This window comes from Pecten maximus, chromosome 4 (assembly GCF_902652985.1).
Source record: "Pecten maximus chromosome 4, xPecMax1.1, whole genome shotgun sequence".
In the NCBI taxonomy this organism is placed as follows: domain Eukaryota; kingdom Metazoa; phylum Mollusca; class Bivalvia; order Pectinida; family Pectinidae; genus Pecten; species Pecten maximus.
In genome coordinates, this window is record NC_047018.1 from 30,651,910 (window position 1) to 30,754,975 (window position 103,066).

The following is a 103,066-nucleotide window of genomic DNA, read 5'->3' on the forward strand; positions in this document are numbered from 1 at the left end:
CCTTCATTACTTTATGAGAAATAGCGATAACAAACTTCAATTGTCAAAATCCAAGATGGCTGCCTGTCGGCCATGTTGTTTTCCGATTGGTCTCAAAATGCAATATGCATAACTAGGCACCAAGTGGAACCTACATATGAAATTTGAGAAAGATCCCTTGAGTGCTTTCTGAGAAATAGCGATAACAAACTTCAATTGTCAAAATCCAAGATGGCTGCCTGTCGGCCATGTTGTTTTCCGATTGGTCTCAAAATGCAATATGCATAACTAGGCACCAAGTGGAACCTACGTATGAAATTTGAGAGAGATCCCTTCAGTACTTTCTGAGAAATAGCGATAACAAACTTCAATTGTCAAAATCCAAGATGGCTGCCTGTCGGCCATGTTGTTTTCTGATTGGTCTCAAAATGCAATATGCATAACTAGGCACCAAGAGGAACCTACGTATGAAATTTGAGAAAGATCCCTTCATTACTTTATGAGAAATAGCGATAACAATATTCAATTGTCAAAATCCAAGATGGCTGCCTGTCGGCCATGTTGTTTTACGATTAGTCTCAACATGCAATATGCATAACTAGGCACCAAGGGGAACCTACATATGAAATTTGAGAAAGACCCCTTCAGTACTTTCTGAGAAATAGCGATAACAAACTTCAATTGTCAAAATCCAAGATGGCTGCCTGTCGGCCATGTTGTTTTCCGATTGGTCTCAAAATGCAATATGCATAACTAGGCACCAAGGGGAACCTACATATGAAATTTGAGAAAGATCCCTTCAGTACTTTCTGAGGATTAGCGATAACAAGAATTGTTTACGGACGGACGGAGGGACGGCCGGACGGACGGAGGGACGGACGGACCACGGACCACGGACGCAGGGCGATTTGAATAGCCCACCATCTGATGATGGTGGGCTAAAAAGGTACTGTGTTCGAGTACCTGTTGGTAGAGAGTCCCATACTTAACTTATAAGTCTGTGTTCTAATTTACTGCCTGGCAATGGAATGAGAACTCTTTGTTCTCCCTTACTTTAAATACAGTGCACATTGTATCCAGATCAAGTTAAATTATCCTTTATAAGTATCATCATAATTGGTCGACAGGAGGAAACTATCATGTCTTGTTTACAATACTTTTTATTTGTAAATGAACTAAATTTTAAATATCAAGGGTAAATTAGGTGGAAGCATGTAAAGGTCTTTTTTTGTATAATCACTCTGCCACTGAGCCGCCTGACAGGTTTCCAGGTGTTTACCGCCTCATTTTAAACACTCTAATAATAAATAGAAAAACAAATCAAGTGACTGTAATTACGAAACACTTTATTTGAGATTTCCTGTTAGACATGTAAATGAATGCTTTATAAAGCTAATGGAATGTTCCAAAGGTACAGATAGTCACAACCAGAAGGTCCGGTAATCACATGACAATGGTCTAGGAGGTGACAAAAGCACAGAAATTAATATACACACCTATATTAACAGAAATGATACATACCAGGATTCAATCACATAACCTTACAACTATGTTATCATTGGTCCCATATATACTTTTTTAGAAAATTATTGCAAACATTTTTTGTGTTCATAATCTTCCGTTAAGCAATGCAATACTAAATTTAGTTATTGACTTTGATATTAGTTCTTGTCATTTAAGAACTAAATATGTTTTATTTGTATCGATGTAATCTACTTTTCATATATAATTTGAATTTCCAAAGAATAAAGTTGCCAAAATTGAAAAAAAAATTGCATCTAAAAATGTCTACTCTAATATGATCGGAAAATCTTATTAGTGTTTTAACAAAATTTGACTTTGTATCCAAGTTATGTGTATCAAATACAACTGTATTTAAAATGATTGCTGTAATTTGAATTATACATCAGATATAATGCTGACTTTAGCAAGGAATGTACTGTGTTTATTTTGCGAACAAGTACATTTACATGCATTTACATTACAAAATAACTGAACATGATCTAAAATAAAAATAAAAGTTGAACTATATACTTTTTCTTTTGTCACCTCAATACGAAACATGAATGATGATGAGATGAAAAGGTCTCAATGTGGAACTCTCTAATGTGCAGAGATACAAACAGGCAATGATAGTATGCCAGTGGATTTAATGCATGTGAACATTAAAGAGTTCCATAAATGGAATATACTTGATGAATCACAACCATAGTGTTTTAAATATAAATGCTTAAAGCTGTGTAGGTAAATATACAATGAATTAAGGGGCAAACTGGGGGTATCACTTAACACTAACATGGCAAAGGTCAAATCCTTACTACAGAATCAGTGGGCTTAATGCTTAACATCCCAGGCTTTTACACAAAAATGTATAAGCATTTGCTGCTTTTAATGTCAAAGTATAAATAGCTGACTTTACCACTAACGACAAGAACTTTAAATGGCACCTACCCCTTTCAACCAAGTCGGTATATTGACCCTGGGGATGGGAATTTGTGCCAAGTACCTATCCTAATACAGTAAAGTCCCCATAAAATCTACAGAATTTGGATGCAATTTTACAGCGATTAAAGTATGACATTTTTCAAAAATAATGAAGTAATAATGCCCATGCAAATGAAAATTCAATCTTCAAGAATAAGTTTCCATAGGTAAAAACATTAACCATGACAATTAAATTAAGTCTTGTGGAGCAAGCCATCACTGATTTGGCCGATCTTACTACCAAGTAGGTATTTTGGAGACTAGAGTTCATTTTAATTCAAACTGTGCCAAAATTAAGCAATCTAGCTGTTTCACAATAAAGAAGCTTTATTTGAAACAAAGTAGATACTTCACAGAATTCTAGACAAGTACAGGTGTTTGTATAACCCTGGAGTTTTTACCATGTGGTAATGCAGAGAGTGCGGGCGGTAACCAGGGATATATACATGCATGGTAAACACGACGACCAGGCCCACTAACACACAGTACCAATGTCTATGTACATGTACACATTCCCATCAGCCCATCCTTACTGTTGCTCACTTCCAATTATTTTATTTGATGACATTAAATTTAATAAAAAGATGTAAGATATTCCTCAGTAATTAATTCCCCCTCGAGAAATTACAGGATTAAAATCAAAGAAAAAAAGAAAGTTAACATGTCTAATGTGTAATATATAATTGCAATTTGACAGGTTAAATTAATTTTATTTTTTTTGCTTCTTCATAGAAATTAACACCAGCAAAATACATTCCAGTACCAGTATATGATTACAATTTGCAATAAAAAAACCGCTTGTCAAGCATTTTGAAATAAACAACATGGAAACGGATGGGCCAATAATTTTGTATACATCCATGTATCTCCGGCAAAATTGCTAAAAAAAATTGTACAAACAGCAACTGTACAGCATAAATGTTAGGATAAATGTAAAAACACGTAGATGAAATGTGCTGTAAACTAAATAATGTTTTAGACCGATCAGTTTGTATATGTACTACCCAAGCTACATACTACAGTAGAATCTAAACTGCTGTGTTAACCAAACCTTACAGGTTATTTCTGTATAAAAAAAAAAACAATGTCAAGTACACTGACCTATTTCACCATGACAAGGATACTCAATACGGGACTATGACATTCTATCAGTTTTATAACATCTGACAAAGAAAAATCATGATGCAAATTAAAAGTTTTGTTCAAATGTTTTCTTTTGTTAAAATATATGACAAATGTACAAGCTAGGTCTCAATGTTTAGGCCAGTGAATAAAGTAGTATCATTGTTGTACTGGTAGTCAAATTAGATGAAAGATTGCTCTGTACATGGACAGAAGCCATGTTGAACTGGCACCTGTGAATTTAACAAATGATGAAATGTCGAAAAAAGACAAATGAGATATGATTATGATAACCCTGATAATTAATTATGCCCTTCATGTGTATTTTACACAAAAATTCAATGATTATACATGTATAAGTTGGTAATTAGACTGAAGTGCCAGTTCTATTACATAGCAACAGCATCTTTCAATTACCAGTAAAACCTTTATACCCTTGAAACTTATTTGAAATGAACTGGCTGAAATATTGAGTTTTTGGAATTATATCTGTGAATGACTTCATACCGAGTAATATATGAATGTAGTGTTTATTGCACAGTGCCTTACCGGTATAAAATACATTTTGACATCAATCAGTTGATGAATAGTTTTAGGGAGCAATACACACAATAATACAAGTCAACAAAACAATAGTTATTATTGTCACAGGAACAACACAGAGGATACTGTGTAAAACAGACAGCTTAAAATAAAATGTGCATGAAAGGGGAATTAAGATACATTTTATAGGGCATCACATCATTTTTATATCATTATATATTAATCTTTAGTTATAATTTTACGAAACTTAAATTTGGTATCTTCATATGTAGATACAAGAATGTATCTTGAAAATTGATAAAATTGAACAAAAATATATTAATTAACTTTCAATGGCAATTAAATTCTAAATTTTAAATTCTGAATAAGTGTAACTGACAACCATTTCTATGCAAGGTTAAGTCAGAAAGACCATTGGTTTTTCTGAGAGATGAAAAATGTCCAGTTATCCATAAAAATCCCAAGTCATATACATACCTTTGGCATTGTAAGATTTTGCTATAAAATCTCATTAAGTATTCCATTCTATAAGTTAACATAGCACTTTTGAGTGGAAATATTGAATATTATGCAATAATGTTAAATTAAAACAATAGTCTTATCAACAAGTAAGATCTTGTTAAATTATAAATTACATATCTTATATATAAATTTATCACATGCTAAAACTCAGCACTTTTAAACAGATCAAGTTTCCTTAGCTTTTAAATAGAAGACTGTGAAATTTCAAAGTAAACAAAATTGAACCATTCTCTTCGTTGTTCCACAATTGATGGGGCTTGTATGAGAGGAGTCGAGAAACAAGATCCTGAAGCTCAAAACAATACAATGACAGTCAAACGAAGTGACAACAGTGAAATAAGAACTATGCTATGAGTTTCCCCCACAGAGTTACAGTTCTGTGGCATCGCCGGTGTCAAGCAGAGACAGAGATCCATAGAAATGGGCCGGTACGTTTACAACTTCACTGACAGGCCGAGCGCCGGGTTTAATATTGAGCTGCTTCGGTGATGATGTCACCTCTGGCTTGCGCTTCTTACTTTTTTCAAATTGTGCTTGACACACATAGTTTTTACTGACTTTTACAGAATTGGAATTGACTCGTTTGGGTTCTCCCTGTTGCACATTTTCATCCAGGGAACACGTCTCATCATCTGTGTTGTTAATATCCTTGTCATTCATTTTGATATTACTGGAGATGGGTACTGTCGGCACAATACTGACTTCCTCATCTCTTTCCTTGGAAGTTGATGGCGTGTACATTGCCACCCCAAGGTCATTACTGTCGGAGTAGTCCTGTAATGTTTTAATGTCAACAGGATGTCTCTTGATATTAAAGTGACTGTGCTGGAGAAAATTCTCCGCAGACTTTGATGGTAATGTGACACATTTCTTTCTCAATGGAGTAGCGGACAGATTGTTTGTGCCATATGCCGGGTCACTGTATGTACTACCGATACTTCGAGCCCCGCCATCCAAAGCGATCATGAGGTCGCTACCTGTTGCAGGCAGATTCACAATGTCCACACAACTGTAAGGTGATGTCTCTGCTGTTCGCAACACATCCTGACTAGATGACAGCTTTTTCTTTTTCCAAACTGGAGAATGTGGATCTCTAAGGAATGTCTTGTTGCCTTGGATTCCATAATCATAGCGATGTGTTGCTCGATTGGGAGTTGGCGGTGGATGACCTTGAGTCACCCCATAGCCATACTGTTTCCTCTCCAGGGTGCCCCCTGCTGGCTGAAGCCGTGCAAAGATAGAACCAGCAGCAGAGATCATACTTCCCCTGCCACTGTCAGTTCCTGCTTTGTCTCCACTCGACCGTAGATACATCCGCTGGGGGTCGCCATACAGCTGTGACTGAAAGTGAGGATATCAGGGTTAGGTATTTTGTTCAGCGTAAACATCTCCACCACTTCAATACAGTATAAAAATCATATGACAATATTTACTTATCATGGTATTCAGAAATAGTGACTTATTCAAAAGTACCCATTTTAATGATTATGCAAATTTGGTTCAAACTTGTTAATGCAAATATCACTGTATTAATGGTGTCATCATCAATTTGTTTTGCAAATGATACAAAATACCTTTAATGAAAATCGTTGTGAGAAGGAAAATCCTTGAAACACATAGAAACAGACTACCAGAACAACACTATGGTAACCAATATAATTATTTGATCAAGCTATACAGTGCATTTGTTACTCCCTTACAATTAAAGATGAACTATAAATGCATTAATTCAAGTATTGAAATCTTGTTTCCCTCAAAGCCTTTATCTACCTTGGTTTCCCTCTAAGTCTATGTCTACCTTGGTTTCCTAAAAGCCTATGTCTACTTTGGTTTTCCTCTAAGCCAATGTCTACCTTGGTTTCCTAAAAGCCTATGTCTACCTTGGTTTCCCTCTCACCCTATATCTACCTTGGTTTCACTCTAAACCTTTGTCTTCCTTGGTTTCCCTCTAAGCCTATGTCTACTTTGGTTTTCCTCTAAGCCAATGTCTACCTTGGTTTCCTAAAAGTCTATGTCTACCTTGGTTTCCCTCTAACCTTATATATATATTGGTTTCCCTCTAAGCCTATACCTACCTTGGTTTCACTCTAAACTTTTGTCTACCTTGATTGCCCTCTAAAGCTAATTTGTCTACCTTGGTTGTCCTCTGAGCCTGTGTCTACCTTGGTTTCCCTCTAACCCTATATCTACCTTGGTTTCACTCTAAACTTTTGTCTTCCTTGGTTTCCCTCTAAGCCTATGTCTACTTTGGTTTTCTCTAAGCCAATGTCTACCTTGGTTTCCTAAAAAGCCTATGTCTACCTTGGTTTCCCTCTAACCCTATATATATATTGGTTTCCCTCTAAGTCTATGTCTACCTTGGTTTCCCTCTAAGCCTATATCTGCCTTGGTTTCCCTCTAAACCTATGTCTACCTTGGTTTCCCATTAAGCCTATATCTACCTTGGTTTCCCTCTAAGCCTGTATCTACCTTGGTTTCCCTCTAAGCCTTTGTATACCTTTGTTTCCCTTTAAGCCTGTATCTACCTTGGGGTTTCCCCTCTAAGCCTATGTCTACCATGGTTTCCCTCATATCTTACATTTCTACCTTGGTTTCCCTCTAAGCCTATGTATATCTTGGTTTCCCTCTAGGCCTATGTCTACCTTGGTTTCCCTCTAAGCCTATGTCTACATTGGTTTCCCTCTAAGCCCATGTCTACCTTGGTTTCCCTTTAAGCCTTTGTATACCTTGGTTTCCCTCTTAAGCCCATGTCTACCTTGGTTTCTCTCTAAGCCTATGTATACCTTGATTTCCCTCTAAGCCTTTATCTACCTTGGTTTTCCTCTAAGCCTATGGTTACCTTGGTTTCCCTCTAAGCCCATGTCTACCTTGGTTTCCCTCTCAGCCTATATTTCTACCTTGGTTTCCCTCTTAGTCTATATATACCTTGGTTTCCCTTTAAGCCCATGTCTACCTTGGTTTCCCTCTAAGCCTATGTCTACCTTGGTTTCCCTCTAAGCCTATACCTACCTTGGTGAGTGTACCGTTCTTGTTGATCAGTGGAATATCAATTGACCCATCAGGAGAGGATGGTGAGGAGCTGTCATGTCGACGACCATCGATCCTCTCGTAGATGCTGTCCGAGTCGTCAGAACTTGGTGACTGTGGTGGAAGAGGGTCAGGCATCGGCTGCAAGATAAGTCGGAGATAAAAAATTTTGTAAAAGACAATAACATTTACTAATCCCACTTCAAAACATTATGTTTATGTCTGCTTTAGGTGATTCTTTTTTCGATATTACATGTTTTGGTGAACTTTAAAACATCTAAAGAAATTCTCCAAATTACCTAGTATAATAAAAATTGACATGAAAATAAACCAGATATTAATCAGCTGTTACACTTTTGTTACCATTAGCTATTGTCAGGTTTTTTTGCTTTTTTTATTACATCTGTTCTGGAGGATTGCACAGCTTTGGCTTCTAACGAGGCATTACATCATAGTATGTCAGGCTTTGTGATTCGCCAGTGTCTATACAATGTATATCAGTAAAACACCATTACATATTTAAAAAAGAATGTCACATTTTCTATATTTCTGAATAACAAATAAGCATATACTTTTTTCACAAAAAGGAACAAGACCACATTTAAACAGACAAGGATAGTAGTGTAGGAGGAAAGAAATATACAGTTGATACTTAGCCTAATGACACACAGATTAAAACAGTTACAAACATCAACAACAAAAATCTGAAAACTGAATAAAGGGGGAGATCTCCTTATTGTGTCATTAAACTAAGCGAAGGTTACTGTGGCTAAACACAAAGATAATATTGTGGGTAGTACATGCCAAAGTGCACAATCCTTACCATGAAGAAGTAAGTTCCGGACGTCCAAGTTGAGGAACTGTAGTCCGGAACGAAATTCTTTCCAAAACAAAATTTAGAAGTTTGATGGATGTTTTGAATCACAAAACTTCTATATGTATTTCAACAGCTTTGCTTAGTTAGCAAACATTTTATATGTTTGGGTGGTTTTGTCCACTTGGAACACCCAAAATATTAATCTCAATGGTAGCATTCTCAATTTTTGCTTTGATAGCATGTAGGTGTTAGTAAGTGTTAATAAAATTAAGGGGAGATAATTCAAGGGAAGCAATAATACTTACGATAGGAGGGAGGGGAACATGGGGCATGATAATGTCATATGGCTTGAACTTCTGCTTGACAGTGGTAACACAGCGTCTGGTAAGAAATACATGAGACATTAATGTAATTTTCAATATTTAGCAAGTTGTAATAAAACATTTTTAATAAAGTATGATTTTTAAGTTGGTCCAATTACTTGATATGTGGAGTAATTTCTCAAATTCTGATCTGCATACACAAATCATAACATCATTTGGGAGATGTTGTTTAAGCAGAAGCAAATACTTTGATCAAATTTTTCCAATGATTCTGCTAGTTTGTCATTGAATGAATTGTATACATAAAATGTAAATTGTTCATCTATCTTAATTGAAAAAATAATAATCTGAGATGTATTGTTGGTATTTATGTAATACAACAAAATAAAAGTGCAGGTACATGATTATATGTCCAGCAGTAGACACTTACTTGACAAAGATGATGACACTGCAGAGTGCTAGTATACAGACAAAGACGACAGCAGCAGCAATACCACCAATCTCCTCCATGGATATCCCCACTGTATCAGATACACCATATAATGATATTATACAAGTAATGAAGTCAGAAATCAGGATACAATATTTCAGTGTCTGTGATATCATTCTTCATCATTCTTTCATCTTTGTAACCAAATTTAATATTTGCTTCCAAATACTGTTGTTTGTTTCAATATCAATTGTGTATTTTTAATCACATCCTGGCATTTCCAAATTTCAAAATTTGTAATCAAACACATAATTTTTTTTTTGCTTTTAAATCACTGAAACATCTTTTGTCATTAATATATAACAACATGACATTTAAAAACAAACAACCTGATTTTCATTTGACAAAGGGAAACATAAGTGGTTTACACACCCTTGATGGGATGTTGTACTGTAGTGTACAGAGGAGATGTTACTGGTCCTTGTCCCGCCTCAGCCTCAGCAGCCAGCCACACACGGTATGTTGTCTCTGTCTCCAGGTGCTGAAGAGTGAAGGTGGTTGTTTTGCCACTAACTGTCATTACTTTCACTAATCCTGAAATTCCAAGAAGGTCAAACATTAAGTTGTTAATACAAGAATCACATACAGATACATGAACACATACAGTGTATATACAAAGAATTTTAAATAGATGAAGAAAACAGGAAAATTAAGATAAAATTCAATTCTTTTAGCTGAGTTGTCACCTCTTACATACAATACATATTTTTAACAGATTTAACTCTTTTGATCTGACTTGTGTAGGTACCAACAGTTTTTACCTGTACAGTTGCCGTCTCTGGACGCCTTACAGAAGAAGATGAGGTAGGAGTGTATGTAACCATGAGATTCGTGACATTGGAACAAGTCCCAATCCAAACGTACACGGTTGTCCCCTGGATACTCCATCAAGGCAAAATTCTTAGGGGCTATAGTCGGTCCTATATCAAATATAAAATTGTTATTTGTATAAGTTCACTGTGAGGTAAATTTTTGTATGTTAAGAAATATGTTTCACAATTATCAAATGTAGCTAAATTAAAATGTGAGAATACATTTTCTAAATGATTATTTGCATATTTTCTCAATTAAGATCACAAAATCTAGCCATTTCCAAAAACATATACAAAATATATTTGCTGGTATTACTTAAATCAAAATAAGATAAGATTCCCATAAGAAATTACAAGACAAATCTTACGTTCATTTTTGTTAAACAGACAAGAGTTCCATAAAATTCCACTGCTTATCTTCTCTCCAGAGGTCATCTTGGTTTCCATGGATATACCAAATATGGTGAACTCTATAGATGTCCTTGACACATTTGTGTAGAACTCATTTACTCCTGGATTCAAAACTTTCCATTGTAAAGGTTCCTGCAAAATTACAAACACATATTTTACATGTCTGTTATTTTCCATGACCTCTGACCTTTTAATATTGATTAACTTTACTGAATCCATACCTTATAAGATAATCATCCATCAACTGCTGAACTTTTACATTAACACAGTGACCCATCACCTATGAAGTAATACAGTACAACTTTGTGACCTGGCTACTTTCCGAACCTTGACTTACCGAGCTACAACGGTGTAGATTTGGTGATCCCTTACACATGTATACTGTATACGATGAGATTGATAGATCAACGTCCCTTTCATCAGTCTGTGGTGCTTCCCAGATCATTCGTACCAATTTCTGGCCATCAGAACTTGTATTAACTACTTCAACTACAAAGTTTTCTGGAAATACGGGCACTGAAAGACAACAAACAGCGATTAATTATGTTTGCCTTTAGCAATAACCTGAGACACAAATTATCCATACAATTCATTAACACAACAGAAACCCATTACTTTAACAATTTAAGGTACAAATATTTATCAAAAATTTAATTTTGTTTAATACATGCATTGAACGCCTGACAATTTCATCTGCAAAATTTATAAAAAAAAAATTCTTTCAATAAAGATCATTATTAAATCACACACCATGCTGAATGGCAGTGACCTACTTTTGGATTGTGCTGGGATGAAGATTGTAGAAAAGTGTGGTGAAAGTCCAGCTTTGGTTGCCCCTCTAATCTCGATCACATAGTCCTGACTTTGAGCCAATACCAGGCTGCCTTGATTAGCGTGACTCACGTAGGTTTCCTCCTTGCTACCCGTACTCTGTGTAACCTTGGTGATCTGGTAATATTTGATCATTCCATTGGCTGCTGTTCTTGGAATAGGCTATAAAAAGATACCAGTAATACATGATTATATATTGGAATGATAATACCAAACATTTATATCATAAACAAAATTTGAATGATTAGTGTTTACCTACCTATAAACTTTAGGCCCCATGCCCATGGATTGTGTATGTCATCAAAATTTCCCAAAAGGAATTTTTTTTTTTATTGATTTCAGGTATAGGTATTTATTACACACTGCATTCTTATAAAAATTAAGCCTAATTTGCCTGGTAACAAATGAAGTCACAAAACAGCTAGCAGAATGGATAACTGTTTTACAATATATCAATATACCTGTAATTGAATCAACGGCTCCTTACCTGCCAATACAAGATGATCTGGCGACAGTCTTTGAGCATGTCACATGTCTGCTCCGAAAAACAGCCCGACTGGAGAGAGGGGGCAGCACCAGGTGCTGTAACAGAGAGGGCTATTTATAAAACTTCATAACAAGATCATCTGTCAACACAACTGATTCAAGTGACTGTTAAATGGCGTTAATCTGTAGATAATATTTTACACCAATTGATCCCAACTACCATCAGGTTCCCAGATACTCCCCAGGTATATATACAAGTTTCAAATATCATGTCATTAGTACTTAAAGACAGTATTTATACTGACCATCTTCCTTGGTCAGTAGAGTAGTGTCCACTTCTTTACTCAAAAACCCATCTACCAGAGGTGAGCAGCGGATCTTGACCACGTAGATAGTGTAAGGTGTCAATCCACAGATAGAAACATTGGTGTTACCATTGGAAATCTCAAGCTTCTGTAAACAAAAATCAATGGAGAATGTTATCCAAAATATCTAGTTTGAACTGTCATGAAATAACTTTATGGAACACATGTAATAAAGAAATGTAAAACAAACACAAACCCCAAATCCAGGGTAAAATGGAAAATATTGATATGAGAAACTTTTCACGAAAATAAACACCAACCTTCCAGTGATGAGGATCCCATTCGGAGTTGTACTGGATGTAGAAGACTTTGCTGTTGTTCGGGCGGGAGTGTAACCAGGAGAAGGTCATACATGTACTGTTGTAGGTATACTTGACATTACTGACTGATGCAGGCTCCACTACAGGTAAGAGAATCGGAATTATTTTAAAACTTTATTCATTTTAGAACAACTGCTAAACAAGTTATATAAACTTAAATTAAACACTCTTGTTGGCCCAGTGGAAGCATAAGGTCTGATACTGTTGGAGTAGAAACAACACTGGTCCGACAGGTGACCGCCCCATACCTTTTCACATCCAGTCGGGGAATTGAACCTCAACTGCCTAGTGTATTTCTACTGTACCACCTGACTACCCTTAAGAATAATAGAACTGATATACAGTTATTAATCTCTTGGACATATTCACATATTTTACAGATGTCTGAAATTTTTGTTGACATACATTTTACATTTGGATCTATTGATATCCATTTAGGATAGATCCTCAAAAAAATCCAGATTCCCAGCCAATTATAAAATACAAACAAAATCATAAGGACTTTTCATAATTGATTATTGATCATTTTTGCTAATTTTGCAAACCTTGTTCTCGACTACATTTTTCAGATTTTATAACATCATATTCCATGGGTATGTAAAGATAGATAAATTGACAGCAAAACCTTTTGGACTTTAGTGGACAGTATTTTCTAGAAACTTTAAGAATATTCCATAATTTGTGACCCAAAAGAATAAATGTAGAGTGTCAAAACTGCCTATTTTCAACAGAAAATACCATTTCCTAGTATTCATGACATATCTCCATTAGTGTCCAGTCTTAGGATTACAAATAGCAGATCTCCACAACTGTGTTGAGTATATTACACCTTTGCTGGCAATGTTGATGGGATTTATATGTAAATGAGGCTGGCAGGAGAATGCCACATATGAACTACAGATTAATCGAGGTATAGCATGTGATGATTTGAATATCCAATACAAAGCACCTTCCCAGGCCAACAACCAGACCACAGCACCTTTATTACCATAGGCTGATATTGTGTTGTTTCTGTACAACTTTTGTTAAAGGAAATCTTTTAAAATATCGGGTATCTGATGGGAATATATTCATTTCAGTTAGTGGAATAAAAATATTGCATTCCAGGTGTTCATTGCATGACAACACAGTAATGGAAGTTTCCTTCGAAACATTTGCAGATAAAAGTTTCAAGAGAATTATGAATACACTGCAAGTGTAATTATATATAACTTCCTCTATCTCTCAAACACTAATGCTTGTGTGGTTTGTATTTACCATACATTTTCTTGAGCATTCCATGGAAGTAGATATGTTTTATACATGATCATTAAATGTTATATTTCTGAAACATAGATCTTCTGTTTATAGTAACCATGACCTTCACCTTTGATCTTCCAATCTAAGCAACACCTCGAAAGTAGAGTTTGCCAAAGGACCTGATGTTATTGCACTAATTTTTTTCATATACAATGCATGACCTTGACCTTTGACCTCCAGACCTGAATAGTGATCCCAAGCAAAACACTTTTGGTAAGGAAGCTAGCATTGAGTGAAGAGTGAGAATGATTGGCCAAAGGAAACTATTTATCCCAAGAAATCTACCATTTTTATGGCAAAACTGATACTCTATAATAGGAAATGTTTATGCATACTTTCTTTCATGGATTAGAACTTTCAAATTACTTTGTGGGTACAAACTTTCATTCTTAGCTCATGGACCAATAATACACACGACAATATTTGTTTTATTTATATTTGTGGTTCCATAGCAACCATGAAAATAATAAAATTTTATGTTGTACAGTAACCAGTCTATATCTCAGACTACGCTGACAATGATTCCTACATGTTGCTGCTCCTATAGTGACATTATTCCATGGATCTTAGCTATAATTTAACATCCAATCAATTTAGAGTTGTTCCCCTTACCAATACGTCGTGTGTCCTTCTTCATGAGTCGTGACTTTGCCATGTCTCCTGTGCGTTTGTTATGGATTGTCAGCTGCATGTAGTACATCATGCCGTCAAAGTAAGTACTGTCAAACACACCCATCTTCCATGTACAGGAAGTAGCTGTGTGATGGGGACAGTCAGCATGCTCCATACGCCTGTGGAAACAGGAATGTGGTTAGTGAATCCTAAGTTATCCACACAAACTTGGCACAAATTCCAAATCCACGATCCATATATGATACATTATAATACATATAAATGGACAGGCCGTGGGGTGGGAATTCATACCAAGTCCCTGTGAAGTAATTAATATACAGCTAAGTAGTTACACTAAACTGACAGGCCTATCAACAATCTGTTCACAATTACCGCTGTAAATACTCTGAATCTAGACGAATGATTTCTAAATACCTTGATTAGAATCGGTAAGATACTGGGTGTGCACATTAAACATTGTTTTAATATACATTTGTATACTAGGGTATTCCTTTCAATGATCGAATATGTAATCTTCTGATTTTTATCTCATTAAAATTCACAAATAATACTCTACAATCAAGCAGCCATGAATCTAAACAGGTTCCAACAAATTGATGAAACATCTCATTTAGTGTTATAAGTGAACTATACTGTGTCAATGATATGTGACACAGCGTCTAGTTCCAGGAAAATCTCCAGCCAGATATATATATATGCTTTCGAGAAAAGTGTGACGGGTAGCTATAGACAGGCTAACAATATAAAAGTCCTTTAGCAGAGAAACAAGATAATATTCCTGAGAACTACATCACTAATTACAAAATAAATATGTATATACTGGCCGCTGTAGCTATTACTTACTCAACTGTCCAGACAAGATCAATCTTGATGTCCTCCATATGGATATAGCGGACCCCCAGATCCCATACACAGGTCAGGTTTTCCCAGTTATACACTCGACAGTCAATTTCCTCCACCACTTTGGGCGCAACTGTCAAATAACCATTAAATACTTAAATACACAGTACATCATTACACAGGATAATCTGTCTAGAAACTCACATAGAATCTTTAGTGTAAAACATTATACATATATTTACTTGTATACAATTGTACATGTTTTATATGATAAACTACAAAACGTAGGATAAAGAACCAACATTCTTATCATAAAGTGGCTGTAATCAGGGATTCTTTTTGTATACCTCACAGGTCTTTAATAAAGCCTTGACCTTGACATAAAGCTGATAACGATAGCTACTAACTTTTCAGAATTTCTGTGAGTGGAGATTGTATGTACATGTTCAAACTTCCCAAAGAAACATATATTTATCCTTCTGACAGACTAATACAAACATCACATTGACTTCCCTCCAACACATCAAACTTCCGACTTTAACATAATGCTGTGATACGACCTTGAGATGAGAACCATATAATTGACCTTAACACGACACTTACATTCGACCTTGACATACTGGTTGGCGATTATCTTGGGTGTGCCGTGAGTGGTGTTGAGTTTACAGACATAGTTGCCTTCATCATACATAGACTCAATTGGTAGGCGGAGCTGTATGGTTCGTGTGCTGAGCCGAAACACATACTTTCCAGGAATCACCTTGTTGTCCTTCCGTGTAAAGTACATCCGTGAGGAGTCTTCCACAAGGGGGCGGGTCAAGTTGCATGTCAGCACCACCTCATGGCCAATATAGATGTATGGATCATCGGGAAGCAGTACTAAAAAATAAGGCACAGTTGTTATTATCTAAAGTATGGTCCATCAGGGCTAAATACTATCTAAATACAGTGGTAATGTTCATGGTCCATCAGGGCTAAATACTATCTAAATACAGTGGTAATGTTCATGGTCCATCAGGGCTAAATACTATCTGAATACGGTTGAAATGTTCAGAAAACATCATTACACGGTTTAAGACAAAATTCAACCAATCTTTTAACTCTTCTAAAACATTTCTTAAAGCTTTTGGGGTTCATCTGTTTCTATACTGGAAGCATAAAGTTCAGACCAATCACATCAGATCTAAAACAAAATTTATACAACAAATAGCATACACACAAAAGAGCCTGGGTCGGGTAGTATTGAAGTTATGGTCCGGATAAGTAAAATCATCAAAGGGCAGTAACTCCGCTAATAAGGGGGTAAGGGGCATAATTTTGGTATGTGACACTCCGGCTCATCTAGATGTATATTTGTGTTAAGTATGGAAAGCTCAACACCATATGTGCCCGAAGTAAAATCATCAAAGGGGAATAACTCCACAAATAAGGGGTAAGGGGCATGATTTTGGTATGCGACACTCCGTGTATATTTGTGTCAAGTATGGAGAGCCTGGGTCGAGTAGTATTGGAGTTATGGTCCGGACAAGTCAAATCATCAGAGGGGAATAACTCCACAAATACGGGGGTAAAGGGCCATGATTTTGGTATGTGACACTCCGGCTCATCAAGATGTATATTTGTGTCAAGTATGGAGAGCCTGGGTCGAGTAGTACTGGAGATATGGTCCGGACACAATATGTGCCCGAATTAAAATCATCAAAGGGGAATAACTCCACAAATAAGGGGGTAAGGTGCATGATTTTGGTACGCCCGCCAACATGACAACATAATACGTCCCGTCTTTCATCGGGCTTATAAAAAAAAACAAAAAAACAAAACTTCAAATATTTTCATCATAATAATACTGAATTTTTTTTTTTTAGTTACCAATGGCAAAATTTCCAAATTGCTTTTTCAGATTTGAAAATAATTTTCTTGTAGAAATCAGCATTATGCATAACCCATAAATTATAATAGATGCGGTTTCATTATATTTCATGGACATTTTGAAACCTTTGTGTAAAGGAATATTCACTAGTTCCACATGTCTTGAGGCTTGAACAGTAAACAAAGGTACCCTGGTATATAACAGTCCTTTTGACTTTCCTTAACATATAGATATTTTTATAAGACAGTCAAGTAATATTGTATACATTGCCAAAACAAATTGATTTTAGCCAAGCTGGAAAATATCACTACTGCAATTGTGCTTTTCAAATTGTGTTAAATTTTGCATCGATCTATTTACTGTACAGGGAAGCAATAAAACTCTTGTATTCTGCTAGTTTCTGGGTTTAAATTAAATGATTTTTTTTTACATGAACTGTGAAACAAATTGAATTTATTGCAATGTTCAATAAATCTTTGATAATTTGTTTTACTGGTTCCGACATCAAAGTCCTAGCACTCTAGAAAATTAGTTTATCATGCTTGTCTCCAGATTTATAGTCGAGGTAGCATTCATCGAAATCCAATTAACAACTTGCCAAGTAAATTGTATCATCTATACATAGATTATATTTTCATCCTGATAATCAACATCATTAGTAGCATATTATTAAATGATTGTAGTCACAGTTTGGGAAATTAAATGAGAAAAGAAAAATATTCAACCTGAGAATGTTTTCAAAAACTTGGATAAGCTGACAAATCGTTACACAACGGGTGTTTTGGCAATGACAATTAAGTAAGTTTAACATGATTCTTCGTGAGCTGGTTTAGCTTCTCAACTCCCAAAATTTTCAGTAGCAGAGCTGGATCGGAATACATGTTCAGAAATACAAAAACTGGGGAGGGATTTAAAAGCAAGCAGCAAAAGAAAGATGAATATTTTCTCACTTACCCTTCATATTTTATAACTTTCCTGGTGATAAGTCTTAATTAAGTTCACCATACCCTTCGTGAGCCTCAATTTCATTTCCCAGGATAATATTTATTTCATCAATAAATCCACCCTCAACTTTATATCCCACCTTTAATAGCACTCCCCTGGGCATATTTCAGAATATTATGGTACAAAATTGAAACCCCACCATGTGGAAAGTCCCTGTATACTTAATGTGCCTTTTATTAATAATATTAGTTTTGTCTTACATTACAGCTTGATCTACGGAGTTAGATGAAAGTAAAACAGATAAGTTTTGTGATACCCTAAAGCTAGTCTCTAATCCAAATGGAATTCTGGGAGCATTTTAAATACCACAGGATGTTTGGTATGTAGTGTCACAGCTGGACCACTACAAACACCTCATCCTCCTCAATCTCCTTATATTTTCATTTAAACAGTATACAGAGAGTGTCATATATATTATACACATCAATCTACTATCTGTTATAAAGATGACCAGCCACTATTTCAATTATAAGGCATGGTGGTCTAGTGGTAAGACACAGGGCTATGTGACTGAAGGGTCGCTAGTTCGAGTCCAGCACGGGCACTGTGTTGTATCCTTGAACAAGAGACTTCACTCTGTTCTGTTCTTGTGAACTCAGCTGTAAATGAGTATGTGATAGCTAGGGCAGTTTTGTATTTTATTGATTATTTTCTAAGCCTGTCCTGTGATAATGCTAAAATGAAGTCTGTGAATTAAAAACCATGCTAACAAAACATATACTACTTTCTCTAATTTTGTACTCAATTGACCTTTGACCTAAAAAGTGGGAGTGACCCTATTCTCTGCACATCACCTGTGGATGATGTATATAAATGTCCCAAGTTTCATCAACACAACAGTATAATTAGAAAAACGACAATGAGAAGATCACTGCTAATTGTAAAACCTCACTCTCCCTTCATTTCAAGGGGATACATATTTTTGATCAGCTTTAAATGTAAATTGAACAAGTTTTATTTTATTTTGTTTCAAGTTTAACAGCTGAACAAGGAAGAGCCAGTTGTTGTCAAATATTGTAATGTTGATATACACCATATCCTCTCACCACCACACAGATTGTTCTGCTCCAGAACTGAGTTGAAACCACTGATATAATACTAATAGTCTATGAAATTTTGTTTCAAATGTGAATATTTATAATGTTGTAAAACACGATATATGATATGATCGTTTTAAGATAAAACACTTATTTTGAAGCCATTGGTCTCCAATATAACGCAACTAAGGGGAGATACCAAACCTCGTCGTCATGGACAGATGCCTTTTTACAGGGTGATATTTAAGAATATAGTGTTGATCTATGCGATAGATGTTGACAGTTTTAAGGGAGGTCTCACAAAAGTTCTATTTAGCTAGGGATCCTGGTATGGTTTAGATTTCCCTAGTAAAAACAAGTCCATAATAATCAACAAAGTTTAAACACATTTGAGTAGTCATTACATTTCACCACAGTATCTTTATTGATTCTAAATTGAAGAAATTGAGATTTGGATGATAAAAAGTTCAGTTTTGTGTGATAGGATACAGGTCAGAAATACAAGTCATCCTTCCATGAATCCTACTTCTTAAACCACTGAACCATGTCCATTGTGACTGTCCAGCTATTGGGCACCACTTCCATGGTGGTCTCGTGTGAATTCAAACTATGAAATCATATCAGCACTTAACATGGTCATGTTCCCTATGATTCAATCTCTAACACCAAGTATGCTTTTAAGTTTGAGGATGGTCCAGGATTAGCAATCCTGGATTTAAGTAAGGTTTTACCATTAGTGCTATTTCTGTTGTAGCTCAAGCAGTTAGGAACTCCATCCATGACACTAAATACGCTGTAAATGTTTTTTATCCAAATCACAATGACAGCCCGAGACCAAAAACCAAAGTCTCCCCATACTTTTACATAAAATATTACCATTTTTCAGCTGACCTTTTTATACAGCACATCAATAGATTCTGGAGGAGCTGATTCTTTCTTTTAGAAAATTTGCTTTGCCATGATACCTGGAAGCATGCTAGAGGTCATACTGTCAGATGAACTTAGATGGTCGGGCAGGTGACCCAGTACCTTTTCACATCCGATCGGGGAATCAATCAGCTAGCTTTAAGGCAAGTGCACAACAGTGCACTGTGCCACACAACCACTCAAAGTACATTAACATGTATGTATTGAGAAAGGGAAAAACTGTACATTTCTTTCTTCACATGAATTAAACATCTTGGTACGCTGATCTCGGTACTGTTTAGTCAGTGCATAATTTGACTACAGTAGCTTATGCATAGCTTTCAAGCTTTTTCTTACCTCCGATGTCGCCCTCATTGCTGTACATGAAGCCTGAGGCAACGGTTGCCGTGGCAAGGGAGAGAAGAGCGTACAGTACCACGCCTTCCATACCACCAGGGTAATGTGTTCATGTCCTCACCCTAACACATAACAGGGAGGTTGTATCTGAAAACAGAATTAAAATCATTAATAAACAATCAAAAGTTTCTCTTTCACTGACAAAATCATATTTTTGATATTTGTAAATTTCGTTCTGAATAAGATTATCATGATTATGCAACAATTCACTAATCACAATTAAGAATTCCTCGACTGAAAATAAAAAAAATATTGCACATTTAATTTAAGTCCCTGTTTAGACATTCATCGTGACTATTTTTGTCACGAGTCAATTGTTAACACACACCTGCATGTAAAATGTTTGAGATTCTTCATATCCTAGACTAGTTTACTCATACGTCATCAAAACAATATTACTTGAATTTGTGACGACAAGTTCTCATAAAAGTTACAAAAAGTTAAATTTATGTAATTTGTTGTGACATATGTTTTCATAAAAGTTATAAAAACTTCTGTATGTTGGAATATATCGTTTTGTATTAAACTTAGTGAAGCCCTACATATTGCAGGTATTGCTGTTTTAAAACTGATGTTGAATACCTTGTGTCACATTGCAGTATTCAGAAACTTTTTCAGTATCATATGTAGCATGTCTGTAATATATTCAATACATACAGATGTAAGGGAATGTCCATGGCTGACTTACTGGCATTGACTCATACGCATCATTGACCTAACCTGAAGATAATGGGGACAGACAACTGTCTGTTGGGAGGGGGAGGGGGCTACCAACTTCCTGTAATTAACGCTATTATTTTGGAATGTCCCAAGCTCCTGCCAATCCCTGGCCCATCTATCCTCCTCCCATCACTTTGAAATGGATAATTTGATTTGGTCATAATGAGCCACATACAAAATTTGATATTTCAGATTCGCTGGGATATTATTTATGGCTGTTTAAATCAGTTTAACTGTCAATTTTGTCGGCATTTGATGGGAGAATAATTGTGTGATAGGGATAAGATAAGGCCAGACTCTCTCGCCTATCTTTACAGATATCCCACACTCCAAGCATTCAGTCCGACATATATCTCAGCCCTACAGCAACACCAAATGAAATACTCTGTAATTAATGAAACAAATTTTCACAAAATCATGTCTCATGCGTTTCTCAATTCTGACAGTTATGCTGTGGATGCATGCATAGAATAGCGACAGAGATGGTCACACGATAGGCTGCAACGTTGTGAATTGTGTAACAGACATTATGTGAAACATTGTCGGGTCTAATTAGATTTACAACTACTAGTAAAATATAGTAAAGGGCTAATTTGTAATACAAATTTATTGTTATGGTTCTATCAAGTTACCATGGTGATATTCAACATCACTGGTGGAAAATACCGTAATTTGACACAATCAACATATCATAAACTCAAACTGTATTCAATGAGAATTTAGATTTGTACTAGAAAGATATGTATCTATAAATATCAAAGTAAACTCTACTGAGCGTTTCCTGCTTTCCTATTCATAAAGCAAATTAAGTGAAAAAATACTTCCTAAGCAATTTCTTTATCAGAACGATTTTCCTCTTATTCTGTGCCCATTATCTAAATTAAAACTCAGCAATTTTCAAACCATTTTAATTTAAACCAATTGAACCAGATATCTAATTTACTGTCAACAGTGTGATCAAGTTTTCTGGACTTTATTTTAGATTTTCATAAAGTTCTAAATAAATCAATTAGAAACAATTTGAAAATAATATACTTGAATTTTCTATGGGACAAATTCTTGTAAATAAAATGTTGATTAAGAAATCAGGCAATTTAAGTAATTTGATTTACGGTATATATAGAGAAAATATAATGTTACAAGCTAGGGAGAAATGAACCTGCGTAATTACTTTTATGGAAATATTGGTACAAATGTACATACCTCTGTACTGTATTTTACACCAGAATAATAAAGTGTGTCCAAACTATATCTCAGGATACTTCAATAACTCACATTTAAAATGACATTCAACTTCCAGGGTCAACACATAAATGTAGAGGGTTTGAGTTTGTCAGCCTTATATGTTTTGTGACCAGGACAATGTTTAATTAGCTGTGGAGTATATTTTGGCTAATGTCTATAAATGTTTGATAAACTTACTAGAATTATGCTACTGTTGTTATAACAGTTTCACAAGTTTCAGACATTCTTAGGAAAATCCTTGGGATTAGTAATTGAATATTACCTAATATCTGTCCCTAGTTAATCCTAACAGACCCTAATCCTCTAACAATGATCCCTTAATATCCTCATGCTTGCCTCTCCTAATCCTGGCCCTGTGTCGACACCCAGGGAGCTAAACTCCAGACTTCTAACAAAAGGGGAAAGTTTCACTGTTGGTTCTGTCGTCAATAGTGTTAAAGTTGTGTAAGATATTACATAGCAAATAGTAATACAGATATTCAGTTTCACACCCACAGTTGTGAAATCTGATAAACAAACAAAACATAAAATTGTAATGTAAATACAGTAAACAAAGATCTGGATCAAAGAGAAGCTTGGAAAGAGAATTTAAAGATGAGTAAAAAATATGTCAAGTCAACAAGGTGAGGACAAAAGGAAGAGACCAGATCAAAGATAAAGCTTGGGTGCAAGTGTCAAAATGACCTGTACAAATATTCACATTAATATTTAAGACACAATCTTATCAAGATTATACCCAAAACAACAGTAAGATTAAAGGTTGCAAACAAATGTCACAATACTTTTTCTTCCATCAATCACTGCATTCAGTTCAACACTATTCTTTCTTGAAATCAAAAAATTATCAGTAAGCAGAATGCTCCTCAAAAAACCTTTGATCGGGATCAAAGGAAAGCAAGTAGCTGGCAGTAGCTAGAAGCTATGCTCCTGGTCCAGGAGATGCAGCGTTAAGAAAATGCTCTTCAAACAGTGACACACTCCACTGGCAATATTAAGTCAGACTGTGTCACGTCCCGCCCCAGGCTAGAACTCCTTACACACTTATTATACATATCAACTTGTGTAAGTGTGTCTCTCTTTACTGCTTATGTCATAGGTGAAACCACCGCACAGGTAAACACTGAATTAGCTTACACATAACTTACTAATTTTGGTGATTTCTGGGTGAATTTATCTGGCTTATAACTCATGATGAGTTAGTGAATATTGAGCTACTGTCAATGTTTTTGTGAGTTACTGTAAGGTATTACAGTTTGGTAGGGGAGGTATATAGAAATGTTAAAAAAATATTTTAGGAATTATTGAATGTATTAATTTAGCTAATGGAAATCTTTAACAAAATGAGCTGTATAAGAGTTTCTGTTAATTATGTCTTGGCAGAACAATTACGGAAAATTGTATTTGCCCTAAATGATACCTAAATAGCTGATCCCCTTCTTTAAGATAAACAATGAGAATAATATTGGGAAGTATTGTATATCAACTGATTCAGCCTTGAAGTGTGATATATAAAATAAAGACTACAATTTTCAAGTATTTGTATTTTCATTTTTCATCAACTCTCCATAGGAATAAGTCTGACAGACCATAAGATTGTTGAGTTTTATGTTAAAGTAGGTTAGAAGTACATTCTCCTTAGAAAAATGTATTTGAATCATACAAATACAATAAAACAAGTCTTGTATTTGGAACATATGATTGCTACGTGGTAATAAATTAAGCTTTGTGAATTGTTCTTATCAAGCAATCACTGACCCGGTACAGACAATAAAACTGATACAAACACATTTTTTATCAGCTCTGAGAAAAGACTACTTCTGGGAAGTTCCCTACCTAAAAAAGACAAGACTTCATATATCAAGTCAAACCAGCTTGGTGATCAATCATTGACAAAAACAGGACATATAATACCTACAGTGGCCTGAATTAACATAAAGAGGACTTGTTCCGAAAACAAATTAATTTCACTTCCATATAATCATCATTTAAATAACAGACATGTCAGATCATGAAAAGAAAGTGCAATCTACTAGCTAAAGAGACATTACACTGACTACAGAGATATTACACTGGCTAGAGAGATATTACACTGGCTAGAGAGATATTACACTGGCTAGAAACATATTACACTGCTAGAGACATATTACACTGGCTAGAGACATATTACACTGGCTAGAGAGATATTACACTGGGTAGAGAGACATTACACTGGCTAGAGAGATATTACACTGGCTAGAGAGACATTACACTGGCTAGAGAGATATTACACTGGCTAGAGAGACATTACACTGGGTAGAGAGATATAACACTGGCTAGAGAGATATTACAATGGCTAGAGAGATATAACACTGGCTAGAGAGATATTACACTGGCTAGAGAGATATAAAACTGGGTAGAGAGACATTACACTGGCTAGATAGACATTACAATGGCTAGAGAGACATTACACTGGCTAGAGAGACATTACACTGGCTAGAGAGACATTACACTGGCTACAGAGATATAACACTGGCTAGAGAGATATAACACTTGCTAGAGAGACATTACACTGGCTAGAGAGATATTACACTGGCTAGAGAGATATTACACTGGGTAGAGAGACATTACACTGGCTAGAGAGACATTACAATGGCTAGAGAGACATTACACTGGCTAGAGAGATATTACACTGACTACAGAGATATAACACTGGCTACAGAGATATAACACTGGCTACAGAGATATAACACTGGCTAGAGAGATATTACACTGGCTAGAAACATATTACACTGCTAGAGACATTACACTGGGTAGAGAGATATTACACTGGCTAGAGAGATATTACACTGGCTACAGAGATATAACACTGGCTAGAGAGATATAACACTTGCTAGAGAGACATTACACTGGCTAGAGAGACATTACACTGGCTAGAGAGATATAACACTGGCTAGAGAGACATAACACTGGGTAGAGAGAATTACACTGGCTAGAGAGACATTACACTGGACTACAGAGAGACATTACACTGGGTAGAGAGACATAACACTGGTTAGAGAGATATTACACTGGCTAGAGAGATATTACACTGGCTAGAGAGACATTACACTGGGTAGAGAGATATTACACTGGCTAGAGAGATATTACACTGGCTAGAGAGATATTACACAGGCTAGAGAGACATTACACTGGGTAGAGAGATATAACACTGGCTAGAGAGATATAACACTGCTAGAGAGATATTACACTGGGTAGAGAGATATTACACTGGCTAGAGAGACATTACACTGGCTAGAGAGATATTACACTGGCTAGAGAGACATTACACTGGGTAGAGAGACATTACACTGGCTAGAGAGACATTACACTGGCTAGAGAGACATTACACTGGGTAGAGAGACATTACACTGGCTAGAGAGATATTACACAGGCTAGAGAGACATTACACTGGGTAGAGAGACATTACAATGGCTAGAGAGATATTACACTGGCTAGAGAGATATAACACTGGCTAGAGAGATATTACACTGGCTACAGAGATATAACACTGGCTAGAGAGACATTACACTGGCTAGAGAGATATTACACTGGCTACAGAGATATAACACTGGCTAGAGAGATAATACACTGGCTAGAGAGACATTACACTGGCTAGAGAGACATTACACTGGCTAGAGAGACATTACACTGGCTAGAGAGATATAACACTGGGTAGAGAGATATTACACTGGCTAGAGAGATATAACACTGGCTAGAGAGATATAACACTGGCTAGAGAGATATTACACTGGCTAGAGAGATATTACACTGGCTAGAGAGACATTACAATGGCTAGAGACATTACAATGGCTAGAGAGACATTACACTGGGTATAGACATAACACTGGGTAGAGAGACATTACACTGGCTAGAGAGACATTACACTGGCTAGAGATATTACACTGACTAGAGACATATTACACTGGCTAGAGACATATTACACTGGCTAGAGACATATTACACTAGCTACAGAGACATTATAGTGGCTACAGAGATATTACACTGGCTAGAGAGATATTACACTGGCTAGAGAGATACATAACACTTGATAGAGACATTGCATGAATGAGCTAGGGAGACAATTTGAACCTTAAGCTAGAGATTACACCAGCTCCTAAGACATAACACCAGCTAGAGAGATATTATCCCTTGAACTCGAGACATTACACCAGCTAGAGAGATATTATCCTTTAACTTGAGACATTACACCAGCTAGAGAGATATTACCCCTTAACTTGAGACATTACACCAGCTAGAGAGATATTACCCCTTAACTTGAGACATTACACCAGCTAGAGAGATATAACCCCTTAATTTTAATTGAGACATTTCACCAGCAATACGACAACAGTACAATACAAAGATATATTACACTCAAGGTGTCAGTTTCAAACTAGAACTGTCGCCAGGATGGCTGACGAATACCCCCGCAATTTGCACGAGTCAATGGTGAATTGGAACTGTTAATTAGCGGCTAACTAAGATAACCCAGTAATATAGTGACCAGTTGCCATAGCAACCATAATTTGGAAAAAAAAGAAAGTGGCATGCACATCTACACATGGTCCTCTATATTTGTGTGAAGTTTCATTGAAATCGGCCCTTCGGTTTAGGAGAAGTTGTCCGGACAAACTTAAAGTTATGGTTCTTATCAGAAAACCTGTTTATAGTGACCAGTTGCCATAGCAACAATAATTTTGAAAAAAAAGAAAGTGGCATGCACATCTACACATGGTCCTCTATATTTGTGTGAAGTTTCATTGAAATTGGCCATTTAATTTAGGAGGAGTTGTCCGGACAAACTTAAAGTTATGGTTCTTATCAGAAAACCTGTTTATAGTGACCAGTTGCCATAGCAACCATAAATTTGAGAAAAATAAAGTGGCATGCACATCTACACATGATCATTAATATTTGTGTGAAGTTTCATCAGAATTGGCCCATCGGATTAGGAGGAGTTGTCCGGACAAAATGCGACTACAGACAGACGGACGGACAGACAACCTGATTCCAGTATACCCCCCTAACTTTGTTGCGGGGGTATAATAAATGTGAGAGAAAATGTACAAGAGTGGCATAAAGAAAAACCACTTCATCACAATTTGACCTTTAAAATAAACATTTGGGTTTATTAGATACACAGAAGATGCTAAAACAATTGACTTCTCTTTCAACACCGTTTTTGTTGTGTTCCAGAGATCACAATTAATCACATACCGCTTTCTCTGTTGGTATGAATGGAGTCACCAACATGTACCGATATCTATAATGTAAAACTTTATGTAAACCAACCTTTTGATATTGTTCCTAATTAAATCTCGCTGACACAATCAAGCATTACTTAATCCACAGGTTGTACCATTAAGATGTATAATCCGAAGAGAAATCCCTCCATGTACAAGACAAGATAAGGTTTTTTACAGAGAGAATACTTTCCATCCAATGGCACAGAATTTTGGCATAAGGTTAAAAAGAGCTGCAAGTAATCCCAGCACAAATCCAAAATCCTAAATTCCAAAGAATGAAGAACAAAAGTACAGGTAGATTAAAGTACAACAATTGGATGATGAAGTTTGGAAGTCAATTAGTTCACTCTGAGTTAGAGAAGAACATCATCATAGCCGATTTCCATGTAAGTGGTATGTTACCAATAATTTATCAGCTGTAGAGGACAACTCACCCGCAGTATGAATAAGGACAGTACACCGAGGCATAGCTCTGAGGCCTTATTACACGATCTGTAAATATAGGTATTTACAGCTTCATCAGAAATACGCCTGACAATAAAGGCGTGTTGATAATATCCTCTAAATCGTTCGATGTTATACACACTCACATGAAAATATATTTTGTATTATGTTGTACACAGAATTTATGTTAATCCTTGCCTGTGTGACCTGAACAATCCTAACCTTAAATCCAGGTGTAGATCAGAGCCTCCAACGGTTCTATACCTCACAGGTAAAAATTTCCAACCAATGCAAAGTTTCTGATCGTTAAATGTACATGTAATTGGCCATCGTTTTCTACTAGACAAACTTTCAATGCTTCAGTCCTCTTAGACTGTATACATAAGGCACACCTGACCGAATACCTGAACGTTTACCTGTCCGTTTACCTGTACCAATGTACATAACACTCGAACTGGCAGATCTATCTAGATTTAACAAGAAAGCATTAGGTAATTGGCCTAAAGGTAGACACGGTAAATATATACTTTTCTCAGCTATCAATTGTATTGAAATATTTCTTTCTCACAAAATGTAGGAAGCTAAGGTATGATTAAACCCCAATATTCAAGTTTCGACAAATGATTGATGGCTCTGGTATGAAACAGGGTGTGATAGTTACCCAAATCTCGAAAAAACACAACACAAATCTTTATAAAACTTTTAGTTTCCTGTGAGTCACCCAACAACCCTGCTCAGGTTTTTGTATTGATTAAAAAAACTTGGAGACAAGAAAATGAAGTATGTCAGACCCAGAGGAAATGAATAATTTAAAACTAAAGTTTATTTATATTTTGAAAGCCACATAGGTTTGAAATAAATGTGAGGTCTTCACTGGGAGCTAATTACATCCATGTTTAGATGTGACTGAATACAACTGAAAATCTCCCCTGTTAAAAGCAATTTCAAACATTTTCATGTTGAAGTATGTAAATTATTTACACTCTTCCATAAAGATATAGGAAGCTTATTTATTGATTTTCTCTCTGGAAGATCCATGCAACACAAAAATGGCCTGGCAGTATCAGGTGAGTGTGACAGAGGAGCAGTAAGTGGCTAATTTGTAGTCATGACCTAAATTCTTATAATAACCTTGACATGATAGAGGTCACGGTCAGAATGAGATCAACCAACAAAATGTCTGTCAAGAATCAAATAAACCATCTACTCAACTTAAAGAGGCATGCTATCTTGTACCTAGCATATTTTACAGGAGAGTTACATTAGTATTTATTTTAAAAGAAAATCTCATAATGGATCTGTTTTGGAAAGGTAAAGCTCAGATGGTTTACATCTATGTCTGTCTAGAGTTTGGAGGTCCGAGGTTCAAGCCTTGTTTTTACAATAAACAACGTACTGGTACATAATTAAAAATTCCTTTTAGATTTTGATGAATTGTTTTCCTACAATCTTTTGAACATAAAAATTAAACTGTCAAAACAAGGTGTTTATAAACTTGTACACGTGCAGGTGATCAGTGTCTTGGTGCAGTAAGGTAAGATATGTACATGACAAGATGTTTCCCGGTGAGCTTAGTTTAATTTCTGCCTTGTGAATGCCCTGGAGATGTGGACTACTTAACTGTTGTGGTTTATATAACATTACCTGACAGTCTGTCGTATAAAATAAAGACAGCTATATTTTTAAACGAAAATTTTCACCTACAACATACTATTTATCCAAAGCTGGATGGCCTTGAAGTTTGAGCGAGGACATTTACATTGCAGCAAAACCAAGCCTTCTAGGACAAGAAAACGGATGAAAAATATTAACTTCAACACAGAAACACATAAATATTTGTTATGCCTTGAAAACAAAAAGACAATTAAACAACCAACGACAAACAATATAACAGAGTTAATTTGTTAACATTAATGACCTTCTAATTCCTAGCTGCGTAGTTTAGTGAGCAGGAAATGACATGCCAACAATTAATCCTGATTAATTATGTATGATTGCACACTCTGATTAGAATAAAAAGTATTTATTAATTATTTTTAAATGCAGGGATAATTCCTAAGAAAAGATTTAACTTTGCGTTAACATGAAGCAGTGCTTGTTTAAAGCTCCATACCCTTCTGTTATTGACCTAACACTCAAACCACTGAGCCCAATACTGACCTTATTTATAATGTTTTAATTTACAATATATATGTGACAAGCGCATCCAAAGCCAGACTTCACTAACATTCCCAAACTTAAGGAAATCCCTAAACTCAAATTTTCCATGGGAATTAGCTATTATTGTAAAAGTAGAGAGTATATACTGCCACCTTACTAGCTCAGACTAGTGGTAATTCCTTTAGCCTAGTGGTAGGATGTTTGCATTGAGAGCGAGATGTCCTTAGTTCAAGCCCCAGTTGAGGCAGGTTATTTTTCATTATACGCCTTTCTATTACAGATTTGGTGCTGTTGACCACTCCAAGTGAAAGCTATAGATTGAGAAACTTCCTTGGAGAAAAAGAACCTGGGTTGTGGTTGTCATTAGGGGCAAAGAGATTGTGAAGGAGGGAGCAGTGAAAAGTAGAGAGTATACAGTCACCTTAATTGTTTGCCTGAATGAGAGTGAGAGGTCGCTGGTTCGAGCCCATGTACGGACAGAATATTTTTCATGGACAGAGTATTTTTCATTACTCCTTATTCTTTATACATTTGAGTACTCAAAAAGAAAAATATATTACAGGGCCTTTTTCATTGATTAAGAATGGTGCCTTTTTGCCTTATTTTTTTTTTTAAATAAGTAAATTGGGTAGGAAATTTTCAGGAGCAAATCAGCTACAGTTTTTGGAAATTTGGCTTTAATATGAAATAATTTCAATTGAGAATGGGTCCATTCTAGGCCTCAACTACTGTTATAATTAAAACTTTAGCAAGATGTCTTCAAAATTAAATAGTTCCCAGTTATTAAGTTCATATGCCATCTTGCACAAAACTGCCTATGTTCAAACTTCATTTAATTTGGTCCTTGATAATCGTACTATGACACGTCATACGTTAATTTGGTTAATATTATATTGGTATGTAAAAAAAAGATAACAATATACTATTAAACAAACAGTGGTATTATAGTAACATATAAACTTTGACTGACCTTCAATACAAATAGAAATGACTAGTGAAAATAGAATGTAATGGACACAACAAATAAATCCTATCATGTCAATCACGATCTTGTCCTGTTTATCATCCTATCAATTAACGTACCATAACATAGAGTCAGATGTCACTTAAGTTCTGGTCTTCCTATTGAAATGAACAACAATAGTATTCATTGCAAATCAAACAAGTAAAAATGATTTATGAATTGAGAATCCACACAACATATAATACAGATGTATTGACTGTCAAACAATGATAATAAAAATCTATTAGAGTCGATGGCAGCCTTGGTCGTGCTCCAGCCATGTGTCGATGACTGTTAGTGTATGGGTGTATAGCCGTCATATATCTGCCAGTCTGGTCAATATCGGCTACCTGTTGTAACTTTTACCTAACATTACATGTGTGATGTCAGACTGGTCATTATAACAGTGTGTAGACTGTGATAATGGTATTTTATAACACTTATCACTTACGATCAACTCAATCATCTACGACATTTGGAACAAATTTGTTTTGACAAAGAAATTTCTCTACAACACATATAGGAAATTTCTCTACAACACATATTCATTTTTTGTCCACAGATACAATGATTTTAATGTCTTGGATATGATCTATATAGCTAAAACATGCATCCCCACATCACAGAGCTCACTAATCCCCTACAGCAGTGTTGTCCCTAAAATGTAACGTGCACACACTGCGTCCCTGAAATGGACACAAGGGTCAGAGAGGATGTCCAAACTCACTGTGGACATGAAGACACCCACCATAGGGTCAAAGAAGATGTCCAAACTCACTGTGGACACACACAACTTCCCTAGTGTCAGTGAAGATGTCCAACCTCACTGTGGACACAAACAACATCCCTTAGGATCATAGAGGATGTCCAAACTCACTGTGGACACACACCGCCTCCCTTAGGGTCAGAGAAGATGTCAAAACTCACTGTGGACACACACAACCTCCCTAGTGTCAATGAAGATGTCCAAACTCGCTGACTGTGGACACAAAAAACCTCCCTAGCTAGTGTCAGAGAAAACGCCAAAACTCACTGTGGACGCACACAGCCTCCCTAGGGTCAGAGAGGACATTCAAACTCGCTTTAGACGCACATAATCTCCCCAGATGTCCAAATTCACCTCACTGTGGACAACATCCCTGGAGTCTGGATCACACAACCTCCCTAGAGTCAGGGATGTTCAATCTCATAAGACTTGACACACTGACAACATCCCCCGAATGGATGTACACAACATTCCAATTATGGACACATGACAACCTCCCTTGAGCCTCTGAAATAGCCAAACTCATAAAAGTGGACACATTTGATGTCTTTTTAATGACCAGAATGTCTCAAGAATGAGCAATATCACACATTAACTTCCTTGGAGTGAACCATACACAATCCCCAATAGAACAAGAACAACACAGACAAACCCAAAAATCTACAGTCTAATAATTTCCTTTAAATTGTAAAAAAGATTGCATTAAAACAATAAGGATATATAAATATTCAATTATAAACAGATGATGTAGGTAATAACTTAACAAAACAGAGCTACGATCCTTTGCAGGATCTCAGTGTGGTTTCCTTATCCAGAATATCCTGTTGTACAAACATGTATATGTATTACAGCAGAAATCAAAGACAAATCACACAGGCCACAGGTAGTAATTTGTCACACCTTGTTAAAATCAGACAGGTGAAAAATTGATGGGCAGGTTTATTGCTGCATTTGATGTCTCTATCCCCTAGAATGTTTTTTCAGCTTTGTAGGGAATGTCACTTCATGAAACTTAAGTAGAACGTTCAGATATTGTTGTTTTGTTTTGTGCATATTAAATGTGCTTCCTTGATATGCAGTAACAGAAATTAAAACTAGGATATAGATTAATTATCATTACAGGTGACATGCCATTATGGTTATCTGTCAATGTAACCCTAGTAAAGCAGTTCTATATATTATAGTGTAAACATGTGTTACGATACTAACCTAGTTATGACTTCAATATACAAGATTTCATTCACACTCAAGGATAACAACCAATATTAACTGCATAATGTGACTGTTTTTTCAGTTCCTCAGTAATTTTACCTAGATTTATAAATTGCAAATATTTTATTAATTTGTGCATTATTCTGGAAATTTTAAAACAATTTCTGATAAATATTGATTTTAATGATTTACAAAATCTGGATTAATTCCAAAACAGTTTCATCGTACCCAGGTCACAAACATCAGCTATCTGATCCTCATACCCAGGTCACAAACATCAGCTATCTGATCGCTAGGTAACAATTCCTTTTGATCATCTCTTTTCTCAGAGCGTTGTTTTCCAAATGCATGTTGTAAATTGGTAAAGGTTTCATGTACTTGCACTATGATCTAGAGATATTGATGTTTCATTTTCCTAGATTTAAAATCAATCATAAACATTAAAGGGACACTAACGATGTTTCTAATGCCAATAATCAAGGTTGTTAACTGGTAGAGATCACGATACCTTGGGATTGAATATTCTCACCTGTATCGGCTCAACCTGTATCAGTATCTCAAATTTCCTCTCCAATTCGTGCTGCAGACAGAGTGGATCAATCAATGTGATCCATCCCAATGATGCTCATTAATCATATTCATACATATCAGTGATTAAAGTGGTTGTCATGACAACTAATTACCTGGGTATCAGAAGTTTATCAAGCGGTGGCAGAATTACCTTAAAACCCGAGCTTAAAGCACCAATCACATCAGCAAATACACAAAGTGCTAACGAACCACTTTTCACTGCGATTATAGCATCAGTCATTTAAAATGTCACAGGTAAAAAAAATAAATCCGAGTTAGATGTATTACTTGTGATCACGGACACTGGAGAGTTCCGACTGACAACACTAGGATGATGGTACATACATACAGCCACTAGTACACAATATCAACTAGAGATACGAGAGATTACATCTTTGGGTAGAATGCGAAAGCATTCAGCCTCTGAGAATCAATAAGTGTGTATATTACAGGGAAGGTTTTCACCGGGGAATCTCAGGCGTTCATTCCAATATCTACCTGGCAATCGTGAAGTTTGGATGCACCAGAAAAATAGTCCCTACTGTTGTTTGTTTGGTCGTATGACTTTTGTTATATTCACTATTTAGTAAAAGCCCCTCAGCCATTGGAGAATATAGAGGTCTGCGGGCGAGTGTGCTGTAGATCATGTCTGTAGGGTGTACATCATAACATCATGTTAGATCACTGTCGTTATCTGTCTGGGACACTAGTCTACAAGTATGGTCAGATTACTCACGTCCATAATAAAAGGCAACTTTTATGAACATTCTTATCATATACTGCCAAAAAACAATATTTTTAATAAAAATGTTATATATAACACAAATAGATGACAAAATGTCAGATTTTCATTATTCTCTTTTCTCTATAAATATCTTATGTTTTCAAAAACTGTGACATATAGTGTGTGAGGTAATATTAGTTATAATGTCTCGGCGTGTCACAGCAACTTATACCTACACCACTAGCCGACAATACCAATATGGTAAGTACACGGTGATGTCAATTTCGTTACTGATTACCATACATTCATACTGTACCCAAATATCTCTCCATCACATTCTCATACTAATTGAATATTATGCCCCAAGTGTTTTACCAGGCTTTTTATACTGAAAAAAAATTACTTTGTAGTAATGAAAACTGATATAGTGTAATGCTCTGATAATGTTTTGAGCAACTCTATCAAATATTCATAAAAACCCATATTACCTCTATGTCCATTACTATATTAAGTATTTACAGGTTAACATGGGTCCAAGCAATTCAATAAATCAACCAATAATTGCTTTATTTTAAATGTTGTCTACTCAATGCAACCACTGTTTATATGCAGTAGAAACAAAGCGTATAGGAATCGTGCATAACTATAAAATTATTCACAATTTATGTGAATTTTATGTTTTCATCAATAGTTTGCATGTTAGGAACTCAGAAACTTGTTTAAAGGCCTTGAGCATCAATAGTAAGATACACAGAGGAAAAGCAGAGAAGCATAAACTGCAAAATCAGACACAATTGCTTGAGAAGCATGACCATAATATGTTTCCTGGACAGTATATATCAAATCGGTCCCGAAGTAATGGCAGAAATCTTAAAAAAAAAAAAAACATATATTAAATGACATATATTTCTCTACAGGGAACCTGCATATGTGCCATTGTGAATAATAGATTTTCCTTATATCAGACAGATTTTAGATTCCCTTAATTAAAAGTGCAATTATATGAAAGGATGGATTATGTCAGTGGGTCTTTTAATATAGTTCTTTTTATAACTTGAAACTTCAAAATTATGTACAAATGTTATCATTTAACACATTAATGGAGATTTACTAAAAACAGATAAGATCTTACTTTCACTTTTAAATCCAATATCTTGTCCGAACTTGTGTTGCTTTTTGTTGATGATTCCTGTTGATTATAATCCCAAACTCACAATGACCAGTGTCCAGTGGAATAATCCCTGACCATGTGTAAGTACTTAATGTGGCACACTCCGTCCAATTTACACTCTAGGTGTGACCATGATCTGTCAGGGGTGGGAGCAAGGTGTGATGTGAGGGACTCAAACCATCAGTGAGGGGATTATAGAGTCCAAGCCGTCACAAACTGACCAGTGGTCTGAGTACTGTGATAATGAGTGCCAACCACTCTTACTAATATCCAAGAATGACCACTGTGGAAATCCTTAAAGTCCCTCTCAGCTGATCACTGTTTTATATCTAAACAAATATTGGGATTATAAGCCATTGGTGCCAAAACCTGCTGAGAAAATAATTGACCGAATTGTTCGTTTTTCTGAAGTCCTTTTCACACAGCCCACTGCAGACCACTGCAGGAAAAGTGAATGGTCAAACAAGATTAGAGAGTCCAAAATACCATAATAGATGTAAATAAAACACAACAGTAAACTAATCAGAGACACAGTGGTCACTAATGATACTGACCGCTAGCCCTTTCATTCACTGTCCAAAATCAGCGGGATATGTCTGGGCAAAGTAGTACTGACCAATGGGTGAGTGAACCACAACAACCAAAATACAGGTAACAGGACTCTGTCAGTGAAGCCCACAGGTATGAAAGGCCAGGGTGAGTGACCGTTAGTGATTAAACGCAAGGATCAGACTGACCTCTTCCATGTTATGATTCATTCACCTGTGGTCAGACAATAACTGACCACTGACTATATACCTGAGGGCCAAGTTTCCCGACAATAGGTCTGCGTAACGATTGCCAATGTAATGATGATCGGGTAGCTTGACTGCTAAATCAATAAACAGGTAAGGTTTTGTACAGGTACGTATGATAAATAAGCCTGTTGGCCAAAAACCTGGTCATTCAACACTTCTGCTGGTCAGCCAGAAGGAATGACCACCCACCTGCATCATTATGATGGTCAAGCATGAAAAACCTAATTTGATATCAACTAGCCAAATTAATCTCAACACCTTCACTTTGCCTGTCAGTTTAGAGTTTTGACACAAAATAGCTGAATGTCAGATGGCTAGTTCAAGAAAAGTTACATTTGCCAATTGTCCTCACACACAGCTGTTTGATATACAGATACCACATGGTACTACAACACCTGTACCTGTTAAGTACCTGTATATATGTGAATTTTCCTCTCAGAGAATTAACGTCTGACAAAAAAAACACCAACTGATGGTTAAAGGATTTTTTGAGAAGACCATTTAGAATCCATTCCCATCATCAAATGAGCAGTGCACGACACCCATATTGGACAATCCATGTTATAACTAATAACCCTTCAGCACACTGGTACCCAGTAAGGTGGCTCAGTTATTATTGCCCAAGTAGAAGACAGATTTTGCCAATTAAAGAGCGACTTTAATATTCAAAATTTTCAAAGGTTTTTCCAATACCTGTTAAGTTTGTAATGAAAAGGAATGTGAATGGAAACCAAAAATTCTGAATACATGTATCTAGTTCTTGTTTCATATTGTTTAATGTGATGCTAAAGAATACAGGTATCTTATTTCGGATTTACATTGTTTAATATCCTTAATTTCTGTATAAGGTAGCGAATACAGAAGTCAATGCTGCCTAACCAATAATCAAATATTGAAGTCTTTATGTTAGTGAAAACAGACCACATATAACCCTTTATAACTAAGTTATATAGCTGTATACATGTATGTCATCTGATCAGCCCAGACATGTACAACTGCTGGTAAAATATATCAGTCCATGCAACAATGACTCAATTTTTGTAAGACAGCATTTATGATGATTTTCTCTTTGTTTTACCAAATTGTTAGGATCGTTTACAGGACGAAATAAGATTTTACCAGACTGGTCGGCCAGGTTTCGCAGAGACTGACGTATAATCGATGTACAGTGAATTCAATATGGCAATACATGCTGGTCAAGCACCTTCTATCTTCAATGTCAAGTAAACACAATACAAAAACTGTCCACCAATCACATTATTTATCTTTAGTGAAAGTCAGAGGAAATCGCTTTGTGGTTGATATTGTCCGTATCTCATTACAGACGACACCTAGCTGTGTTTGACCGCAGGAACCGGCCTCTGATGTCTTGGTTATCATCACTTGTTACCTGTCCAGCATTAATCTTCCTGTCAAACCCAGGTGTAAATTACAGGTAAATATATACAACAAGGATTATATGTTTTACTGATATATCAGTTGGATGCTGACATGGTATGCCAAGAATAAAAAAAACCTTTTTCATTTGACACAAGCAATTAGGAGACACGTCATTAATACTTGACGTCAGACTCTCATCCAAAGCAATGAGAAATGTGTCCTCCTGTCATTCATCACTGCATAAGTTTAGAGAAACAATGAACATTTGTAAGGTAATTGGGATAATAAATTTATGATAAATAAAATATCCTATGTGTAATATACATAATGAACGTAATGTATGTAATGAACCTTGTATGTCTAATGCAGAAGGGGTCAAAGGTCACCTTTGACCCTTTAACCTTGACATATGACAACCAGTGTATGATCAGATATAGAACCTGATGTTGAGATATTCTCAAGACATGTCATGAAGGGGATATGACAGGACAGCCATGACATGAATGGTGACACTGTATGCATAAAATGGCAGGGGCACAGAAACTTGTTTACTATTAATTGCATAATTATGGAATTAACATCTAAAATATTCTAAAGAAAAATAAAGAATTTTGCAATCACCTGGTTGAGTGTATACATATAGGTTAAATTAAATTGAGGAATCACATTACATGTATAAAATCAGAGAAATCAAGTTCCTCCCCTAAAAAACCAACTACAGCCAAATTGTGTTAAAATAACTCTATTTCAGCAGTAATAGAACCCATTTTTCATATAGATTCTCTCCATGTAAGCTATCAAATGGGATGTCTTAATAATCCTAAAAGCTGCTATTCAGAGACCACATATAGACTTTTGGCTCTGATAGACAATTTTCAGTCACTCCCTGGACACTTGCGCATTTCCACGCAAGTCATGTAAACAGGAAATCTCCTTTTCTTGATAAATGTCCAATGTAGTGCCATTTACCATAGAATGATTATAGAAGCCTGTGGTGAAATTCTCAAAGCAATTGGTTTAATAGAGATCAGCTGACCTCAAATGTATATACCCTAGTGCAAAACAGTGCTCCAGTATATTACAACTCATCCTCTGACCCCCAAAATGTGAAGATGGTCTATGAAATCCATTGATATGGCCAAGACCATTATCCTCTCAGGGTTTCCACCTCACATGCTTTCAGTGACCTTGTATCTATCTGGGAGTCTGGAGGTTTCCTTATCATAGACACAAATAACAGTGAAATGGTCTGAGTGGTGAATCCAAATGGCTTCAAAATAGGCATATCTCTGGGAGTCTAGGACAAACGGAAGGAAATTGGTTAAAGTTTGATGCTAATCATGTAGACACACTTTCCAATGGCCTTCTATGTCAAGGCGAAATGTTACCATATACGAGTTCCCTCAAGGACTGCCATTATATAGATCAAACTCAGTACTCACTTATGAAGCATGTCCCTTTGTCTAGTGATCTGTCCCCATCATCCCCTTAGACTGCAGGCATACCAACTGAAATAGATGAAATATGCAATCTATAAAATCTTTAAATTTACATTTGTTGCTATGAACAATTTCTTCATTCATTATGATCACTGTTCTAAATTTTCAACTGTGGTCGATGGGAGAAGTTAACACATCCAGATACCACGGGATTAGATATTTTGAGTTGCTATCATTACTGCTGCAATGTTTGAAGAGAGTGAAGTCCCAGCTACTATTGTTTATGACATCACTATTATAATGTTATCTGAGGACTTTAGATAATACTCTGCCTTTTGTCGGTCAATATCACAACCTCTGGGTTATTCAAATATCTGTATTAATTGAAGTTAAAGTCAATAACTGTATACTGTTACACTTGCTTGTTTTTGTCCTATTTATAGTCTAATTGTTTTAGTCGTACAACTAAATTAATGTTGAATAATAATCTATGCTGTACATGTGTTTCCTACAAATGAGTCAATGTTAATCCTTATGTTTTGTTATTCCTCCAACAAATGAGTCAATGTTTTTAGTTCATTTGCATATTGTCCTTCAAATGAGTCATTGTTAGTCTGTGTGTGCTAAAGTCTAACAAATGAGTCAATGTTAGTCTGTGTGTGCGTAAAAGTCTAACAAATGAGTCAGTGTTAATCCTTGTTTTGTTAGTCCTACAAATGAGTCAGTGTTATTATCCTTGCTGTGTCAGTCCCACAAATGAGTCAATGTTATTCATTGTTTTGTTAGTCCTACAAATGAGTCAGTGTTATTATCCTTGCTGTGTCAGTCCCACAAATGAGTCAATGTTATTCCTTGTTTTGTTAGTCCTACAAATGAGTCAGTGTTATTATCCTTGCTGTGTCAGTCCCACAAATGAGTCAATGTTATTCCTTGTTTTGTTAGTCCTACAAATGAGTCAATGTTAGAGTCAATGATCAAACTCCATGTTGTATCAACTGTCCTACAAACAAGACAATCGATGATCACTTGATCCACAGATTTACAACTAACATAACAATTAAAGATGTTTGTCATGGAAACAAATGTAATCAGCTGTGTTTTTTAATAAAATATTCCACATTTCTAGTTTTGATAGTGGGTCATTTGTGTTAGTCAAATGGATACATCTTCAAATATTTAATTTTGAGTTTTTGCCATATTTTTTATCATTTCTCTACATTAATGATAAACTATTATTCCATTATAGTTTCTATACATGTATCCTATAAAATCAACTGGAACTATGTATATGCGAATCTGGTTTCCCATATAAAAACACTTATTTGTAAACAGCTTTGAAGGTTTGATGTCCATTTATTTAATCTACAGTTGTGTCTGTACAGTATTTATGGTTTCTCCTATAAAAACTGAATACACTCGGATACCTATGAAATTGTATATCACCCATTTTTATGCATGTAAAATAATTGATGAGCTATATATATCTGAAATCTTGAATTAATTCTACCAAAACTTGTTAGTTTCATAGGACGAACAATTGAAATCTGTTTCCGGATGATGATGATAAAATGCTACAACTGAAATGAATGATATCGTATAATTCCTAAACTATTGGATGTATCATTTTTGTGCCTTGATATTTCTTATCTTATCCTCTAGCTCTTGCGCATTGCAGCTGGTCCCTGTGGACAAAGATACAGAGTTATCTGCCATGGAGATCTAACATTTCATTAGGAGGCTGTTGTTTGGTACAAAAAAACAAGATAATTTCAGAGACAGATCCCAGGAAATACGACATGTTCAGCCGAGCAGAAGGAAAATTTGTGTATCGGACAATGATACCCAATTCATTCTAGTGTCGGTTCCGTTTCGTGTCGCACCAGCATTTATAATGCATCTGGCAATATGGACATTAGCGAGGAGCATTATCACTAGGAGTTAATCTAGGGACTTCTCTCAATAGCTCACAACTGGAAAACCAGACCCAATGGAAAACAACATCACTTAGCAACTGTGGAAAAAATGTCTCCTTTTTTGCCAATTTTTATTAAAGAATGCATGAAGTTTCAACTGCATCAATTGCAGTATCATTTAATCCAGCAATACTACGCTTTTAGTTATCAACATATGTATAATTGTGTTCTGCTGTAAACAGAGACCTTGTCCTGTAATATTAGGTAATACATGTACTGATGAATGTAATGAAGCGTAGAACATCTGAAATAAAATCCAGTCTGTTAAAAGCCAAGAATTATGATGTGCATTGTTTTGGTTTTTTTTTTCACTTTTTCGTAATTCATTATCCAGATGTTTTACGTGAAATACAAAATTACTACTTGTTAGTATGGCTACATGTAGTAATGGGTTTTACTTAAAATCAATGAGAACATGAATGTGACCCTTTTTCGATTACCAGTATGTCAATAGTGGTCCCTAAAAATGGAGAAAATAATTAAGGAATGTTCCACTTAGCAGAGGCTGTCTCTAAAGGTCACCAAGGGAGATAACTGTGTCATGCAAATTTGTATTTTAAAGTTGAAGAATAAATCCCAGCTGGTCTATAAAGGTCACCAAGGGATATAATTTTGTGTGGCATTATGATCTCAACCCTGTGAATGTAACGAAGTGGGAGATAACTGTGTACTTCCAGTCTGTATATAAAAGTCATCCCAAACGGGTTACAAAGGTCATTAGGGAAGATAACTCAGTGTCCTAACAGCCTGTATTTTACAGTTGAGGAATCATCCCAATCTCTTTATAAAAGTCATGAAGGGAGCTCACTTTGTGGTATAATGATCTTAAGCCTGTCAATGTGACAATGAAGGGAGATAACTGTGTTGTGTCAGCTTGTATATAAATTGAGGATCATCCCAACCTCTTTATAAAGGTAACTAAGGGAGATATCTGTGTAGCATGCCATGCTGCTGATATGACAGGGCTTTTTCTGGTAGCTTTTTTAGACCGTTAATGGGCCCCTTCCCCAATTGAAATTATTTCATATTTAAGCCAAATTCCCAAAATTTGCAGTTTACTTCTGGAAAAACCTTTCCCAATTCACCTATTTTCTTCCCAAAATGAGACAAAAAGATCTTTCCCAAACCAGTGAGAGAAATCCCTGTATGATGAAGGGGACAGATAACTGTGTCATACCAGCCTATATATATATAATGGCCATTCTGGAGAAAGTTGAGGATCATCTCAACCTCTTTAAAGGTCACTAAGCGAGATAACTGTGTTGTGTCTGTATGTAAAATTGAGGATCATCCCAACCTGTTTATAAAGGTTACTAAGGGAGATAACTTTGGGTCATGCTGAGGGAACAAACAAGTGAGGCAATTTGCTGTCATATCATTGTCACAATACACAACAGTTGCCGCTTTGTGGTTGATGACACCTTGTCTAACAAGGACAGCAGGCATTTTCTCATAGTCAAGCAGGAACTTTTATACAGAATGCTAATATCCTATTTCATATCCATTAAATATCATCTTTCATTTCATCCAAGTTCTAAATCACCAATCAAGCATTGTTGTTCTGCCTGGATCAATACTCAGATGCTCATTAGGGATCAGCTTAGATCCCTCAAGTCCACAAAGATGGTCCTAGTATAATACAGAATTGAGCACTGCTCAAGAAATGTTGTCCCTGTGTGTAAGCTAGAGACATTTCCAGCTGCTCCAAATATTCTGTCTTAATGTGACAAGACATTCAATCCCTTCAAGCAGACTCGAGGGTCAGTCTCCCTAAGCTGTATAAGTCTAGAAGAAAGCCTGAGACTGACATATGGATGACTGGGATTGAGAGGAGATCTAGCTGATGGCCACCATTTGACAACAATTTGTTCTGATCCATCAAAATGTCCTGCTATAGGTCATTCGGTTTCCCGTTTATTTGTATGTATAATTCCTAGATGCATAAACCTTTGTCAACAACCAATAATTGTCATTTCTCAACTAGTTTTATTACTTCTTATAAACGATAATACCCAATCCATTTCTGATTGAAGTTGATATTTTGTAGGTCAATGTCACTAAATGCAGAAAAAGGGTCAGCTTACTGTAGTGACTTTATCAACAAATTTCAATGTAAATCGATTCTTACAAGTTCAGATTTCTGGATGCTCAGCTGCATGAGGCAATCTCATTGTGCTTTTTTAAGGGAACAATTGTCTTTCCAATAAAATAGATAGAAATTATCAATAACATCTGTTGGAAGATATATTGCCAGAACAACAAAAAACAAAGTAAATTAAGTGAATTAAGTGTCTTCAGTTTTTCCCCACTTTTAAATCTTCTTTTATTTCCTCTTTCTCTTTGCATTTTACATACTTTTTCATATACAGAAGGGTATTTTTAGTCATGATACGTTAATGGATGGCTTGATATATTATCGGTCGTATGTGTACATACATGTTTATCACTAGAGTTCTGATAAAGAAATTAATTATGTTAGCATGAGATATTCAAAAACCGATTTATTGTCATTTTCAATAAGCATTATTGTATCCATAATTAGGGTGGTATGAGATACCCACTATATATGACTTTTCTGTATATGACTTTTCTGTATATGACTTTTCTGGGTTTGGTTCAGGTATAAAATTTAAATATTAAAACTACATTTCACAAAAAAATTCATCCCCTCATTTTAATTTACAGATGTCAAAAAAGTGACTTTGCAGTAAAATGGGTAATTATGAGATAGCTTGCTACATTTTTCCTATGGTAAGTCATCATTCTTCATTGAATATTTAGAAATGTACTTCCTTGCCCTGTCTGATAGTTATAACAAGATTGGTTTATAATCCAGTACTATACAGGTAAAAACATGTTATATTAAATACTGCTGGTCTAAGTTAAAACTCTGGACACTCAGAGAAAAATCAAGTACTATAAATAACATTTCCATGCAATCTATAATGCACTTTATAACCTTTATTAGCACACTATCTACCCTTTGCGAATCAAGAAACTGCAATTACCTGGGGTAGGTATTTATGTAACCTGACTGAAACTTCAAAAAGACATTATTTTGTCTGATTTGTATGGTTGACAGAGAAATAACAGTAATTCCTGAGCCCTTGGTCATCCATGTGCGAGATATTTTTGACATGCGAACATCATTCTTAAGGTGAACATTTTGCTTAAACACAAAGAACATCAACCCGAAACACTAAAACATTTTCACAGCATACATTGAGTCATTTAGTGGGAGTAAGAAGAATGAAGATGGCCACACATGGTCATGGCCATTTCCATTTATCAGCAATGAACCAGTTGGACCAGAGTTGCATGTTTATGAAACACTGTATTGTTTATAGATAGGCCTTGACAAACACTTTAAAACCCAGTATAACATCTGCAGGTCTGCCAACATTTATACCTGTAAAATAACATTTCACAAGAGGCCCATGGGTCTTAATGGCCACTAACAGTCACCTGTGTTTTGATATATTTTATCATATTTGACCCCTATGACCTTGAATGAAGGTCAAAGTCATCAATTTGAACAAAAATGGTAGCCCTTCATCCCAGCATGCAACATACCTAATATTGGGTCTCAGGGCTTTTTGGTTATCAAGAAGAAGTCATTTAAAGATTTTATCATATTTGACCCTTGTGACCTTGAATGAAGGTTAAGGTCATCGATTTGAACACACTTTGTAGCCCTCATCCCAGCATGCTACAGACAAAATATCAGGTCTCTGGGCCTTTTGGTAATTGAGAAGAAGTTGAAAATATTAATTGTTTATGACGCACGGCGGACGCTCCTGGACAAAAGGCGATCGCAATAGGTCAACTGAGACTTCTTCTTAGGTGACCTAAAAACAGATGAATAGGTTTGTCTGCATAAACGAACAGGCCTCATATGGTGACCTCCATCTTGTTGTTCCCAGTAGAGTTCCCCTTGTTTGGATGAGATTTACCAAGAACATATTTTTGCATTACTTATGAATGATTACGCCCAAGGACAACCCACAAGTTTTGACAGCGATAAAAGCTTAATCAAGACCGCTACCAAGTAAAAAAAGATATTTATGTTTCAGTCTTGTTAAGTAAATACAGTCCTCTTCATTACAAGCATTCCTTCAGAGAAAACAGTTTTAATGGCATGTTATTACTCTGTCTAAAAAACATCAATATGAACAGAGACATTTCCAATATCTCCACATAAAACAGAGGACACGTCTACTATCAAACAGATTTACTATCCTTTTTGTCACAATCATTATCAAAATGTTCATTTCCATGGCAACAGTGGAAGCCAATTAGAATGGCTGAGACCAGGTACCTGTAGATATAAGAAACATGTCTGTCATAAAGGATATGGATAACAAACAAGGGCTGAATCTCCAATAGGTTTCTACCAAGATTACCTGGTTAGTCAAGTACAAAAATCAATAATGTCACTTTTTTACGGTGCCGACTCATCACTGAAATGCAACACTACGACATTTTTTTCCAGATAGTGTGACAAATTTAAGTAAACATGATGACTCAAAATGTCTCATTTATTTTTCAAAGTCCAGAGCAACACAAGAGCAATTCCAATTTAATTATTAAGCTTGTGAAAAATACAAAAATAAAATGTATACCTAGATTTCCATTCCTATTACCAGTACATCATTAATACTGATACACTAGTGCATTCCACGTGGAGCATGACCCACTCTGCTGAACATTTCTCACGGTTGGATCTCTTTCTTAATTACCATTTACCAGTGATGATCTCCTGTATTTGTGTATGAATAATTAATACTTTATCTCCTATGACACATTACAATCCACTACATAGCTTTTTTGTCATAATTTAGGAACTAATGACAATATAGTCCACTATATTCTAACATTTGAGAATCCTGTTTTACAACTCAATATTTTATGTTGTTGGTTTTGTTGTTTTTTTTCTCGATTTAACTATACCACATTGTAACTAGCTCTTTAAATCAATTAGTAATATGTAAATACATTTCACCTAGACACACAACATTTAACATGTATTGGATTCCTGGTGCCAGCTAGTTTCATTAATAATTCTTAACTGTAGGAAATTCTTTAACTTAAAATTTCCCATAGGAATGCATTACTACAAAGTGTCCCAAGATGGGCCAGTATGCCTCAGATAACTTCTGCATGGTATGATTACCACTTTATTCAAATATCAGAGTTAAGATTTAAGGTTTATTCATGTTAATGATTTTTCTAGTCCTTCATTCCAGTATAATTTTGGCCTAATATCAGGTATCAGAGTCTCATGACTATCAAGAAATCAATGTTTTCACATTTTTGCCTATTTGACCCCTGTGACCTTCAATGTATGTCAAAGGTCATTCATTAGAACAAAGTTGGTAGCACTTCATACAGGCATACTACGGGTCCAATATCAAGTCGCTGGGCCTCTTGGTTATTGTAAAGAAGTTATCGATTTTAGCCTATTTGACCCATGTGACCTTGAATATAAATCAAGGTCATTCATTTGAACAAACTTGGTAGCCCTTCACCCTAGCATACTACAGGCTAAATATCAACTCCCTGGGCCTCTTGGTTATTTTGATGCCGGACAGACATGCAGACGCCGCACCACGGAATAAGCTATCTTGCCTTTCAGGCAGGTTATACATTAGCTAAAAATGAAATCACCGGCATCAAATCCATGCCTTAAAAATCCTGAACTCTATCAAAATACTATCATATCAACAGAATTATTTTGAAGGCCAGACAAATCGGAGATAATTAGTCAAAAGTAGAACAGGACCAAAACCATGTGCATTATTATTGTGACTAACAGTAATTTTACTAGAACTTGCTGAACTGTAATATAATCTAACTTCTGATCCAGACAGTTTGTTTAAGATGTATGATACAGTATTCAATATTTTTTAATGAAATTAATTAAAACTTTTTAATAGGACATAAACTCTTATACCAATTACAATTTTCCTTCAGAACATAGATGTCAGACAGATTGAATGAGAATGGGAGAGATGTGAAGCTTAGATACAGCTCTCTCTGTGTAAAAGTACCTATTTTAAAGTAATGGGACCAAACATTGGAGACTTTTAAGCAAATAACATTGCTGAAATCCTATTTGTGATGAAAAAGATTAAAACTTAACTTTAGGATTTGTCAACTTTGGCACCAAATTATGGTAGGGACGATGGGAAACCTGGTTCCCGTATTGATAGAGACATTCTAGTGAATCAACACACAAAATCCAACCAAATATATTTATCTATATGGCTCCCATCTTATCTATTAAACTTACCATAGGGAATGGAAAACCAAATCTAATGCTTAATTTCAGACTGGAGTTGCCATGGGAACGAAACAGCGAAGCCATGAAGGCTGAAAATGAGTGTTAATTGAACAATAACAATAGATTTTTGTGCGAAAAAAGCAGACCGGTCTATAGCAAACTGACTTAACGTACATAGGAAACTACCAAAATTTGTTTCCTGGACGAAGGCAATGCAATCAAATCGTAACGTTACTAGACAAATGAATATATACAATTCCTTCCCGAGTCACACACAGCAAACCACAAATTGGCAATATAGGACAGCCATTCTCAGAAAGGAGAAATCTGGATTACATCTAGTGTTCCCATACAATCATTTGGTTTAATATTTACCTTTTCTCTCCGAATTGACGTCACTACACAACATAACTTAATTGTGCATATCAGTGATGTAAAATCCTAATATAACATCTGCAGACATTCTGGTCCCTACAAAACAAGGATAGACTTTCCCACCATTGATTTGAGCTAGTCTAATTAGTCCATTAAAGGGGGGTAGAATGAGGATTTAACAGTGCATCAAGTTCTAAATCAAGAGGCTTAAAGTATACTGCCAAGGTACCAATAGTGCATGAAGCTTTAGATAATTGATTCCTTTACATTAACTTATGCCCTTACAACCAAATTAAACATGATTTTGCTAAAAGCATGTCTTAGTTGAAGACATTTGACCAAATTAACTGAAAGTAATGGATACAGATCTAGACATCAGACAGAGGTTTAATGGACAGGCTATTTTACTGACCACTCCACATTTTGAATTGTCCGTCTCCCTCCTTGTTTTCTCTAATTCACATGTACAGTTCCTACAAAATTGTCTGTTTTCCTGCTTATTCACCTTGGTTCATCGTCAGTACAGTCAAACCTACTGACAGTCAAACCTTCTGACACTGTCTATCCTTCTAACAGTTAAACCTACTAACAGTCAATCCTTCTGGCAGTCAAACCTACCAACAGTCAAACTACTGACAGTCAAACCTACTGACAGTCAATCCTTCTGACACTGTCTATCCTTCTGACAGTCAAACCTACTGACAGTCAATCCTTCTGACAGTCAAACTTACCGACATTCAAACTACTGACAGTCAAACCTACCAACAGTCAAACCTACTGACAGTCAAACCTTCTGACAGTCAAACCTACTGACAGTCAAACATACTGACAGTCAAACCTACCAACAGTCAAACCTACCAACAGTCAAACCTACCAACATTCAAACTACTGACAGTCAAACCTACCGACAGTCAAACCTACCGACAGTCAAACATACTGACAGTCAAACCTGCCTTAGTGTTTCCTGGTATTTACTGTACTATTTATATTTAACCAAACCTGCATACAGTGACCACCTGTCATATATGACCCTTTTTAGTGCCTCCCTTGGAAGGTCACTTATAACAGGTTTGACCGTAACTTTCATTGTTTTTATTTATTGTGCCACTTTCATTTTGATCCGTCACCTTTTGTCATTATCATACATGTATATCCTTAAGTCATCTTTCTGAGATTTTCCTTCCAAAAACATTACCACATTATCTTAGGTTCCCTTTAATGCAACCCTGCCCCTCCTATTCACTTCACTTTCACACAATACTTTCTATTTCTTTCAAAACAAAACCTTTGTGTTTCTATCTTAGAATCTCTCCCCTTCCATCATTTTCTCCCCTCACTCTATTATCAAATTCTCTAAATTATCTGCACTTGTAGCTTTTTCTTCTTCCTTTTCTATGTTCATTGATTTTTTATCAATCCTTCCATCTGTCTTCAGATCCCTGCATATGTCTCTTTATCATTCTTGTTCCTTCAATCAATCTGCTTCATTTTTACAATTTTGTCTGTTTCCATCTGTACATTTCTGTACATTTCTGCATGCCACCTCTTCCAATTCTCTGTCCTGACAGCTCTCTTTTTTCTTTCAATTCCTTCGAGTCTCATCCCAAATTGGTTTCCAACTCTCAGAGAAAATGTTTTTTCCCAAAACCATTTTCCAATATAAATCTAATTTCAAAATCTATTTTCACACCCATATATATATATAACTACATTTTAATTTGGTTGGTTTTATGTTACAGTATGGAAAGCAATAACGCATCAGGAGTCCTGGAGCTAAAACTCAACAACACCTTCTTAAACTCAATTTTATTATCCCTATCCTAGAGATGGTGAGATTGATTTTCCATCCAAAGCCATTCCAAAGTCGACCACTCTAGAACTACTTATACATCCCACTGCTAAAAGGAATTTGGAATTTATGATCATGATTAAATGGAATCTTGGCATGCTAAGGGTGATTGGCGGGTTAATCCAAACATACTGCTCACCCTGATCACAGCACCATTACTCTCTCTAATGCTACGGTCATAAAAAAGCTGCATCTTTTCAATTTACATCCATTTACACGACAAAAAGGGATTAAGAAAAGGAAATATTTCAGTCATGCAAATACGTAATTTTGTGTGCTGATTATGGGGCTTTGGAGATCTTACCGCAACCAAAGACACACATGCCAATGGGAGCGGACGCCATTTACATTGTAATGCCCTTCCACAATAGCATGTGACAATACATTAAAGTCTACTACATAACCCTACTGAAATTGTTTTATCATTACAGCATGCATGGCTAATACAAAATCTCTGACAATGTCGACAAAAGGTTTCACAGTTCTATCGATCCCTTAAATCCGAAAATGGCTTATTCCAGTGGTTTGTAGGGACCCTTGTGTGTAAGAGCGTTGGGCATGTCAGCCTTTTGCTGAGTAGCAATGAATTATAAAATAGCACATACTGTCAGTTATCGGAAATTATGTCACAAAATTTAAGTGTATAGATGAATAATTCATAAATACAAAGAGTTGAAAATATAGATTTTCAGATTTTCTATGAAATCGTATTTTTTGCATAATTTTTCTTCTACATGTGTTTTTAATTATAGACGTTACAGATGTCTTGATGTCAATCAATGGTATTTCTTTTTTGTCTAAACTATCGACACAGCCATTAGAATCATCCATATCCAATAAATATTTCGGCAGTGGAATAAAAGCATACTCCATAGTCCCTTACATAATAACGAACCATAACGTACATGTACCATCAATGTATACAATCTTTTACAGATAAAACATTACCGCAACAGATTAATTTGACAGCTACTGGTACACGTTACATTTAACAAAAAGGGCGTCTCTTCTGGCACATGTGCTACATACAGGGGTTGACCACAGATGTTACAGTACTACAATTTATATTCCAGTGACAAACGTAAATTGAACCAATTGTACTTAAATACACAAAACATCTGTTCATGACACTTTCACTTAAAACTGAGTCAGTGTCAGACCATTTTAAATCTTCTTACTCTGTGAACTTTACATATTACGGTGAAAGGGTGGCAGTATAACAAGATTTTACTCTAGTATTGGTGGCAGTATAACAAGATTTTACTCTAGTATCAATGGCAGTGTAACAAGATTTTACTCTAGTATCAGTGGCAGTGTAACAAGATTTTTCTCTAGTATCGGTGGCAGTGTAACAAGATTTTACTCTAGTATCAGTGGCAGTGTAACAAGATTTTACTCTAGTATCAGTGGCAGTGTAACAAGATTTTACTCTAGTATCGGTGGCATTTTAACAAGATTTTTCTCTAGTATCGGTGGCATTTTAACAAGATTTTACTCTAGTATCGGTGGCAGTGTAACAAGATTTTCCTCTAGTATCAGTGGCAGTATAACAAGATTTTACTCTAGTATCGGTGGCAGTGTAACAAGATTTTACTCTAGTATCGGTGGCAGTATAACAAGATTTTACTCTAGTATCGGTGGCAGTGTAACAAGATTTTACTCTAGTATCGGTGGCAGTATAACAAGATTTTTCTCTAGTATCGGTGGCAGTGTTACAAGATTTTACCCTTGTATCGGTGGCAGTATAACAAGATTTTACCCTTGTATCGGTGGCAGTATAACAAGATTTTACTCTAGTATCGGTGGCAGTGTAACAAGATTTTACACTATTATCGGTGGCAGTGTAACAAGATTTAACTCTAGTATCAGTGGCATTTTAACAAGATTTTACTCTAGTATCGGTGGCAGTGTAACAAGATTTTACCCTTGTATCGGTGGCAGTATAACAAGATTTTACCCTTGTATAGGTGGCAGTATAACAAGATTTTACTCTAGTATCGGTGGCAGTGTAACAAGATTTTACACTATTATCGGTGGCAGTGTAACAAGATTTAACTCTAGTATCAGTGGCATTTTAACAAGATTTTACTCTAGTATCGGTGGCATTTTAACAAGATTTTACTCTAGTATCGGTGGCAGTGTAACAAGATTTTACTCTAGTATCGGTGGCAGTGTAACAAGATTTAACTCTAGTATCAGTGGCATTTTAACAAGATTTTACTCTAGTATCGGTGGCAGTGTAACAAGATTTTACCCTTGTATCGGTGGCAGTATAACAAGATTTTACCCTTGTATCGGTGGCAGTATAACAAGATTTTACTCTAGTATCGGTGGCAGTGTAACAAGATTTTACACTATTATCGGTGGCAGTGTAACAAGATTTAACTCTAGTATCGGTGGCATTTTAACAAGATTTTACTCTAGTATCGGTGGCATTTTAACAAGATTTTACTCTAGTATCGGTGGCAGTGTAACAAGATTTTACTCTAGTATCGGTGGCAGTGTAACAAGATTTTACTCTAGTATCGGTGGCAGCGTAACAAGACTTAATTTACACTAGTATCGGTGGCAGTGTAACAAGATTTTACTCTAGTATTGTTGGCAGTGTAACAAGATTTTACTCTAGAATTGAGGCCAGTATAACAAGATTTTACTCTAATATTGGTGGCAGTATAAGAAGATTTTACTCTAGTATCGGTGTCAGCGTAACAAGATTTTACTCTAGTATCAGTGGCAGTGTAACAAGATTTTACTCTAGAATTGAGGCCAGTATAACAAGATTGTTCTCTAGTAATGGTGACAGTATAACAAAGTTTTATTTTATACTGTTGGCAGTATCAGATGGTTTTACTGGTAGCAGTATAAAACAAGAGGCCCAGAGGGCCTGTATCGCTCTGGATTTCATGAGATATGAAACAAGAATGATGATTAAGTATATTTGTCACTGGTATTGCTATGTCAATATATTATAGGCATTTTATATGGGTACGTGAGGTTTTTATGCCAAAAAATGCATTAATCCATGAAATGAAACTGAATTTTGGCGCAACCCCATAGGGATGCTACCACACAAATGTGAGTGATATCCATGGCTTTGTTTCAGAAAAGAAGTTGTTTAAACCAATTGACCCCTTTTGACCCCGCCCTCTGCACCCCGAGGGGTCAGTTCCTTCCTTTATAAAATTTTGAATCCTTACCCAAAAGGATGCTATCAGTCAAATATGAGCTGTTTCAGAGAAGAAGTTGTTCATATCAATTTAGCCAAATTGACCCCTTTTGGCCCCACCCCTCAGCGCCCTGGTGGGTTCAACCCCTAAAATTTGTACAGTTTTGAATCCCCACCCCATGATCATGCTACCATACAAATGAGAGTGATATCCATTGCTTAGTTTCAGAGAAGAAGTTGTTTATATCAATTTAATCAAATTGACACCTTTTGGCCCCCCCCCCCCCCCCCCCCCCCCCCCCCCCCCTCTCAGCCCCAAGGGGGTTGGCCCCGTCATTTGTTTAGTTTTGAATCCTTAACCCAAGGGAATGCTACCAGTCAAATATTAGAGATATCCATTGCTTAGTTTCAGAGAAAAAGTTGTTTATGTCAATTCTGCCAAAATGACCCCTTTTGGCCCCGCCTCTTAGCCCCAAAGGAGGTCACGATCGGCCCCACTATTTGTACAATTTTGAATCCCAACCCCAAAGGGATGCTCGCAGTCAAATATGAGCAATATCTATTGCTTGGTTTCAGAGGAGAAGTTCATATCAATTTAGCCAAATTGACCCCTCTTGGCCCCGCCCCTCAGGCCCCCATGGGGTCAGTCTCACCATTTGTACAATTTTGAATCCCCACCCAATAGCGATGCTACCAGGCAAATATGGGCAATATCCATTGCTCGGTTTCAGAGAAGAAGTTGTTTAAACCAATATAGCCCAATTGACCACATTTGGCCCCGCCCCTCAGGCCCCCTGGAGGTCAGCCCCATCATTTGTACAATTTTGAATCCCCACCCCATAGTGATGCTACCAGGCAAATATGACCAATATCCATTGCTTGGTTTCAGAGAAGAAGTCGTTAATATCAATATAGGTATATTGACCCATTTTGGCCCCGCCCCTCAGGCCCCCAGGGGGTCAGCCCCACCATTTGTACAATTTTGAATCCTTACCCCATAGTGATACTACCAGGCAAATAGGAGCAATATCCTTTGCTTGGTTTCAGAGAAGAAGTCGTTTATATTAATAGAGCCAAATTGACCCTTTTTGGCCCCGCCCCTCAGACCCCTGGGTGGTCAGCCCCACCATTTGTACAATTTTGAGTCCACACCCCATAGGGATGCTTCTGACAAAATTTGGTCAAATTCTGATCAGTGGTTATGGAGAAGAAGTCAATTGTTGACGGACGGACGGACGACAGACGACAGACGACGGACGGACGGACGACGGACGCAACGGTATGACATAAGCTCACCTTGGTCCTTTGGACCAGGTGAGCTAAAAAGGTTTTGTTTCAACATGTGACAGTATTATGAAACATTATGGGAATGCCTATAACATATCTAGAATCTAAGATGAAATTTTGAACACTGTATATTGATATGATAAGGTTTTCAGGCAATTTATAAGGAATCAATTTTGGTTATCTTCAGCTTTTATAATGACATTTAATTTGTAACTCAGATGAACTATATGGATCAAACATCCATACTTCTAACAGAGGCAGACTCCAGACTAACAAGACAAGTGCTGGGATTCCCACGAGATAGTGGACAGCAGCAATAACACTCTATTTAATAAAGAATTTCTGTTGCCCTTAGGCCAGTAGTGCCATAATATCCTTCCGGATTACCTCCCTTTGTCACTGGGGAATAGTCTCCACATTATACTGAAGAAATGTGTCACATGGCCTCATATCTTTGACTCCTAATATGAATGATAGGAGATGATTTCTAATGTTCCAATAATTAACAAAACATCTCACAATTCTCTGCCATATCCTAGTCTCTTAATGTACCTACAGTATTTCCTTTTATCCTTTGCATGTGTAAACTTTGTTAGCCTAAATCTTTATTAACGGTTTTTTGTTTTGTTTTGTTTTTTGTTTTTTGCACTAAAACATATTATAAAATAAATTAATGTTTCATTCCAAATTTTGGACTTTTATTCCTTCAGTTTTTTTACACATTCATTTGATTACCAAATTAGGATGTCTTAGTTCTGTTGAGAAAGAATTGTCTTAGGGATCCTGTTCAATAACCACAAAGGAATGTAATGAAGGAGTGCGTGGAGAAAACAAGAGGGTTGTGAGGGTGAAGTAATGAGATATACTACACTGATTCCACACAGTGATGTCCTGAAGGGGTTGTTTCCTTTTCTGTACATGGTTAGAGTACATGATGCCCATTACAACAGCGCAAGTTTTAAATAACTCCAATTAATTTTGAACAAGTTTTCCCTAAAGCTTGTTGCGCTCTCCATTCCCTCATTCAGGTTGTCATGTAGGACTGTTTCAGGAACTGATTTCACCAATAACATACCAGGTCTAGGTCCTTATGTTACTACAGATTGTCCATCCATGGTTTCCATGGTTAGATGCCCTTCAGCTGTTACCTGAATCTATCTCACAAACAAAGACATGTTTGGTATCCTCACAAATATGTTTGTATCTATACACAGATCACAACAATATCATGGAAAACCTGCCTCTCTCATTTCTAAACAAAGACAAACCAGATGTATTCATTCTCCATTATATGCTTTGTTTTTCAATGAGCCATGTATAAGGATTCTAAACCCGAGTGAATGTCTTTGTCTTCCAGTGTCCTGAGCCGTTGGGAATTGGACACTTGTCAGTGACAATTATAGAACACATTTATACAAATCAGATATCGGGAATGGTACCCTGCAGCAAGTTCTTTTACAATATAACTTATTAACAAATCCTCCGTCCATAACATAACTCTCAACAGAACAGATACACTGGATATATCCAATAATCCTGATGGTTTGTGGGCGGAAACAAATCCATAGTTTTGGCACCTTCCAGAGACTTGCATGACAAAAATCTTGTTTGGGTAAAGTTAAGCGAGAAAATTATAAAAAAAAAGGAAAAAAAAACATTGCACTAAAAATACTGGCTAATACAGTACTATAACAAGCAAACAAAAGATCTGATGATGACTCAAGAAGTGGTTAATATTGCTAACATCAAGTTTTAAAGTGTATATAGGAACATGTCTAATCCCAGGGAATAAGTAATTAGCAGAGAGAGCTTGGTGTTTTGATGATGATTTTATGATAATATAAAAATAATATACATGATGAAGTAAACTTGTTATACAAATTAACAGTTCCTTGGTGACACTCAGTGAAAAGTGTAGACTATGGTTTTTATGTAGACTAATTACGGGAGTACCATGCCTATCATCCCAATGTCTCTTTGTACTGTTATATTGGACAGTGAGGCCGACAATGTTGGTAGGGTTTACTTGTCACAGGTCCCTGTGGGGAGGACACATCCACCACGCCAGTTCATCAGCGTCATAAATTGGGACGCAGTAGGATGATTTACCGACATCTACGATACAATTATCCTCCCGTTGTAATGCCCACTGTGCATTCTCATATTAATCATCCTCACATCAATGGCTGACATTGCTCTCACCAATCCTCCAAAATGTCATCAAGCACATCATCTGCTACTTGGACCAAATTGGGCCATGGATGTACTAGCTAACATTGGTCAAAAGGTCAAGGGTAAATGTCAAAGGTCAATCTGAGAATCAACACAGTTACAATATGGTATATTTCCCCTGTGACATCCCAGTAATTTAATGACAATATTTCCTTCGCTTGTTCTTTCATCCTTGTGTATATTGCCACAGTCAATCTCATTGATTCAGATCCATTAGCGGTGCTCAGTAAATGTCATTTACAATGAAATCTGTTATGTTCAAATATGGCTTCTGTCAACTCCTGACTCCAAGTCAGGCTAGACATATATACATCAACAGTAGTCAGGGTATTCAAACTGATGAAGTCAGATCATAATCCTGATGGAAAACTAATGAGCAGGCCCGGCAGACAACTTCAACACTCAATGAAACAAAAGGTCTAAAAGGCTTGAAATGCAATAATGATCTGGCACTAATGGTACTACATATCTAAAGTAAAACAAGAATTTCATTGTGGTTATAAAAAATTCAAAGACTTTCATATTTTTATCAAAAAAAATCATTTAACAAACCAGGACTAAAAACAGACCAAAATCTTCTGTTCTAACTATGTCCCACCAAAGTTGTTTAAATGTCTTTAATCTGAACACAGATGAAATTTGACTGTCTAAGTATTACCAAACAGGTTGAACCTTGGATATCTGAATCCTTTCTATTGAAACATTTTCAGAGATTGATACTAACTTGCTTTATCAGTTGTCCTTCTCAATTTTACGTGGTCCACCCAAGATATCAAAAATAGCACGAAAAAATGTATAGTGATTATCCTAGCTGTTTATTATTTATATTTTATTTTGCGTAATGTGTACTTTAAGTCTCAGTTATGCAATGCTCTTATATTTTCAGGTTGACAGCTTTATAGAATATAAGGACTAGAATTTCACCTTACCAGAAAAAAAATTGTGAAATTATCACTGCCAGGAAAATATCCCTTAAGTTTGTAATATTGATTATAACAGTTGAAGCTCAATTTTCTGCCTGATGGTCAAACTCTATTAGCCGATATCCAGGACTAATAAGTCATACATTGTAAGCAGTGGCCCTGAGGTGTAAAAGTTCAAAGTCTGAGAGCCTTTTCTACCAGTAACAGTATCGATCCTGGACAAAGCAGGTGATTTGTTTGCATGTTAGGGTTACAATACATATACTATATGTGATATGGTGTAAATGAGGCTGAAATTCTCTCCACTACTTCTTAGACTGGCTAAAGAACTACCACAGAATACAACAAGGTATTACCACGGAGGGAGCACTTAATTACATCATGATTATAAAGCGCTCCCTCACTGACAAATACTGATTACTCCCCTAAATAACCTCGCTTTTTACAGCTTTACGTTAATGCTTTTCCCGCCTAACTGTCAGAGCAATACTTAAACAACATCTATCTGAAACTCAAAATGCATGAAAATTCTGACCTTTGGCAAGATAGCCTGACTGCTTCTTAGATTAAAACTTACTTTTTTGGGGAAAAAACATCAATAGAAATGCTTAGTGGTGGAGAATATCCAATTTGAATTTAAGTCTTAATTAAATTTGTATACTAACATGAAATCCATAATATTAGTTCAAATAGCTAGATCCACCCCAATTTACTGCCAAATTACTTTTGAAAAGGTCAAAAAAGGAATTTCAATAGTTAGCGAACATCAAACAAATGAATCCAATTTTCTATGTTAATAAGAGAAAAACAAAATATTAACATAAGATTAGAAACTCTTCATTTTATTTTTTGTTCTAATTAACTCATTTAGCATTCTAAATAAGCAAAACATGATGTTCATGTAACGTATTTGAGATATTTCATTTTGTATGGAATATCTTGTCTCCATCTTATTTGCAGCAATAACTGACAGTAAATTATAAGGCAGCAATAACTGACAGTAAATTATAAGGCATTTCCCAGTGAATTATACAGATTCTTTATTCATTATTACATTGACAATGGTTCACCTTCATTTAAGGAATTGGTCAGATCGGACAGAGGTCAAACAAAGGCTTCTTGTTGACCTCTATGGTGACCCCAGATTGACATTAAGGCTGTGTAATCAAGGCAGCAGCCTTCCCTTGACCAGTGGTAAGATTTTATACTGGACGTCAGTTATAATGATATTCAATGGTCATTCCTGGCTAACATTCAGACAATAAGACCTCCATGTCTATTGATTATGCTGAACAAAATGTCAACATTTATTTTTGACAAATGGCAATACGGATTAAACCGGAGACAAGCCCTAAGCCCGGAGATAAACATGCTCCACTTCGTGACTAGAATACAAATTGATAATAGTCTGTGAGAGAAAGGCATTTTATGTACGCCTCGCATACTAACTTAATTTGAGGCGACTCATTATGGGATGTGCTGTATCATTATTGGGAGACTGTACCCAATATTAGAGATATGATGGCTGACAAAGCTGTACCCCAAATTACAGATATGCAGCCTGGCATTCAGCTTTACCCTACAGTATAAGAGATACGCTGGCTCATGAGCATAATTAGATTAGACTCACCACTGACAGATGAGCAGGGTATCGATAGCACCCTACATTATGACTGATAAATAAATGCTTATTTTCCCTTCCGTTATAATTTAGCTGATAAATGGAGCTTTTTCATTCCCGTCCATCACAATTTTTATAAACATATCCTGATATGACATGTTTCCTCAAGTTCAGCTCATCCTAACGAGTCCCAACATTTCTAGCCATTTTTGAAAATTGTACTTTAATCCATGTTTTTGATTTTTTTGTTAACTTGTTTCTGCCATGTCCTTGTTATGATCAATTTACCATTTACAATCTTCTTTACACTGTTCCACTTTCCGATAACTTTTCCTTTTGTTCTAGCACCCATAAATCAGTATAGTGAAGCTATCCATCTTTTGCTGCCCACCATCAGATATGCTTGTCTGTCTTGCTTTCCCCCGCTAATCCTTGTCCTGTAGTCCTGATAACACTGTCCCTAATTATTATCTGTTTTACAACAACATGAAAAACTACAACTGAATTTTCATATTTTGACAATACAAATATCATTATGGCAATGCCAGGACTCTGATTTCCATTATAGCTAATCTGATTTGTTTTCTCCTTCCAATGCCACAAGGTCCAATTAAACACTTCTTCTACTTTATTTTCATGTCAAATATTGCTTTTTAAGGTTGTTTTTCTAATTTGCAAAGTTGATGGAGTGTTGCCATTTAGCATTTCAGATTAAAATTTGTTTCCAATTCTTGCTTTTATGAACTGAATATCTGATTAAATTTTACACCTAACCCATAGAGATACAATTACAGAGTTTTGTCAGTCAGAGTATAAAGAAAGTACAAAGTCATTATGTTTGGTATTTCACTTAAAATAATAAAGATTATGCTACTTAATGAATTTTGTTCCTATACTGTGTTGGGCAAAGCTGGTTTTGATTAAAAATGCTTTAATTGGTACTTTTGAGATGATTCCCAATAGACAGCTCCCACAATCAGGGACCAATGAAAATTACATATTAATTTGGTAAAGATCTATATTGCACTTCATAAGAAAAACAACAATTTTCTTCAATCAAAATCCAAGATGATCCAACCTGTCAGCCATTTTGTTTCCCTATGAATAACAAAACCAAGGTTCCAAGAACTTTTATAAGAAACTTAAGAAATATCCATCTTGTCCTTCTTGGGAAATAATAATAATAAACTTCTGTCAAAATCTCAGATGGATCACTCAAATACAAAAACAGAGACCAAAGATACATGTAGTATATACGTTCTGAAACTAGAAAGGTCTGTAAGACATAATTTAATGCCCCTACTGCCACTTGACACCCTGAAACACAGTTTGGTGAGGATCACATCAGCAGTTTCTGAGATTAGTTAGTTGCATCGTGACGGGACGGGTGACGGGACGGGACGGGACGGGACGGGACGGGACAGCCATGGTAACACTATATGACCCATCCCCCCTTTCATGGTGTGGGCATAAAAATAGCAATAACAATCTTCAACCGTCAAAATCCGAGACAGTCGTCTGTAGAACATTTGGTTTGCGGATTTGTCCTAAGTTTGAAAGGCATAAGTATTATAAAGGGACTAATAGATGCAATTAGAAAATATCCATGCAGTATTTATTGAGAATAGAAATAACAACATGATGGACAGACAATGGACAATTTAAACAACTAGCCCACGAACTGAAAACGTGGACTAAAAGTGGATTTGTTGATGCAATAACATTATGATATATTGATTCTTTAAAATATTGTACCATGATTTTATACTCTGAAGGACATCGTATCATAAATGATAGCTTTAATTTGAATTCCATGGTAGTACGACTCAAACTGGAATAAAACTTGGGGTAGATAAACAACTACATAGTACAGTGGAGCTCGTAAAATGTTAAACGTGATTACGGAGTACAAGGATATCTCTCCAGGTTTAACTGTGCCACCAAAAGAGTGTTTTGATGTATATAAATGACATACTTACATGTATGTATTGGACCCAGTGTACATCAATTTGAAGCAAAACGACACCAGGAACATAAAAGGAAGGATATATTGCTAAACGTTACCAAGATAAAGAATTGGCTGTTACAGCCATGTTTTCTATAGTGTTATTGTACATCAGAATACATGTCATTTAGACTTCTGAACAAATACACTTGATTGCTCTATTGAGTGCAGTATGTAATAAATTAGCTGATTGCTCTGTTCCAAAGATAAGAATACAGCATACAATATTTGTTGACTAAGTTTTTAAATGTCATTGATGCCTTGTTGTAACTAAGTTATTATTCCTAATTGTAATTATGGTAGATTGGAAATATCTTTAGGGAAGGAACTTTAACTCTGACAGTAGTGATGACTTATGTATAGTTTTACCAAAACAGACAGAAATTAATATCCATCATTGTTCCATAATTTAACTGAGCTCTTTTAGGATTTTCACAAAGGAAAGGTGATTGAAGGTGATTAAGTTTCCTGATTTTTTCCTTTACTCAAATAATGTTTCCCTACGGGATATCTAAAGTTAAGGAATGCTCAGGAAACCGCGGAACCAGGTGTAGAGATCACAACTCAGCTGTAACCTTTGACCTCTCCTTCTCCTGTATAAGGTTCCTGATATGTAATTTATCCCCAATAAGGTCTTACCGACATTTTATCACCTCTGTAGTACCCCAGGAGAAATCATTCCCTATGATCGTTACCCACAGTTATTGCTAAAAGCTTTTTTCATTACGAAGAAATTCCTGACCGCTTCCTTTGTTTCTTGCATCCACAAATAACATAGGGCCGTTAATGTACGACCAATAATCTACGTTACGCCGTGTCGACGAGTTACTAACGTAGTCATGCGGCCAATTTCAACACATCATTTCCGCAGCCGTGCAAAGTATGAAGAAGAAATTCTCTTAAAAGTGCCAAAAACCATTATCTATTGGGTACCCTTATATTGATTACAGAGAACAACATGGTCAGGCCAGCAGACAAACAAATCTCTCCAAGGACAACACTGACTCTCGGCTACTGGTACTCTGAACTTTCCCAGTGTCTTGGGGAATTAAATGTTGTCACTTCATGTTTGGTTAAATGATTTAACTACAAATACACCTGCTCACCAGACTACATAACATCCATTTCGACCTAACAATAGGCGTCCTACAGGAAACCTCCTGTAACATACAGCTGATTCACCAAGTTTTACCTTGTCAATATTTATACTGGCCGTTAAGGTCGGACTCTGTGAAGTTTTCCATTGACTTCAATGCTTCAAGAAACAAGTTGGTCACAGCATTTTCAAACTGCAACAGGATCACAGATTAGACCGTCCTATATTGATAGGTATAATGACAGGATCACAAATTAGACTGTCCTATATTGATAGGTATAATGACAGAGTGGTCATTTGTCAGTAGTAATTGGAGATTCTGACTGGACTTAGCATCAGCTGGTGTTAGGTACCTGTTGGTAATAGAACCAACCCCTCATAGGATGAATGGGATCAACTGGGATAAAATGGAATGTAAAAAGTCTTATTAACAATGATTAAGCACTGTCCACTCCCTACACATGTATTAGGCTGACTAAAGATATAATTGATAGGCTTTAACTCTAAACCTATTATCAATAAAATGAGACAGGCGACTACAGACTTAGAGTTCAATAAATGCACTTTTCTTCCTTAACACCATGAGGATCACATTATATATTATATAAATGACTCGTGATTGACTTGAAAGATTTAAACTGATGCAGTGGTCTGCTACTCCAGACATGGTTGGATGGGCCAAGTTGGATAAATATAAATTAACACACTTTCTTACAAATCCCTTGATCAAAGACAAATGACAAATTCCATGTATGATGTTGCATCTTTTGGTTAATTTAATGATGATCATTCATTTCACTATGTATGTTAATGAAAATGTCAACGATGATGTACTGAATGTTTAAATAATCTATACAGGACAAAAATGTTTGTCTTCAAATATTTTGATAAAGTGCTTATTTAAGGTTATTTGTCACTATTTTAACTATACCTTGTAATATTTATCTCGCTTACGAAACAATGTATCATCATCACAAAAAAAAAATCAAAAGGACATAATTTAAGGCAATATGCTACATTTTTAACAATAACTGTGATGTTAAAGCTATCTCCCTTATCTAAAAAACGATATATTCAGAATTAGTGATATTATACATATGTTTTCATTGGCAGTGTATTGAGATAATATACTTGGAAAATCAAGTACATGTATATATCTAATATTTCATACAGCTGAAACAAATGGGAAAAAAACATTTTGATTGTTTTTTCCACCTTTTTCTGAAATCCAGAGTCAGAATCATTCAAAGAAATAAGGCAGGGTGACATTGACCTTTCAGGGTCATGTCATTGTTCCACTTGTCATTAATAATCGATGTCTTGATGTGGTTGGTTCAGCTGGGGTCATCATTGTCATTAGCAATCCTTCGACCCAGGCTTCATATGCAAATGAGTAATTTGCATACAAAGCCTAGTGAGAATAGCTAGCATATCCTTAGTTATATAGCGTCACAATTCATTTCCATGATCAATCAAATGACTTGTTACACTGTCAGTGAATCAGAATTTGTTTTTATTCTTATGATTTATAAACTTTAAATTAAAATCTTATTTAATGCCTTCATAAAATATATTTGACAAGTTTCTTTGCATGCAAAATTATTTTGAAAAAGAGATTAATACCAGAGAATGATTCATTAATACAAATTGTACAAAGTTGTAATACAGGCTGTGATATATTATATTAATTACCCATAATCAATAGAATTTCATCAGGGGAAATATGTTTGTCTAATTACCCAATGGGGGTGAATTTAACTTAACTGTAAAGCTGTAAAAAACAAACAAAATAAACAGGTACTTTTGTATACACTACAACTTTCCAATCAATAAAACAGGTAATAACCTTGTTTTTAACTTGCAATAATTCCCAAGAGAAGAACAGCTGGATACACAAGGTCTTCCAATCTTAATTACAGAACTTTGTGTCATCAATCATAAAAGTCTGTCTCCTGGAGATAATTCCACAGAGAAAAACAGTTGAATAAACAAACTGGCATTGATCAGACTTAATATACATGAACAAAAGTCTGATTAAAACAATTCAGTCTGATTAAAACAATTCTTTCTAATATTTTACTCCTGGAGATGGTAACTTTCTGTGATTTGGAAGTTATTCTATTTTGATGAACAGCCATATAAAAAGGTTTTTGTACTGAAACAAATAACTGACTGTGTGACCCTCCAGAGAAATGTCATCTTCCATGTAGTCATGCCACGGGCAAAATCTATAAACTTTAATTAGCGTAGCATAATCTTCTTTACAAACGACTGAAACGACAGAAACGGACAAATCAAAGGAGTCAGATACAACTAGGGATTCCGTATCACAACACTTGGATGGCTTTGATTATGGAAGGCTTCAGTGATTAATTAATGCAGCAAATTGTATCTAATGAAAGTAGTCTTACTAATGAACAAATATACAGCAAAAATATTGCAACATAATTCAACCTTTTCCTTACAGCTCCAAACACTTACAATTGTTGTATAATACCAATCTGTCAATTCAGCTTTGTCTATTTTTGGGAGAGGGAAGAGGAGATATCTCCAAGTACAGAGATTCCTAGGAGATATCTGGGGTAAGGACAGCACTATATCCCCTGTATACAAGTACAGAGATTCCTAGGAGATTCCTGGGGTAAGGACAGCACTATATCCCCTGTATACAAGTACAGAGATTCCTAGGAGATTCCTGGGGTAAGGACAGCACTATATCCCCGTATACAAGTACAGAGATTCCTAGGAGATTCCTGGGGTAAGGACAGCACTATATCCCCTGTATACAAGTACAGAGATTCCTAGGATGTATCTGGGGTAAGGACAGCACTATATCCCCTGTATACAAGTACAGAGATTCCTAGGAGGTATCTGGGGTAAGGACAGCACTATATCCCCGTATACAAGTACAGAGATTCCTAGGATGTATCTGGGGTAAGGACAGCACTATATCCCCTGTATACAAGTACAGAGATTCCTAGGATGTATCTGGGGTAAGGACAGCACTATATCCCCTGTATACAAGTACAGAGATTCCTAGGAGATTCCTGGGGTAAGGACAGCACTATATCCGCTGTATACAAGTACAGAGATTCCTAGGAGGTATCTGGGGTAAGGACAGCACTATATCCCCTGTATACAAGTACAGAGATTCCTAGGAGATTCCTGGGGTAAGGACAGCACTATATCCCCTGTATACAAGTACAGAGATTCCTAGGATGTATCTGGGGTAAGGACAGCACTATATCCCCTGTATACAAGTACAGAGATTCCTAGGAGATTCCTGAGGTAAGGACAGCACTATATCCCCTGTATACAAGTACAGAGATTCCTAGGATGTATCTGGGGAAAGGACAGCACTATATATCCCTTGTATACAAGTACAGAGATTCCTAGGAGATATCTGGGGTAAGGACAGCACTATCCCCTGTATACATAGATTACTAAGAGATACTCATACCTTGGGTTAGGACAGAGTAATTTTCAGTTTTAAAAGATAACTAAGAGATACCTGGGGTTGGGACAGACCTATCTCCTGTCTATGGAGAATCCTTAGAGATACCTGGAGTTAGGACAGAGCTATCTCCTGTCTATGGAGAATCCTTAGAGATACCTGGGGTTGGGACAGACCTATCTCCTGTCTATAGAGAACCCTTAGAGATACCTGGGGTTGGGACAGAGCTATCTCCTGTCTATGGAGAATCCATAGAGGTACCTGCATGGGGTTGGGACAGAACTATCTCCTGTCTATGGAGAATCCTTAGAGATACCTGGGGTCGGGACAGAACTATCTCCTGTCTATAGAGAACCCTTAGAGATACCTGGGGTTGGGACAGAACTAGCTCCTGTCTATGGAGAATCCTTAGAGATACCTGGGGTTGGGACAGAACTATCTCCTGTCTATGGAGAATCCTTAGAGATACCTGGGGTTGGGACAGAACTATCTCCTGTCTATGGAGAATCCTTAGAGATGCCTGGGGTCGGGACAGACCTATCTCCTGTCTATAGAGAACCCTTAGAGATACCTGAGGTTGGGACAGAACTAGCTCCTGTCTATGGAGAATCCTTAGAGATACCTGGGGTTGGGACAGAGCTATCTCCTGTCTATGGAGATTCCTAAGAGATACCTGGGGTTGGGACAGACCTATCTCCTGTCTATGGAGAATCCTTAGAGGTACCTGGGGTCGGGACAGAGCTATCTCCTGTCTATAGAGAACCCTTATAGATACCTGGGGTTGGGACAGAACTATCTCCTGTCTATGGAGAATCCTTAGAGGTACCTGGGGTTAGGACAGAACTATCTCCTGTCTATGGAGAATCCTTAGAGGTACCTGGGGTCGGGACAGAGCTATCTCCTGTCTATAGAGAACCCTTAGAGATACCTGGGGTTAGGACAGAACTATCTCCTGTCTATGGAGAATCCTTAGAGATACCTGGGGTTAGGACAGAACTATCTCCTGTCTATGGAGAATCCTTAGAGATACCTGGGGTTGGGACAGACCTATCTCCTGTCTATGGAGAATCCTTAGAGGTACCTGGGGTCGGGACAGAGCTATCTCCTGTCTATAGAGAACCCTTATAGATACCTGGGGTTGGGACAGAACTATCTCCTGTCTATGGAGAATCCTTAGAGATACCTGGGGTTAGGACAGAACTATCTCCTGTCTATGGAGAATCCTTAGAGGTACCTGGGGTTGGGACAGAACTATCTCCTGTCTATGGAGAATCCTAAGAGATACCTGGGGTTAGGACAGAGCTATCTCCTGTCTATGGAGAATCCTTAGAGGTACCTGGGGTTAGGACAGAACTATCTCCTGTCTATAGAGAACCCTTATAGATACCTGGGGTTGGGACAGAACTATCTCCTGTCTATGGAGAATCCTAAGAGATACCTGGGGTTAGGACAGAGCTATCTCCTGTCTATGGAGAATCCTTAGAGATATCTGGGGTAGGAACAGAGCTACTCTTCTGTGTACACAGATTCCCAAGATACCTGGGGTAAGGACAGAGCTATCTCTTGTACACAGATTCCTAAGAGATACCTGAGGTTAGGACAGAGCTATATCTTGTATACAGATTCCTAAGAGATACCTGTGATAGGGACATCGCTCTCTCCTATGTACAGAGAATTCTATGAGATACCTGGGGTAAGGACAGAGCTATCTCTTGTATACAGATTCCTAAGAGATACCTGGGGTTGGGACAGAGCTATCTCTTGTATACAGATTCCTAAGAGATACCTTGGGTTGGGACAGAGCTATCTCCTGTCTATGGAGAATCCTTAGAGATACCTGGGGTTGGGACAGAGCTATCTCTTGTATACATATTCCTAAGAGTTACCTGTGATAGGGACATCACTCTCTTCTATTCACAGAGACCCTTTAGAGATAGCCAGGGTTTTGATAGAGCTATCTCCTATGTACAGAGAATCCTAAGAGATACCTGGGGTCAGAACAGAGCTATCTCTTGTATACAGATTCCTAAGAGATACCTGTGATAGGGACATCGCTCTCTCTCCTATGTACAGAGAATCCTATGAGATACCTGGGGTTAGGACACAGCGTTTTCCTGTGTACAGTCTGATTCCTGAGAATATAATAATGCATTGTTATTAGTTTGTAGTGCTGACCATTACCACCATGCAGAATTCCTGAACCTGTAACTCCGGAATTAATACTAAACCCCAAAGTTCATTATCAATTTATCCAACATATAGTTATCAACAGATATAAAAAGATACAATGCTGCTGAAACAAGAGAGTGGTTATCAGTGGGAACTTCTTACATTCGACAGTGGGAACATCTTACATTTGACAGTAGGAACTTCTTACATTTGACAGTGGGAACATCTTACATTCGACAGTATGAACTTGTTACATTTGACAGTGGGAACTTCTTCCATTCGACACTAGGAACTTCTTACATTCGACACTAGGAACTTCTTACAATCGACAGTAGGAACTTCTTACATTTGACAGTAGGAACTTGTTACATTTGACAGAGCCGCATTATAAATTCTCCCAACTGGTCAGGATTACTATTTGTTAAAGACCTGTTACTTGTTCCTGTTGTCTTTGCATGGAACAACATAGCCATTTACTTTACAATGTGTACATGTGGTATACAGCTGAAAAAAAATCTCTTTATGGAAATTTTACACACACTTTATTTTCTTTTTTCTCAGCATTACTAAGTCCCAACTTCACATATTGGTACATTTAATTTGTTTTCAAAAATACTCTGTCAGCATTATAAATATTTAAAACACAAACCCGATAACAATACATTGGGCAACCGTAACAGTTCACAGCTAATACAAAGAAAGGACAAATTGTATGTAAAGTAAAAGTTAACATGGCCAGTATGACATAATTATTTTGTCATAACCATCAATTATCTGGAAGAGAACTGCTGCGGTGGATATTATTGCATGTAGCCATGCCGTTTATTTGTAACTTCCCATCACGGGATTTCAATTTCTCCATGCCTAATTCATCTGTACAGAAACTGAATACAAAATCAATTTTAATGGCTGATTAGAATGGGAGAACTAATTTACCAAATGTATAAAATTTCCTCATTTCCAACAGATTAAGGACCTGGTCGACTCCCAATGTTATGTGGCGAGCCGTGAGGACAGACTCACGGAAGCACAAAACCATTATCGGTAAAAAGCAGGAGTCTGCCACCTTAACCACCTTGGTTTATGGACATTACGTCTCTTAAAACAGTTTTGAGACATAAATTCATGTTCTTGAGATAATAACTCAACATTGTGATTTAAACAAGCATTCATTGTTGTGACCTTTTGTACCCTAATTTGGTTTAATTAGTAATTTCTGCACCACAAGATTTACTACTTCAATTTTCACCTTCCCCCCCCCCAAAAAAAAATGTTCTTCCAACTTCAAAGAACAAAATTGCAAAAAGGATTTTTGAATATTTTCATCCTTAGATTGTTTACTTTTGTTTTAGTAATTTTAGCAGACAATAATGAAAATAAATACACAGTACAGGACTTACACAATATCAATATTTCGGATATGTGTGTGTACAGTGGAACCTCTATAAACCAAACATGCATGGGACATGGATATTTGTTCGTTTTACAGAGGGTTTGGTTCGGAGAAGTTGAACGAAATGACCGGTCAAATTCCGGATATAATTAGTCGGACGATGTTTTGTTAGAATGTACCCGATTACCAACCGGCACGTACAAATGTACGTGCGTAGACAATTTGGTTTGGCTGAATGGTATGAATATTATGAAATTAATCAATGTATATATTGTAAATTATATAAAAAAAGGCAAATGACTATAACTGTAGTTTTAAACAGTATTTTTACATGTACAGCTGCACTTTACGATCGACCTACATGTTGTTACATCCGGTGAAGTTACGTCATGTGGATTAAGGACCAATATGGAATATTTTACACTTTAGGCCTCATTTAAATTAGATGCAAAACTCAGGCTTCTAGCTCTACTTGCATTGAGAAGATAAACAAACTGCCGCGCTTCATTGAAGTGTGGCATTGTTTCATAATTGTCGTGCTGATTATACACTTAAGGCCTACCGTCATAATGCCCCCTTGGGGTATATATAGGATACCTGTACAAATCACCTACATGTATAAGTAGGTCCTGAGACACAATTAGGCTTCACACAACATCCGTCACAGGTGTTGTTTCACGGTTGACTGGCCTGACCTCGTGTCATGATCGCTCAAGGAAATTAAGGCCAGTTTTCAGAAGTCATTTTTGGTATATTTTAACAGGAACCGGACACATAATTGGTTCGGTGTTCGGAATTCAAAGGGATCGGTATTTGGAAGTTCTTTAATACTATAATAAAGAAGGACCAATTCCACACAAAGACAATTCGTGCAGTATTCAGAGGTGTTGGGTTTTTAGAAGGTTCAGTTTTCAGAAGTTTCACTGTATATTGTAAGGCAAGGACAGTGGATCATGTCACTACGGAAAGTCGTTAGTCAGTCAAGTCAGGTTTCACTGTAATGAAATAGCATTCATCATATCCATACGCTTTAGCATAGTCTAAAATGTAAAAGCTGTAATTATTCTTGAGCTTTAAATTCCAGAATCTATCAAAAACGGCATCCATTGGAGTATCAAGGCAATAAAGTCTGCTCTCTTGAATACTGAGGATAAAGGCCTAGCTGATCAAAACCGTCTGAGAGTGAATTAATATCAAAGCCTAAGACAAGCCAGACCCTTTGGTCAGTCTCACCTCATCTACGGGGAGCGGTCAATCAGACTTACTTAATGTCAGTTATCTGAGACAATCCGTTTTCACAGCAGTATATGATCCATTCAGAGTGATATTGATTAGATCCCAGTCCCCAGAGTTTAAAAACCTACGATTAGTTAAAAGGAAACATAGGATCGTAAGAAAGACTAATGTCAATCCATTAATATGCCGATACCTTAGGGACAGCCATGGGTCAACAGCTTCCGGACCACCACACATCAGATATCCCCCTTGGATACCGTGGCCAGACACAATTTATTTTACATTTACAGGTGTGATGACGTGACATCTATTTTTGTAACCAAATATCACTCTACCATAATAAATTTTGTTTTCGGTTTTAATGGGGAAGGGGTTAAGTATTGACACACTCCTTGACTCCTGAGTATTGACCAATTTCTTTCTGTTTGTCATGTCATTATTGTTCCCGTTCATGCAAACTTTTGTCGGAGATGAGGACAGAATGTATCACAGACAGCACTGTTAGCTAACACCAAGCCTACTCTTACAATTGTTATTATTTTATTGATCAAGCAGTGTTTAGAATCTGAGCTTACAATGTTAAACATTCAAAGCTGTAACTGTCATACAAAGAACTAATCATTATTTTCTTTTTAAACATGAAGTATGAATGTAATTATCTTTGTAATATCTGGTATGCTTACCAGGCATTAAATAAACATTTCTTGTCAAACACAACGAATTAACAATCTACTCTCGCCAAACACTTCAAGTTATTGCTTTAGCTGATAATTATTGATTAAAAATTAGATTCCATTACTGAGTTTTTTTGCTATGAATACCTCCTATGGATAGTCAATATTTTTCTGACAATTCATTTATAATAACATTTATCTCTCAGCTTTTTTATGTTTACTCTGAATGAATAATGATGACTGTCCAGCATCCATCATAGCTTCAATATATTGTTACCATGACAATCAGGATAGCGATTATTGCAGACAAAATGTCTGAAGTGTTCCAAAGCCCATATTACAGTTCCAGAAACTTATCGATAGAAAACTGACAACTGTTGTCATAAGTAGAAAGCATAAAGTAAGATCAGGAATGCTGTTGTTGGTCAAAGCCACGTCAAAACAATGACGTCTGCTGATTGGTACTGTCCCTTTAATTGAAGGAAGTTGTTTAATTCCAACGTCATGCTGTTAGTTTACTGATGCACCCAGCTAATGTTTTACAGGACAGGATTCCAACCATCCTGCCATTCAGACACTTTTAACGACACACCTAGGAATAATATCATTTGGATTCTCAGTTGATTAAAGTAAGAGCTTGAGGAACCTCTTATTATCAACTGTTCCATGATAGGGAGTCACATAATACAAAGTATCTCACAGAATACCCACAGCCAAACAAAATGGTAATTCTAACTCCAAATCAACAAAACGACGGGAAAATATAAACAAAATATAGAACCAAGCACGAAACTAAGCATCTTTTTGAACTCTGCAGGACGTTGGTTCTTGGAGAATTTCTCCTTAGGGAGAATTTTCTCTTCTGAAAATAAAGATTTGTATGGCTCAGACCCTTGAAAACATACAAGGAGAATATGAGGACTGTTCCAGGAGAATAATGACTTCTGCTTCACAAACAACACCTGCCATACAAATCTAGCCCCCGGTCAAATTTAAGTTGTTGCAATTCTCAAAATAGAACCAAGGAGGTGAATACAAAACCACCAGGCATATCAAAAAACATAAAACACATATATATGACTTCAAATCCCACAGGGAAATATCATCAATCTGGTCGTATACTTGTTGGGGTTAAGGTGCCAAAGTTATAGGCACTACATGTTCCTTTATGACAATATTCTGTATTATTCCATAGTTTTTTATTATTTAATTTGGTACTCTCCTAATAATAGCAAATATGAAATATACCTATTGGTATGCGAAGTATTCAGAATGTCAAATGAAAAACATCAATTTGGATTTCCGAACTCTAATTTCAATTCTCTGAGGCATCATGATCACCAGATAACCCAAAATTCAAGAGTGACCCACTTTACTGAAGCTAAAACCTTGGTTATGTTGCCAGGAAATGACTGAGACCTGTATCCTGAAGTAATCAGAGCTCCCTGGGGGCTCTTGTTTTACATGACTATCAAAATGGAATAGCTGCAATTCTAAGAGTAATGTCAAAGCATTTCAACAGTCTAGATGCTAGTATGGTAAATAATTAATGAATCGCCAGATCATAGAAAAAACAATCGATCTCCCCTGAATACTGTTTCGCAAAAGTTAATGTACTGTGTGGCTTCTTTGTAATACGGTAGGCGTGATTGTGTTACATTTATGGGGCGTACGTTTTACACTTGCCATCTCTCACCCAACATGCCTGGTATAACTGTAATGACAGTATGCTAATGCCAGGGAGAAGTGTAGCAGAATATTAGAATTTAAGGCCAAATGTATTATAAAATCTGCCTACACAGTACATATGGTACACTGGTAATGCTACAGTGTATAACATACTTCCATAGTGAAAATATTGGATACTATTACCAACATCAGGCAAAGTGTTTAAACAGTTTGTTTCCTGCTGAATATTACAGCAATACATAGTGACTGCTATTATTGCTACAGAAATAATTGAAGAACTGTTAGCTGATGGCTTAAACTAATACCCCTGCTACCCACCAATTGTGACCATGGCAACCAAATGACATCTTCTGTTTTACACCATCTCATTTGTTAATATCCCTGAAAACGCTTGCATACCACTTTTCAGCTTAATCCGACAATATCTCAATTTTGACCAATTCAAACCCTCTATAATGTTTCCATAGTAACGGTTCTGGAAACACCTCTTAGATTATAGGTATTGATAAGTTACACCAAATATTCTGAAAAAAAATCCTTCATGCACATTTTCTCATGGTCCTTATTATTCCTGTATAGTTTCATTGAAATTGGTTAGATATTTTTGGAGGAGTAGTAGTTCGGACAAGATATGTCTTATCATAAAGTTTCTTTTTGTTACCATGGCAACCAAATGGCATCTACTGTTTTGGAAAGTATTCACCTTCCCTCTTAACATTTATATGCAAATTTTCAGCTTAATCAGACAATATTTTTTATCTCAATTTTGGCTGATTAGAAGCCTTCATTATCTTTCCATGGAAACAGTTCTGGAAACACCTGATGTCTCAAATTATAGGCAACAATTAATAAATTACACAATTATGACAAGTTTGAACAAGGTCACTAAGTGGGTAGTATTGCATCTGTGACCTTTGATCTTTGACCCCATGACCTTTGAGGATTGTAGCGGAGTGGCTTACATCCAGGCCTTCATAACAACATTCCAATGTAAATATGTTCAAAATAGTGTATCCACGATAATAAATCAAAAGGACTGTTTCACTAAAGTGACATCAAGGGCCATAACTCCAGTAAAAATTGATGGAACTTAATTACATTCAGGGAGACACAAGAACATGTCATGAATAATATGTGTGCAAAGTTTCATTGAAATCCACACATAATCCTTGGAGGAGTATTATACCTCCCTAACTTTATTACAGGGGATGTTATATACAGTGGCAGAATTATAAAAGAAAAGGCTTGATAGGAAAAATAAGAGTATCAGTGGAAGTGATGTAATTGCTCCCTACAAACAACTTTATTGGAGCGTTTCCTGTCAGAGCATTTTCTTCTTGGTTAATTGACACATATCTGTTGAAATATGTTAAAATGGACAGTTTGGAAGAGGAAAGAATGTGCGTCAGATATATACTTGTAACAGTTAGCGAAACTGGGTCACAGGTCTGATGATAAACAGAATCGTATTGCATGCTTACCGGAGTTGTCAGCTCCTAAGCGAGTGTTCGCTAGGTAGCGGAGATGAAACCAACTTGAATCATGACGGTGTTTAGTAGCCACAGCCGTTAAATAAGCCATTTCGAAGGTGGATGTTCTACACAAAGGCCAGGCACGTTGCCGGGTCGGCCATTTTACCGGAAGTAGGAACGAGGTGTGAAAGGTAGATTCTGATTGGTCCATTATAGCCCGCTAATCGCATCTGCAGACACAGTGGCGGGACTTATAAAAGCTTGTGCATTGCACGTTCAAATCAGTCTGGAGGCTCGAAAACAGCCGAACAGGTGAGTGCTTAGGAGAGGCCCTGCCTCTCCATTCACCACTATAATATGGGGTAGAATATTTACCCACCTCGGCTTGTCCGGGTAGGGCTAGCCCTTACTAGCCCAAGTAACAATGTCAGCTCCAATATATATGAGCTAACAGTCTGCTCATAGTATAAAATAGGAATTTATAGGAACAAAACCGTAAACCAGAGAAGAGACTTTTAAATTTCAGGAAAATATAATATAAGGGCAAGAATCTAAATGGAACTGCCCAGATCAGACCGGAAGTTAGATATAAGTTGGGAAAGTTTTGAGATATGAAAAGTAAGGGTAGTTTGTCACTCAGCAGGAAATTAAAACCAGACTCAAGTTATTGGTGGAGCAAAAAGTCAGGAATATTGTACCAGACGTTAGCTTTGTATATTTTGTACAAAGTGTAAATATTTTCAATGTATGGACTACAGTAATTAACCAGGGATAAATCAAACGCACCTTTATAGGTCAGAGTATAAAGGGAGATAACTGAGTGTAGCAGAAGCCTCACAACTCCCAGCCACAGGGGGCTAACTCAATGAAAATGGAATTTACCATACATATTTCGTATTTACTGGATGGACTGGTCAATATACTTAACAACCATATGATTTTTTTCAGAAAAATCGAGATTTAAAAAATTATTAAAAAATCGAGGTAATTACTAATAAAACAGAGAAAGGGACGACAGTCGCCATTTTGAAATGTTTACCCCCGCCTCGAATAAAGTTATTTTTTTCGCAATAGTATACCTTTTTTCCTTGAGTCACAGTGACATGTCAGTCCTCTGATAATCCATTATCATGCACATATCACTCAATCGCATATATACGATGTCTATATAGTCCAACGCAACATTTAAGTTGAAAATTACCGCCATTTACTAACTTGTGACAGCGAAAGCAACGTCCCAGTGGAGAGCGATTAGAGTGGCGTCCCCTGATTAGAGACGTTCCGAACGTGACAATGCAATTTAATCGGTTTAGTCAAAGGTATTCCGATACGTTTGTTTTCGCGGAAAATTTGAATTTTTTAAAGAACCAGACAAGAAAAATCATGGGTGACGAGAATTCGTTAGTGTCATGGTAAGATGTTTTTTTAAAAAGTGAAAGACATCTATCAATGATTGTTATGAATGCATACAGTGCCAAATTAATAAATATTTAAACGTTAGACACGAATGTCACATGGATATTATAGATTGTACCTAGCGAAAATTACTATTTTTTTTATACTTTTGCAAAAAAAAAAACGTTTATAATTAGACATTACAACAAACTAATTATAAACGTTTTTTTTTTTTTTTTTGCAAAAGTATAGATTGTACCTAGCGAAAATTACTATTTTTTTTATACTTTTGAAAAAAAAAAAAAAAAAACGTTTCTAATTAGACATTACAACAAACTAATTATAAACGTTGTTTTTTTTTTGCAAAAGTAAAAAAAAAAATAGTAATTTTCGCTAGGTACAATCTATAATATCCATGTGACATTCGTGTCTAACGTTTAAATATTTATTAATTTGGCACTGTATGCATTCATAATCTTCATAGCTAAAACATAAGTATGTACAGTGGAACCTCTATAAACCGAACATGCATGGGACATGACTATTTGTTCGGTTTATAGAGGGTTCGGTTTGGAGAAGTTGATCGAAAAATGACAGGTCAAATTCGGATATAATTGGTTGGACGATGTTTTATTAGAATGCACCCGATTACAAAACGGCACGTTCATACTTAGACAATTTGGATTGTCTGAATAATATGCATATTATGAAAGTTAATCAATGTTTATATTGCAGAATATATAAGAAAGGCAAATGACTATAACAATAGTTTTAAACAGTATTTTCACATGTACAACTACACTTTATGATCGGCCTACATTTTGTTACATCCGGTGAAGCTTCGTCATGTGGATGGGGCCAATAGTCCGATACGGAATATTTTACACATCAAATAATATTAAAGGGTGTGAAGATGTTTTGTTTCAATATCAATTACAATTGATCAGATGATACTGGTCGTATTTCCGACATCGCTGTTGTCTAAAAAAACATCACGGCTTCTTTACGAAAACAACCCCTTTTGGGCCTCATTTAAATTAAATGCGAAACTCAGGCTTCTAGCTCTACTTGCATTGAGAAGATAAACGAACCGACGCGCTTCAATGATGTGTGGCATTGTTTCATAATTGTCGTGTTGATTATACACTAGGCCTTCCGTCATAATGCCCCCTTGGGATATATATTGGATACCTGTACAAATCACCTACGTAGGTCCCGAGACAATAAGGCTTCACACAATACCCGTCACAGTTGTTGTTTCACGGTTGACTGGCCTGACCTCGTGTCATAATCGCTCAGGTAATGCCGGTTTTCAGAAGTAATTTTTGGTATATTTTAACAGGAACCGGACACAAAATCAGTCCGGTGTTCGGAATTCAGAGGGATCGGTATTTGGAAGTTTTTTAATACTATAATAAAGAAGGACCAATTCCGTACAATGACAATTCGTTCGGTATTCAGAGGTGTTCGGTTTTTAGAAGGTTCGGTTTTCGGAAGTTGTACTGTAGTAGCGTGGGGGTAGCAGCAAATGGACACGGTCCTGATGATAGTAGATTAAAGTGTACTTCGCATTGTGTTTGCAGTTTGATCGTTCAATTGTCAATGTCCATTTCTCACCCCACCCATGCTATCGTGGTTCAATATCCATTCCAGCAGGATGCCACGTGAAATAATACTAAAAACCCCTAAGTAAATTTCAACATCTAATAAACTTCTTTCAAACTTAACATGTTACAAGATTATATATATACAAAAATAGGTAAGTGTTATATCTATTACACCATATATTGGCTCACATCCGTAAGCTGGGAGCACACGTTGTTTTTTTTTTGCAAAAGTATAAAAAAAAATAGTAATTTTCGCTAGGTACAATCTATAATATCCATGTGACATTCGTGTCTAACGTTTAAATATTTATTAATTTGGCACTGTATGCATTCATAACAATCATTGATAGATGTCTTTCACTTTTTAAAAAAACATCTTACCATGACACTAACGAATTCTCGTCACCCATGATTTTTCTTGTCTGGTTCTTTAAAAAATTCAAATTTTCCGCGAAAACAAACGTATCGGAATACCTTTGACTAAACCGATTAAATTGCATTGTCACGTTCGGAACGTCTCTAATCAGGGGACGCCACTCTAATCGCTCTCCACTGGGACGTTGCTTTCGCTGTCACAAGTTAGTAAATGGCGGTAATTTTCAACTTAAATGTTGCGTTGGACTATATAGACATCGTATATATGCGATTGAGTGATATGTGCATGATAATGGATTATCAGAGGACTGACATGTCACTGTGACTCAAGGAAAAAAGGTATACTATTGCGAAAAAAATAACTTCGCCCCTTTCTCTGTTTTATTAGTAATTACCTCGATTTTTTAATAATTTTTTAAATCTCGATTTTTCTGAAAAAAATCATATGGTTGTTAAGTATATTGACCAGTCCATCCAGTAAATACGAAATATGTATGGTAAATTCCATTTTCATTGAGTTAGCCCCCTGTGCTCCCAGCTTACGGATGTGAGCCAATATATGGTGTAATAGATATAACACTTACCTATTTTTGTATATATATAATCTTGTAACATGTTAAGTTTGAAAGAAGTTTATTAGATGTTGAAATTTACTTAGGGGTTTTTAGTATTATTTCACGTGGCATCCTGCTGGAATGGATATTGAACCACGATAGCATGGGTGGGGTGAGAAATGGACATTGACAATTGAACGATCAAACTGCAAACACAATGCGAAGTACACTTTAATCTACTATCATCAGGACCGTGTCCATTTGCTGCTACCCCCACGCTACTACATACTTATGTTTTAGCTATGAAGATTAGGTTGTAAATTCCATTCAGTCTGTCACTAGATGTACATGTCAACTATATTTTAGTGTCATTGGCATAAATTCAAAATACTCCAGACAAAATTTTAACAAAGGGCAACATCTCTCTAAAAATATCAGGGGTTGTGGGTCCTGACTTTGGTACATTGCCCATTGTCTATGATGACCAATGTATACACCAAGCTTCATTATCCAGTTTAAATTCAAGCATTAAGTTATGATCAGGACACAAAATCTTAACAAAAGGAAATACCTATACAGTCAAACCTGCTCTAACAACCGCCTGTATATAACGTAATTAAGGGGTTGTTGGCCTGGAATCCAGTACATCATCTTAGTGTAACTGATGTAAATTTTAACAAAGGGCAGTAACTCTGTTGTTAAGTAGTTATGGGCCCTGATTTTGGTACATCACTCACTGTTTTAGTATGATCAATGTATACACAAAGTTTCCATACCCTACTGTGATGCAAGCTAGTTATGTTTTGGGCATACAAATTTAACAAAGGGCAATAACTGTAAATAAAGGGAAATGGACCTTGAATCGGCACTGCATATCATCTTAGTGTAATGGGTATTCACACCAAGTTTTATGATCCTTGCTTAACTGTGGGCAAAGTTATGCCCCATCCATGAAAAGTGTGTACGGATATATATACAAAGTGGCAACTTATATTAATGCTCCCCTGAACAGTTTTAGGGAGTATAGACAAATTTCAGAAAGTGCAGAGCGCCTGAGATCTAGATCTGTTACAAAATTTGAGTTATTCTTGAAACTTTCTTTTAAAATGTTAATAATATATCATATCTGCACATAACAGCAATAGATTAAAGAGAATTTCAGAAAACAGTGATCTGACCCATAAAGATCCCCCAGGTATTCAGGTCATATAGCCTAAAAGTATAATTTTTCAAGAACAATTCCTGTAAACTTTGTTGCATTGGTATTGGTACTATTTTTTTATCATAAGAAAAAAAGAGAAAGAATTATTCATTTACTTCATACATACATGTATTTGTTTGAAATTTTATCTATAGATATAAAAATAACCTGATAAAGTTAGTGTTGAAAGATATATTACAATTAATATACAGTACATTACATCTCTAATATATGTGCTGTCAAAAGTCTAATGTTTCTCATTAATGATTGATTCATTTGTCCTGCTGATTAGTACATTTTGAAATAGATCCACCAACTTAATATTAATAAGTAATGAGGGGTATCATTGTTCATCTCCTCTGTGACACAGGTGATTGGTTCATACCTGATGATCTCGGCCATCTACCCAGTACAGACTGTGCAGGGGGTATTGTTATCAAACAAAACTACACTCTCTCACCTTCCTCTACAACTCCATCATTAAAAATTCATTTTCGTTTCCGCTATGCTTGTGTTCCTTAAAATGATAAAAATAAAACAAAAATCCTTACTTGGCATATAATAAAATTTATAGATTTTTTTAAAGGTAATAATACCCTTCAACAAATGGAATAACAAAAGATATTTTTACTCTACATCTGTTAGAGATCGAGGTACTTCAAAATAATAATTAACAATTTTTCCCTAGATCATTCCTAGATCATTCTTACATTACATGATAATATTTTTTTCCCGATCTAATTTTAGATTAGTCCAATATATATAAATACGGGTATATGACCTTTTCCACACAAAACTGTTTCTACATTACAAAATACATTACATTGATCAGGTCCTTTGATGTTTATCTCCAGACAGACCAAATCTCCTTTTGGAAGACATGGTTATTCTCAGAGCAGAAGTGACAAGGACCAGAAAAAGAGGGTGTTAAGGCTTGTCTGGCTTTGGCAGTGTACATGTTGTAGGCAAATAGTATCCCTCGAGACAAGTGGACAAATCTATCAATATTACAACAACCTGTGTATAATTACACTGCTATATCTATATACAATAGTGAAGAACTTACAGCTACAACATACAAGTATCTTACAAAAATATTTATACAGCCTGTTTGGTTTATTACAAGAAGTCCTTTGAATATTTTAACAAATCTGACTCTATGTGACCTAGAATATAGGCCAAGGAAATTTATTTTCACAAACTCTGTGGAGCTCTATCCTAGAAACTTACCAGTGAAAGATATTGATTCTAGCTAGGAGTTTTGTGTTTTGGGAATTCCTCGATTTGACGATTTGACGTGAAAAGGTTTGGGGTCACCTGCCCGACCACGTGGGTTTTCCCTGGGTACCCCGGTTTCCTCCCACAGTAAGACCCTTGTGTGCTTCCATCCAGGCCAACAAGAGTGATTAATATAATACTGGTATAATAAGTTCACCAATTGTTGTTAAATAAATAAAGTTTACATTTTAAAGTGGTTGTTTCGGTCATCAATCTGCAACTTAAATTAATGAGTCCTTTTCAACCATATTGCTGAAAAACAATGCCAGTCAAATATGGAAGGATGTTGATTTACAACAAACACTATGATTCATACATTCATTTAGTAGGAAGTATTTAAGATTAAACTTGATAATGTTAGAGCACCACAAGACACCATATAGACATAGAAAGATAATACTATACCATAATAATGATGTCTAATTTTGAAAGGCATTTAAAACATTTTGAAAATTAGACTAAAATGTTAAGATATTGCGTATGAGAAATTTAATTTGCAAATTTGAATCTTGGTAAGATTTTCTTTCAGCCCTATAAAAATGGATGATCTCCATGTAGAAATGATCCATTGAAATATCAGAATCATAATTTTGTTATATGTATGTAAAAATAATTAATATGAAGTTCATGATTTCACACTTTGCTATTTGTATTTATATAGTGTAAATATTTAACATGTTTCAAATTATCAAAAGCAGAGCACAAATAAGGAATAAATGTGACAATTATAATTTTTTTAATTCAGTTGAACACTTTTTTTGGCATGTTTGGACTTCTCACACACTGTGAAGTATCACCGACAAATCCATATATGAAAATGAGCTTAACACAAATCTTCTTAAGATATCTGTAAATTGACGACATTAATGTTCCTTTGTACATGTATTTTATATTGAAATCAATAATAATGTAAATAATCAGCTTAAATTTGTCCTTGATTTAATCTTATTACCCCAATAAATAGTAAACTTTATAACAATATATCAATTAACACAACAAAATCTTATACATTTTTTTTAACAAGGACAGTGTAGTCAGCAATAATGCCAATTCTAAAGACAAGCCCATTATCGTCCTAATACTGCAAGTTAAAATCGACATTTAACCTTGCATAATTTGAAAGGTAACACAATCAGGGTCATTGTTTTGTTGGAAGTGTGATAGGTGTAATATCATGTTCTTATTTCCTTTACAAATGTGATTCTTAAAAAAAAGTTAATTTGAAAATAGAACTTGAGAAATAAAATGGTTTTTACAAGATTAGTTTTTTCATCTTGTTTACTGATCTAATCGCACACCCGAGATATTTACCTGGGACCCAAAAGCCTCAATGACCTCGCTAATCTTTCCCTTTTTGAAAATATAATAAATATCGTCAAAAAGATCTGTACAATTCATAGCTGAGGATTTTACCATTTATTTTTACATTGCGAAATAAATTCATCTATGGTCCAAGATTGTCTCAAATTATCTGTTCGTATATCTTTTATTGTATTCACGACTGGGAGACAAAAAATAACAGCCATAATCCCTGTTATCCAGAACCGCTCACCATAGGAATGTAAATAATTCATCGGATAGGGAAATCAATACAGGAAGATAATCAACCTTACATAATACATATATCAGACAAATTCCTCTAATGATACGAGATTACGAATCCTCATTTTACCACAGGGAAGGGAAGCGACTAATACAAGGCCTTCATCCTGTAGCATGAAATACCCATTAAACTCTCAGACATTAATTAGCAAACCAAATTTCCCCATCCCCAAAAGTGTCCACTTTCAGAAATATAACATTCTTTCTTCAGATAGACTAATCTGCTGTAATGTACATCAATTATCCTAACATCAAACTTTCAGTCTCCCGTCGTTGACAGTAGTTCTTGGTATATATAATACAGTAACTTACCAGACAGCTGTAGCGTGCTCTACTTTCTTTTTCATGTTTTCTATTTTAATGTTTCCTCTGACAATTTTAATGAACTATCAAACTATACTGCAGAATATCAGGTAATTATCAGCGAACCACACTCTAGAACTATCATTACTCGAGTAATTTGGCCTGTATGGAATATTTCCCCATTCTATCTATTGATTTGCCTCGTATCCTGTATAAAAGCCATGCCATACTAATGTTGTTTCACCTGCTATAAACTCATTCATTAGCGGGCTATGGCTTGCCTCCATTTTCAGAAGTTCTTTATATCGACCTTGGATGACAGGAAGATCAAACAGAAGGAGAATGTTATCTGTTGGTTACTGCTGATTCCAAGGGTAATGGTATTAAATGGGAGAAAATGTTGTATCAAATCTTTATCACGCTGATTTTCTGTACATGATCAAAAAAGTGCTGCCTTTTTTATTTGAATTTTTGTAAAGTGCTGATGTTGGCAGCCCAAACGTGAAACATTATGAAACACAATGAGGGAAAGCTGGCAGCTCTAAACTCAAAACCTTATGAAACTCACTGAGGGAAGTTGTCGGCAACAAACTCAAAACATTATGAAACATACTGAGTCGTCTCCAAACTCAAACCATTATGAAACACACTGAGAGAAGCTGGTTAAGCCCCAAACTCAAAACATTATGATACTCACCGAGATATTTAGAGGTTGTTGGCCCCCGAACTCAAAACATTGTGAAACTCACTAAGAGAGGTTGGCAACCCTTAATGTGAACCATCATGAAACACACTGATATATGCTAAGTTGTTAAATGTATACAACCTTAAAAGCATCAACATACAGTTCTGTTGTCATCCATCATAACTGCATGCTATGGAATATATTGGAATATGTTTCTACAAAACAGTGTCATATAAACGCTATCTAATATTTATAAAAGATGCCTTTCAATCCACATTTATCCTGCAATACACCCAGGGGTTGAGAATTCTACAAAACAATAGATACGGGGGGTTTATCACTTATATATAACGATCGTCTTACAATGAATTTCCATCACAGCAGATTGAATAGAAACATAATTTGAGAGACAGCAAGTAGGTGCCAAAGTCAATTTCAAAACTTCAAACTCTCATTGAAAATTCAATAAAGCCATATAGCAATTCCTTCTTCTTGGGGAGGCTACATGGCACAGAGAGAATCAACAGTTCAGATTTAAATATTCAACCTGTCTATCCCCAAAATATGTAATCGACCCACCCATCTTTTCTTCTGGATGATGCAATAGAGTTTGGCGGGGATGAAATGTTGAATGGTTCCCCACCTCTGCCAACTGTTAATATGCATAAATCTAACATATGTGAGATGCATGCAATCACTACTGCAGGGCTTCATTTAATGTTGGCCAAAAGTGACAAAACGCATAGTCACAAATTATATAATTAATCAAGATTCGAAAAACAACTCTCCAATTCTACAGACTTTCTGATCAGCAAACTTCAATTCTTACTGTTTTGAATTATGTTTTTCATTATTATCTTTTTTCACTTTGAAAATATATTATGAAGACATAATATTGGACTCAAAAATATTGATTAATCCTAATGTACAACTGTGCTGGTTAGAGATGATCATTGGCCTACATGTAGTGTTGGTCACACTAAGTCTCGATCTCCCCTCTTTTTAAAACTCATCTTCTGGTTAGGTCAAACTTGTCTTCAAACTTCATGCATTGCTTTGAAATAAGGCAATTATATAGTCTCCAAGTGTAGGATGAAGTAATGCCTATTAGCCAACAGCAAGGGTACTTTATCAGACCAAGATAAAACAAATGTAAAAATAATAACAGAAGATAATACTAGGTTTACTGCACGCAACTTACAACTCTCAAAGATTAGACAGACTTAAGCTGAACAAAAGTGGTTTCGTTTTTGACAGGAAAAGCAAAGAAAATGAATTTCAAAACAAACAAAAAACTAGAAAATGTCTGTAAGACATAAATGCCCTGCTGCCTGACACCTCGAAACACAGTTTGGTGAGGATTACATCAGCAGTTCCTGAGATTAGCTAGTTGCATCAGGACAGGACGGGACGAGACAGGACAGACATGGGTAACAATATATGCCCCTCTCTTCATTTCATCGAGTTAAAAGCTAGCTTTTACATAGAAATGGTTCATTATAAAAAATAACAAATGGTTTACTTATAGAACCTGCCATCAAAAAATGGATGTTCATTGTATTCACACTCATAAAAGTGCTGGCCCAAAACCCTATATCATATCTTTTGGCGAGTACAGAATTAAAACGAACAGCATTGTTGATCTATTGCAAAAGTTAAGACTTAATATGGAGCATTTATTTGACATTTTTTGTAAAACTCAGAAAGCCAAAAACTCATGCTCAGACAATTAAACCACCATGCATCCTGAGTCAACTGACAAATGGATAAAAAGTAATTTGGCAAATGAAATGCAGTGCATTTTGTAATTTGGTATAGCAGAATTTTAGGCTTCCATTAACAAAATTAAAAAAATGAAGCCAGGCTGATTTATGATTTGTGAAAACTGTTATATGACCTCAACTTGAATTCTCCCACTGCTGACAAGTATAAACAGATTCCTGACACTGACAGTCATAAAGTAGGAGCTGAATAAACACCTATATTGTCAGTACTAGCTCGTGTGGACATCTAAGGTTCTGTATGATAATGTAACTGTAACAGATTGCAACGGTTTCTCCGTCATAAAACATACACAGTAGTGGCAATGTAAAACATTGGTGAAACCAATATCTAATGATCAACATTCATCGTTCAGCACGAGAAGATGTTATTACTATCAAATCTGTCACATCAATGGTGACTGACATCAATGGTGACTGACATCAATGGTGACTGACATCCTTGGTGACTAACATCAATGGTGACTGACATCAATGGTGACTGACATCAATGGTGACAGACATTGGTCTGTGGATGTCAGGCCGTGAGACATTAGCTGGGCCATGTCTAACTATCCTCCCACTGTATGACCAGAACACTCTTGTTTTTGGGTTAAGATTGCCTTCCTGCTTTTTCCTTCTTTTTCGGTTACTGTTTTTGTTTTCTATCATATTTGAGTTTTAACATTCTATCGCAATGTTTGTACTGTAAATTGTGATATATTACGATTATGATATTCTATCGCAGTGTTTGTACTGTAAATTGTGATATATTACGATTATGATATAATTCTATCGCAGTGTTTGTACTGTAAATTGTGATATTACGATTATGATATCAAAGTGTCATGATCTATGGATAATGTTCAAATTGTTCAATTTCCACTCTCATCATTATAATATAAGAGATAGTATTGGTTGTTTCCCACCAACTCATAATTATACTGATGATAAATACCTACAAATGTTCAACATACAATAATCGCATTTCTCATGTAATAAACAAAGCAAGAGTCTTTTATATGTTTCCCATTCCACATTATATAGTACATACCAATTAAAACAGATTATGTTTTTGTGAGCATGTATCTTCGTTACTAAGTGTTTAACATATGATGGTACAAAAATGTAAATTACATCAATCAATGCTTAATTAATTCCATTGCCACATGTAGTTTTATATATCTTTTAATCAGTAGAAAATCTACCAACAAAACAAGTATACCCCATATAAATACGCCTATTGCAACTCTTATACTGAATCGCCACAAACCCCTGGAGACAGTCATGTAACTGACTGCAGCACCTTTGTGGGTGCATCATGAATGAAAACATTTTTTTTTCAATTATTTTTTTCTTGTGAAGAATAAATCATAAGTTTTGAATAGAAAGCAGTCTCCAAAAAAGATAAGGCTGATGCTGTGGTGAGCCATGGGGATCACGACATCCTGGGTATTGTCAGTCGATTGTAGTTAGACATCCAGGTTTTGTTGGATGTTAACGCTTTGTTGGGTCTGATGACATAATCGCCGCTGCTGACACATAATAAATGGGGGACGAGTGATTCAGCCAGCAGACATGCTGAGATGGAACGACCATACAAAGAACATGGAAATCTTCCAGCAATAAAAAAAATAGAACACCATTTTGAATCTTCATTCTGGCTCAAGTCAGTCAAATCGACTGTAAAACTGAAGACTTGAGTAAACTAACACCTCTCCTATCCGACATAACCTTTAATATATTCAACCAAAAGTTTGATTCCACATATGACTAAATCAACTGTAAAACTCATAATTTGAGTATTAGCAAAACCTTTCGTTGCTCATTTGAAATCATTACTATATATTCAACCAAATTTAAATTTATATATATTTATTCTAATATCTGACTAAAACATGCTTTCTTAAACAATCTCATATGAATATTAAATTCACTATCAAAATATTTTGATATTCAATAGTTCTGGAAATTAAAACCTTCTTTTTTTATTTATCTGTATTGTTAAACGTTTTGTTACCCTAGACCTCTCGGAGTAAACCGACCCCTCCATATATAACCACCCTGTCTCTCCATCATTATTATTTACCAGCGGCTGGAGACACGGTTTCAGCAATATTTCTCCTGGTCCTTTGTTATAGAACCAAACAGAACATTTATCTAAAACCGTCCCCTGATATATAACACATAGAGGACATTTATCTAAAACCCAATCTTTGGATGTGATTTGTGACCGGTTACATCTGCGCCCCTAGTTACGGTCCAGGCCCTATATCGTCTGGTATCTAAGCTATCAGAAATGTATCGCAAACTACAGCAATACTGACCTATGATTGGACGAATGTTTGGTCGGCCATTATAGCGATAAGAAAACAGATGTGTTGGTGTTCTTTTTCTAATCTATCAGTAGATAGCTATCCCCTTTCCATATCGCAGACGGAAGGTGTCACTAGATACGCGGAGACTAGTGTCCATGAGGTCTCTCCGAGATTTTACAGTAACAATTCTCAGACATTCTTACATCATCTGAACGTCAATATCACACAGACGTCGGAATGATGTAACGGAAGCGTCAGAAATATAGCCAATGGATTAAAATGATATATCTATGTAGCTTGTAGCTTATCTGTAGAGAATGATAAATCTTTTGTTAAACCTATATGGAATCATCCTACAGAATAAGTAAAAATAGGGAATGTTTATAAAACATGTACATGTATGTCGAAGCTTTTGGATCGATGAAAATGGAGATAAAATGTTATTTCAAGTCATATAATGCCTATAGATTCCAGGCAAATGAAAGAGTATAATAAAAGTTAGGAATATTTAACTCAATCAATGTTAGGATTAAAATGAAACTTCTATATGCAAAAGAAAGAAAGAAAGAAAGAAAGAAAGATCTCTGGCATTTTCTTTATCTTTTTTTTCCCTTTTCATATAGAGGTTTCATTAAAGCATCAACATCTTTAAACTACAGTCTAAGCCAGTTAATATAATGACATCATTTCAATGTAAATTTTACTATCATCTGCATATTGCACTTTCCTTGAGGCTTCCCATTTCAGAACATTCCTCTTATTGTACAATTTAGATTCATGAAAAAATCCAATAAGTCCATCAGAAAAAACAACTGAAGATGTTGTTTTAAGGTATTAGTTTGCCAATAGCAGACCTTTATGCATTCACAACAAAAATGTAAGAACTGGTATAGTGTATATTATACATATTTATAAAATAAAGAGGTTATTTCATGATAAATGTAGAATAAACAATATTAAGTTAATATAACAAGGTAATGTATATATTTGATAGGTAAATGTATATCAACAAATATATATTGAGTCTTACCGCTAAATACACCAATTTAGTAAAACTACATTTATCACATGAAACAATGTATTGGGATAGAATTTGTCCGTCTCGGCCATGACCAGATGTGCAACTTTATCTTTGACGATACGACAGCAGAGCGCTATAAGTACGGCTAGTACCTATACACGGTATATATTATATATAATAAACAATGATTTATGTGCTAAGTATGGATTTTTTTGTAAGAAAAGGAGAAAAATGACACGAGATATTGATATTCATTGACTATGAATTCCCGAGTACAAGTGTGTAGAACTGACACCATACACAATGAAACTTCATTGTCCCTGGCTGTATAGAGAGCAGATATTCTGGTTCAGCTTCATACATATATGTATCTAGAGTCCTCCAAATCAATTTCTTTGACATGTGTATAATACATATATTTACCCATCAATTTGTTAACTTCAGAAATAATAAGAATTGAAAGCTCATAGCAAATTGATGCAACAAAATCTTATGAAGTTCATAATAAAAGAAGTTGGGTTGATATCAATCTTTTATAGACAAATGAACATTTTTATTCTCAAAGTAGCACCATCTGCGTTAATTACCACTGACCAATAATTTTTATTTTGAAATTTCAATTTCAAATAAGAAGGTGTTAGAAGTGTAATTACTGGATTCACATTCATGAGTATTTTCTTCTAGTTTTAAAATGTTGTTACATATTACCTATTGTAATCTAAATATGCAGTTTTAGTTTTTTCAATAAAAGATCAAGTTACAGAAATATTGTTATCCCCACTTATAAAGGAACCCAAATCTCACTGACCGTTTCACTTTCTGATTTAAACAATAATTAATTACAATCTTAATTGAACCAGGACACTGAGAGCTATCCAAGCCTTTTCATCAAATCAAATATTTACAAAACTCAAATAATTTAAAACAGTTTGATATTATACACTGAAATACAAATCTGATTGTCTCCCCATAATACACAATTTATTTTGTCTCTATCAATTTACTGTAAATAATAAATCCCTTTCATCTTTCCAAAGCAACTACTAAATGTTTCCTGATTGAACCAGATAGTTATGATATTTGGTGATTTTACTTGTGATAAAATATTGATTTGGTTTGAGACAGATGTTGCAATATAAATTGCACTTGTAATTTTGATTTCAATAGAGCTGATCTGATTACACTGAAGTGCAAAAGAATTTTGACAAAAAATTTAAAGATAAAATTTATTGATATTAAAAGAATTGTTTTTAAATTGCAATATGAAAAGTGAATGAACCACAAAGAATGCATTAATTAAAGCTGACTTTAAACATAATCAGGGGAGATAACTCACAGATGTAATATGTAGGAAGGATATAACCTTAAATTTCCAAAGAGACTGGTACATTTAGATAATTAAATGACTTGCACAAATGGTATAAATGGTAACTACAGACTACTATAACACCACACATAGTATTATGGTACATATGTATATTGTTACTTAAAATGAAACTAGGGACATTTTCAATTAGTAAGGCAAATATGGGTATCATACCTGTATTCTAAATATTACAACATGTACCAGACCAGACATTCTGATACAGTTTTAAGAAGTGAAGCTAATCCAGAGCTGTCAGTTCTAAACATGGTATTGACCAGCTTCTTGTAGAGTTTGCCAGCCAACAACCTTTCCTATCCTACATATAAGAACACCATATACATCCAATTTTTATGATATCTCCAATTCCAATTGAAACATGGAATACATCAGCATGATTTGTGTGTTTCCTTAAGCTTACAATCGACCTACTGGTCCAAGGAAATGATTATTTCCATTCTGGTCAATATTGGTTGATGAATGGCAGTAATGTAACCATGCATCATAAAAAGAAACACAGTTTAAATGCTGGACTCTGTTCCTAAGACAGGAAATGATATACATCATTCAGGGATATGTATGTGAAATATTTCACATTTTTTGCCCAGGTTCCCCTGTTACTTTCTACATTCCATACTTCAATAACAAAAAATTCAACTGAATTTAATCAATTAGGTGTGTATCTATCCAATCATACAGCAACACTAGCTAGAAATCCTTAATCCCTGTACAGATCTTCCTATGTAAATGTATACCATTACAATTAAAAACCAACCAAATTAAAAAGAAATTGTTGTCAAATTTTTTAAAGCCCTGTTCTAGCTTACTGTGTTTACTTTTAATTTATTATTTTTCTTACTATTTAGTATCTGCAATCTTTATTTTATATAATCATAACTGAAATTTTTTTCTTGGAGTGTCGTCATTCAGATATAGATATCATAAGATGAATCCTGCTAGATGACTAGTACTTAAGGACAATGGAAACATTTAAAACAATAGACATATGTATATAAAACTGATGTGCTGCTTTCTAGTATATACTGTACAACAAACTCACCTTAATGAAAAGAAACCATGATGGTACATACCTCAAACTCTAGAATGTCGGTGAAAAAGCTAAGACACAAATCCCTGCCACCATCAATTGGTCAAATCTTAATCCATACTGTACCCAGTTAGTGTCCAGTCACACGGTACATCAAAGTGGACACACTCAGCGTTTTCTTTTTCAAATGACCAGTCTGTGAACGAGTTCTTCCTTAACCAGCCATTAACTGTATTAACTGTCCGGTGCCTTCACAAAGAAAACTAAGTGACACTGGGTTAGCTTCTCCACTTAGTCCGCTGTCGTACAGCTGGAATACAAATGAAAACTAGATTAATAGATTAACAGTCACAATCAAGTTCAGCTACAGCATGTACGCATGCCACTCAACCTGAACTTCTAAAGTCGAAACAATTTCCATCAAAAGACAAAAGTCAATGCAAATCATTTATCGAATATATAGATGCGGACAAGTCCATAGGTCCTAATTAAATATCGGTGTTAGGAATCTCACATAGAAATTGGCGATCAAAAATTCCCTGGTCGTAAGGTGATCATAAAAAAATGTTGAATACAGAAAGTTACAGTCGGTTTGTACATCTGATGGAGTGTACTGTTACTACGAGATACACACAAGCTTGCTACATGCCTTACAAACAACTCCTGTCCATGAATACCCAATACCAGTTTGTCAATACAGATTACTGCAGACAAGTCCGAGTCAGCGAGTTTGAATAAAGCCGTCCCCTTTTGTAACTAGACCATGCGAGAAGCACTGTCTCTGTGACTCCCTTGTCACTGGTGTTGTAGATCATCAGTGTCTTCACTAAGGACTTGAACCAGAAACACAGTCATGTATTTCATTTTTACATCTTTTCTTTAATTTCATCGAAATTCTTACACTTGCATCAAACTTCAACCATCCATTTTGATTGTAAAATTTCATTTATTGTCCAAACTACCTAAGAATATTTCAATTTTGCTGAAATTTTTGTGAATCCTTGTTTGTGATCTTTCTATGGTCCTGGCCATGGTATTATCTTTATTGGTTCTATGAAAGTTAATAATTCATTTTTGGTTTTTTTTTTGTGCTTCTCCCTTCCGTCTTCTGCTAATCATTACCAAATTTGAACATATACAATTAGAGGCAAAGAAGAACCTTCAAATATCTAATTCTGATATGATTTACAGAAAAATAGCAATAACAAAATTTGATTACAAAAATAGCAGCCTGTAAGTATGCCATTTTGTTTTCAGATCAGTCTTAAAATTGAAAAAGCTTTACTAGTGACCAATGAGAATGTTTTAAGATCCTGTAGGTACTTCACAATAAACCGCAATAACTAGGACTGTTTACAGATGGATAGGTAGCTGAAGGACAGATGGAATAAGGACTAATATTACCAGCCAACAATCCGATGATGAATGGCTTAACACATTGTTGATATATCATCACAGTATTTTGATATGTTTCATTCATTATAATTTCAAAATCCATTCAATTAAATATCGAACATATTACTAATTGTATGACGCATGTCTAAAACCTGCTGAAGTCCAGAAACCTGTATAATACTGACCTTCAACTTGGCTTGAGTACAGAAACCTGTATAATACAGACCTTCAACTTGACATGAATCCAGAAACCTGTATAATACAGACCTTCAACTTGGCATGAATCCAGAAACCTGTATAATACAGACCTTTAACTTGGCATGAATCCAGAAACCTGTATAATACAGACCTTTAACTTGACATGAATCCAGAAACCTAAATAATACAGACCTTTAACTTGACTTGAGTCCAGAAACCTGTATAATACAGACCTTTAACTCGACTTGAGTCCAGAAACCTGTATAATACAGACCTTAAACTCGACTTGAGTCCAGAAACCTGTAGAATACAGACCTTTAACTTGACTTGAGTCCAGAAACCTGTATAATACAGACCTTCAACTTGACATGAATCCAGAAACCTGTATAATACAGACCTTTAACTTGACATGAATCCAGAAACCTGTATAATACAGACCTTCAACTTGGCACGAATCCAGAAACCTGTATAATACAGACATTCAACTTGGCATGAATCCAGAAACCTGTATAATACAGACCTTTAACTTGACATGAATCCAGAAACCTGTATAATACAGACCTTCAACTTGACATGAATCCAGAAACCTGTATAATACAGACCTTTAACTCGACTTGAGTCCAGAAACCTGTATAATACAGACCTTTAACTCGACTTGAGTCCAGAAACCTGTATAATACAGACCTTAAACTCGACTTGAGTCAAGAAACCTGTATAATACAGACCTTTAACTTGACTTGAGTCCAGAAACCTGTATAATACAGACCTTCAACTTGACATGAATCCAGAAACATGTATAATACAGACCTTTAACTCGACTTGAGTCCAGAAACCTGTATAATACAGACCTTTAACTTGACTTGAGTCCAGAAACCTGTATAATACTGACCTTCAACTTGGCTTGAGTACAGAAACCTGTATAATACAGACCTTCAACTTGACTTGAATCCAGAAACATGTATATCCAGAAACCTGTATAATACACCTTCAACTTGGCACACACCCAGAAACCTGTGTTCAGGCCTTCAACTTCTCAAGGAAATGCAAATGATATAATGATAATTCTGTAGTTAAAATTTGACAGGTTTTCACTGCATACACACCCTAAAATCACCTTAAATGTCTAAAGGAACAAATATGTTGGTGTTTTGTTTAAACAAGTACTTTGCTTTAAAATTGCAGTCAATAATATCATTCACTTCAACTATCAATGTAGTAGCAGATCGAGTTCCTTTTATAATCAATGTGATACATGTTTGGATACCTTACCAGTAACAGTGGACTGAAATCTGAGGGCAGCTACTTTATCCGTCGGAAAGTCATATCTCACCTGTGATCCACCCACCTGCGGTTTGAACTGACCCTAAAGCTTTTGTGATTCCTATGTTAAATCGAAGATTGCTCGTCTTTATTTCTATTAACAAAGGGAGTCACATTTCACTAACCCTGCCAATGCTTTAAGACTGTTAGATGGATAGTCATGTCCACTGTGTGGACAAGGGCAAATGGTCATTCTGAATATGTTATTTTGATCATTATCATAAATTAATACACAGGCAATCCCATTATACTCGTGTACATGTATACACAGAAAACGGTCATGGTTGATTGGATGTAATTTACTACAACAGTGAATACCTCATCCATAACTAATAGACCTCAACCTGTAGTAGTACATTTACCTGGTCACGTTTGATTGGAGTCAGTACCTGAATCTATCTTAGGTACTGCATTCCAACTCTCTCCCCCTGATGCCCCCCCCCCCCCCCCCCCCCCCCTTCCCTTTCCTTCCTCAGCTGCTTGGAGTAAAAACAGAGCAATGCTATAAAATGTTCACAATAAATAAAAATAAATAAATAAGACTTAAAATACAAATAGCTAAAAAAAATGTCTATGTAACGTGTGATCATGGATAAGAATACAAGTGATACAATGGCTAGGGTTATTCAGACCTCATGTGAAGAGAAATAAAGAGAAAATAAAGATGCGTGGATCATTTTTCCTCTGGCAGCTATGTGGATCATCTGTCCCCAAGGATGTTGGATGACCTGTCCCTCTGGGATGTGTGGATCATCTGTCCTCTGGAATGTGAGGATCTGCTGTCTTCTGTGATATGAGGATAGTTTGTTCTCTGGGATGTGACTGGATCATCTGTCATCTGGGATGTGTGATTTGACCATCTGTCCTCTGGGATGTGTGGATCTTCTATCCTCTGGGATGTGTGGATCTTCTATCCTCTGGGATGTGTGGATCTTCTATCCTCTGGGATGTGTGGATCATCTGTCCTCTGGGATGTGTGGATCATCTGTCCTCTGGGATGTGTGGATCATCTATCCTCTGGGATGTGTGGATCGTCTGTCCTCTGGGATGTGTGGATCATCTGTCCTCTGGGATGTGTGGATCATCTGTCCTCTGGGATGTGTGGATCATATGTCCTCTAGGATGTGTGGATCTTCTATCCTCTGGGATGTGTGGATCTTCTATCCTCTAGGATGTGTGGATCATCTGTCCTCTAGGATGTGTGGATCATCTGTCCTCTGGGATGTGTGGATCATCTGTTCTCTGGGATGTGTGGATCATCTGTCCTCTGGGATGTGTGGATCATCTGTCCTCTAGGATGTGTGGATCATCTGTCCTCTGGGATGTGTGGATCATCTGTCCTCTGGGATGTGTGGATCATCTGTCCTCTGGGATGTGTGGATCATCTGTCCTCTAAGATGTGTGGGTCATCTGTCCTCTTGGATGTGTGGATCAATATCATCTGTCCTCTGGGATGTGTGGATCATCTGTCCTCTGAGATGTGTGGATCTTCTATCCTCCAGGATGTGTGGATCATCTGTCATCTGGATTTTTTGGTAATCTTACTTCTCTGATATCTGCGACTTAACATACCATAACTGCAGATGTTTGCAGGAAAATAACATATATTATATGTATAAAGTACATATGCCACCAACTGACCAAGTACCAATATCTGATAATGCTATACATACACAAGTAAACACAGCAGTGGGTACATTAGTCCAATAAATGTATCTGTAAGCTTCAACACATATTGTAAAGTACATGTTATGATATATATGTTGGTAAACTGACCTTTCCACCTATGTAATCAGGTGTATAATTAGGATTCTACCTGTACCATATGTTACCTGCTGATTAACATTCCATCAAACTATACCTATTGACAGAGTTTTATAACTTTCTCCTCATGAAACGGAAACATTTGATAGTTAAGGTCAGCTTATGGTAGTCAAGCACAGATGGTCTAGCATTATATCTCATAACAATGAATGATATCAATCAGAGATTCTAAATATCACAAAGATTCTAAATATCACAAACAGTACAATACAAATGTATTGAGAACTTTACCAGGGGCAAACAAATTTCTCTGACAAACAGGGAGTCATTGTGGGTTTTTTTTCTTTTTTTGTTTTGTTTATTTATAAGGGTCATGCAGCTCACAGTACTCTGTATGATAAAAAAGGAACCCCTGGATGTAAATTAGTGGAAATTTTCTGTCCGACATCATATTTTTGAAGTTTTTACTTTTTCCAATTTTCAGTATTTATACTGATGTGATTAACAAACATCAGACAGAATTATAAGGTATGTCTCTCAGTAAGACCAATTGTCATTGGTCTGACGTCTCCAACACACCGCTTAAGTAACTTTCTAGATATTTTGCTAAAACCAATTTGTGCCTATATATATACATGTAGTTAAAGAGATGATATAGATTTCCTGAAATACCTACCAAAACACATCAAAGAGGACACAATGTTCCTTTCATTCCACGTCGTAAGCTTATAGAAATATTCTTTACGGCTTTGGAATTGAAGCAGTATTTTTTTTTTTTTTAAGTATCAAACTGGCTAGAAAAAAACTCTTAACATCTTAAAAGAAGACCATTTGCACCTCAGATTATCTACATGCATGTAAACCATTTACACGAGTTGTTCGAATTAAACATGGTCATGACAATTAAGTGATGCTTTGCATTACAAGGAAATCTTTCAATTAAGTATGAAATTTCATGCAATAAGCTTTAGAGGAAATCATGTACGTGATCATAAGTATTTTGGCAGGTGTATATCTATGATTAAACAATGATTCTATGGAATGGTGTACCTTAGTTAGGTGATAAATATGTTAATGATATGATGACACTGGTTACATAGCTCACAAACAACAGATGTACTCAATGTGTGCACTTCAGTCATGTTGGTCAGCTGCCCTTCCTTTATGTAAATCCATGTGTAACAACATGTAATATTTTACTGTCAGTGTCATGCATAATGTAATCCCAGCACAACTTAAGTTTAACACCAAATACCGATATATCTTACTCCCCACAAAGTTGGGTAGATATTTACATTCATATTATTGTTATGATCTATAAACACTGTGACAAAATGGTAAAACACTCAGATTGGGTAAATCCTGAAAAAAAGTTTAAATTACCATTTAAGAAACCACAACTACAGATAATGATAATAAAAACTGAAAAATAGTTTCATCAAAATATTGCAAACATACTGCAGTAATTCTTAAAGAAATCATGAATTCAAATTGATGTTGCTCAGGAAAGTAAAACTACAAGTTTCAAGGAGATTTTCAGATATGAGATGAGATTTGGTGATATCAAGGTTGAAATACAGAAATAAACAAAGAGCAATAACTTTCAAAACACACTGAATCAAAACCGCGACAAAACCAAAACTAAACCAAAACACTGTATATAACTACAGTATGGTCATGACTGTAAAGTCTATCAAGCTTAAAAGAATAGAATGTTCACATAGGAGATGTTTGGACAATCAGAACATAAAAGTGAAATAAACAAAGGGCATATGTACATTATACATGATTCCTTCAAGAATGAATTGAATCAAAATATTATTCATGAAAACAACTAAATATCATGACCATATATAAAGCCTACCAAGTTTCAAAGGAATCGGCTAAAAAAAACCCAAAAAAATGAGACAAAATTAAGTTTTGACATCTAAACTTAATTTTCTGCCTCATTTATTTTTTAGCCAGACAACACCATTACATACTCTGTCAAAATTTGATGGGTGGATAATTAACAAGTCGTTCAGTATATGATACCAATGGACAAAATTTACATCTACTAACAGTTTGTAAACCTGTCAAGTATGATGGAGAAAAAAATGTCTAAATGTCTAAATTAGATATGGAAACCATGGGGTCAAGTCTAATGAAATCCTGGAATAAAATGTCATTTAACTGTTAATTGATGGTACATGAAATTGGTCATTAAACAGGCAATGTGTTTGTCATGAATATATTCTGGAAATATCTACAAAGAACATTTCACAAAATATTTTCTTCACTTTCATTATCAATATCAAATTTTAGAAGTGATTTGTTTTAAAAAATACATTATATTAACTTTCACTTAGAGCAACTTAGGTATGAGAGAGTCACTAAGGATAAATGTAGCATATCCCACAATAATGACGACTTTGACCTCCATCAAGTACACCCCAAATCAACAGAGTTCTGCCCCTCATGCATCACTTTAAGAGAAAAATAACGATGGTGACAAGCTGAATGCTTTAGTCATGTGGAGTCATCTTAGTATTGTGAGACACAGATCTAGACCAAAATCTATGTTTAGCAACAACATGTAAACCCTGACAAATTCTATCTTGGGCAATGTTGACTTTGATCTTTGACTAATCAAGCCAAAAGTCAATAAGATTCTGCATATTTCCCAAGGCAACAAACTGTTTGTTTGAATTTTGTGTGATCATGTGGTTTCAACATAGTATCATAAGGTATAAGTCAAAATCTATCTTATTAATGGTGATCGACCTTGAATTTTAATAGCCTGCCAAACCCCAAATGAATAGGGTACTGCCACTCCAGATTCTTAGAGGAAATCTTGCATATAGTTTGAACTTCATTTGTCAATTCATTCTTAAATCATCATCTGGCAATTAAATTACATACTTTTTTTAGTAACACAGACCCTAGCTGACCTTTGACTGACCACACCCTAAATCAATAGCATTCTGCCTCTTACCTAGGTGAAGCCATACACAAAATCAAGTGTTATCTTCATTCAACAATTCTCAAGTTGTCATTTTGAAATTCAGAGACAGACGCACAAGACGCCCGAGTGATGTATATGTCTCCCAAAATGTTTTCAGGAGTCAAAAATGCATATAAATATATAAATATATATATTGAAATAAGCTATCTGAAAAATATCCATGACAATTTTGTAAATCAATCTCAATTTTAGTAGAAGTTGAAGTGCCACCAAGTGGAAGTAATCTTATTAGATCCAAATTCTAGGAAATAAATTTTAATTGGTCAGTAAAAATCTCTCTTGCAATAAATTTGGATCTAATAAAATCATTCATATACCGTTTGTACCAGTATTACTAACACACACTTGCTACAGTAGACAGCGGCATCAATGTAATTACATTTTAATGCCATTATTGCAGGAAGATACATTACATGTACATATATAGCTATCACTTAAAGATTTATGCAGATTGGGCATTACAATCAATCTTGTTTCCATAGTAACATGACAAAGGAAATCCTTTTATTTCTTAGTATAAATTTTCTGGTAGTTGTCAGAGAATTCTCTAATATTGGAGATAGAGTTGTCATAATCTGACAAGGGACAATGAAATGTCGGCCAGCCATATTTGGTCGAACTATAATCAAAAGTCTGGCATCACAACAGTAATTTTCAAGTCACCAGTCTGTGTATGTGATGTGAAATCATCTCTGAATTGATATGCTGGCCTTGCAATGGGTTTCCATGGAAACCTCACAACAAACAATTATTTTTAATGCTAACTATACAGTAAAATGACAGATACTCACATTCCACTATAAAATCACAAATATAAATTCAGTCACCGTCCTTTACAGCCAACTGTGATGTACATGTCCTAGACCTTTATAGCTAGCATGATGTCCTTTACAGCCACCTGTGATGTATTTTACGACCATGATGTACATTACAGACACCTGTGATGCACTTTACAGCTATGATATCCTTTACAGCCACCTGTGATGTCCTTTACAGCAATGATATCCTTTACAGCCACCTGTGATGTACTTTACAACAATGATATCCTTTACAGCCACCTGTGATGTACTTTACAACCATGATGTCCATTACAGTCATCTGTGATGTAATTTACAACCATGATGTCTTTTGCAGCCACCTGTGATGTACTTTACAGCTATGATATCCTTTACAGCCATCTGTGATGTACTTTACAGCCATGTCCATTGCAGCCACCTGTGATGTATTTTACAACCATGATGTATTATACAGCCACCTGTGATGTACTTTACAACCATGATGTCCATTACAGACACCTGTGGTGTACTTCACAGCTATGATGTCCATTACAGCCACCTGTGATGTAATTTACAACCATGATGTACTTAACAGTCACCTGTGATGTACTTTACAACCATGATGTACTTAACAGTCACCTGTGATGTACTTTACAACCATGATGTCCATTACAGACACCTGTGATGTACTTTACAACCATGATGTCCATTACAGCCACCTGTGATGTAATTTACAACCATGATGTACTTTACAACCATGATGTCATTTACAGCCACCTGTGATGTACTTTACAGCCATGATGTCCTTTACAACCATGATGTACTTAACAGCCACCTATGATGTACTTTACAACCATGATGTACTTAACAGCCACCTGTGATGTACTTTACAACCATGATGTACTTAACAGCCACCTTTGATGTACTTTACAGCCATGATGTACTTTACAACCATGTCCTTTACAGCCACCTGTGATGTACTTTACAACCATGATGTACTTTACAGCCATGATGTACTTTACAACCATGATGTCCTTTACAGCCACCTGTGATGTCCCTTACAACCATGATAAGCCACCTGTGATGTAACTTAAATATCTTAATCTAAAACAGTTACAACCTTAACAGAAGCATGTACATCATTTCATACTATCATCTTTCTTTACATAGAACAGTGGTAACTAAGTTAAGAAGTTTTTCTTTTGTCTTTGACCGGTATGTGTGATACCCTTGTTTTACCCTCTCGTCGAGAGTTATGATTCCCCATACCTTTGTATTTTCTCTAAGACAACAGTATACCGGTAATGACATCATGTCAACAATACAAGGGGTTTGTCAACTCAAAAAACTTCACTCCTTTGGTTCTGATCCTCATTCATACATTGTGGGTAACCCCTGAAGGGGATGAAAGATTACATTAATCATTTAGACATTCCATACAAGGTACAAATATGTGTACTTCTTATTTAACAATTATCATCAGTAATGGGATACAGACAATCTCGTTCCATCAATTCATTGCTTAACTCAAAATTTAATGCTCACTGCTGGTTATATATCTATACATTTAAAAATGTATAAACAATGAGCATTCAAATCCATTTACAGCATGTATGATAGATCTAGCTGTGGCAAGGCCACACTAACAAACAACATCAAACAAACGACTAGCTGTCCCTGTAGCTCTCCAATCAAATCATGAAGTCTAATTATCTTCCCTTTCCCATAGCTTTCCAATCCCATCATGCAGTCTAATTGTCTTCCCTTTCCTGTAGCTCTGCAATTACATGATGCAGGCTAATTGTCTTCCCTTCCCTCATATCCATACAACCAATGCTGCTATATACGTCTTCTGATACCAGTGCCACTGATTATCTTTATACATGTATATAAAATGCTGTTGAAAGTGCATGTGTAAGTCTACCCAGCTGTAAAAATAGGTATCAGGTGTAAAACTTTTAATGAAATTGTACATCCCTTCAATGGATCGATCGACACAATGGCATTTCATAGACCCTTTTTTAATCAATTGCTTTTGCAACAGTCTCAAATAGAGTGAAAAAGTAAAGAAGATATTTACAGAATCATACATGTATACCAGGAATTTACTACTTGGCTATCTTATTCATTTGTTTGTCTTCCTATAAATATTGATAAATGGTAGGCCCAGGATACACTCTCAGACTCTCGGACATAACGATCAGAAACTGTCAAGATTAATGGAAGATCCAAATCTACATAAACCTAATGAAAAAGGTATCAAAGTGAAGTTCATTAACAAGCATTATTGAAAAAAATAAAATGCAACATGTACATATTACTAAAACCACATATACTTTTATTAAAAGATCCTTGAAAAGGATAATTTCCGAACTTTTTTTAAATGTTTCAGACAGATGTCACATAAATTGTTGATAGTGTAAAACCTACTTACAGTAACTAGCATGTATGTTTGATGAATGTAGAACCAATAATTACATTGGTTGGGTTAACTTCTATTATATATATTTTGAGGGTGGTTGTGTGCCATAGGTTAAACACATGTGATTTTCAACAAGGCATGAAAAGGTATGAGGTCACCCGCCCGACCACATTGGCTTTCCCTGGGTACTCCCACACTTCAAGACCCTTCCCACACATCCATCTAGGCCAACAAGAGTGATTGATATAAGCAGATATAACTTGTTTTGCAATTATTGTAAAATGAATAAAGTTTGATTTTCTAATCTCTATATTTTCAAAGGCAATTAATGAGAACAACCGTATCGACCATCTCAAAAAAATTCTTCACTGAAAATGTTTTTTGTCACTCTATATTTGGAATGGCATGAGTCATGAAAAAAGTGTTGGGAGTAAATTATCAGTAATTAGGCTTAGTCGTGTTGTTATGTATGAGATAGCAGGGACGACTTTCCCTGGTCCTACTTCCTAATCCCGCGGAGGAAATGGTCTGTCAAACAAGAGGGGAGCCAAGTCTAGAGAACATCTGTCAACTCACCATCTCCTCACTAATTGCTACAGAGAAATTATTGATTCTGAACTTGGATTTTAGTACAAGGAAGAACAAGAATTTCTTGACACCCACTGCTATTTCTTCTAGTTGACATTGATGATGTGACAACTTTATACATGCAAGGTTCATCAATGACGCATACTGTTCCTTTTACATTCCTCATCACCACACAACAATGGTGCGACTGCACGATTTCTCCACCCATCACAACTTTACACACAAAAGAAAACTCCTGGAAGACCGTACTAATCACTGCAATTCTCAAAGAAAATTCTTAAGGAAATTATATATAATTAATATTACCATATTTGGGCAGGAAATTAATGAAGTGTTCTCATTCACTACATTATATAAGTTATTTCTGAAAGCATCAACAGGAAATTAATAGGTGTTTTGTATGAATCAAATCTGAACAAAACTAGAGCTTAAGGAAACAGGAACTCAACAAATACAATACAGTCTTTAATTTTTACAAATTAAATAGCTCAAAAAATTCTGTTTGAAAAAAAAACAACACTGATCTGCATTACTGGGTAATTAATAATTTAAGGAAACAATGTAGAAATACTATCGTCAGGTCTGTACATTTTTGCATAAATATTGTTTACAATACATAAACATTGATCAATTTCAATATTACCAAGTCATATTCTTTGCAAGAGCTGGCATGAGCAAACTTTAGGTCTGGATCCGGAGCTCAACACAATTTGACAAGACACAAATGGACATCCAATCAAAATGAAAATTAACATCAG

At 35.8% G+C, this 103,066-nt stretch overlaps 1 protein-coding gene and 1 long non-coding RNA gene across 5 annotated transcripts; one reads left to right on the forward strand and one right to left on the reverse strand.

Moving 5' to 3' along the window:
- Positions 1–1,304: 1,304 nt before the first annotated feature.
- Positions 1,305–91,488, reverse strand: LOC117325807. 4 transcript variants are annotated; one of them, XM_033882288.1, is made up of 19 exons: positions 91,356–91,488; positions 90,885–91,151; positions 39,438–39,503; positions 20,480–20,626; positions 15,908–16,183; positions 15,308–15,437; positions 14,444–14,622; positions 12,473–12,612; positions 12,153–12,300; positions 11,849–11,943; positions 11,304–11,523; positions 10,868–11,046; positions 10,488–10,662; positions 10,069–10,227; positions 9,680–9,841; positions 9,248–9,338; positions 8,800–8,875; positions 7,660–7,818; positions 1,305–5,991 (listed from the first exon to the last, which is right to left on the reverse strand). In XM_033882288.1, exons 4-19 carry the CDS (start codon positions 20,568–20,570, stop codon positions 5,020–5,022), a joined length of 3,252 nt encoding a protein of 1,083 aa, XP_033738179.1. In that variant the 5' UTR covers positions 20,571–20,626; positions 39,438–39,503; positions 90,885–91,151; positions 91,356–91,488; the 3' UTR covers positions 1,305–5,019. The 4 variants fall into 4 exon arrangements, with proteins under 4 accessions (XP_033738179.1, XP_033738178.1, XP_033738180.1 ...); XM_033882287.1 differs by lacking the exons at positions 39,438–39,503; positions 90,885–91,151; positions 91,356–91,488 and adding an exon at positions 35,780–35,944; XM_033882289.1 differs by lacking the exons at positions 39,438–39,503; positions 90,885–91,151; positions 91,356–91,488 and adding an exon at positions 27,815–28,492.
- LOC117325808 lies at positions 36,591–41,689 on the forward strand. The gene is made up of 3 exons (XR_004532379.1): positions 36,591–36,705; positions 37,940–38,050; positions 41,094–41,689. It is a non-coding gene; the product is annotated as an uncharacterized LOC117325808 (long non-coding RNA).
- Positions 91,489–103,066: the final 11,578 nt, after the last annotated feature.

What these genes read in the sequence shown, in the direction of transcription:
- LOC117325807 (XM_033882288.1), bottom strand. Translation starts at nt 20,570, where the DNA reads ATGGAAGGCGTGGTACTGTACGCTCTTCTCTCCCTTGCCACGGCAACC. An exon ending in GATCTTGTCTGGACAGTTGA is followed by an intron (nt 14,623 to 15,307) that starts GTAAGTAATAGC and finishes CTGTTTCCACAG; the next exon opens with GCGTATGGAGCATGCTGACT. An exon ending in ATCTACACCGTTGTAGCTCG is followed by an intron (nt 10,663 to 10,867) that starts GTAAGTCAAGGT and finishes GTAATTTTGCAG; the next exon opens with GAACCTTTACAATGGAAAGT.